Genomic DNA, 144,179 nt, shown 5'->3' on the forward strand with positions numbered 1-144,179 from the left:
AAATCTCTCGACCTCCCGCTCCATCCTGCCCAGGACATGAATCACCCCTTTGTGCCAGTATCCACGCTATATACGCTACCTGTCCGTTAGTTAGTTAGTAGCCATCTCGGTTATCAGATGACTGTCACGGTATCACAGTGCTTGTGTTGAAGTGACCATTGTTTTACTTAAAAATGGCCCCAAAGCCCAAGAGCAGTGATGCTGGTAATTTGGATATGCCACAGAGAAGCCATAAAGTGCTTCCTTTAAGTGAAAAGGTGCACGTTCTCAACTTAATAAGGAAAGAAAAAAAATTGTATGCTGAGGTTGCTAAGATCTACGGTAAGAACGGATTTTCTATCCGTGAAATTGTAAGAAGGAAAAAGAAATTTGTGCTAGTTTTGCTATTGCACCTCAGATATGTATGTATACAAAAATACCGTAGTATATATACGGTTTGGCACTATCCTTGGTTTCAAGCATCCACTGGGGATCCTGGATAGTATCCCTGCCGATAAGGGGGGACTACTGTACTTAAATCTCTAATAATAAGCTAAATAAATGCTGGTGCAGCACTCCATACACTGGGGTCTAAAGATCCACAAGAGCTTTTTCCTTTAAGAAGTCACTCCACATACTTGAGCTTAGGAAGCATTGAAATAGCACCTGTACAACAGAATAACCTGAGGTTCATTACTCGGCAAAATGCCAGAAGTTCACGTTACAGCGTTATGTCAGATATTTTAAAAGACAAACACTAACTTTTCAACCTTTCTACTTCAGTCTGCTTCCTTAATTACCGACTTTTGGAGAAAACAGAGAAGAAAGATCATAATTAACGACTAAAATTTCCTTAATTTAATGAAAACTGTAGTGTTGATTACATAGCTTAATCATAATTTACCCTTTGGTGTAATAATTAAAAGCTTTTTTTTTCTTTTTGCTGGATGCAGCAGACGTCAGTTCTGCCCAGCTTAAGGAAAAAAAAAAAAAAGACCCTGGGGTAGTTCCATCAAAGGAAAGGTTGACTCGTCAAGGAACCAAGACCCCTCGGAAGCCTCAGCAATGGAGGTTTGGGGACCTGCTCTCTGGAGCGCTGCAGTGCAAGTGCCCTGGCCCCGACTCCTCCTCCCTGTCCTTATCCAGTGCACATTCTCTGGAAGGAGCACCTGAGGGCCTGGCTGGGGGCTGGGCTCACCCTGGATCAGTGGCTGAGGTCGGAGGTGGGATCATGGAGCCGGGACAGGGCCCCCGTGGCCCACTCCTGGGCATGTTCTCAGAGACAGCCTCCACTAAGGAAACTTCAAAAGTTCTTTAAAATGAACTGAGGGTAGCTGTCATTGGCATGACGGTGTGTCGAGTGGAGATGCGGGGGAATTGTACTGACTTTACACTGTCATTCTGATAGGAGTGACATTTCTGTTTTGTTAAAACAAAACGTCTTAGATGATGTACTTATGATTTTTACTGGTTTAGGGGGACTATAGATAGGGTGCCAGTTTGAAAAAAAATAGTTTGGGGGGAACAGACATATATTCTTGATTAGGTAATGTCTACGTAAATATCCAGACTGCTAATTCCACACACTTGTTTATTTCACAGGCCAGTAAACCCACTAAGTCATAAAAGGCTCATCTCTTTATCAGGTGGCATGGTTAATATTTAGGCGTGGGTGCTTAGCACCATCTGGAGATGTCAACCATGAATCAGAAATAACAAGTGCTGTATCCAAGAAGAAAACAACAGGCAGATTGATCTGTGGCTATTAATTAGACACACCAAGCATCTTGATTTTATCTCCTGTCAATTTGCGCTTAGTTATCAACACCGTCAAAGGAAGGTAAAGTTCTCCAGCATTTTGCTGAGTGAGAGTGCTGGGCACACAGTTTGCTTAATCTCAGTTTTGGAACAATATCTTTCTCTTTCGAAACAAAGGGGATGAATTCCAACGCTATACTGCCATTTAGCTAGCATTAATACGATTAGGGAATATTCTGGACCTCCCACTTAAACAATGGGGTGAGGTGAGGGTTGTTTGGAGTCATAATTAGCTCATGACCTTCTACCTCCATTTCCTTACCCAGTGGGCAGTACCATTAGGTGAAAACTTGGCTTTTCACTTTGCCCTGCCATAATACACAGAATGTCAATGATCCCAGGGGTTCACCTGCTGACCTAATGATGCTGACAGTGGAGGAATCCAAGCATCAAGACATCTAGGAGAACCCAGATCATTCAGTGTTTACGACAGATGCTGAACACCATAGAATGCCAAGAGATGGCCAGGAGAAGGTGAGAAGATCCCCTCCGGGATGAAAGGTGAAGATGCAGCACTGAGCTGGTTCATCCTGTCTTACTTTATAATGTTCCTCCATCTCCAGCTTCCCCAAACTCTCTACCCGACATTGCCTTACAGGGTTATATTGCTAAGTGTCTGGAATGTGGAGGATACTGGGAAGTTCAGCTATTAAATATTTTTCTGAGGCCTCTCTCCATCAGATTTGGACTAGGGCATTCATTGCTTAACTCTCATGGCATGAGGTATGCCTTGAATCCATAAAATCTTCTAAATTTCTACCAGCTAAACAATTTTTAATTATGTTTTGGCAAAACCCCAGGCGCCATGGTCATGGGGGATTAGTTCTGGTCCCTAAAATAGTTTTCATTGACAGAAATGTTATTGATAGCATCAGAAATAACGCCAGGATTGTTTATAGGGTCTCTGAGGGCTTTATCTTGAACTGCACTGCTGTCCCTTTCACTGCCAGCCTTGATTGGTATCCCTAGCCATGAGACACAAGTGGTGCTTGAATACATTCTTATTATAAGATTGAGGCAATACCTTAGTATGTAGATTGAACGTGGCAGTCCACCCTCACTGCCCACCGCCTTCCATATCCATTCCCATTCTCACAGGTAAGTACTGTTAACAGTTATCTGCCTCCTGGTCTTTTCCATTCATATGTAAATAAATACACACAGGTACTTCTTTGAATAAATGGAATCATACTGGGCTTATTATTTAATGACTTCCTTTTAAAAAAATAGCATTTCTTGGTGATCTTTCCATATGCTCCATAAGTCAACCTCATTCTTCTTAATGGCCACATAATAGTCCATAGTCTGGCTGCCACATAATTTATTTAACCACTCAACTATTGATGGACATTTAGGTTCTTTCCTTTTTTTTTCTTTCTTCTCCCATTACACACAGAGCTCCGATGGACTTCTTGGTATATTCATCTTTATACTTGGACACCAATGTTTCTATAGGACAGTTTCCTAAAGTAGGAACAGCTAAGTCAAAGGGCCTGCACTTTAAATATTTATAGCTATGGCTAAATTGTCTTCTAGAAAGGCATCACCAATTAACACTTGTTATCATTGAAAGTTATCAATATTTTAGATTTAAAAACTTGATGGTCAAGAGTTATTTCATCATTTTTGTTTGTACCTATGCACTAGTGAGGCTGAACATGTTTTCACATAACACATTGACGAATTGTTTGTCTTCTGTGAATTGCCTGATTGTGTCTCTTGTCCATTTTTCCTTTATGTTGTTTGTAGGATCTTTTTATGTGTACACATTACATATGCTGCAAACATCTTCTCTCAGTCTGTTGCTCTATTAAAACAAACAAAAAACCCACAAAAGTTTCTTAATTTTTTTTGTGTGTGTGAGGAAGACTGGCTCTGAGCTAACAGTCATTGCCAATTCTCCTCTTTTTGCTGAGGAAGATTGGCCCTGAACTAACATCTGTACCCATCTTCCTCTATTTTGTATGTGGGATACTGCCACAGCATGGTTTGATGAGTGGTGCGAGGTCCATGCCCGGGATCGGAACCTGCGAACTCCCAGCTGCCAAAGTGGAGTGTGCAAAATTAACCACTACACCACTGGGGCAGCCCAAAAAAGTTTCTTAATTTTTTTTTTTTTTTTTTTGCAAGGAGGACTAGCCCTGAGCTAACATCCGATGCCAGTCCTCTCCTTTTTTCTTGAGGAAGACTGGCCCTGGGCTAACATCTGTGCCCATCTTCCTCCACTTTATATGGGACGCCGCCACAGCATGGCTTAGCAAGCGGTGTGTCGGTGTGCGCCTGGGATCCGAACCTGCGAACCCTGGGCCGCCGCAGTGGAGCGCACGCACTTAACCGCTGTGCCACCGGGCCAGCCCCAAGTTTCTTCATTTTTATGAGTGAAATAAGTCCATTTTTTTCTTTATAGATTCTGAGGTGTGGGTTTTTCTTAGAAAGGCTTTCCTCAACATCGGGTTAGGGAAATATCTTACATTTCTTTCTAATATTTTATTTTGCCCCATGTTTGTTCTCTAATCCATCTGAATTTTATTTTTCAGAATCAGTGGCAAGAGTATAATTTCATTATTTTTCAACTTGCCCCAATTAGTTTAAAATTGCACTTTTATCATAAATTAAATTCATATATAAACCCAGATCAGTTTCTGCATTCTCTGTTCTGTTTTATTCATCTATTTGTCTTTAATTTGTCTTCATTAATACTACTTAAAAGAAAGCATGTACAGCTCTATTGTTTTGTATAGACAAAACATTTTGACAAGGTAGTCAAGTCTCCTGGTTGTTCTTGTTCAAAACATATTAATTTGCCTAGTGCATTTTTTTCTTCAAAGTGAATTTTAGAATTGCAAACTTGTAATACTTTAGATTATAAAACTCTATAAAGAATCTATTTAAAATTTTAATTGAGATTGCACTAAATTGATAGATTAATTTAGGGAGAATTTATATCTTTCTCTTTTTTCCCACTTTACTGAGATACGATTAATAAAAATTGTATACATTTAAGGTAGACAGTGTGATCTGTTGATATATGTATACATTATGAGATGATTACCACAATCAAGCTAATTACCATGTATTTCCCATTGCATTTCTCTATCTAGAAATATGGTGTGCCTCCCCATGTACGTCAGTCTCTCCTGTCCTCTAAAGTTTTAATTCATTCCTTGTAAATACCCAGTGTCTAGTCCCGTACTAGGAGCAGATCTCTGAATACTTTCCATTTCCTCTATAGCTATTGATCTATTCAGATTTTTTATATGTTTTAAGGTAAATTTAAGTAAATTATATTTTTATAGAAAGTCATTTATTTAGATTTACAAAGTTATTAGCATAAAGTTGTACATATTGTCTTACATCCATATTTTAGTTCTAACTCTTTTTATTTCTAATATTGTCTTATTTTTGTTGCCAAGCATCTATTTTATCAATGATTTCAGAGAATCTATTTTTGTCGTATTGATCAAGTCTACTGCTTTTTTTAATCTTTTATTTCAAGATTTTATTAATTCTGTCCTACTTTCCTTGGGTTTATTTTGATGCTTTTGTCTAGCTTCTTGAGTAAAATTCTTAGTTCATTTATTTGTAATCTTTTTCCTAATATATACATTTAAGACTATATATTATTATCCTCCTCCAAGTACATCTTACTTGGTATGTAACATAACACTCTCACGGTTGCTTAATTCTAAATAGTTTACAATTTCAAACTAATTTCTTTTTCTCAGAAGAATGCTTTTAATCTCTTTGAGCTAGTTCAAAATTTTATATTGATTAATTTTTCCTATCCTTTGGTTGTTAATTTCCAATTTCATTACACCACAGGAAGTCTTCATCGTGGGCTGCACATATACAATGTTACCCATGGCATCTCATCTGAGAAAGTTCTCCGGCAGTGCAAATGTAATTGGCACCAATGTGAACTGCTAAGCACACCTAATGAAATTTAAAATCTCAGGAATAATGTGTGATGCTGGTGGAAGTACTGTACTTATAATTTTATGATTCACGGCTTTCCATCTTGTGTGCTTCCTGAGAAATGAAATATTAATCCCAAACTTCAGAATGACTAATTTTCCTTTGAGATGCCTTGCATTCTGCTTGATTTTCATTGCTGAGGCTGGACTAACTGCTCATCAGAGATACATGAAAGTGGGCTTATACTGCCTGCTTTTCTAGAAGCTCCCTTTCAACAGCATCTCATCCTTGATACCAGAAAATACAGTGTTTTGGGGGTTATAATAAATAGGCAAAGTGATACTTCTGTCTAAATAGATTATTCAAAAGATCTAACAAAGCTACTTATACTCTGCTTCCTCGAGACCAGTGGTTCTCAACTAAGGTTATGCCTGGGAAACACTGGTGGACTTGGTTCTGATACTAATGGCCCATCTGAGAGATTCTGATTTCATAGGTCTGTGATGGAGCCCAGACCTGTTTAAAGAGCTTCACAGGTGACTCTGGTGCACACCTAGATTGAGAACCACTGTTCTAATAAATTTAGTTAAATTTAAAAATGTTAACAGAAGTACAAATATCCTCTCCTAAACATTCACAACATTCTAAACCTCCCACTCCACAGATTCCTTCTTTCTGTCTATAAGACATGCTCTGTTCTGATTGTAAAAACACAACACAAACAAACCTCGACCACTTTTGTTCATCTCTAAACTTCTCCAGAGTGATTGCAATCAATATCTTTATATTCTCTCCACTATTTCTTCCTGAAAACCCTGAGATCTTGCTTCTGTCTACGCTACTTGTGAGATAATAGCAAATATATATATCTTGGTCTCTGTCCCTGGTTCCTGGCACAGAGCTCCTGAATCTCCCGTAATTTCCTAAGTGGTAAGAGCACTAGGAGCATCTTTTGTTCTAATTAGGTGACTCTGGGGGGATCCTGGATGGGGGCTGGTCACCAGACAGATGAAGCCATGATTAGAAGCTTGGAATTCTCAGCTCCACCCCCAACCCCCATCCTCCAGAGGGAGAGGGGCTGGAAATAGAGTTAGTAATTGATCATGCCTATGTGAGGAAGCCCCCATAAAATCCCAATAGTACGGAGTTTGGAGAGCTTCCAGGTTAGTGAAGACATTCACATGCTGAGAGGGTGACGCACCCCAACTTCACGAGGACAGAAGCTCCTGCACCCGGGACACTTCCACACCTCACCCCATGTGTCTCTTCATCTGGCTGTTCATCTGTATCCTTTATCACATCCTTTAATAAACTGGTAACTGTGTTTGTGAGTTCTGTGAGCCGCTCCAGCAAATCATTCGAACCTGGGGGGGGGGCATGGGAACCTCCAATTTGTAGCCATATTGCACAGGAAGTTGTGGGTAACCTGAGGACCTAGTACTTGCGATTGACAACTGAAGTGGGGTGGGAGCAGTCTTGTGGGACTGAGCCCTTAACCTGTGGGATGTGACACTATCTCCAGGTACATTTCACTTAAAAATAACAATAAACCCATTACACATCAACACGAGTAATATATTTTATGAAAAATAATTTTTTTTAATCGAGATGAGTGGCATTGCTTTACATTTTTGTAAATCTCTTTAATGTCTGGCTTAATAAAAGACAACTAGATTCTGATGTCTGCTCTCCTAGGTTATTTTGCTTGAAGTATATGGAGAAAATTAGGCCTTTCACAGATACCTAGTTGGAAAAGGTGTATTTTTACAGGCTTTTCAAATAATTGTGGATATTATTTTTAATGTCAACAAAATTAGACAAGTGGCAGCTTCTGAAAGGCTAGTTGCAAGGTGTAATCTAAAACCATATCAATGAACTTTACACTCTGTTACATTAAGTTCCATTGGTCTATTTTACGCTTTGAATGGATCTTTTACCCATGCCTGATTTTGTAACATACAAAATTTGGTCATTTGGAAAATACTGGCTCACTGAGTTTTGCAGATCTTTCAAATGTTGACACATCTCATTATCTTATATCACCAACAATATCATCAGAACAGTTTTCAAAGTTTTGGGAAGCTATCAAGCTCACATTGACAGAAACAGGTTTTCCAAAATTCTAATTTTTGCTTGAAAGCTTACGTTTTACGATTACAACAAATACTATTGCGTGTTTTCCTAGAAAAACCGCTCACTTAGTTCATTTTTGAGGAGCTGTCTGCCAAATACTCAAGTTTGAATAACCATAGTATCTGCCAGTCATTCTTTCAAGTAAAAATTTTGTTCCATGAAAAAATCTGCTAGTTCAGTTTGCAACTCAGTCATACAAAGCCTTTTCCTCAAGATTGAGACTGTCTTTCAATATGCAACAAGATGAGATATTTAAATTATACTCCAGCATTCCCTTCTCTGACTAGTCCCATTCTATCCATTATTTGGGAATTGCCTCACTGCCTTTGTAAGCTATTTGACTGGGGACCCCATGTCTTTTTCTTCCTTGTATCGTCTGTAGTATTCAGTAGTCACTGTTACTGAATGAATAAATATCCGATCTTTCCAAACAGATTGCAAACATATTGAAAACAGGGATTCGACACTATTCTTCTTTGAATTGCCAGCAACTCAGACAGGATCTGGGGCACAACAGAGCACAACTGTGGTCGTTTATGATTAAAAAAAGTTTATTATGTACATTATATTAGGATGGCCAGTAATGATCGCACCAATAAATTACTCTTTATCACTTTCTTTCAGTCCTATTGTAGAGGCGCAGCTTCATAAGTTAGGTTTGCAGATTGGCAGGAAGGAACCACACACACAGGAAGGAACCATACACACACACACACACCGCATTACAGATTCCTACTCAAGAAAGAGAACTTAATGGGAACGAGCTGGTCTCACAGAGCCGGGCTGGATGCTGCATGTTGGTGTGTGGTTTCTCCCTCCATGGAGTGTGCTGGTGACACTAAACTCTGCACAGATCAGTTGGAAGAAAGTCACTATCCATTTATTCTCAGCTTTACATCACCATTCTAGAAAAATTATGCTCACAATCTAACTGTTTTCATTACAATGAATGTCTACAACCATTAGGATCTTCTGGTTCTAGAAAGCAACATCTCCCAAGACCATTGTCAACCTGGGAGAAAAAGCAGAATCAATACTCATTGATTGAAAAATCTTCACGTCTCCAGTTTCTCAAGGTCCCAAAAAACACACCTGCTCTCAAGAGGTCAACAAAAAATATTTGCTTTTAGATTAAGCCCATAGGTGAGGAATGTATATGTGATCATTTTTACCATGATGGAGGAGCCTGGCATATAGTTTAAATTCCATGAACACTATGATAGGGAGAGTTGGCTCTTACCCACTGTTTGGACAGCAGTTAATTAAAGGATCAAGTTTTTGTTAACATTGCCCTTGAGCCCACTGACAACCTAATGTCATCAGTTTTCCCTCTATTTTGGAAATCATGGATTTAAATATAGTCCAATCACAAGTGGCAAATTTTCATTACATTCTAGCCAATTAAGTTATATATTTATATATTTGTTATACTCACAAGTGTCTTCAGATTGATTATGAAAAGCACATCAAACTATCCTTAAAAAACAGCTACCATGAGCTATCACATTACTACCAAGAAGAATATATTCTGATATTAAATGTTTTTTTCTTTCTAAAAGACTAGTGTCACCTTTTGCATACTTTTTTTATAACAGCTTTAAGATAAATAATTCACATACCATAAAATTCACCCTTTGAAAGTGTATAATTCAGTGGGTTTTTATAGGGTTGTGCAACCATCACCACTAGTTTAGAACACTGCTATTACTTCAAAAAGAAACTATACCCATTAGCAGTTACCCCCTATGCCCTCCTCCTCCAGCCCCTGGCAACTGCTAATCTACCTTCTGTCTCTACGGATTTGCCTATTTTAGACATTTCATGTAAATGAGGTTCATTCAATATGTGGCCTTTTGTGTCTGGCTTCTTTCACTTAGCATATTTTCAAGGTTTATCCATGTTGTAGCATGTTTCAATACTTCAGCTCTTTTTATGGCCAAAAAATATTCCATTGTATAGATATACCACATTTTGTTTATCCATTCATCAGCTGATGGGCATTTAGGTGCTTCCACTTTTTGCTGATTATGATGATGCTTCTATGGACACTGTGTAAAAGTTTTTATGTGGACACATGTTTTCAATTCCTTTGGGATATATCTACAAGTGGATAAGGAACACTTTAAGAATTAAGTCAGTACAGGGATGAAAATAAGTTCAAAGATTTTTTTCACAGGTGTGTCAAGCCCACAAGACTAAAGGGATATTAAAAGGGGAAAATGAGTTCCCAGATAACAACAGAGGCAAAGTCAGAATAGGTAATAATAATCTAGAGAAATATTCATCTTGTCCTTGCTGTAGTTTAGGAAATTTTAATATTATGCAATTACTTGGAAAGATATTTAAAAACGCTAAGAAAACAATTATAAATATCTTGTATCTTTTAAGATATAAATTTTTAGGTTCTCTTAGAATAGAAAATATTAGTCTTGAACAAGGACACTTGGTTTATTTATGATTTAAATACTATAACTACTGCTCTGTATACACATACCCAACTGTTATTAAAGGTTCTAAACTATACTTCAAAAATTCTAAGTCACCTAAAATGAAGAGTAGTACAGGGCCTAAAGTAGTTTAAGAACAGAGATACAGAGACATACTTCATAAAACTGGAGAATAAGGGATTTCTTCTTGAAATAAAAGGCCAGAATGTTGAACGCTGGCAGACAACTTGCTACTTTCATCCAAGGACAAAAGAACTAATGTCCTTGGAGAAAATTATGGTTAAAAATAATTTCTAGGGGCCGGCCCGGTGGCGCAGGCAGTCAAGTGCGTGCGCTCCGCTGTGGTGGCCCAGGGTTCACCGGTTCGGATCCTGGGCGCGCACCGACACACCCCTTGTCAGGCCATGCTGTGGCGGCGTCCCATATAAAGTGGAGGAAGATGGGCACAGATGTTAGCCCAGGGCCAGTCTTCCTCATACACACAAAAAATAATAATAATAATTTCATATTCTTAATGTAAAGATAGCACATTGAGAGTTAAAACAATCAGGCAGGACTTTAGTTTGAAAAAGAAACTGTCAAATTCTTTGAGCTTTTCTACCTTTAAACTCATACAGTAAATTACAGACGTGGGACACAAAAGAACATTTCCTGCATGGTGAACATTTCCCTCCTGTAGTCTAGTTGATTCTATTTTCAGTATCCATTTGGTACTAATTTCCTCGAGTTTCAAAGAATAAAAGTAGTAGATGAACTTGCAAAGCTCACATCTAGGATACTATAATAGCCACTCTATGATGGTTGTCATTTTTTAAAGCTTGGATCTGCTTGAAGAATTACTTCGACAGTAATGAAAGAGACATGCTTTCCCACCCATGATGCAACTGCCTGGTTATACTTGCATAGTATTTTATAAAGACAGAATCTTTGGAAAAAAGACCAAGGTTTTGTGCAACCTATGGCTTTTACTTTTTATTATCAACACACAAAGTACATGAAAAATATCAATTATTTCTCTGTAATTCTCTGTCTGCTTCCTATTTCCAGGTGCTTTTAAATAGGATAGAAAAAGCATAGCAACAAAACAAATTCCATCCACTACATTGAAGGTTGACATTTCAATGTTCCATTTGCAAAGAGTCAATAGAAAAGTCATAACTATAAAAAGAAGGAAAACAATTATTGCTTAAGTGCCTCCTTAGTACCTGAATTCTTTTTCCATAAAGAGAGAGTAAATGTGAGCCATATATTATTATTGCAGAAAAGAGTTACTTTTTTCTTTTCATAAACTTTTTTGCTTCTTTCAAAAGCTCTTCCATATCTTCCTTCTCTTGGTCTTCATTTTCTGGTTCCCAGTCAGAATCTTCATCTGTTGGCTCAAACTCTTCTTCCTCATCATCTAGAAAGCTGTCATTCAGGTCGTACTCATTGGGTTGCCCAACGGTATCATCGTGTTCACCTGAAATGCTTCTCACTGAAAAATGGAAGTTTGGTACACATCAGCCACTTCTCAACCTGGGACTGGAGAGCTGTAACTGCAAAATGTCTTACTCCATCAAGAACTAATTTTACTTAATACATATGTAACCACTACAAATTTCTAGAAAGGGACTGAAATGACCATTTATTATTCATTATTCTAACTTTTCCTACCATGAGGCTCCTGAGACTAAAATGTCCCGTGAGATACATAGTAATGGCCCCTTAATAATATCATAATCATATTCATGCTACCCTACCTTCTGGGGTGGTAGAATGTATTTTTGTCCCAGTTATTCACTGTCCCTCCCTCTGATATGATTCCATTTCCCCACCCCCACTGACATCAGATTTGGCCAAAGACATGTGAGTGGAGGTAGTGTGTGCTGCTCCCAAGGAAGAGCTTTGCTGGGGTTCTGCTATTGCCATTTTCCCTCTGTGACGAGAACAGCTTGTCCCAGATAGGGGCTGATCTTTCAGGCTGGATCCAGGATGAGAACACACCTGGCACGGGGCCACAGCTCACAAGCAGCTGTAACGTGAAGGAGAAATACACCTATTTATTGTTGTAAAGCACTGAAATTTGGGGATTATTTGTTATCACAGCAAACCTAGCACAATCTGCTTGATACACGAGGGTTATGATCAAATGAGAAGATAATTTATGCACCTTGGAAAATTTAGTTTTATAAATCTAAGATATTCTTACAGTTTATATTTCAATAAGACTAGGATTACTATGGTAACACCCATTAGAATTTATGGATTTCTAAATAATATTATAATGCTAGAATTCTTCTGTTTCCAAATTCATTTCTTCCCTCATCTCACTCTGTTTTATTTCCTTTCCACAGTGAGCAACAGAGTTGGTTTAAAATAAGGCACTGAGAGACTCCAGGATGCTGTGGAGCATTTAAGAAACAAGTAGGAAGATTCTACCTGGAAATCTTCTGAACGGCAGACGACAATGTCTGTGATGAACAGCAAATGTATAGGTCAAAAATTTTAATGTCTGTACTTTTGTATATGCTTTAGTTAACTTCTTCCTAAAATGTTCACATGTAATAGATAGACATAACTTAAATGAAAATCAAGTAATTTGATGGGGAAAAAAAGAGAATGATGACAAAGGAAGTAATTTATCTGTCCTCTTAACTCCCATAGCCCAGTACATTTGTATTTTTCTTAATATAACTACTCATCCCAGAGAGGATTTGACATAGTTTATAATAACAATAATGAGGTAATAAAAAAATACAAATAAAAGTAGAATCTAAGCACACAAAAAGCAGAATATAAATATGTCAACCTCAATTTTTAACATAATTATTATAAATTGAGCATCAAATTCCTCCCCGAGTTTCTTGGTAGCCAAGGCTGAAAAGGCTACATAATAACTCAGGCAATCTTCATTAGCATAAGGAACACCAGTTCCTTCAGGGAAATCCTGCATTATATTTATTTGTATACATATCTTTTCTTCTGTAAGTATCTCGAGGGCATGTTTTATGTCTAGCTAATCTCAATTTCCCATATAACTTTTATGATGGAATACACTTAAAAAACATTTAGAGGGTAGTTTGCAGATGGGAAGGGAGTGAGGAAGAAAGAACATCAATATCTCTATTCTTGTCCACTTTGCTCTTGAAAGTATCTCACACATATAACTAATGACGTCTCAACAAAACGTGTCCTTTCAGATTCAGAATTATTTTTAGAGATTTACAAGAAAAATGAACATAAAGCTGAAACAACTTTAGGTTCTCCTACTTTATTGGCTGCTCTTTCTCGGTCTCCTTTGCTGGATCTTCCTCATCTTCCCAATCTCTAAATTTTGGAGTGCCCCAAGTTTTAGCTGGGACCTTTTCTCTAACACATTCTTTAGATGATTCCATCCAGTCTTATATCCTAAATTCCCAAATTTATATCTGAAGCACTGACCAACGCCTGAATTCCAGACTCATTTATCTACCTGCCTATGTATTCTCTCTGATTGGAATAAGTAACAGGCATCTGAAATGTAACATTTCCAGAACACAACTCTTGAGTTGTTTGGCAAGAAACCATGGAGTCATCTTGGATATCCCCCACTGAAAACCCAATATCCAATAGGTCAAGAGATCCTATGGGCTCCACCATCAAAATATATCCACCACTTCTCACCACATCCACTCCAATACCCTGGTCCCAATACCATCGTCTTCTCCCTGGCCTATTCCAACACCCTCCTAACTGGTTTCCCTGCTTCCCCTCTAGCCTATTCTCCACAAAGAAGACAGAGAACCTTCCAATCTTTCTGTCTCACTCTGAATAAGATCTGAAGTCTTTACTTGTACGTCTTGGCCTTCAAGACCCTATACAACGGGCCATTTGCTAGCTTTTCTGATCTCATCTGTCATTCTCTACTAACTCTCTGTTCCAATTCCACCCTCTCTTTGCTGCTCCTTGAACAGTCCACGCAGGTTCATCTCCAGGGCTTTTGAAGGCACTATTCCCATTGCCTCGCATACTCTTCCTTTGGATAATCACCTGGCTTGCTCTCTCCTTCAAGCCTCTGTTCTAATGTCAAATTATCAGAGTCCTCCTTTTACTATCCTCTCTGAAATAGCACCCCCTCCCCATATACACACCCTTGCCATTCTGTCCTCTTTATACGGTTTTATTTTTCTTCTTAGCTGTTCTCATCACATCATATAATTGTTTACATGTGCACTGCCCACCTTTGTAAATTCTACAGGTGCAGGGCATTGTCTCTATGGTATCCTCAGCTCCTACAATGGTGCCTAACGCGTAGAAGGCACTTAATATATACACTTGTTGAACATATATGAATGGATGAACAACCAAACCATTTGCAAATCAAGGGGCTTTAAGCCTCAATGAACCCTGGAAATCTTTAGCAACTTGTTGGGCAGGCTCATTTGTTGAAACAATAAGGCCAGAGTAATCAGAAGATTCCCATTTGTTTCCTCAAAAAATTGTTTTATCTATCAAATCATCATTTACATTCAATGTTTACATTTACATATTCACATTCTTTTAATAGGAGATACAGAATCTAACAAAACCATCCGTAACAGAACTCGATGTAGCTGGTAGTCAAATTTCATCCACTTTATTTCACATGGACAGACACTGTAACTGTGCTTTAAGTGAAAACACCTGAAGAGCCAAAGTCATGTCAAGGGCAAAGTCAGCTCTAGAATTCAGCTCTATGTCCTCTGTTAGTGGCGCCATGTCAACACTTCTTAACAGGATTTTAAATGCTGACGTGATTATCTTTGTGGAATCAATTAATTAATGGGCCCTCTTGTAGCAAATTCAATTAGTGACTTTAAATATTTCACAATAAAAATGCCATCTAGATGGGAGTTTATCTTTTTTTTTTTTAATTTCTGAAGGTGTTTTTAGAGAAATAACAGTTTCTGCCTTTCAGAGTAACCGGGCCATAGAGATAATGAGCCTCTATTTACTTGGAAAATGCTCTGAATCAGTGCACTTGTTGATCTAAATTATTACATGATTTCCTGAACCATCATAACAATCTCAGGAAGCAGGGTTCTGAAATAAGTATGACTAGCACCTAACCTAGGAATGAAATGCCTGTCTTTACCACAACAATTAGTAAGTTTTGATGCAAAAGGGATACAAGAAAACTGAAAGCACGAACAAAATCCCATGCATGTAAGCTCTAACTGGGCAAACTGAAGCAGACAGCACGGTATCTAAATATCTGGATTTAAAGTGATGAAACTAGTCAAGTTCACATACACCTTGCTAGCACGGCTGCTATACAAATTTCAAAGAAAACTTCTCATCCAAGGAAGCTTGTTGGTTAGAGAACCAGGCAACTCAGTCATGAGGGGTCACAACATAGAAGATCCCAGGCCAACACTCCGTTGCACAGAAATGCCATGGTTGGTGAAAAGCTTACTGAAGCACAAAAATAATAACAGGAAACATAGCAGTAGCTGTTTAATTTTTTTAATCAATAGAAAAAATAATATTTGTAGTTTTATTTTTTGTGGTTGTGACTTCCAATTCCAACAGAATTAAATAGTATGTCATTTTTAAAACATTAAGAGCCTACAGCATTTTCTTACATTACAAGTAGCTTATTTGAAATATAATTGTTGAGTATGTCTGAGAAATCGGAAGTGAGTTTGTTTCTTCCAAATCAAGGTGAACTTGGAAGAAATCATTTTTTCCCTATCTTCACCCAGAACGCTTATACGTTTCTTGCTGCTAGTTATTGCTGCTTTTATGTGGTTGTCCATCCCTCTCAACGCAACAAAAAGTCTTTTAAAAACAGCATGGTTTAAAAGAAAGAGGATAGACTAGCAGGGTAGAAATCTAAAGATCAGTGTTAGAAACAAGCCCAAGACAATGAAGAAGTCACTTAACTTAACGGAATTTATTTTTTTATCTATGAATCAAAAGATGTTGATTAAATGATCTCAAAGATCCTTTCTAACTCCAAAGTTCTAATTTTAAGGCAGAGCAGGAATTTTCATTTTTTCTACAAATCAGTGAAGTAACATAAAATGCAGGGACGGGTTGACAGCTTGACTACCTGAAGGCAGCACAAGAGAAATAAGCTGCCATTTAATTTTTAAAAACTAATGGGTAACAGTGGACTACCATGATGATGAAAAATAACTTTTAGAAAAAGTAATAAACTCTTTAACATGTTTAAAACAATATGTTATTAACTATTTGGTAGTAGGATGAGGAATTTGTAATATCAGAATGACAATTCTGAAATTTTAACTAACATTTCCTTTACAATTTAAAATTTCACTGTCAATTCTTATCCCAAGAACAAAGTCTGCAGAGCTACTGAAGAGTACACTGTGTCACCAGCGTGTTGGAAAAATGGTGATTTTCACACAGAGAAAAGATCTTTCCAAATTGCTAATTTTTCCAAATAGTTTTCTGGTGTTAGGATCTAAGATGACAGACGCCCCATAGCAGATTAATAGCTTAACATCAATAACTCTTCAAGTTTTATTTTCCTTTCTTTTCCAGTAAATATTAGGATTAGGATATTAATTTTCATGAAGTAAAAAAATACTTTAGCCCAATATCTCTAAAGATAAAGATTTACCACATACTATAAGAATAAACATTTTTTAAAATGCCACATTTTACTACTAAAGACTCATCTTTCTAATGCACCAAGCTATTAATTGGGTATTCATATTTTAGCTTTGAAAAAGCAGTTTGTGTACTTCTGATCTACTTTATTAAATATGAAGTTTATTTCTTTTTAAAATACCATTGCACTAGCCTTTGCCATATTCCAAAATCTCTCACCTTTCCTCACGCTAAGCAGCAGTTTATAGAATCTCATTTAAGTTCCATTGACCTTCCTTAATAGCTTTCTTTCTAGATCTTTGGGTTTCTACTTCTAAAAAAAAAGGAAGTATATATAAGCACCTGTATGCATATAATTGCAGAACTAGAGAGATATTAAAATAGCTATCAGTGGAACATTCTAAATTTTCAGCCATGAATGGTACTAATTGCCTAGAATAATGCAGATCACATAGCAATAAAAGCCAGAAAGAAGGACCACTAATCAGGTAATAACACACTGATGATAGTTTCTTTTAAATGCTGTCAACAGGTAAGGCAGCTAAGAAAGTATAAAACAAAATCTTCCTGGCACTGATTATTTTTACATTCAATATCTTGTGCCACAACAGCTGCACTCTGAAAAAGTGTGGAAAGTTAGTGAAATTTTAAACCCATTAGATATACAAGAAGCTTAACAGATGATGGCAGTCAAACCTACAAAAAATGAAATATGCTACATAAATTGTTACCTGTATGGAAGAACTTTATAACTGAAGTGTTGTAGGAGTTTAATGTAGTTATTTTAATGTTCGTACTATATTAAATTTTATTGTCTCATTATGCAGTTATGATACCCCCACCTCAAATTCAATGTATTTAATTTAAAACAAATAAAAAAACTACCTAGTTCTTCCTCCTGATCTTTATGTGACGTGTAAATGTCACCCCCAGTCTCCTGATAATTTCTACTACAATCCTGAGTCATCCCTATTCTCTTTACCTCATCCCACCCCCCACACTATAACCAATCAGTTGGCAAATCCTATTGATTCTTCCTTCAAAATCTCGCTTGTATCCATCCAATCCTACTTTTCCATTCTCATGGTGGCCTCCCTAGGTCTGGCTCTTTATTCAACTGCCTAACTAATCTCCAGAAGGCTTCCCCACTCTAATTCAGACTGCTCATCATCACCAGCTTAATACTGGCTTACCACTATTTGCCAATGCACCCACATCTTTGGTCCAGCTTTCGAGAGCTTCTATAATCTGGTCCCAGTACATCCTTTTAGTATCATCCACAGTAACTATAGAGACTCTCCATGTCAGTTAAACTGATCTGCTTGCTAACTCCAAACACAACTTACCATTTTCTACCTTGATGTCCTTGATTTATCTATTATTCACTTTGTCTGGGATGTCCTATACCTACTCACCACAAAGCTAAGAAACAAAGATGATTTAAATCCCACCACCTTAAAGACCAACTTAACCTAAAATTCCTACATCAAGTCTACGCTGATAACTCCCAGCAGAAAGTGCTTCCTCCCCTTCCTCTGAGATGTTAGGGCATCTCACCACAAGCATGTGGAGCCAAAACTGGTTCTGACTTATCTCTGTAACTTTGCTCACTTGGAAGACATAATAAATGAACAAATAAGTGTATGAGTCACAAATCCATATATAAATGAGATTAAGATCTTGGGTAACGTTAACCTTTAAGGATTTGGGAGATGAGAAAAACAAGTATATTAGAATTCTGCATTAGATCTCTCTAAATTAAGAAATATAATGAGACCTCAACATTTAATTTAATATTTGAAATACGCCAGACACCTTAATTTATAAGTTTTAGAGTAGGAAGAGATGTTCTGAGTATAGTGCCACATAACAACCCTTGAAAGTACATTAAAAATATAAGGCTAAACTGTTGCTTAAAAATATTTATATTTTTTTAAAAAACTGTCTTTCCAATGAAAAAAAAAGTTTTTCTTAAAGAAAGTTAACTGTTGGGGCTGGCCCGGTGGCACATTGGTTAAGTTAGTGCACTCTGCTTCAGTGGCCTAGGGTTCACGGGTTTGGATCCTGGGTGCGGACCTACACACTGCTCATCGAGCCATGCTGTGGCGGCATCCCACATACAAAAATGGAGGAAGACTGGCACAGATGTTAGCTCGGCAACAGTCTTCCTCATGCAAAAAGAGGAAGACTGGCAACAGATGTTAGCTCAGGGCCAATCTTCCTCACCAAAAAAAAAAAAAAAGTTAACTGTTCTAAAAAAATGTTCTTCAGTCCGAAGATACTTCAATGATAATTCAGAGAAAATTCATTTATTTTAAACTATGCCATATGATGCATAGTGATAGCTTTTAGGAAAATGGTTCTTATTTCTATAAAGATACACAGATGTGTCAAATGCCCCTTCATGGGACAATGATAAACTCTGTCAATAAAATATAGTTTTAATCTATATTATTACATTATTGCTGGAAAGGAAGTTAATGTAACCACCATAAATGCTACATCATTAGATACAGCCGCAGTAAAGAAAGTATAACATATAACATAACCTCCATACTATATTAGCTCAGATAAAATGAGGATATTTGACCTGGAGTACTAAAGCATTACAGTGTGTTTCAATCAGAAATACCAAATAGAATTCTCTTGTGGTGAAATTAATTATTTTTATCACTGGTTACAAGTTGGTTGTATTTATACACATACAAATGCACATGGGCACAGCCTGGATAGTATGCATCTCATTTTCTCCCTCTGTGGGCAGAAATACTGTGTGCTGACTTGGTCTCTGCATTATATAAATGATACAAAGAAGCTAGAATTTGTTAAAGGGAAAAAATATTAGAGCTTGGAAGCAGGGGAAACAGAAGGTAAAACAGATTGATGTAAACAGGACCAATGGACATCTGACAGCTGATTCTCTGGTATCTATCCCCCTCCCTCTCCTTCCCCCCAAACTTTAGTTTCTATTGGGGATCCCCATGGTTCTGAAGAAGGTGAGTCTACCTAGTTCCAGGTGCAGTACAAACTAATCAGTGGTCATAGTGATTGGTTCAAGAGTAAGAATGGGATCTAAGCCAGTAAAAAAAAGCAAATTTCATGATTTTTTCCTAGGAATTGAGAGCCAAACTTCTCTCTCTCTCTTTCTCTCTCTCTCACTTTCTCTCTCCTTAGATGTAAACACGGGTGCCTGTTGTCCCAGCTGAATAAGGATGCACATAGTCCCTTGGTGGGGAAGGAGCCAGTCTCAGGATAATAATGACCCCTCTGAGGACAGCATGATGGAAGGAAATTGGGTTGTTGGTGACATTATTGACTTATTAATGAGCCAAAGCAATAAATCTTGTCTAAATCTAGCCCTATTTCTGAACTTTTCAGTTATAGAAGTCAATAAGTTCTCATTATCATTTAGGCCAGTTTGAGATTTTGTTTTCAGGTACTTGCAAACAAAAGAATCCTAACAGATGCAAGGATAAATATATACTGTTGGACAATGATTGTAGAAAACATTTGCTATATAAAAAATTTATTATTTTTTAATCTAAGAAAAATCATTAAAATCAGCAACTCAACAAATTCACAGAAGCAGAGATTTAAAAAAAATTCACAATAACTGGAACCTGTTTCTAGGTTTAACAGAAGAATGATTGAAGGTTTCATTTTGAGTTTCCTAAAATAAGATTACTTACCTGGAAGTGCACTATGTCTATATTCTATCTTGTGCTGGGGATTCTTCCTAAAAAAAACCAAAATAAAGCAAAAATAAGACCCAGTTTTTCAATTACTAAAAATTAGTAAGACTATTTAAATTAAACTAGAACAGTCACTAACCTACAAATAAAATTAATAAGCCTCTTATTGAAAAGCATTTGTTTTTGTTGTTGTTGTTAAGTACAGTCATGTTGTTGTTGTTAAGTATAGTCACCATGCTGTACAAAGCATTTGCTTTTTAATTACAGCATTTACTGAGTGCCTACTCCATGCCAGGCATATTTCTAGATGCAAAGATAGACTGGTGAACCAGACAAAGTTCTTCCCTCATGACTTACACTCTAGAGAAGACAGTATGACACAAATAAAATATATCATATTCCTAAAATATATTGCATTTCTAAAATGTCAATGTCATATATCACATATATTTAAAAAATTTAAAATAGTTTATAAAATACATAACATAAAATATCAAATACATACGTGTGTGTGTGTGTGTGTGTGTGTGTGTGTATAATGTCTAACGGATACTTTTAAGGCTCTTCTTGAATCCAAGACAAAAGCATTTAAGTCATGTCTCTCCAAAGAACTCCAATCAATTGTTATGAGAAAAAAAGAAAGACAATTTGCATTGAGAAAATAATATAACATATTCCAAAGTCAAACAGAAACTACCGTTTGAATACCTACTTTTGATTATATGTACTTAATGATCCCTTCTATTATTTTATTAGTTAAACAAATGTTTGGGCACATTATATATACAAAACATTCTCCAGATAATGCAAAACTACCCAGGCAGCAAAAATCCAAAGCAGTAACTGGTTGGTCATGATCCACTTGATGGGTCCCTCTCAGGAGACTAACACAGGAGAGCTGGGGTACACCGACAACAGGTAAGTGCCCGAGGTGTACGGTTCACATGAAGCTGTTGTGAGGATCCATGAGGAATGCACAATAAGTCCTTAGTCTAAGGGCATGGTAGGCTGTAAGTAATTAATGTACTCATTGATTCACTCATCACTGGTTCAAGAAATAGTCACGGGGCACTTATTACATGCCAGGCTCTGTGTCAGGCATCAGTGACATTTCTTATTGCTAATCTCTCTTCTTTTTTGGTACCTTTCCTACAATATAAGCATTAAACACAGTACAAGAGTGCAACCACACAGTTAATTAGGGTCATAACTCAACAGTTTTGAAAAGTGGAAAAAAGATTCTACAAAAGATTGTGTGTTTGGGGTAATTAACCCAAATTTGACCTTTTGATGGAAAAGAAACTTCTAAGTTGAGAGAAATAAAGTGGACAACTTGAATGTGATGAAGAGAGTTGCACATGAACAAAACTGCAGTGATGATCTGTGGGAAGAACTTCCTTACTGAGCACGCTGGCACAGGCCACAGACTTTAATTCAGCCTTTATTAAAGTACAGTTAATGCTGGACATCAGGGGAGGAGGAACAGAAAAATAAGGGACATTAATACCAAAGGTATTCTTCATCAATAATCTAGAAAAATATTGCTAGCCATTTGAGATTATTTTTGATAACCTTTTTTTTAATTGGTAAAATATACTGGTAACTTGTTATTTTGAAAACATTTCAAACCTACAGAAAAATGGCAAGATTAGTACACTGAAATTCCATATATCTTCATCAAGATTCTTCAAGTGTTAACATTCTATGCAGATGCCTCATTATTATTACCTATCTACAGTCATTTGAGATTTAAAGGCTTTTTCTACTTCCTTTTAACATATGTTTGCTTCAGGTACCACCAGTCCTATCTTTCCTGCTTTGCCCTTAACACAGCAGGATTACTGAAAAGTTAAATCTGGTCTTAATCGCTTGCTACTGGAGCCTCCTTCAAAAGTTGCTTGAGAAATTCCCAAAAAAGTAAATGTCAGGCTTTAGAAACAAATAAAGTGTGACCAAAGGAGTTAACAGAGACTCAAAGTACAGCTTATGCACCAAATACCAGTTGAAAGACTACTGACATCAGTCCTAGAAAGATTGAAAGTGTGAGTAACTTTTTAAAAAGGCAAAGTGCAGACATAGTACCAGAAAATGGAGTGGGGATACTGGTTTAGCCTTACAGTTGCAAAAGGTAGTGACTATCCTCTACTGTCTTGGAAGAAATCCACAGTTGCACTCACATACACCATCTACATAATCTAAGCTCACCTAGGAAAAGGCGAGCCTTTCCAGTAGAAATGAACAGGAAAGAAGTTTTACATTTGTAATTCCAAGAAGGAAGAGCAGGAACATGTATCATGAAATTCTGTCCTCAGAACACGAGAAGATTTTCAGCTCCATGTGCAGAGTTTCATCTGCCTGAGAGGGGGAAAAGTTGTTTCCTTGAGGCTCTGCTAATAGTTTCCATCCTTTCTTAGAAGAACTTGCTATTTTCATACAAAGACAGGTATAAGACTGCAATGTAGACCAGCAGAAATTAGCTAAGTTGGTGCTTTTCCACATTAACTTAGAGACCAAACTTCCAAATGAAAACAAAAGTATTAATTAATATCAATAAAGTTTTGCTTGAAAATGAAGGAAAAAATATCCTCCGTGACAGGTTCAAAAGTTTCTTGTTTTCGATATTTTCAAATATACTTTTTCTTTGTTGATGATAGATATAACTCCCAGAATAGACTTGATAAGAAAATGAGCCCAAACAGAAGAGATAATATATCACATGCAAAAGCACATACTCAAAATAAAAACAAATTTAGACATATTTTATTTACATAGAAATTTAAATGTTAAAAAAAAATTAAGTATTCTGAATGTGAAATTCTTAAATTATCCTCTCCTTCAAGGTCCCCCATACTCTCAGTCCCAACCTTTATTTGCGGCCCAATCCTTCATTTCTACTCTGGAGAGTAGTTTTTGATTCTTTGCCCCGGATAGGCACTTGCTCATAGCCTTTTTGCCAAGACTATTCTTCTAACTGCTTGAGTACAAATCATACCTCCCCAGGAAGGCAACTCTGATAATCACTGTGAAATATCTCTAGAACGTATTGTCTTCCTCTACCATTTGGTACTTACACATCATTTCTTACACTGTCATCTAAATTCTTCACACAAATGTGTGTGTGTGTATTATCTCTATCATCTGTCAAATCAGCTGCTGGAGGACACGGAGTTTTTCTTACACCTTTTAATATCTTTTAAAGCACCTACAAGAGTACCAATAAGGTGGCATTCAACTATATTTTTCATAAATTATCTACTAGAATATAATCAATTTTTTTCCTTCAAAAAAGTTTTTTAATGAAGCTTTTACATGAGTTCCCAAAATGATGGATTATTTTATATCTTCCTATTTAATAGGGAAAAAAGACCCTTGTTTTTGCTATCTTTATTATTTCTTAAGAAAATGATTATTCAAAAGAACTTGCAAGAATCATTTGCAATACAAATCATGGTTTAAAATTCTCATTGAATGGAGTACAAAAAGTGGTTTCTAATAATTTCTTGACTGATAATGGGTTTTCTTGAGTTAATGTTAATACTTAATTTTTTTAGTAAACCCTAATCCCTGGATCCTGCTGTTTTCAGAAGTCTATCCTTTAAAAGGCAGTTTTTCCTTTGGAAGTATGCCAGAGAATGCCTATTCTCATTAGGTTGAAAAGAATGTCACTGTGCTGAAATGGCTTTGCACTCACACTTACAAAGTTAATAATCAAAGCACTCACTGAATCTTTTTACACAAACCTAAGACTAAAATATGTTAGAATTTCCTGCCATTAACAATTCATATTACTTCCTCAGGAAACAATGAAAATCTGACACATTAAGCAGACTCCACTGCAATCAGGTTCCTGAGATACTGACTGCTCAGCATCATGAGACACTTAGCTCTGGATGATCAATCATGCAGGTCAACAAGGAACACAGGGCGTCCTTCCCAAACGCTTAAGAGATAGATGTTTCCGTGTCTTGGACCTGTTCTTATCTGGCTGGTTAAACTTTAGATCACAAGTACTATGTTGTGGAAGGGGCTTAGGTTTCAGGATCTGAAGACCTGAGTCTGAATTCAAACTACACTGTCTACTGGTTGTGTTATTCAGAGCAAGTCCTATGAACCAAGTCTCCATCTCCTCATCTGTAAAGCAGAGGTGATACTGCCTACCTCACACAAGGATTGGTCTGAGGGTCAAAGGAAGTCATGTGCATAAATACTAGTAGGCTATTAAGCATTTACAGGTGTCTATTTTTATAGAAACAGAAATCAATTTTACTAACATAGCCAACAATGTCTGGAAACTCTATGTGCCAGTAAAAGTAACTGCCAATTAATACTAAATAGCTGAATTTTGCTTTCAATAATACATACAATTATTATGGTTAAATATTTCCCCAAACATACTTCACACATTTATAGAATATTTTCTAACATTTGCCTATGCATATCCCATTTTCAAAAATCAGTTACTTCAGGGGCTGGCCCGGTGGCGCAACAGTTACGTGCACACACTCCACTTTGGCAGCCCGTGGTTCGCAGGTTTGGATCCCGGGCGTGCACCAATGCACCGCTTGTCAACCCATGCTGTGGTGGCGTCCCATATAAAGTAGAGGAAGATGGACACAGATGTTAGCCCAGGGCCAATCTTCCTCAGCAGGAAATAAAAAGTGGGGGGGGGGGATTGGCATCAGATGTTAGCTCAGGGCTGATCGTCCTCACACACACACACACACACACACACACACACACAAAGTCAGTTATTTCATAACAAGGCAAAATACCTTTTTCACATAACCCTGGGTTAAGGCTAAGCGGCAATTCTGCACAGCTCTTTGGGGGCATATGAGCATTTGAAATAACTTTCAAGGACAATGCCAAATTTCACCCAGGGCTTTTTCCTAATAATGAATGGAAATACTCAGAGTTCATGCATAAAAGATTTACATCAAACTTTTTCACAAATGGCATTTTCTGTAACTCAGCAGGCCTCAAAATCCTTTCTGTTTTTTGTTTTCATTGTTGTTAATTATTAATGGTAATCTTTGGGTTCTAGACATAGAGCTATACACCCATAACCACACCAGGTTTTTGCGAGCTGTTATATTTTAAAATACACATTTTCCAAAACATTTTTGATTTTAATGATATAAATATGTGAATAACAAATACATATCTGAAGGAAGAGCACTCTAGGAAGAGGAAATAGAAAATGTCTTTAAATTTGCTAAGGCCCTGAGGTAGGAAACAAGCAAGGGTATTTGGAAAAACACACAAAGATTTGAATAGCTCCCGGGGAATGAGTGAGAAGGAAAATAGTAGGAAACGAAGTCAAAGAAGAATTTGTAAGCCATGGCAAAGAGTTTTGCTGGAAGCTATCAGAAGATTTTGAGTAAGAAAACCATATGATATGACTTATTTTTAGAGAATTACTCTGATTGCTAAGTGAAACTACAGGAGGGCAAGAGAAGAAAGAGGGATATCAGTTGAGAAGCTATTGCAGCACTTCGGGTAAGAGACGATGGTGGTTATGACTAAGACGGTAGAGATAGAGGAAGTAAGTGGTCAGGTTCCTAATATATTTAAACGCAAAAACTGAAATGAAATGAACTGGCATTAAACGGCAAGAATTGCTGACGGGCTGAAGCAAGAGTGCTTCTTGCTTTGGGGCCTAAACACTACGTGCATGGTTAAGTCATTTATAAAGCTGGAGAACACTTGGGAAAGAGTTATTTTCATGATAAAAATCAAGAGTTCTGTTTCAGACGTGATAAGTTTGAACTACCTATTTTACAATCAAGTGGAGGCATTTAAACATATGAGTCTGGAGCCACTGAATTGAACTGGATCACCTAGGGAGTACAAACAGAAAAGAGAAGGGGAGAGATCAGAGAACTGAGCCCTGTGGCTCTGCAATAAGTACAGAGAGAGAAAAAGAAGAGGAGACAGTAAAGAAGGCTAAGGAAAAGTAGCCAGGAATATAACTGATCTGACTTTACAAATATGAATATATTGCTCTCTGCTCTGCATTTCCCCACCATTGAGTGAAGGCCCCCAGAGCACAAATGATCCAACCTCTGTGTTTTCCATGTTTTCACAAGGAACTGAAGCCCAGGAAAATCAAATGACATGCAAAGTTATGCTACAAATTGGCATAACTATAACTAGAACCTGTTATGAATTAAGTCTGCTGATTTAAAAACCCATTCTCTCTCCATCATAAAGAGCTACTTAAAGATTAACTAGTCAACAGTAATGACAACAGAATAATAATTTTTGTTTTTGTTTACTTCCAAAGATTTGGTAACTTAATACCAAAATTTAACACTCAAAATTTTAAATGAACCTAAAGCACTGTTTTACATTAGTTTCTATAATAGTGACTAGTATTCTAGATGTTCAATATTTGCTTGATGAATAAATGAGCATACTATATTTTTGTTTTCATTCCAAAATAATTTATCTTGCATTTTTGAAATTCAACACTTATTTAAAAACCTAAAGCAAAAACATGAATCCTATGTCATCAAATAGCTAAGTCTCAAAACTTAGGAGAAAAAGAATTAACAAATATGGTCTTTACTAAATAATGAAAAAGTAAACCAGCACAAAATAATAGGGAGAAATTTGTTAATTGAAAATTCTTACAATTTACTCTTTTTCCCAAAAGAATTTTGAAAATTCTTATATACAGTAGTCCACCCTTATCCATGGTTTTGCTTTCTGTCATTTTAATTACCCACAGTCAACTGAGTCCCGAAAATCTTAAATGGAAAATTCCAGAAATAAACAATGCATAAGTTTATATTGTGTGCCATTCTGAGTAGTGTGATGAAATCTCAAGCTCTTCCACTCTGTCCCACCGGGGACATGAATCATCCCTTTGTCCAATGATCCATGCTGTATATGCTACCTGCCCTTTAGTCACTTATCAGCCATCTCAGTTATCAGATCGACTGTCAGGGTATCCCAGTGCTTGCGTTCAAGTAACCCTTATTTTACTTAATGGCCCCAAAGCGCAAGAGTAGTGATGCTGGCGATTTGGATATGCCAAAGAGAAGCTATACAGTGCTTCCTTTAAGTCAAAAGGTGAAAGTTCTCAACTTAATATGGAAAGAAAAGTATGCTGAGGTAGCTAAGCTCTATGGTAACTTCTATTACATTATATAGTTATGATTGTTCTATTTTATTATTAGTTATTGTTGTTAATCTCTTACTGTGCCTAATTTATAAATTAAACTTTATCATAGGTATTTATGTATAGGAAAAAACGGTATATATAAGGTTTGGTACTATCTGTGGTTTCAGGCATCCATTGAGGGATTTGAAACATATCCCTGGCAGATAAGGGGTGACTACTGTATGTGCAATTAACACTAAACATAACAAAGAAAAACAAATTTATTATTATGAAAATGAATCATATTCAAATAAAGGAAAAAGGAAAACAAAACCACAGAAGATATTCCAGCACATTTTGTTAAGGCTACATGAATATAATTGATGTTGTTACTGCTATTTCTAACTGAAGTTTTAAAACATTATAGCCAAGTCTTAAGTAAAACTGTATAGCAAGTGATTGACATTTAGTCTAAGATATTTTCTTCTAAGATCATATTCCTACACGATTAAAGAACCGTAAGCACGGCAAACAACGATAGGTTACTTCCTCTACACAGATCCTATAAAAATGGATTAAGATGCTATCCATTGTGATAATTCTTAACTGTAAATAAAATGATTGACAGCCTCATATGACTGATTCTGGAAATCTCAACTACCAGGCAACTAGAGTTTCCCTATTGAAATCTATTTATTTTGCCTCAAATAATATAATATGGATTTACACTAAACACACATGTTCCTATTTTTTATTAAGCAGCTTACAAAAATCAGTATCTTGAAGTGTGAAGTGTACATCTGCATAGTCATGCACCACATAACAATGTTTCAGTCAACGATGAACTACATATACGACGGTGGTCCCACAGGATTAGTACCATATAGCCTAGGTATGCAGTAAGCTGTACCGTCTAGGTTTGTGTAAGTACACTCTATGATGTTCACACAAAGACGAAATGGCCTAACAATGCATTTCTCAGAACGTACTCCCATTGTTAAGCGATGCATGACTGTATACAATCAATTAAAATAATGATGACTTGGAACACTTTTCAAAAATAAAAAAGGAAAAAGCAAAAAATTTTAGATCATAACTATAAATCCAGATCAGCAAATAACAAAAGATGATGAATTTACTTACTAACAAACACGTTTTTTAAAATGAATTATGCTTGTGGCAAAACACTTGTGTTCTTTCACACTATACAGATCATGTTGCAGATTCATTACAAGGAGAGCACTTACAGTTGATGACTGATACACTTCCTTACGTCAGCCCTCTTAGAAGCTATTATAATTAAAAAAAAAAAAAAGTGGGGCATTGGCTTCCGAAAAACATCAAAGCACCAACATTGTTATTTGCATAAAACATGCCTGTCTAAGGTTTTGTAAATCCAAGGCAACGTATGCGTTTGACTTTACTTTTTTCACTAAGCTTGTTGAAGATGGATTCCATTCATTTTAATGTATATATCTCTAAGTTTAGTGCTTAATTTAACAGGAATAACACACTGCATAAAGTCCTATTATGCATTAGAGGAAGTGAATGAGTCAGAGGCAGGCACAGCAATCACTGGGTTATACTGGACATTCAGTATCCAATGTTCTAATTCAGACAAGTACCTTAAGCTAATCAAATGCATTAAACTGAGCGAGTCTTCTGACAGACTGCAGTGTACAGCACAAAAGGAATAAATCAGTTAAATGGGCAAGATACTTAAAATGACAGCATCAACTAGTTCTTTCAAATTATTTTTTTTCAAGTTGATTTAATTTTGTTAGATTTTAAAAAGTATAACGTCAGAGAAAATGTTAATAATGCTTATAGTCTATAAAAAATAAAATTTAGTAATTAAATATCCTTTTCTAAACATCAACCTCCTACATTATATGGGCTATGGAAATCTTTATTTTTACTACAGTATGTATTTAATATGTGATCCATATCTGTTTTCCTGTTTTATGCAAGAGATGAAATGGCTGAGAGAATAACTGAGAGAATAATTTCACTTCAGAGAATAATTGTCTTTACTTGAGAATGATTCTTATTCTGTTTAATGAGGCAAATTTATAAAGATAAATAGCAAATAAAGATGTTTTAGCTCACGAATTTCATCTCCCTTCCAAATGTGTCAACCATCAGGGAAAACAAGCTTATCAAAACTCTCCTTTTGGAATATACATATTTTTACTTTTCCAGATATAATAATTTATGACTGATTTTTGTGGGTTATTATTTCTTTTCTTTTCTTTTTTTTTTTTTTGGTGATGAAGATTGGCCCTGAGCTAACACCTGTTGCCAATCTTCGTCTTTTTGCTAGAGGAAGAGTGGCCCCTGAGCTAACATCTGTGCCCATCTTCCTCTACTTTGTATGTGGGACACCACCATAGCATGGCTTGATGAGTGGTGTAGGTCCACGCCTGGGATTTGAACCTGCGAACCAAGGCTACCAAAGCAGAGCGCACCAAACCCAAGCACTACGCCACCAAGCTGACCCCACTTGTGGGTTATTTTATGATATGTGAGACTTCAATATTTTTCTTCTGTGGCCAGAGGAAAAATCTGGCATGAATTTACATGAAAACTTGCTTTTAGGCAAACTAAATTAGAATATATTATCATTCTGTTACAGTAGGCTTATATTCTAGCGCTGTTGAAATAAATATCTAGGCCCAAGATGTAGCCACTCCTGCCCAGGGTGTCACATCAGCAAACCAAAAAGTAGATAACCTTCATGTGCCTGTAAATGCTCTGCTTGACCAGAAACACCATGTATTCAGTCAGCCAATCCCCACAAGCCAAGCTAACTCTGGGCTCTATACTCACTTCCTTGTTCCTTCTCAACCCCCAAAAACATTGACTATGTGGCCCCCCAGCCAATCAGATGTTTTCTATTTTTCTCTTCCTTGTTCTTTATTTTTTATCCTACGAAAGCTTCCTGCCTTCCACCCCATTTTGCAGTTCTCCGAATGGAGACTGTCTGCTTCATGAAGTGTTAAATAAAGTTTATGTCACCTAAGTTGACTTCTTTAACCATTTTTTAACAGCACCAAATAGTATATGGCTAAAAATATATATATTTTTGCAAATCAACATTGTTAAAGAGTAAACGGATCATAATATAACATCAGTTTAGTTTTAGCAATGATACAAAATAAATCTACTAGATCACATTTTTTGCCTAACTAATAATGATAATGTGACAAGAAAGGGTATACAAATATATATCACACTTTTGCAACTAGAGTTTCTATTATCTTGTTGATTTGAAAAATTCATGATTTCTCCAATCAAAGCCTTACCGGGAGTTTGTTTTTTTTTACTCCAAAATACCACTTTGCCACTTGGCTAAAAAGACAAACACTATTAATACTTTATTTTATTTTTTATTTTTTTTGGTGAGGAAGATCAGCCCTGAGCTAACATCCGTTGCCAATACTCTTCTTTTTCCTGAGGAAGGGGGGCCCTGGGCTAACATCGTGCCCATCTTCCTCTACTTTATATAGGATGCTGCCACAGCATGGCTTGACAAGCGGTGCGTCAGTCCACGCCCGAGAGTCGAACCTGCGAACCCCGGGCCGCCTAAGCAGAGCACGCGAACTTAACCTCTAGGCCACTGGGCCAGCCCTCCACTATTAATACTTTAGAAAGCCATGACTAACAATGGTGGAGTCAGGCTGCACCACAGAGAAATGCTGGAGGAGGGACGAGACTGGATTTTGATCTCACTAGCTTTGGAGTCTCAGGCAACTCACTTAACCTTTCAGTTTCCATTCCCTTACTTAGAAAATAGTAGTCAGAGTAAGCAAACACAGGGGAAAAAAATCTTAAGATTTTGTCTCCAAGTAGAACTAGGACACCAAGCAGCTCAATATACAAATATATTTAGATATAGATATGAAATTTTCTGTTAGCACATGTCACTGGTGTTGGGAATAATTTCTCTTGACTATTTGCTGCTCTGACCTCTCTGAAAGAGATTGATGACATGGAGACAGCAATTTTTTGACATCATTATTCTTAGCAAGGCTCTGTATTTTATTTTTATTCTTAAGTGTAGGCATATTTGGATTTTGCTTCTGGAAAAATGTAGGACATCATGGCGGACCAAAACTCTTGTTTTAACAACTAGAATAAAAACTGATAACTTGTAAAAATTATTTTTATGAGAGAATTATTGGAGCAATGAGAATTTTAGATTATCTAAAATTCCAGAGAGGAAGAAGCCCTTCCTAGGTGAGCTGATAATCACTGGGTGTTTTCTTCCCTAGAGGCCTTTGTCAATTCTTGGTGTGGGCTGAGCCTAAGATTTGGATCAAGTGGAGGCGCTCTATTTGGGGAAAGAGAAACTAGTAGAGCTTTTCATGGTCTTATGGTGTTGTCACGACAGTTTGAAAACTAAAGAAATCCCAAACACAAGGCTGATTTTTCCAAAGAAATATCTGCTGAGTTCCTGACAGGTATGAGAGATTTAAGGTCTGGGTTTGAAATTTCCAAAAGTCAGAATGAAATCTCCAATTCATGTAGTGTTTCAGAAACAAAGTCCCACTAGAGGAGAGGGATCTGTAACAAATATGTAACTAGTCTCCTCTCAAGAAATGTGCCAGAATTTAAGAGGCACAGGTGGTAGGCTAATGGGCTAAGCTCAAAATCTCCAAAGGGAAGTTTCAGAGCTAAGACAGAGACCTATTTTCCAATCAAAAGTCTAGAAAAACCACGCCAAAGGAACAAAGACAAACCAAAGGTAGGCTGAGTTTTATTAAAATGTCAACCTACCTATTACCTATCTAAATCTCTGACCAGATGGAGATGACTAGCTCCTATCTACCACACAGAGCGGGATCTCTCACTGATGAAAGATAAAATCTAGAACCCTATAGTTCTTGTTATAAACAATTTTAGTATTGCAATAAAAAATTACTAGACATGAAGAGGCAGAAAAATATGACCAATAATCACAACAAAAAAACAGATCCAGAAATGTTGGCTAGCAGACACAAATTTTAAAATAACTAAGACAAACATGTTAAAGAATATGTTAAAGAAGAGGGTGAAAAAATGGGGAAAGTGAGTGAAAAGATGGATAATTTAGAATATATATTAAAAAATCATGGATATTCTAGCGCTGAAAAATGTATCTGAAATTATGAACTCTCTGGATGGGTTTATGAGCAGACTATCCACACGAGAAAAGAGGATCAGCAAACTCCAAAACAATCAACAGCAAATATCCAATCTGAAGCACAGAGGAAAATAAGAATGGAAAGAACAAAACAACGTATAAGAGACATGTGGGACACGATCAAAAGACTTAATACATGTTTAATTGGAGTAGAAGAAGGAGAGAAGAGATAGAATGGGGCAGAAGCAATATCTGAAGAGATAATAGCTAAGCAATCTCCTCAAACTAAGATATCAACCTGCATAAAAAGCTCGGTGAACCCCAAGCAGGATAAATACAAAGAAAATCATACCTAGACATATGTTAATTAAACTGTTGAAAGTAAAAGCAACATAAAAATCTTAAAAGTGGCCAGAGAAAAGGCACATTAATTTCAAAGCAACAATAAGACAAAAAACTGACTTTCAACAGAAACTATGGATGCAAGGGTCAATGGAATGACATTTTTAAAGTGATGAAACAAAACTTGCCAAGCTAGAATTCTAACACAGTGAAAAAAGCCACCAAAAAAAAAAAACAAATAAAAATAAGGAAATTTTCAGACACACAAAAGCTGAAAGAATTCTTTTCCAGAAGATTTTCACTAAAGACATACCAAAAGAAGTTCTTAAGACTAAAAGAAAATGATCCCAGACGAAAGGATAAAACTTTAGGAAGAAATGAAGGGTACCCAAAATGATAAATGTGTCAATCAATATTTAAAAAATGCTGATGCTTAAAATTTAAGAAAATAATAACAATGCCTTACAAGTTAACATGTGTAGAGGTAAAAATACATGACAACAATAGTGAAAAAGAAAAAAAAAGCCAGAAGAGGAAGTAAATGGACTTAAACTGATGTAAGACTATTGTGCTGTTTGGGAAACGGTGAAAGTACCAGTTGTAAGGTAGACTGTAATATGTCAGCAATGCCTAAAAAATCTAAAGTAACTCATGAAAAAAAAGAATATATAACTAAAAAGCTAATGTAGGAGAAAAAATGGTATGAAAAACACTTGATTAATCCAAGAGAAGTCAGGAAAAGAAGAATAAAGAAACAAAGAATATGTGGGATAAACAGAAAACTAACAACAGGGGCTGGCCCCATGGCTTGGCGGTTAATTGCGTGTGCTCCACTACTGGCGGCCCAGGTTCGGATCCCGGGCTCGCACCAACGCACCGCTTCTCTGGCCATGCTGAGGTGGCGTCCCACATACAGCAACTAGAAGGATGTGCAACTATGACATACAGCTATCTACTGGGGCTTTGGGGGAAAAAAAGGAGGAGGATTGGCAATAGATGTTAGCTCAGGGCTGGTCTTCCTCAGCAAAAAGAGGAGGATCGGCATGGATGTTAGCTCAGGGCTGATCTTCCTCACAAAAACAAACAAACAAAAAAAACACAAATAACAAAATGGCAAAATTAAACTCAAACATATCAGCAATTGCATTAAATGTAATTAGGCTAAGCATGCCACCTAAAAGGCAGAGACTATCAGACTGGATTAAAAACAAAACCAATGAACCAATTATATGCTATTTGTAAGAGACATGGTTTAAATACAAGGTTTAAGCATAAGGACAATTTATAAATGTAAATTGAAAGTAAAAGGATAAAAAATATCACATAAACACTAACCAACGAAAGCTGGAGCAGCTACATTATATCACACGAAGTAAGAGTTCTACTTCCAGTGATGACAGAGGAAACTGTCTCAGACCAAACCACCCAGAGATAACAATTATACTCTGCTAAAAATATAAAAACCAATAATCTTAAGGCAGTGGATAGTTACCAAAAGCAGTCCCTTCTTTTTCCAGATAGATACCCTTATCCCAACAAAATAAATTTTAAAAATTCACACTCTCCTCAATGCCCACAATGCCCCTTTTCATGAATATGTCACCTGTATATGCATACGTCTGTTTCTAGGCTCTATTCTGCTCTGGTCTTGTTACTTACTCTTTGGGCCCATATCATACCACCTTAATTACTATAACAGTATAAGAAGTCCTACCATCTGTTCTTTATTACTTAAGACTGTCTTGGCAATTTTTGGCCCTTTGTATATCCATGTAAATTTTAGAATCACATCATTTATACACAAAAATTATTGTGATTTTGAATGAGTTTGCAAACAAATCGATTTGGGGAAAATTGGCATTTTAATAACATTGAATCTTCCACTCATGAACATTTCAGTCTTTATAATTACTTAGGTTTTCTAAAAAAATTTTTCTCATCAAAGTTTTATAGTTTTCTCCATGGAGGTTTTCACACCTTTTATTAGATTTGTTCTGAGGAACTCTATTTTTTGATGCTATTGTTATTTAACATAATTTTTTAAAAGTTTAAATTTTCTAATTAGTCAGTTCTGCAATACAGAGATATAATTGACCTTGCATATTGATATTTGTATTCAACAACCTTGCTAAGCACATATTAATACTTAAAATTCATCAGAGTCTATTTTGCATTTCCTATATATACTATGATACCATTTGTTAACAAGGAAAGCTTTATTTCTTCCTTTCCAAACTTTATCCATTTTCCTTTTCTTATCTTCCTACACTATCTTGAATCACCAGTACAATGTTGAACAGAAGTAGTAATAACAGGCATTCTTGTCTCATTTCTCATATCAGAAAGAAAAATTTAAATATCTCACTTCTAAGTATCATGTTTGCTATAAGTTTTTGGTAGATACCCTTTATGATATTAACGAAGTTTCCTTCCGTTCCTATTTTGAAATGAGTTTTTATCATAAATGAATGAATTTTGTCAGTTTATTTTTGAATCATCTATAGAAATGATTATATAATTTTCTACTTATTCTGATATATGGTAAATTATATTATTTTTAAATATTAAACAAAACATACATTCCTTGAATAAATCCAATTTGCTCATATTATATTTTCCTTTTTTAAAATTGCTTAATTCATTTAACTAACCTTCTTTATTTTTTGAAGATATTTTTAAGATATTTACATTAAGTTCAAAAGTAATTTTTTTTGTAATTTTTCATTCTTGTATTATTCTTGCTGGGTAGTATCAAGATTATACTGGTCTCATAAAATAGGTTGGGAAATATACCCTCTTTTACTTTTTTAAGAATACCTTGTATAAAAACTGAGTACCTTCTTTAAATGTGTGGTATAATTAGCCATTAAAGCCACACGGACATGGAATTTCTTTAGTGGAAGGCTTATAATTACGTACTCAATTTCTCTAATGTTATAGGATTATTCCATTTTCTTTTTCTTCTTGTATCTTTCCTAAACGTTGTATTTTCTACGAATTTGTTCATTTCTCCCAAATTTTCGAGTTTATCGACATAATTGATGACAATATCCTCTTATTACTATCTACAGGAGGTTAAGCTGGAACGGAACATTTATTTTTCAAATGATGAGGCATACGCTTTTTGATTTTTCTTTCTAGCCTCAGAAGCCCATTCTGCCTTCTTACTGAAAACCACAATCATAGAAATAGCAACAACTTCAAATAGGCCAGTAGGTTCAATAACTTGTATTCTAAAATTATCTAAGAAAGATGGCTGTCTGGAATTTAAGCTCTCTAAGACTGGAATCACTACTTCTTTCTTTGAATAGTTTGATTTATTTCAAGTTCATTCATTCACTAAAGTTGCAGAAACATGGTTAAAACAGTCCTTGCTGTCAAGAAATTTACTGTCTGAAAGAGAAGCCATTCCAGTAAGAAACAAACACAATCTCATGAGATAAAATCTACTCTGCATAATACAGATGGGCACAAGATGCTATGGAAGAAGAGAGGAGGGGTACTCCTACTTTTCTTTTAGGATTGAGTTTCATGTGTTGACAATAATGGTGGAGTGGTAGGAGTTGAGGGAGGCAGAGATAACATCCTGAATTGATTTATGCCACACTAAGGAGTCTGGATAGCATGTATGATGGGGTAATATCAACAGCTTTTAAATTATCTGATTCGTATTTCAGAAAGTTAGAAATGAGGAACAATTTCAGGCATTTATAAGGTTAATAACTTCCAAAATTTAGAATTATATAAAAGAAATATTATAATCCTACCTATTAACAAAATGAAAACCTATTATCTATGGAAGTTTAAAAACTAAGTTAAAGGCTTGAGATGAGAAGCTGCCTGAGTTTCTCCTGAATAAATAACAGAGATTAAGGAGAAAACAACTAAACATTTTAGGTTTACATACCTATAACAAGATGTTCCATATGGACATTCAGGCCGGTCATCAGCCTCATCCTGACACATGACTTGTACACCTCCATAATCACTATCACCAGGGTGACTGAAGTGTTGAAAATGGACAGGATTCTTCCTATGAGGGTGACAAATATACTTCAGAAAAAATAATTAACAGGATATACTAGATTCTAGATATACTAGAGAAAATAATTAATAGGATATAGCAGGAAACCAAGCAATACACATCTGATTATTCCAGAAAGTGAACCAATATTCTACATTGTTAAAAACAAAGCTCATGACATCTAGTCAGTACAGAACTCTCACGGTAACAAACAAAGTTCTGGTGACATATAGTAGATCATGAATGTCAATGGACATTTGCAAACAGTACTTTATATCAAATATATATATATATTATAATAATACACAGCTTTTAAAGACTTTTAATAAAGTGAACACACCTATCTACCCTCTACAAAGATAAAAAACAGAACATTATTGACATTCTAGAAGGCTCCACATGTCCCCCTCCAATCATTAAACCCAATTTAATACCTAAAGGTAACCACTATCCTGTCACCTAAAACAGTGTTTCTCAAACTTTTTGGTCTCAAGAAAAATTATTAAAACTCCAGAGACTTTTTGTTTATGTGGCTTTTTTAACCTGTTAGAAATTAAAAATGAGAAATTTAAAAAATAAATTTATTTAAAAATAACAATAAACCCTTTACATAACAACGTCTTAACATATACAAATCTTCCCCTCAAAATTTGTGGAGATGCTGTTTTACACTTTGGAAATTTTTCTAATGTCTGGCTTTAACAGAGGGCATCTGGATTCTCGTATCTGCTTCTGCATTCAATCACTAACAATAACACAGATCATGTAGCCTCTGGAAAACTATACTGTATGTACTCTTGTGAGTGAGAAAATGAGAGTGAAAAAGGCACACACACAAAAAGTCTTAGTATTATTAGGAAAACGGTTTTGACCTAACAGATTTCCTAAAAGTATCTTGGGACTGGAACCCTCAGAGGTCTCTCTATGGACCACACTTTGAGAAGCAATGTTACAAAACAACATATTAGTTTTGTCTGTTCCCCAAATGAAATGAAAATATATAGTATGTACTTCTTTGAGAATTACTTTTTATGTTTGTACGATTACTCCATATTGTTGCATATAGCAGTAGTATATTTTCATAACTGTGTAACATTTCATTGTATGAAGCTGCTATGATTTATTTGTCCATTTTACTATTTATAGACTTCTGGGTTCATTCTAGTTATTGGCTTTTATAAGTAATACTGCCATCAACATTCTACTTTTGGTGGAAATGTATATGCATTTTTCTACATATGTAGAAAACCCTACAGATTCCACACAGAAAAAAACTGTTAGAAGTAATAAACTAATTCAGCAAAGTTGGAGGATACAAAATTAACATGCAAAAATCAGTTGTGTTTCTACACACTCATAATGAACAATCCCAAAAAGAAATTAAGAGAACAATTCCATTTATAGTAACATTAAAAAAAATAAAATATTTAGGAATAAACTTAATCAAGAAGGTGAAAGACTTATACAATGGTTTAATTTCTATTAAAGAAGACACAAATAAATGGAAATCCCATGTTCATGGAATGGAAGACAACATTATTAAGATGTCAACACTACTCAAAGCAATCTACAGATTTAATGCAATCTCTATCAAAATCCCAATGGCATTTTTTGCAGAAATATAAAAATCCATCCTAAAATTCATTTGGAATCTCAAGGGACCCTGAATAGCCAAAACAGTCTTAAAAATGAAGAACAAAGTTGGAATTCTCACATTTCCTGATTTCAAAACTTATTACAAAACTACAGTTATTAAACCAGTGTGGAACTGGTATAAAGACAGGCATATAGACAAACGGAAGAGAATAGAGAGCCCAGAAATAAACTCTCGCATATGTGGTCAAGTGATTTTCAGCAATGGTGCCAAGACCATTCAATGGGGAAGAGGAGAGTTTTTTCAACAAACGGTGCTAGGAAAACTGGACATTTACATACAAAAGAATGAAGTTGGACCCTTCCCTTACACTATATACAAAATTAACTCAAATGAATCAAAGACCTAAACGTAAGACCTAAAATATAAAACTCTTAGAAGAAAACAGGAAGAAAGCTTCATGACATTGGATTTGGCAAAGATTTCTTGCCAAATGCAAAGGCAACAAAAATAAAAATAGACAAATTGGACTACATCTGAATTAAAAATTTCTGTGCATCTATGGACACAATTAACAGAGTGAAAAGGCAACCTGCAGAAGGGGAGAAAATATTTGCAAGTCATGTATCCAAAAGTGTTTACCATCTAGAATATATAAAGAACTCCTCCAACTCAATGACCAAAAAACAAATAACCTGATTCAATAATGGCAAAGGACTTGAATAGACATTTCTCCAAAGAAGATATACAAATGGCCAATAATCATATGAAAAGGAGCTCAAGATCACTAATCACTAGGGAAATACAAATCAAAAACACAATGATATCTCACACCCATTAGGATGGCTAACACCAAAAAAAAAAAAAGAAAATAACAAGCGTTGGTGAGGATGTGGAGAAATTGGAATCATTGTGCATGTTGGCAGGAATGTAAAATGGTACAGCTGCTATGGAAAACAGTATGGTAGTTCCTCAAAAACTTAAAAATAGAATTACCACATGATCCAGCAATTCTACTTCTGCATATATATCCAAAAGAATTGAAAGCAAGATCTCAAAGAGTTATTTTCACATCCATGTTCATAGCAGCATTATTCACAGTAGCAAACAGATGGAAGCAACACAAGTGTCCATTGACAGATGAACGGATAAAGAAAATGTGGCATATATACATAATGGAATATTACTCAGCCTTAAAAAGAAAGGAAATTCTGACACATCCTACTACATGGATGGATCTTAAGGAAATTATGCTAAGTGAAATAAACCAGGCACAAAACGACAAATACTGTATAATGCCACTTATACAATGTATCTAGAGCAGTCAAATTTTACTTGCTTTAATCCCCAACCACTTTTGTGCTATTTTTATATATTTTAATTTCACACATATTTTATACAACACAAAATTATTACTGCTTTCTATAGTCAATATTCATTTATACTTATGCTTATATTTTCCCTCTTGAATGTCTACGTTTCCATATAGGGACCCTCTTGCCCGGCAAATACTGAACTCCATTTTTGTGCCTAAGTCCCATGAGACTGCTCAAAACTCTGCTTGGCCTCTTGGCCCTCAGCCTGAAACACTAAAAAACTGGCAAATGTCACAAGGGGGAAAGCCTCAAAGTCCTGGCTGCCTCTAACGTTTTCAAACATGAATGTCCAGCTTTCCTAATTGTTCTCAGTGAGAAATTTGGTCCCTAACAAGATACTCCACCTTTACCAGAGGAAAACCTTATTTTATATACTATTAACTCTTTAAGATAATTTATATGACCTTATATAGATAAAAACTACAAGTTTAAATTAAGGTATAAATTCCTTACATGCTAATAAGAGAAAGACATTTCAACTTCTGCCCAGTTTTTAAAATTAGTTTACTAATGGAACTATATGCTATTAAACTGAAAAACCACATGACTCCAAAAGAGTAAAATTTTCAAAAACAATTTTTTGGAAGTAACAGCTCCTACAAACAAAGTTAAATGCTACTTTGTTGTTAGTTTGTTTCACAAAGGATTGAAATAAGATGCAATTGCTTTAGACATGATCAATTTGATGATGCCTGGGGATATAGTAGTGAATATCTGGATCTAAAATTCAGTACAGAAATCTGTGTTGGAGATATAGATTTGGGAGTCAATAGCATGACATCAAAGGATTGAATAGGACTACCCTTGAGGAATAATTTTCTATTAAGAGAGACATAAATAATTAGAAGTCAATGATTAGATAAAATAAATAATTAGAAGTCAATGAGTAGATATTAAATATTAGATCTAATATCAATTATCAGAAACTGTATGAGGAAAAAAGTTGCACAGAATAGGGGATGAGTAATTTGGGGAAGAATGAGCACGTCAGAAACGGACTCAGAAAGGAGCTGAATGTGGGCAATGTCTTTAAGCAAGACAGGAGTGACAAAAAGGGAACAGCATGTCCAAAGGACATAAAACAGCATGGCGCATCCAAAGAATTACCGGGAGTTCAGGGCCTTCTGGACTATTCTAAGAAACTCGGACTTAAGCCACCAAAAGATTCTGTACAGGAGAGTAATATTGTCAGATTTTTTTTTCTCTCTCTCTCTTCTCTCTTTATCTTTGTTTTTATTTTCTTAACCAGATCACTCAGGCAACAATGAGGAATATGAACTTGAGGGAAAATGTGGAGACTTAGGAGATTAATCACCTGCCCCAGAGAGACCATGGCATGAACTACAGCAGTGGCATTGAGACTGGAGAAAAGATATATTTAAGTGATTGTTATGATGTACATATATAACAAGAACTCAATACCTGTTATTTTCTCCCCTTTGTTACAAATATAAGTATTATGCTTTCAAGATTTCAGTGGTAAATATTTCTCAGGTATTAATTATGCATATCAAAATTAGTAAAAAATTAAAATAACTATTCATAAGCTGTGACTGATTAAAACTAACAAGTATCGGGGCCGGCCCGGTGGCGCAAACGGTTAAGTGTACGCGCTCTGCTGCGGCAGCCCAGGGTTCGACAGTTCGGATCCCAGGCATGCACTGAGGCACCGCTTGTCAAGCCATGCTGTGGTGGCATCCCATATAAAGTGAAGGAAGATGGGCACAGATGTTAGCCCAGAGGCAGTCTTCCTCAGCAAAAAAAAGAGGAGGATTGGCAGATGTTAGCTCAGGGCTGATCTTTCTCACACACACACACACACACACACACACACACACACACACAAAAACTAACAAGTATCATCATCAAATATGAATGAATTCATTATGATCTTGATAAAGCATTCAATCACCTTTAACAAAGACAAATGTTGGTGTTGAATACTGTTATGGACTGAATTGTGTGTGTCCCCCCCACCCCAAATTCATATGTTGAAGCCCTATCCCTTAATGTGACTGTATTTGGAGACAGAGATAATTTAGATTAAATAAGGTCATAAGGACGAGGCCTTAATCCAGTATGACTGGTGTCCTCGTAAAATGAGGAAGAGACACCAGGATGTGCACGTACAGAGGAAAGGCCATGTGACAACACGACGAGGAGGCCATCTGCAAGTCAAGGAGAGAGGCCCTAGGAGAAACCAAACCTGCCGACAACTTGATCTTGGACTTCTAGGCTCCTGAACTGTGAGAAAATAAATTTCTGTTGTTTAAGCCACCTAGTCTGTGATATTTCGTTATGGCAGCCCTAGTGAACTAATACAAATACCAAACAGGATTTTTCAAAAATCCAAAATAATAGGTTTATATACTTCTATTCTACAAGTTTATACATTATGTTCCACGTGTGAAACTAAGGCCATTGAAAACAGACAGCACCGTGAGTAAATGCATAAATTATAACTGTCAAAATTGAAAAATATGGTTATTCAAGTGCTAAAATGGCAAGGCATTTTAGAGAGAGATAATATGAACGTGAAATGGACAGAATATGTGATATAAAAATGCTACTGCATAAAAGACAACAAACTCTACTGGAATGTATTGGTAAGATATTTGATTTGACAAGTTGAAATGGCAAAGAAACACTTCTAAAATAGGGCTGTATAATTATAAACATGATAGTATAAACATCATAGATAAAACTATAGCCTAAAAATAAGAGATTATAATTTAAATTCACAAAATAAGAAATCAGGAAACATGGTACAATGTAATCAAATGAAGTAAGTATAGGAGTAACCAATCAATCCAGGAAATATATATTCAGTTGTTTTAGAATGCATCATGGTGATTCAAAAGCATCATCAGAAAAATATAAAGGAAAATGCACAAGTTTAAGAAGATGCCTAAACACACCCTAAAATTCTCTTGCTAGTTATACCGTATACAACAAATATTTATGAAGCCATCTTTCTAATACCTAAATAAGACACTAAATAAGCAGGTATTTAGGTGTGAGTGATTCAGTTTTCAAGTCAGGATTTCCCGGTCCAGATCGTTGCATTAATCAGCATGTCTACTTATGAAACACCTAATTCCCCACTGTATCTTAAAAGTCTCTAGCAGGATTTGCTAGAATACATTATCCAGAAAGTCCAAAACAGTAGAAACATGATAAAACTCCTAACCCTCAGGCCAATAGGTCTTATTAGGCTTTTAATACACTATAACATATACCTACATGGCTACATGTTGTTGAAATAATGAAATTATAATTCCTTTATTCCTGTAATTTCATTTTACCTGTAGCAGTTTGCCCCATACATGCAGGATGTCCTCTTAACCTTGTTTTCTTCAGAAGCTCGTGGAACAGAATCAGTTGCCTTTTCACGCAAAGTTTCAGGATTGGAAGGATCAGAGCTGGACTCAGAGTGAGATCCTTGAGCCTCATCGTGGAAGGACTTGCTTTGGGCACTTGGACAACTCTCAGAACAGCTCATTGCTTCGTCTTTATTTGGCGTCCCTTTAGTGATGATCTTACGTTCAGAAACCTTATCAAGTTCTTCTACTGGGATTTTGTTTCTCTGTGTATTAGTCTTCATATTATTCACCTCTGTGTTACTTAATGTGATTGCAGAAAATGACTGTGGCATTTCCTGTAAGACAAATCAGAAAAAAGAATTAGAAATAAATGGAACATGTTTTAAAAGAAATACGTAAATTTAAGCATAAAAGCATGAAACTACAAGATTCATGCAATATGTATATTTTAAAACTTTAAGATTCACATTTTAAAGTTATTAAAGATACCATTTTCTTTGTCTCTAGTTTAATAACTTTAAAATAATCTATCGTTATTAGAAAAGGAATTTATAGTTGTACCAAACCTTTACAATCATGTCAAACATTCAGTGAAAAATAACCAGAAAAATACAAATGAAACGTAAGAAAATACAATATTTGCTTTCATTTGAATATAATCTTTCCAAAAAAACCTACTAGGCTCTTAAATTTCTTGGTCAACAATGTGTCATGCTCTTAACATGCACTGTCCTTATCATTTCTTGTAAGTTACTGCAATACTTTATTTCTACCCTCTAAATATAATCATGATTTTTTTTCCTGTAGCTGAATGATAAAATTGCTCCTCCTTCACAGAAAAATTTGCATGAAGCTATGTTATGAGCAACCCAGAAAATAAACAGGACTCCTTTGAAGTGGTCTGAACAAAAGCTTTAGTTTAACCAATTAAAGGTGTTTTGAACCAAGCAAAGATTCTCATTAACACTGCAGAACCCTTTTAATTTGTACTTATCTCCAGCCAAAGAGTAAATCTAGTCTTATCTTATTAAAAATGACTTCTTAATTACTTGTACTTCCTGTGGAGTGGAAGCATTGCCCAGATAAACCCCAGGCCTCCTGGTAAGCATTTCTAGGATGTGCTGACAACATACCAAATACACATGAATGCTCACCCCCATTTATAATTAAGGACTCACGGATGCTGACTGCCATGTGGAAAAAGCTGGCTTTGATATTGCTGAATATCCAACAGCTCCAATATCTTGAGAAGATATTATTAGCATGACTTCTTTTGGACTAATTACTTAAGTGTTTTGACATTTTTTTTCTTTTATTTAAGAAACACAGTATGTAACTTGAAAACACTATCCAAACTGACTAAAGACGTTGCACAAGTCTTATCATGGTTCTTGTAAAATAATAAATAACCTACGGGAAAAGCAATCATTTGGATATCTCTTGGAGCTGACCCTTGGCTGGTGGCATTTATACCACATCCCTCTAAAACACACACTCTTTTCTCCCAACTGCTCAACTACACCCCAATCTCATATAGGACCTCCACTATAGGACCATTTGACATATGCCAGGGACCGAAACTCTGGATTGAGAATGGGGCAATCCTGACCCACCTCCCACTTGACAGTCCCCCACTGGGTCAACTCTCACGAGTTTTCTTCTTCCCTGTTCAGGTAGTAACGGGGTAGGTCAGCAAATCCACTGGCTAAACAGATGTCCAATTAATTGCCAGTCTCTTGTTCCTATTGGCATCTCTAACTCCACAAGTAACTCTCTTAGAGTGCCTCTCTTCTCTTGATTTTAGAAAGGGAGAAAATAACTTCTCCCCACAAACATAGCTCTCCCCCAAATCTTAAAACCTTCTTGTCTCTCAGTTCTCTTCGTATAAATCCTGGGAGTGGGACAGTGAACACTGCTCACACCTTTCAGTAAGCCCCACAGGGAAATGTCTAGCTCTCGCTGCTGGGAGCTCCTTTTGAACATGGGTACTTATACTTAGTACTTTTGTCCCCAGCTTTGGGCCTCAGCAACAGTTTGGGGACCCTAGGGAAAAAAATCCTACTCAACATTCTTCACATTTATTATAGAAAAAAAAAGGACATGGCTAGGGAAGCAGTTAAATAAATTAGAATACATTTTTACCATGAAACACCACGCAGAGGTTGAAAAGAAAGAGGTAGAGCTATATAATATATCTAAGGATTTTTAAAATTAAACAAGAACTATATATATATATATCATATATAACAAGAACTATATATAGATATTATGATCCCATTTACCTTTTTAAAAAAATTTCCTATATATCTATGTGTGTACTTACTTGTATAAACCCAAATGAAAAGGTTTAGAAGGATACAAATCAGAATATTAGGACAATGGAATTGAAGGATGAACCAAATCAAGATTTTCACTTTTTACTCCACATGCTTCTGAATATTCTATTTTTTGACAACAAGCATGTATTATTCTTTCATTTAAAAATGAAAAACAAACCAAAGAAAATGAAATGAAATATAAGATACGAAATACTTGGCATCACATTGCAAATCCCTCTACTTCCATGAAATGTAAAGAAGGATTTGTTTTTTTAAATATCTGCACAAGAAATGTTTAACAGGTTAATTTATTCTAAAAAGAGAAAGGAATGATAAAGTCACAGACGTCAATACTATGGATCAGGGGTTCTCAAACACGTTTTAAGAGTCACAAAAGCTGGAACTCATAATGCTCTTTATGGAACTCCACAAAATATTGATACTCAGTAGACTCTTGCCATTCAAGAACTTAACATTCACAGTTTCAATTATTTATAAGTGATCTCAAAAATCCATTACACGCAGTAATTTGTAAGTTTTCTGAGACGTAAACCTCTACTGCGCCAGTCACAAAGCTCACGAGCCGAGCAGGTCGCTGACGGGCAAGGGAGGGAACAGGAAAGATGGAAGGTGCTCTGTACTTGGAAGAAGCAAGGGAAAGGCAGAGAGCTCCATATTTCATAAGCACCCACACTGCTGACTTCTTAGATTAGATGAAAATGTGAAGAATGAAAGAATGAAGTGTGGGAGGCTAGAGATGCACGGTAGAGTGGCCAGATCCTCTACACTGCAGAAATACTTGCTAGAGACCTCAGGGATCGAGGAGCATGGAGCTGGTGAAAGGTGACCTTGGTGCTTGGAGGAGGTGGAATATGTACAATTAAGGCTATTAAAATAGTCCGTTCACTTGCCCAACACGCCCTCCCCGATCCCTCAACATCTGAAGTTTTCATGTACTACAAGGGACAGGATAAACAATTTCCCCCTAATACAAGTTCAACGAGGTAATTTATCATTATTGTTTCAAGCTGCCCTTAAAAAAAAGTCTGTGATAATTAATTGCCTTAAAAGTCCTGCATCAATCCCATCAGCACCCACATGCTAAAGACTAAAAAATCCCCAACTCCAGCCCCAACTTCACTCTTGCACCTCAGACTCACAGACTCAGTCACTTGCTAGATATTTCTTCCTCAATATCTTATGCACCTCAAACTCAAAATGTCAAAACTGAAATCCTCCCTCCGTACTCTGAACCATAGTTTTGGTCAACATAATTTATGCCTTTATTCTAGCCGGAACCTTGGAAGTCTGTCTTTCACTCCTTTCTCTCACTTTCCCCAGATCCAAACAACAAATCCTGCAGTCTTGCTTCCTAAATATTTCTCTAATCCAAAGCCTTTGCATCATCCTTAATGTTACTGCCCTGAGTCAAATTCTCTTTATTTCTTGACTGTGTTAATGCCCTAATCTTCTCCCTCATCCTCCTGTCTTTTATCTTGTTCTCTTCCATTCTCTTCTCTGAAGAGCTGCCAGGATTATCTCTCTGGTGGAAAACATTTCAAGGTCCTCCTTCTACGAACTAGTCCCCACAGCTGGCTTCACCCTCATCTCACACCGCCACCTGACTTTGCACCAAGAATTCTAAGAACAGTGGTTCCCAGCATACTATTTGTATGCCCTCTGCTGCCCCGTCTACCTGGGAGGAGTCCATCCTCTACCTCTTCTGCACCTGGTTCACACCTACTACTCTTCTGTTAAGATTCAGCTCAGATCACTTCTTTCAGGAACCCTTCCCTAGGAATCCTCCAGCTGGCTTATAGACAGTCCATCTCAAAGCTCCCATAAAAAAATCAATGTGTTGTCACGTTATTTTATGATTTTGAATCATGTCTCCCACAAGACTATGAGCTCCTTATCAACTATGTCTTTTCATCTTTTAATCCCAGATTCTAGTACCCTGCCTTGCATATAAAAGAAAGATTCCTTAGTGTAATGATTATTAGAATGGTCTTTGAAATAAAAAATCAGATTTTGAATATCAGCTTTGCCATTTCTTAACCTTTGACTTTGAACAAGTTGATTTAAATTCTCAGAAACCTCAGGTCTCCTGATCTGTAAACCAGGGATATTATCAACCTACTTTCCAGGATTTTCTAAAAATTAGATGGAATAAGTACATCTTAGCACTGGGTGTAGCCCAGAACAAGAGCTCACTAAATGGTTGTGTTTTTTTTTTTAGTTGTTGTTGTTAACAGCATTATTAATGCCATTATATTACTACTATTTGTTTAATAAATGCTCGTTGAAAGAATGAATGAATGAAAGATATTTCTCTGGGACTGATCAGAGCCATGCTATAAATGGTACTAACCCAAATGGCCAACCAGGAGAAAAGAGATAAGATTTTTTGATATAGTAAAACAGCATAGAGGAGCTCTGGGGGATACAGCCTTACTTAAGAGAGAGCAGTGTAAGTAGGAGTTATATTCTTCATCTCCGCTGCTATTTCCATGAAGAAATATGAGTGGACTCCAGAGCAGGCATCTGTATGCAGAGAAATGAGATACTTAAGAGCCGGTTTATTTGCCCCAGCAATTATTACCACAGGGGGAAGCTGCATACAGAGGACAGAGCAGGTGCTGTAACAGGAAATGGCTCCCACTGCCAAAGCACCCACCTCCACATACTCCATACACTTTAAATGGAATGTCTGCAAGTTTGCTTCCTGCTAATATGGATATAACGGAACTCTCTTTAGCCCTGATTTTTATCTCCCCTGTGAAGCAGACTTTCATCCCTATTAGACAGCTTTTGTAGATACACCACCATTGCCTCAAACCAAGCAAATCTTCCTCTTTCCTTCCCCAACTGCTATACCTACTGCTTCCCTTCTGCTCTGTTAAGAACATTTTCAATATCTCCTCCTCAATATTTTGTTAGTCAGGAGGTTCTGTTAAATTCCATCTCCAAAATGTCTCTCACATTTCTCTGCTTCTTTCTGGTCCCACTGCCACCATTCTAGTTCAGGCCTTCATTCCCTGTGGCTTTCTGTGACAGCTTTTTAGGTGGTTCCTGCCTCCCTCTTACACATAACTGCTAACCACATGACTCTCTTGCTCAAAACCCTTCAAAAAGTCTCTGAAGCCACAAAATACAGTCTTAATTTCTTATTTAGTTGGGCCTTCAAGCATCATCCTGATTTGTTCAGTAGTTTCCTTCCCTTATCTCTCCCATCCATATCCACACACACACAAGCATGCACACGTGCAGAAGACACTCCAGCGTAGATGTACAGTCATGGACCGCACACACTTCCTGCCTCTGTGCCTCTGCTCACACTGCCCTTCACTGACAGTACTCCTCCTCACCAACTCCACTTGCTAACATGCCAGGCATCTTTCAACACCTAACTCAAAAACCTCCTTCAAAAGAGATTAAATAAGCATCTTTCCCCTCCTGCCTTATGGTGTACCCCAGTGATCCCAACCATTCCAAACCTCCTCATTTGTTAGGTTGATCTCAACCAACCTAAGAAAACTACCAGTTCTTTTCTCCTCTCTCTGAATTTATCCAGATCTAAGTATAATATCCAAAAAAATAGTGCAGTGCCTACTGCATTTCCTCCATTCATCTGATAATGAATGAACACATGACCCAGAAAGGGTACCGATACTATCTCATCTCCCTGACCACTGTGAATGGTCAAAGTGGAGATTCCATGACGCAACTCCCTAGAATTTAACACTGAAGCAACTATGGAGAAACTCTTGTTTTTCCTCTTAACTTAAAAAACTGGATGACATGAGCCTGGAGCTATCTGTGACTATGTTGTACACCATGTGAAGAAAGTCTGCCAATAGCAGTGAAGAAAGATTCAAGAGGCAAGAATGGGAAAACCATAGACCAACCTGATTTTGATCAAGTCCCTGGTCCCAACTGGTCCCTAAGATCTATAGTTCCTGCTGTTTTCCTTTCTATTCTAGAAACTGAATTATTCCTATATCTTTGTGCAGTAGATAGTCATCAAAGATGGCTGCCAACAATCCCTCTCATCCCTTTATACACAAATAACTCCTTCTGTCACGGGAATCTAATCTCCTCCCCTTGAATCTAGGCTGACGTAGTAACTTGCTCTGACCAAAGAGTGAACCAGAAATGAGAATGTACCAATTCCACTTCTCAGCCTTAAGAGACTAGGGAGCTTCTACTTTCACTCTTTTGAGTCCAGCTGTCAGGCAAAGATTCGTAGTCTAGATTACTGAGAGAGTAGTTAAGTGGAGAGAGGGAGGCCCACCCAGCCCCCAGCCATTCCATCAATGCTTACTGAGGCACCATTCATACGAATGAAGCCATCTTGGATACTCCAGCCTCAGCTGAGCTCCCAGCTGAAAGCAGTCCAGGTGGCACCAAAAAGGTGTCATAAAATTGCCTAGCTGAATGCAGCCAACCCACAGAATTATAAGAAATAATAAATCATTGTTGTGTTAAGCCACTAAGTATTGGGGTAGCTTGTTCCCAGCAACAGACAGTTGATACATTTTACAATACTATTTTGCTTCAGTTGTTTCAGTTAGGCTTCCTTCTGTCATTTACAACAGACTCCTAATTAGATTGTGTAAAGGACATACCATCCTTTTCTTTAAAGTTAATAAATTCAAGCACCCTCACTTACACTTCTAAAGTAGACAATTACATAAGTGGTAAGGAGCTGCAGAAAGACGTAAGAGAACTGATGAAATACATGGGCTATTTCGGAGCAATGACCTTCATGATCAGAAGTTACTAGTCACAAAAATCTTGTAGACATTCTAATATGTATGGCAGAAAAATACATTGTATCTAAAATGAAAAGACCTACATATGAGGCCCAAGATCCCTAGCAATGTGACCTTGGGATCAGTTTCCTCCAAGGTGTTGAATAATGTACATCAGTAGCTCTCAACTTCGAGTCCACATTAAAATTGAGAAGAGTTTATTTAAAATAATGAGCACAAGCCCCACAGACCAACTGAAGCCAAATCTTAGGAATAGGGCCCAGTAGGAGGAAGGCAATTTCTGCCCCTTCTCTCCACTTCCTTTCTTAACTCTTTCCAAGTAAAATGACCCAAGTCTACTCTGCAGTCCTGGCCAAACTGTTCTTCAGTTCTTTGTAATTGGCAGTCTGCCGCCATTAGACTAAATAGGTGGGTGCTGCCTCTTGTTTTCTCTCCCTTTTAACTTTCCCTCTCACTTGCTCTGCATGTAGACATCCCTTCAGGACTAGCTGCTCACCAGCGTTCAGATGAAACTGGGCCGGGACAGAGGGTAGGGTTTGGAAAAGCCCTGCTTGGGTCTTCAGTCTAAGTCGTCTTCTCTGGCCCAGCTTGAACCGAGAGCCCTCATAAAGGGTTATGAAATGGTCAGGAAGTCTTGAGCCCTGTTTCTCCTATGCTACGAGAGGCGAATCTCCCTCAGAAACCCTAAGGGAAGGAAAAGCAATTGGCCAAGCAGAGCTCAGACATTCCTGGGACCTGGCTGAATACTCCCTGATGTCATCAAAATCTCACAAATACCTCGAATATCTTGGATCTCCTCTCTACTATCTATCAATTAGGAACGTATTTCTTAAAGTTTTACTTGTGATTATCAACCTTTATGGGTTGAGGGGTTGGCCCAGTTGCATAGCAGTTAACCTTGAGTGCTCCACTTCAGTGGCCTGGGGCTCACTGGTTCGGGTCCAGGGCATGGACCCACACACTGCTCATCAAGCAATGCTGAGGCGGCATCCCACATAGAGCAACCTCAGAGATGTACAACTACGACATACAACTACCTTATGGGGCTTTGGGGAGAAAAAAGGGAAAAAAAAGGAGGAAGACTGGCAACAGATATTAGCTCAGGGCCAATCTTCCTCAAAAAGAAAAAAAGAAAAACTTTATGGATTGGGATAAACAGCAAAGCCTGTATACTATAGATTTTCTTTTGAAAAAAAAAATTTCTCTTCTTGGCAAAAAAGGCAGTCATATTGATACATTCAGAGAGTAGAGCACATTAGGGCCCAAAGTTTATATAAAACAAATTTTATCTTAAGTTTTTATGGCCAATACATGTGACTCAGAAAACATTTTCTTTTCATCTATTAAATTTGATTCCCTAAGTAAGCAAAGGAGTTGAGCCTACAGTGATCAGACTCCACTTCTCTAGCTGGAAGAAGGGATACAGTGAGAAGCTGGGTCTTCTCTAACAGGAGAGGAGGTAGGAGTGAGGGGAGTCCTATAAAGGGCCGGACCCTCTGGGATAGCTGCTGGCAGTTCAATCACTCCAGGGCACACTATTCTAACGCCAATCCTACTGCTTTGGCTCTCACTAAGACTAAAACGATGGGGGCCCACAGAGCTCAGCCACAGGTCTACAAGGATCATGAAAACCGGCACCTAAAGCCACCCCTCTCCTGAGAAGAATACCTGACTTTTGTGCCCTAGGACCGTCTCTATCTTTTTTTCCTTCTTCTTGCTCTTTTTAAATGCATCAATAGGCCTCATTTTCTTTAAGTGCCCAGTGTTAAAGAATGCTTAAGTCAGCCAAACCATTCTAGTGAGTTAGCAAAAACTGAAAGAGGAAAGAGGTTTATAAATACTGTAAATTAGCCCAGAAGTAATCCTGCAACAGGCTATTAAGAACTACCCCAACAGCTGTTATTCTCTTCATACTGATCAAGAAAAAGGTGGTTACATGCAGTCTGAGAATGAAAAACCAGGTTTTCAGAATGGAGGTACCAAATTATGACCAGAGTCAAGTGGTTTCCACTTTTTTCCTGTCTGAAAATTTCTAAATTAAATAGCTTTGTTTTCTACAACGCAAGTACTATATTAAATATTAGTTTCAGTAAGTCAAAAAAAGTCTAGGCTAGTTTTTATCTTCATAAATTCAATAATAAAACACAGCTTTGGTTTCTCCTTGCTGTATACAGCAGATAATTAATTTCTATCGAGAACACAATGAAGAAAACAATCAAATAATGAATTTTTTAAAAATCACCTTGGATGAAATGAAAGACTCTTCTTGATCAGCATTTTTGCACTTTTTTCCTGTGTCTTGCTCTGCTGATATACTTTCTGAGCTTCCTGATGAAATTAATCGCTTTTTTCCTTGCTGTGTTATGTTTACTTGGGTTTTATCTTCGCAGATTGCTTCTTTTTCACTTCCCTGGATTACAATATTACCTTAAACACACACACACAAAGAAAAAGAAGAAAATTATCTCCCATATCTTCAAATGTCAATAATCCATGCCAAAAAAAAGAAAGCAAAAGGATAAAAGCTCTAGTAAAATTAAAGTTCTATTTATATTAATGCCAACTTGAAAAACACTTATTTACAAAGCTCAAAAAGTATTAAGCGACACAATGCCCAAGAGCTCCAGCCCCAGAGTCAGCCAGGCCAAGACACTAGTGGCCAGGCTCCATCCTTTAACTGTTTCACCTCACGTCTCTGTACCTTTCTGAACTTTGGTTTCATCATCTGGAAAAAGTGAAGTATAATAATGACTCATGGAGTTATTAGGAGTAAATGAGGTAAGATATATAAACTAACTAGCAGAGTACCTGATGTATGTTAGCTTTCTTTTGAATTTCTCTACAAGAAAATGTGACATGTAGCTAGCCAATGAATTTTACGTATACTTATTGAGCCCCTAACATCTACAGTGAGAAATTCAACTTATCTTAAATATAGATTAAGAACACAAAATAACCCAAAAGGAAGAGTGACCTCTACAAACTTCACCAGTGAAGAAAATGTCTTCATTGTACAATGAAGTAACAATGGACATTGTATCCCATATAATACTTACCTAAGGTTCAACATAGTTGGGAAACTTAAGTCAGTATCATATTTTGTTAACAAATTCATGAACTGTCTAAACAGAAAAGAAAAAAGATCTACTTATGTTAAGAGGAAAATCGTCAGGGTTAGTTGTCTGTCTCCTCTACACTCAAATGATAACTTCACAAGGGCAGAGACTTTATATGCCTTGTTCGCTGTTCCCTCCTTATGTCTCAAGTACCTAAAACTGTGTCTAGCACAAAACTGGTGCTCAATTAATATGTTTGACTAAATTAACTGTGAACATAAATAGAACTTATCCAAAGATTCTCTTAAGAGCTTGGATATAGGTATGTAAGGCAAACAGTAGTCACTATTTTATGTTCTAAAGCAAAGGTTAGCAAAGTTTCTCTAAAAAGCCAGAGAGTAAGTATTTTAAGCTCTGTGAGCCATATACTATCTGTCACAACTACCCAGCTCTGCCATTGCAGTGTGAAAGCAGCCACAGACAATACATACATGGATGAGCATGGCTGTGTTCCAATAAAACTTTATTTACAAAAAAAGGCAGTGGGCTGGATTTGGCTCATGGGCTGTAGTTTGCTTAAAGCAGTTCTAAAGGATATTCAAGTGGCCTGAAATAACACTCCTTCATTAAGTTCCGGAAAGAAATACTAATAGAATACTGTCCACATTATTTAACAGGAAAATTTATTGAACTAATATAAAAATAATGTATTTATCAAAGGAAACTTATGAATAAACTAATAACTAAACTTTGCCTAAATTATTCAAATATTTGTTTTGAATCTAAATTAGGAAGCATTTCATATCATTTTAGAAACTGTCAGAAACAGGACTAAACAGGACTGTACAGCCTGGTGAAGCAAATGACCAAATGCTACAGTAGTTATGAATTAGTCAGACCAAGGGAAATAATCAACTATGGTATCACTTACTAGGCTAAGAACTAAAAACGTGTAAATTAAATAAGACCAGCTTCTGCCCAAACGGCAGTTTACCACATTCCAAGTGTCACATATGCAAATAAATTCTAAAATTAAAAAAATATATATTTAAAACATTCAATTCTTCAAAATTCCAAATTCTTTACTACAAATATTCCTTCTTGGGACCAAGGTTAATTTCTTTTTGCATAGGAAAAAGCCATTTTGAAACTGCTGTTAAAATGTTCGTCACAAAGAATATATAAAATAAATGTTAATTGGCTCATAATAATCTTTATATCTGGCAAATCAAATAATTTCCTAAATCCAGGATAGGTACAGTTAAATGATAGAAATATAACAGAAATTAACTATTAAAACAAACCAGTTTATTTTATTTTTAACTATTACTAATTGCATTTACTTATATGAGCTCTTTTTTTTTTTTTTTAAATTTTTATTTATTTTCCCCCAAAGCACCAGTAGATAGTTGTATGTCGTAGTTGCACAGCCTTCTAGTTGCTGTATGTGGGATGCAGCCTCAGCATGGCCGGAGAAGCGGTGCGTCGGTGTGCGCCCGGGATCCGAACCCGGGCCGCCAGCAGCGGAGCCCGTGCACTTAACCGCTAAGCCATGGGGCCGGCCCTATATGAGCTCTTCTACTAATACTATATGAATGATGACTCAACTATATGCATATATGTCATTAAAATTACATCCATCTGATTTTATCATCTAAAGGAACCACTCCTAACAGTTATATTCATAATTTGATGTGTATCTTTATCAACTTTTTCCTAAGTTTAAGCAAATATATCTACAAATATGTATATGTAATCACACACTGGGCTAAATGTATAAATGTTATTATTTCTGTGGGATAAATACCTAGAATTGGAATTTCTGGATCAAAGTGTGTTGTATATTTAAAAATTTAAGGGCTGGCCCCGTGGCTTAGCGGTTAAGTGCGCGCGCTCTGCTGCTGGCGACCCGGGTTCGGATCCCGGGCGCGCACCGACGCACCACTTCTCTGGCCATGCTGGGGCCGCGTCCCACATACATCAACTAGAAGGGTGTGCAGCTATGACATACAACTATCTACTGGGGCTTTGGGGGGAAAAAAATAAATAAATAAAATCTTAAAAATTTAAGAGATACTAGCAAATAACTTTAAAAGGCTATACCAGCTTATACTTCCACCACCAATGTTTGACAATTATTATACTGGATATTACAATTATTATACTAGATATTATTAATTGCTTAGATTTTGATGAGTTTAATGACCAAAAATGGTATTTGGTTGTTTCAATTGACTTTTTTCTATCTGACAGTATTTATTGGTTATTTTCATTTATTCTTCTGTAGTATGTCATATAGAATGCCCTATATTTCCACTGAGTCTTACCTTCTTTTTTATTACTAAGTAGACAATTATTAAAAACCTTCCACCTGTTTTATAAGTGTGACAAATATCTCCCAGTATATTGTTTTACAGTCTGCTATTTGCCTCTGACTTTTGCATATTTTTTTCATTTTTAATCTAGATAGATCTGCCAATTTTCCCTTATAGTTCTAGGCTTTCCATCATTTTAAGAAAGCCTCCCAGAAGTAACAAAAATATTTTTCCCACATTTTCTTCAAATGCCTTAATACTTTTAATTTTTACATTAAGATTATTAATTCAATAGAAATTTATTTATGAATATGGTATGAATTAGTGCTCTAATATTATTTTCTTCTAAATGGAAAGCTAATTCTCCCAACATCATTTATAATAATGCATTCTTCCCCCATCAATTTGAACCAATTTTTTTTTTTTGGTAGGGGAGATTGGCCATGAGCTAACATCCGTTGCCAACCTTCCTATTTTTACTTGAGGAAGATTGGCCCTGAGCTAACATCCATGCCCATCCTCCTCTACTTTATATGGGACGCCACCACAGCATCCCTTGATGAGTGGAGTGAAGGTCCACATCCAGGAGCGGAACCTGTGAACCCTGGGCTGCCCAAAGCAGAGCACGCGAAGTTAACCACTACGCCACAGGGCCGGCCCCTGAACTAATTTTTTATACATTAAATGTATGTTATTCTGATCTGTTTCTGGGTGTTTCATTCTTTTTTACTGGTGTAACTTACCTATTCCTATGTTAGAACTATCAACTACTAAAAGTAGGCACCAGGCCCAGACTGTGATAAGAAGGTTCTATAAAGAAACAGATATTTCTGTTATCTGTTCTTAAGCATATATGAAAACCTCCTAATTCATTTTATACAACGCTGACATAGCTCTAACACTAAAATCTGATGTAGATGGCACACGGAATAAAATACTAAGCACAATTATGAATATAGATACAAATGTCCTAAAGTAAATATCAGAAAATCTAATCCAACAGAGCATAAAATAATAAGCTATCATGATAAAACTGAACTTACTCCAGGAATACAAACATGGTACAACATTAGGAAATCTACCAATATCTTTCATTACATTAACACATAATAATGAAGGACTATTTCTATATCGAAAAATTTTTCAAAGAATTCAACAGTTATTCCTTAAAAAAATAAATGAAACATCCTAAACATGATAAGAGTATCAGAATCGAATACCAATCATATTAAATGCTGAAATACTAACAGAACTCCTATTAAAATCAGGAACAAGACACAGATATCAATTTTACCCATTTTTACTTAAAATTTATAGGACCTAGCTCATGAAATAAAATAAAAAAATTTTGAGGCAGTAGATAGAACAGAAGAGCTAAAATTATCATAATTCTGTAGATATGATTGTATAGCTAGAAAATCCAAGAGGCAATAAAAATCTATTAAAATTAATCAGATCATTTAGCAGCATTGCTGGAAATAAAGTAAATATATAGAATAACTAGTGCTTTAAGTAAATTTTGAACTATAGTCAAATTAAACACTGTCACTTCAATATTTATCATCTGCATTGAGTCGTCATACAGAAAATATTCAGAGTACAAAATTAAATGCAAACCAAACAGTTTGTGGACTACTTCTTACTTCAATCTTAATCGCATGTGCCACTTCTCATGATTCCATGTTGGAGGGTTAGAAGATGGGGAAAGAAGAGTACTGCAGAGTACCATGACACTAGTGAAAATATAAAAGCTCTTTTTTCCATCTAGCAAGAGTGTCATAACCTAGGAGTTATGACTTGTCCTGGGGCCTAGAGGGCTGAGGGAACAGAGATAAACGGAAGCCAACAGAGGAGAGGCTCTGATAGCCTTTGCCCAAATACATTCACTTCCCAATCACTAAGGGACATGGAGAAAATTTTAACCCAGGCCTGAGAAACTCATGATGACATCCAAGGGCTAGTACCTGGGGACCCAGCAAATAAAATAAACTAGAACTTTACTGGTTGAAAAACAGAAATAGCCTGATCACAGCAAACATTCACAAACATGTCAGGATTAAACCAAGAGTTAAACTGAGAAAAGATCCAGGAGAGAACACAAGCACATATTAAGAAAGAAAGAAGAACCCCAAAAACAGAACATACAGAGGGTAAATTTAGGTGGCTATATAGTGATATGGATCAGAGCATGGGCTTTAGAGTCAGAGCCAGGTCTCAATTACAGCTCAGGCATTTATTATGTGATCTTAGATAAGTTATTTAACATAATTAAAATTATTTGTCCTGTGCCTAATGACATAGAAGGTTCCAGAATATCAAGATGGTTTCAGATAATCTAAATAAATAGCAAAGAACACAGTACAGTACTAAAGCTGCAAAGGACATAAGAAAGTATCCTATATCTAAATGAACCTAAAATGCATCCTAGAAATTGATTTTTTAAAATCTCTAGCATTGGTCTATTGACCTAGATGATACATTACTTAAACAAACAAACAAATAATAATAATAAAAAAACTACACAGCAGAAAGTCAAATTATTTCAACCTTTAATAGCTGGATTCAAGTGCTGAACTGTCCTATACTTCTAAATCTTTAAAGGAATTAAGTCTTTATAGGAATTAAGTAACCTAACCTTGCTCTTACAAGTACTCCTCGAAAATATAAGCTTATAAGAAGATATGCCTGAATCCAAAGACTTTTCTCTTATTTTGAAGCTTCAGCATTTTAAGTACACTGTGTACTAGGTAATATTCCTGTCCAAACCAATGTCAAGTTATTTTCATTTGTGTTTTCAAGGTGAAGTGCTCAAAAGGATGCTTCATATTTTATATGGTACATTTAGCAAGTTAAAGTTAACAGATATTTATAATTTGAAGCAAAATATATTCTGGACTATTATAAGCAATGTAGTAGTGGTAGCACAGAAGCAGTTACAGTACAAAACAAGAAAGTCCGGAAAGAAAAGGGTTTGTTTGCAGGGAGGCAGTTCACATTGGTCTAATTTTTGGTCAAGTGGTTATTCTTTCCACATTAGAGAAATAGTTCTACCGAGGGAAAGTGCCTACCCCCTCTCCACCACCATCCCCCAAACCCCATTTCCTTCCTGCAAATTGAGGATTAGCACACTTAATGAGAAAAGCTACTGATAAAAATATATTACACATGTATTGATCCAGGGTAGGGGATTGAAAACCGCTGTGTTGGAATAAAACTCTTACCAGGAAATCTTAGGTTTAGATATGAAAATTCTCCAGATTAAATCACATCTACCTCAACATACAGTATAGAACCTACTTTTCTTACAAGATCACTCTGATCCTACTACTACAATGCAAATTAGCATTAAATAAGGGATATTCTGTACATAACATATTTGACCAAAAACTTCAGACGACATCTGTGACCCCTATGCTGAATATTAGAAACAGTAAGAGTAGTAATATTCACCAAAAATATATATTCAATTGTGCTGTTAATTTATGAAAGACAATGTTCAGGGCAAAATGGCAGAGTAGCTTGATTGAACTAATCATCTCAAACAAAACAATTATAAATTTGACAAAATATTAAAAAACAGCTATTTGAAGGCACTGGAGAATGACCGAAAACGCAGAACTGGAGAACAGCCTAACTTTGAAAAATCAGCTACAACCTGTGAGGTTTGTGAATCCGTGGCTTTTTCCTGAGGGCATCCCACATCTCACAGGTGGTAGAAAGCTGCATCCTTACTGGCTTACGTGGTCAGAGGACACAGTTTGAGGCTCGTGGAACAGGCAAAAAGTTAGGGCTAAAATCCTGGAAGGAAGGAAGCCACAGAGAGCCAAGAACCAAAATCTACATATAAAATCAACCTAAATCTTTGGCTGACTACTAAACTACACGTGCACGGGGAAAGTCCCAGGAGCCCAGAGAAGCAGCAGCAGCTGGAAGCTGAGAGAATTAAGAAGAGGCTGCAGCTGCTGTCCACAACAGGGGAAACAGAGTTTGGGGCCTGAATTAACTGCCTATTGGAATAAAACTGACTATTAGGCCAAATTAATTGCCTATTAGAACAAAAATATTTATTCAGAGGAAAATAAAATCAGAAGTCTCTACAATATATCATTCATAACATCCAATATCCAATAGAAAGTCACTAAACAAGAGAATAAACAGGAAAATGTGACCCATAGAAAAGAAAACAAGCAGTCAAAAGAAACTAAACCCAAGATGGCTGAAAAGTTGCAAATAAAATGCCGACTAAATAAGACAATGCAGAACACATTTTAATAATCTTGAACGAATGGGAATACCCAGAAAACGACATAAATCATTGTGATACCTGCCATGTCAGTGAGCTGTGCTAGGACAGAGGTCACCTCTTTTTTGAATCCGCCAGCATATAACATCGCGTGCTTGACACTTTTTTAATTAATTAATTTAGAAAGCTCTTACTGCACTGGCCTTTTATCTTAGTCATGACACCAACAGGTTTGTTTGAAAATCTATACTAATATGATAAGTCTGGCACATAAGATAAATAGCACTTTTTAAATCAAAGTAATTAGCAGGATGATGTTTGATAAATGGCTTGTTTTAAGTTAGACTTATGTACACATCTAAAAAATGTTGGGCTAAGTTATACACTTATACAACTACTACTCTATCTCCATTTGTTCAGAAAAACTTTTGAATTCTGCTTAGTACTTTCTTGAAACAAAACCCTACCTCCACTGATGACTGGTGCTGAAAGGTTTTGATCACTTAGACCTTCTGTTAACATCCACGCTGGAAGGATTCTTTTCCTCTGGGCAGGGTTTGACTGCTGCTTACTGAAGTCTCTACATTCACCTAGGAAAGACTAAAAAGGCACCTATATATTAATTACTAAAAATAACCATGTGCCCTTAATGAAATCGTAAAATTATTTATTTTGCAGAAAACTACCATTAAAAAATCCATCTGCAACTGTGGATTGAGTTAGCCAAATTTCTCAAAGAAAGAAATTCATTATCTCTATTAGCTCATGTAGTGGACTAGTATGATATTCTCTAGAGCTTAACTTCAAAACAGTAACACTAGTAATGTTGTGATGATATGTCTAATTTCAGTTGTCTTTTCTCTCCTCAAAATAAGGAAGATGTTATAAATGGATGAGATCTTAAATTTCTCACCATACTCTTTGCAGTAATAGTCTGGGTCTTAGCTATTTCTGTGCTTCTTTCCAACTGTGGGGCACAAGTTGTCTCATCAGGCAAATTAATTGAGGAAGATTTTGGTGTTTCATTCAATATACTATCTTCATCAAGCATTTGACTGTTTCTATAAGATAAAATAAAAATTCATTTATCATTTAAATTTAAAACACTTCTATTGCCTACCATGTCATTATAAATGTGATTTTCTCAAGTACATCTAACTAATGAGTTGTGCTCCTTTTCTCAAACATAGCAAGATAAAAAAGCAGATCATAGTAGACTAGAATATATAGACTAGAATATGTTCTTTATCTTCTGCCCACTGTATCACCATACAATACATTAATCTTCCCAAATCATGGGCCTAGAAACCACAGCTGTTTGAGATGGGTGAAAGCCATCTCTCTTAAAGCTTAAGAGCTATTTACTTATTCAGTATTTGTCCAGATAGTCCATAAAAGATCACCACCCAGCATCCAAAGAGAAAATTTAAACTGCAAGAACATCAGCTAAGCTAGTTAAGCTTTTGAAGAAAAAAAATAATAAAATCCTGATGTCAAGTTCACACGTAGCTGTTACTGGAGTTCTGGCCAGTACGGCCACTTGTGAAATCTCCCCAAATTTGTAGTTTGACTGGAAGCTAAATGTTCAGACACAGGAGCATCCATGGTCAATGTGGAACATACTAGCAGAACCAATTACCTCCCACTTGCTGCAAAGTGCAGTAAAATCCTCCAAAGTTGATGGATCATTTTTCCACATATATACATAGAAATGATCCAATGCATTTATCTTTTTGAAAATTTGAAAATGTAGATGGAAATACTACTCAGAAATAAAAAGGAATGAACTAGTAATGATATATACAACAACATGAATGAATCTCAAAGGCATTTTGCTAAGTGAAAGAAGCCAGACACAAAAGACGACATATTGTACGATTCCATTTATATAACATTCTGAAGAGGTAAAGCTACAGGGACAGAAATCAGATGAGTGGTTGCCAGGGGTTGTGGGGTGGAGTGAGGGGATTGACTACAAAGGCACATGAGGGAATTTTTTGGAGAAATGGAAATGCTCTAAAACTCACTGTGGTAGATTTTACACAACTATACACACTTGTCAAAATGCGTTGAATTGTACATTTAAAAGGGGTGAATTTTACTGTGTGTAAATGGTTCCTTAGTAAAAGTAATCTAAAAAAATTAAAAATACTAGATTTTAGAAATGTGTCTAGCTAAGAAGACAAAAATATTTCTTACATAGGAATAATCTCCTTCAAAGGCAGACTTGAATTCCAATGGCAGGAATCAGCCAAAAGAGAACAACTTACTTAGACTAAATTACTGTGCAACACAACAGTTTTTGTTCATTCAATAAATATTTTTAAAATACCTACTGTGTGTCGAGTACTGTGCCAGGCACTGGAGATAAAAACTTGAAAATATATGAATGTCCTGTCTATGAAATCTCACTTCCACCCCAATATTCAGATCTGTTTTACTCATAGGATACAGGTGTGCTTCCAAATTATGATGTTTCCTCAAATTTTCTTAATATTTAATTTGAAGAATATTAAGAATATTCAAGAGTAGTGTAACGGCTTTTCACACTTTACAATATTCAATTTTATAGTATTAGAAATTGAGGGGCCTGACCCAGTGGCGTAGCAGTTAAGTTTGCACATTCCACTTCGGGGGCCTGGGGTTCGCTGGTTTGGATCCTGAGTGTGGACCTACTCACCACTCATCAAGCCATGCTGAGGTGGCATCCCACATAGCAGAGCTACAACTCTACAACTACGATACACAACCATGTACTGGGGCTTTAGGGAGAAAAAAGAAAAAAGAGAAAGACTGGCGACAGATGTTAACGCAGGGCCAATCTTCCTCAAAAAAAAAAAGAAAGAAAGAAAGAAATTACGTAACATTGTCCATTCCATTCCTACTTTATCTTCTATTGTGGCGTAAATTCAAGACTAATATACACACAGCCTATGGCCCATGGGGAATTTTTTTTTAATATTTACCAAGAATAAATGTAACAACAAAAAAACCCAATCCCAGAACAAAATTCAAATTAATATTTAGTTCTAAAGAGGTCAAAGTACAAATTATTCTATTACACCTTTATTTAAATATCAAACACTGTCACTGTGATACAGACCTATTTTTATTTTATCTTCAAATACTTAGAGCAATCAACTATCACAGGATGTGTAATGCAGTGCTACCAGAACTTGTTAAATAAAAAAATAAAAACTTGGAAATTTATCTAAATACAGTATAATAAAGGTAATTGAACTATCCTTTTTAAATAAAAGCTTTATTGAGATATAATTCACATAACCGTAAAATTTATCCTGTTCAAGTACACAACTCAGTGGGTTTTAGTATATTTACAGAGTTGTGCAGTGATCACCAATATCTAATTTTAGAACACATTCATCAACTCAAAAAGAAATCCTGTATGCATTAGCAGTCACTTCCCATTCCCTTTTCTTCCAGCCCCTGGCAACCACTAATCTCCCTTCTGTCTCTATGGATTTACATTTCTGCACATTTCATATAAATGGAACCATACAAGGTTTTGTGTGGACAGATGTTTTCAATCCTTATATACCAAGGAGTGGAATTGGTGAACCGCATGTAATTCTGTGATTGAAATTTTGAGGAACTGCCAGAATATGTTCCAAAGAGGCTATACCATTTTGCAATCCTACCAGAAACATATAAGTGTTCCAATTTCTCCAGATCCTTACCAATGCTTGTTATTATCTGTCTTTTTGATTAGAGCCATCCTAGTGGAAAAGTGGTATCTCACTGTGGTTTTGATTTGCATTTTCCTAAAGACTAATTATGTTGAGTATCTTTTCATGTGCTTATTGGCCATTTGGATATCTTCTTTGGAAAAATGTCTACTTAAATCCTTTATGCATTTTTTAATTGGAGTATTTGTCTTTTTATTGTTGAATTGCAAGAGTTCTTTATATATTCTGGACATAAGTTCCTTATCAGATATATGATTTGCAGATATTTTCTCTCATTCTGTGGGTTGTCTTTTCACTTTCATGATGGTGACCTTAGAAGCAAAGAAGTTTTTAATTGTGATAAAGTCCAATTTATCCACTTTTTCTCTGTTTGTGATTTTGGTGTTTTAACTAAGAAACCGTTTCCTCATCCGAGGTCACAGAGATTTACATCTGTGTTTTTTTCTAAGCATTCCATAGTTTTAGCTCTTATATTTAGGTCTCTGATCCATCTTAAGTCCATTTTTTATATGGTGTGAGGTAGGAGTCTAACTATATTCTTTTGCATGTTGATAGCCAGTTGTCCCAGCACTGTCTGTTGAAAAGACTATTCTTTCCCCATTTAATTGTCTTGGCACTCTTGTCAAAAATCAATTGGCCATAATGTAAGGGCCCTCAATTCTATTCCACTGATCTATACATCTGTCTTTATGCTAGTACCACACTGTCTTCATTACCGTAGCTTTGTAGTAGGTTTTAAAACTGAGAAGTATAAATCCTCCAACTCTTTTCTTCTTTTCAAAGACTGTTTTGGCAATTAAGTTATTCTTAAATTTCAAAATATAATCCAAATTAAATTCAAATATAAATGACACATTTTTGTATCTTTACTATAAAATATGCTACTAATATGAATGAGCTGGATCTAGAAAAAAGTTTAAAAAATAATTACAAATGAATTGTAAACATGCATATTATCATACTATAATGGCATTTTCAGCAACATTTTACTGTTTTGTTCAAAATTAAAAAGTGATTAAAATTAGCGATTTATATGGAATCTAAGTAGTAAGAACTTTAACACTTTGAAAAAAAATAATTTGATATGACAAAAGATTTACTTTACTTTCCTCAACAGTGTCTTAAAGAAAATAATCTCCCTAGAGAAACAATGTTGTACTTCCTCATCAGCAATGAAATTCAGATACAAAAACAAAATGTTATACAATATTTCATTCATGTATTCAAGAAACCAACACTTGTTAAGCACCTACTATTGGCAAGGCAATAAGAACGCAAAATTAATGTTGGTGCTTCTAATGAACATGCTGTAATTTAATTAACTAAAATATAAAGTTTTTCTTTTAACTTGGTTTTCTCTTACTTTGACTTCTCAAAAAAGTATGCGTTTTGGTACTTCTAGCAGAATAATTTCATAGAAACATATACAGAAAAGAGTGAAAAACAAACCAACTAGAGCCGATGTGTGTAGACCCACATGCTCCCATGGAGTCGGTTATGAATGAGACTTATTGTACAGAATCTAAATACTATGTGACAAGCATGCTGACATGAGTAAAATGAAAACCTAAATAAATGACAAGCTTTTTTACTGATGTTTTGTTGCTCAAATCCCTTTCTTAAATTCACAACTAGTTGGAAGAAAAAATTTATAATGGCATCAAGGTCCCAACAACTGTCACAAAGCACATAGGTTTTCTTTTCTGTTCTTTTTTAAATTTTAAAATATTTCAACATGTAGAAATGTATAGAGAATATAACATATGTATTCTATCTACCAACCTATGAAATAAATACTGTGTACCCACCACCCAAATAGAAACATTTTGTCATATTCGCTCCAGATTAATCACAAATATAATCAAAGCCCGCTCTGTGCCCAGCCTCAATCTTGCTCCTCTCCCTCTCATTCCTTCTTCAAAGGAAAACATTAGCCTGATTCTGATGTTTACTATTCACATGCATATCCTTATACTTTCACTACAGAATGTGTATATCCACTCTTTGTGTGTGTATATGTATGTATATACATGTGTGAGTATGTGTATATAAACAAATAATATATATTATACAAATATATTATATAATTACATTGTGTGTGTGTGTGTGTGTGTGTGTGTGTATATATAATTCATGAAGTAATCCAAGTAATCTATAATATATGTATACATTATACATATATATCCACATACAAATAGTGTGTGCTTTATATATGTGTTACTTTTCTGTTTGTTTTTTTCCTCAACATTATGGTGTGGAGATTTATCCACGCTGTGACTTGGAGCTCTCTCTAGTTCGTTCACTCTCACTCCATTATAGGACTACACCGAACTTAGCCATTCTCTAAGTGTGTTTGCTACTAGAGTGATTGCTATAGTAAGTTTTCTTGTACAGCAGTCAGTAAGAGCTCTGGAACTAGTCGGCTTGGGTTTGAATCCTAGTTCTGCCATGTATTAGCTCTGTGACCTTGGGCAAGTCTCAAACCTTCTGTGTCTCAGTTTCTTAATCTGTAACACAGGGATATTAACAGTATCTATTCCTTACAATGATTGTTATGAAGATTAAAAAGTTCATACATATAAATCTTTACAACAGTACAATAGTGTTCTTTATGTGGTAGTCAGTGCGAAATGGAGCTAGTTCTAAAATATATGAAAATCCCAATGGTATCAAGAAATGTCTGAAATATATTTCAATACTCCACAGTCTAAGACATGGTCCACTTCCCCTTGCTAGAGGATAGCCTCTTCTTGTCTGGAGAGCAGGCAGCTGCCTGCTATGGGTAGACACCTCTCTGATGATACTTGCCTTCCTCAAGACCTGCCCTCACCTCCCCTCATGCCTTCTATTCCAATAACCAGGGTCAACTCATCATTACCTGAGTAGAAAAGTACCGTCCCTGCTTTAAGAGGAAGCAAATATGCACTAAAGAGCTACAGAACCTAGCTAACATGTATTGTTGACAGAAACTAGAAGAGTATGCCCAACAATGGATCTTGAAGATGCCAGATCAGGGGAAGCAGAATATAAGGCTAGATAAAGAACACTCTCCTGAAACCTAGGATTTAAGGTCCTGGCAAGGACACCTAAAGCCAGTCCTAATAAACAACTGGGGTGGCTTGTTCATGCTTGGAAAAAAACATGGCTTTTAGTAAATACAGTAGATATAGCAGAGAGCCTTGGCAGAGTATTTAAAAGGGGGTCAACAGGCTCAAAGAGGTAGACATGCAAAAATGGATTTACTACATAAGACTAAAGAATCCACCAGCTGACTATGTTCCCCAGAAGGGCCCAGAACAACAGGCAGTAAGGTATGCAATACTGAGGCTGTGTTGGGGAGTTCAATGGTAGCTGCCTCTAAAGGTCAGTGTTGGTGGTAGGGGAGGCTGCCAAGGAACAGGGCTCCTTAGTATCAATGGAGATGACAGGATTCTAGAATTGTAGAGGCCACGTGGCTAGCTTTTAACCATCAGAGGCTAAGTGGATGTTATTTGCATAACAGACAGCAAAGTTGGAATGGCACTGATCTGTAAGCATCTGTAACAATGTTTGTCCATCCAGCTGGAGACTACATCTCCAGCCTTCCTTGCAATTCAGTGTAGCCACATGTCTAATTTTTTTCAGTGGGATGTAAATGGAAGTGATATGTACAACACACTTATCCTAGATTCTCTTCTTCATTTCCTTCCCACCAACTGGAAATACCAATGATGAAGCTAACCTGGAAGCTAAATATTGAGGATGGCAGAGATACTCCATCAGCTGGAGTACTCGGATTACTTCATGAAGGAGAGCACATATACAACTCTGGATTATGATGAAAGAAAAATAAATTCTGCCTTGTTTAAGCCCTGCATTTTGGGGTTGTTTTGTTAAGCAACTTAGCTTTTACTCTAATACAGGTATCAGCAAACTATAATGCTTACTTCCAAATCCAACCTGCTACCTGTTTTTGTAAACACAGTGCTACTGACACACAGCTATGTGCATCTGCTTACACACTGTCTATGGTTGCTTTTGCCCTATGAGAGCATATCTGAGTTATAACGACAGATCAGATGGCCAACAAAGCCTAAAATAATTGCAATCTGATCCTTCACAGAGAAAGGCTGCCAACTTATGTTTTAACACATAGCCCCTTTTGAGAAAGTATTCAGTATTTTAGGTTTCATTTTTATTTGCCCGTTCAAATGTTAAATGTTTAGCCAATGAAACCAAAAACATCCTAAATAAATGTAAAATTGCCAAAATGCTTAAAAAGGAAGGCTATATGCTTTGAATCATATATGGAATGATGTAAACATGATAAATATCTTGAATTAAAAATAGCTATTATAGGGGCCGGCCCGGTGGTGCAAGCAGTTAAGTGCGTGCGCTCTGCTGCGGCGGCCCGGGGTTCGCCAGTTCAGATCCCAGGCGCACACTGACGCACCGCTTGGCAAGCCATGCTGTGGAAGCGTCCCATATAAAGTGGAGGAAGATGGGCATGGATGTTGGCCCAGGGCCAGTCTTCCTCAGCAAAAAGAGGAGTGGCAGATGTTACCTTAGGGCCGATCCTCCTCACAAAAAAAAAAATAGCCATTATAGCTAGACTGATCTTTAGGCAAATGGTTTCAGGCTACTGATCTTTCAACTATTGTTACTACGTGAGTGATAAGCATCAAAGTAAAAAAAACCTGAAAATGATTACTGCACGTCAGAAATTCAATATATTATTGTGGGAATATCTGAAAACTCTAAATCACAAACTGAAAAAGAGCTGAAAGTAAAATCAACACCCTGAAGGAAACTTTGCCCTAGTAAGCTAAAAACAGAACATTTAATTTTTTATTATAAAATAACACAATCAATTTGGTTACCCTAAACTAGGCACACAAACAATTACCAAAACATATATAAAATATTTATTACCTCTTTCAACACATATAACTTGGGAGCAACAATGTACCATAATATTACTCACAATAAACAGGCTGAAAAAGTACAGTGCTGTTGAAGTGGGTTGTATTTGCACTTTCATCAATACTAAAAAAATTCAAAATTCACTAATCCCACAATCTGATTTATTTAAGATACAATATTGGTCTTTGACACTAAGGGGACAAGCTAATTTGAATAGATATAAATAAAATTAAAGTTGACATATAATACTTTAAATAAGTTATCAGGCAATGACCACACTTTGCTTTATAGAGATGTACAACATTTTCCTGATTTTCTTTTTTTTTTTGGTGAGGAAGAGTGGCTCTGAGCTAACATCTGTTGCTAATCTTCTTTTTTTTTTCACTTGAGGAAGATGCCCCCAAGCTAACATCTGTGCCAATTTCACACGTGAGACGCCGCCACAGCATGGCTTGATGAGCAGTGTGTAGGTGTGTGCCTGGGATCTGAACCCACAAACCCTGGGCCACCGAAGCAGAGCAAGTGAACTTAACTACTATGCCACTGGGCCGGCCCCCAGATTTTCCTGATTTTTGACATAAAGTATACAATTCTGCTATGGAAATTTATTATAACAAAAAAATTAGTTCTTTATATTTCTCATTTCAGCAGCTAGTTAAAAATAGCATTCTTTATACATGTGTGGTTAAAGAAAAACCAAGAGGAAGATATGTACTTTAAAGCGGCAAGCAATGGTTATAGAGTTTCATTTAACTGAAATCAAAAACAATTTCCTAACATAATTTCTTTCCATTTACAATTTTTTAAATTTTAGATATAATTTATATATACTGAAATGCACGGAACTGAAGTACACAATTTGATCAGTTTTGACAAATGCACGCACCCATGTAACCTAAGCCCTTATCAAGACATAGAATACGTCCATCACCACAAAAAGTTCCCTTGTGTCCCTTCCTAGTCAATTTCTCTAGAAATAACCACCGATTGGATTTCTGTTAGTATAGATTAGTTTGCTTATCATAGAATGTAACATAAATATAACCATACAGTATTTCCTATTTTGGGTCTTGCTTCTTTAGTAGATTCCTCAGGATTTTCTAAATATGTCATCATGTCATCTGCAAACAAAGACAGTTTTAATCCTTCCTTTCCAATCTGATGTATTTTATTTCTTTATCTTGCCTTACTGGACTGGCTAGGACCTCCAGTAAACATTGAATAGAAGTTGTACAAATGGACACCTTTGCTTTGTTCCCAATCTTAGGGGGAGAACTTTCAATACTTTACTACTAAGGTCCCAGTCGATTCCAGTAAACATTGAATAGAAGTTGTACAAATGGACATATTTGTTTTGTTCCCAATCTTAGGGGGAGAACTTTCAATACTTTACTAATAAGTATGTTTTTTATAGGAAGGAAGTTTCCTTCTTTTCCTAGTTTTCTCAGAGGTTGTTTTTTTTTGTATCATGAACAAGTGTTGAATCTTGTCAAAACTATTTTTATGCATCTACTGAAATGATAGTTCTTTAATCTGTTATAGTGAGTTGCATTGATAGATTTTCATACGATAAACCCATCTTGCATTCTTTGGACAAATTCCAATTGGTCACAGTGTATTATCCCCTTTATATATTGTTGGATTTGACTTATAAATATTTTGTTATGAGGAATACTGGTTTGTAGTTTTCTTTTTTTTGTAATATTCTTGTCTGATTGTGGTGTTAGGATTATGAAGCTTCATAAAATGAGTGACGAAGTGTACCCTCTTCCATTTGAGGCAAAAAAGTGTAATATTGGTCTTATTTCTTCCTTGAAAGTTTAATAGAACTCTCTAGCAAAGTTCCTTGTGGAAAATTCTTAAATTTGGAACTTGATTTGTTTAATGGATATAAGATTCATCAGATTTTCTATTTCTTCCTGTATCGGTTTTGGTAAATTGTGTTTTTCAAGGAATGTATCCATTCATTTAGGCTGTCAAATTTATTGACATCAAATTTTAAATAACATTTCTTCATTATTCTTTTAAGGTCTACAAGATCAGTAGTGATATCCCCTCTTCTATTCCTGATATTGATAATTTGTGCTTTTTCATTTTTTTCTTGGTAAGCCTTACTAAGTTTACCAATTTTATTAATCTTTTCAAAGAACCAACTTTTGGCTTTGTTGATTTTCTTTGTTGTCTATTTTCTACTTCATTGATTTCTAGTCTTATTCTTCTTATTTCCTTTTTTCTATCTGCTTTGGGATTAATCTGTTCCTTTCTATTTTCTTAAAGTAGAAGACTATATCATTGGTTTTCTAGCTTTCTTCTTTTCTAATACAGGCATTTAATATAAATTTCCCTCTAGGGACTACTTTAGCTTCATCTCACAAATTTTTATGTTGTGTTTTCAGTACTATTCTGTTCAAAATTTTTTCTCATTTCCCTTACGATTTCTCTTGACATATAGGTTATTTAGAAATGTGTTGTTTAATTTCAAAATATTTAGAGATTTTTTTAGATATTTGTTATTGATTTTTAATTTAATACTATTGCAATCAGAGAACATACTCTATAATTTTGTCCATCTACTTCTATAGGTCCAGTTTATGTATTCTATAATGTAAAAGCTGAAACAAAGGCAAATAATCTGCTAATGACTGCCTCAACAAAACTAGTAGAATAATTTTAACTTAACACCAGATGTTTATTGTAATATCTCATTTCTTCAGTTTTCCTATGCTATATTTTCTGTTATTTTTATAAGAAAGAGGAGTTATACAAGTATAGTCTAAGCCAGCGGTTAATACCTTAATAAAATTTAAAAAGCTAAAAAAAAAAGATTAAGAAAATATAGTCAGTGTCAAATTAACTATCCTGGTTACTGTGAGATGAAAAATACATTCTGAACTCAATGGTAAAAGAGACTACATATGGGAGCAATCACTATTAAGGCATAAGTTTCCAAAGTCAAATGTTTTCTAGAAACACACACACACACACACACACACACACACACACACGCCACGTAACTCCTATACTGCTAACAGAGTTTATTCCTAGAATGGTTTCTACTGAAGCATTTGTGAATGGCTGAGAAATTAGGTTACAAATACCATTACTTAATCTCATTTCATCAGGCAATCTTACCTTAAAGTACGTTCCACTTCCGTTTCAGAGTGTGTAGAGAAAACACGGAAAATATATTTGTCGACTAACAGAGAAAAACTATCTCCAGGATACAACCGGTGCCATAGATTTGTCTTTAATGGTAAGAGCTGGCTCTTCTCAGAAGACTGATAAAAACATGGATTTGTGTGTATCTAGCAAATAAAAAAAAGAATACAGTGATGTTGTTAGATGTCAAAATTATGACAAAAATACAACTAAACATGAACTGACCCAAAATTTTAGCATTAACACAATTTAAGTATAAACAAAGACTTAAAAGTCTAATAAATCTGGCACGTATAAGTACCATAATTATTATCTATACATAAAAAGGGCAAAAAGCTATAATATACCTCCCGTTTCTCTGGGACTTTTTGTGCGTGTCTGTGTGTGTGAGGAAGATTGGCCCTGCGCTAACATCCATGCCCATCTTCCTCTTCTTTATATGTTGGACGCCTGCCACAGCATGGCCTGATAAGCGGTGCACGGGTCTGCACCCAGGATCGGAACCTGTGAAGCCCTGGCCGCAAAGCGGAGCATGGGAACTTAACCACTATGTCACTGGGCCGGCCCCCCTCCTATTTCTCTAGGAATCAAAGAAAAAAGCAAAGTTATCAATTAACTGGTTAAAAGATACTTCCATTTTGCTTAAGAGAGACAACTGGACATTAGAGAGAGAAACATGAAAAATAATTCTCAGTATGGAAACTGAGTCCCCCAATTTTGGTATCCAAAATTCACTAATCTCCCAGAAATGGCCAGCTTCCTTTCCACTTATTTTCCCTTAATAATTCCTTACTATGATTTAAAAATGGGAAGCTGTGGAAAACGGTATGGAGATTCCTCAAAGAATTAAAAATAGAAATACCCTATGATCCAGTTATCCCATTACTGGGAATCTATCCAATGAACCTGAAATCAACAATCCGAAGAGGCTTATGCACCCCTATGTTCATTGCAGCATTATTCACTATAGCCGAGAAGTGGAAGCAACCTAAATGTCCCTCGACTGATGACTGGATCAAGAAGATGTGGTATATATATACAATGGAACACTACTCAGCCATAAAAAAAGACAAAATCGTCCCATTTGCAACAACATGGATGGGCCTGGAGGGTATTACGTTAAGCGAAATAAGCCAGAAAGAAAAAGACAAACACTGTATGATCTCACTCACATGTGGAATATAAACCAACACATGGACAGAGAAAACTGTATTGTGGTTACCAGGGGCAATGGGGGTAGAGGATGGGCACAAGGGGTGAAGGGAGACATATATATGGTGATGGACAAACAAAAATGTACAACCCAAAATTTCACAATGTCATAAACTATTAAAACATCAATTAAAAAAAAATGGGAAACTATGGGAAGGAAGATTTTCATCAAATCTCTCAAGCAGAGCTTTTTGTTTGTTTGGTTTTTGCTCCTTACAGGCGAATCTTCTTATTTTGTTTGAATGAAACTCCCACTATGAAGATCATCATCCATACTCAAATTGCAAGTAGTAAACATATCTCAATGTCAAAACTACTACAGTATCCACTATTTTTTTTTGTTTGTTTGTTTTGTTTTTTTTTTTGTTTTTGGTGAGGAGATCAGCCCTGAGCTAACATCCACCAATCCTCCTCTTTTTTTTTGCTGAGGAAGACGGCCCTGGGCCAACATCCGTGCCCATCCTCCTCCACTTTATATGGGACGCCGCCACAGCATGGCTTACCAAGCAGTGCGTCGGTGCGCGCCCGGGATCCGAACCAGCGAACCCCGGGCCGCCGCAGCGGAGCGCGCGCACTTAACCGCTTGCGCCACCGGGCCGGCCCCAGTATCCACTATTTTGAATTATGTTTGCCACTGATTGCCTCCATGTTAGCAAACATAATGAAAGTTGGCTCCATAACTAAGACTTACTGAAAGGCACCTTAAAAATTCCAACTAGAACCAAGCTGAAACTGGCCATTTCCAAAGGTCAAATAGCCTTTCTGTCATCACTATCATTGGGTTTTTAAAATAAATAAGTTTTAGTGTATAACAAAGCAATCTGTGTAACGCAGATCTTTGGTTTTTTAATAGAATCTTACATAGAGCTACTCCCCCTACCATCCATCCATCTACTTAATCAGTTTAAATGAGACTTTTTCTAGAGAAATCAACAACCTCTCCAGTATAGCAAGTTAATTACCTCCCTGGGATTGGACATATGCTGAACATTCCCAGTTTTTCTATTTATACTTCATATCTTGATACAACTATATTTTCATACATCAAAACCTTTTCTGATCCCAACCATTTAAAATATCTGTAGGTGTTAAGATATGTTTTATTTACTTTGAGTTTGAACAGACTAGAATTAAGTATAAATTCAGTAGGTAAAAACTTCTGCTCCTACTGTAAAAAATATTTATCAAGGAAAAATTAAGGAAGTTTATAAAAGGCCTATTTTTAATGTGAGTATTTTGAAATTCTAGAAATGTGTCAGCTCTTTCCATTTTTTCTTTTTACCCCTCAACAAATTTCTTTTCATTGGGAAACTTGGTTAAAATTTTTATTAAATAATTGCTTTCATTTTTTTAAAAATCTTAAGCCTTTATAGAATGTAAACTAAGTAAAATATAAACAAGTCTAGAATATTTTATAAAACATGAAGCAAATAATGTTATTAAGTTTGGCAGGCTACTTTGGATTATAATTTATTTTTCTTTTTTTTAAAAAAAAGTCTACTTTTGCAGAAAATGAATAGGGTATTTCAGGGGTAAATGCGATATATTACAATTTAATTTCTATTATACAGCAAAACCCATCAAAATATCCACAAACAGCTATTGAACATCTACAATGTTCTCTCACTCCAGCCAGATGTCAAGTTCCAGATCATTTAACGCTGAAGTGTTTCCTGAATCCATTTCTCTTTCACCATTTGCAGTCACTGCCCTAGTTGAAGCTCTTACCCTCTGCTTGTGCTAACATCACATTAAGTCTCCCTGTCTTCATTCACCTCACTGCTTCCCAGGTTATTCTTTTACATTTCCCTGTGTAAAGTCTCTTAAGGTTCCCCAATATAAACAAAGCACTACAGTGAAGTCTCTTCATAAACCTACAGTGGTTTCCAACCTCATCTCCCATCTTCATTCTCCAAAATCTTTGCCCTATATGCACCATCTTTGATCTAACCATGGAGGTCTACTCAAAATGCTCTTTCATCTACTATAGCCTCAGATGCCTTATCCCACCCTATCTTTCTGCTTGAACCGTTTGAACCAGACCCTATCAGTTCAACAATTATCTATAATCATCTGATAAATCACCACTAGACTCTAAGGTCCATGGGTACAGATAAGTGTACCCAACACAGCTCTTAGTCTACGATTAAAAAGACTACAGAGGTCTTTAATTGCAGGAAGAATCATAGATATTTCAACTGTCAGTCATCAGTGAATAATCTCAGGAACAGTTCCAAATAGTTTACTATTAAGAAGTGAGGCTTAAAATTTAATGTATTTACTAAAAATGCTACCTGCTGAGACATTTAAATAATTCATCCCTAAAATCATTTGAATTCCATTCTCTATAAGATATCAGGGTTGCATGATTTTTAAACATTATGAATATAATCTATACAATTAGGTAAACTAAATTTCTAAATAGTACCTACTTTCATCTTCTAAAAAGCTCATGGTAAAAAAAAAAAAAAGTAGCTGAGCACCAGCTTATGGGTTTTCAAAATCCCAGGAAAATCACACAAGTAACTTTATTCGTCACTTCACATGACTTCATTTGATCAAATACCATAACATGATAATTTTAAAACTGGCCACAGAACTATGGCATTTGGGGAAAGGAACCTAGAAACTATTTAACTCAATTGGGAAAGAAAATAACTATATTTTAGAGGCTGAACTGTCCAAATAGTACCTTTAGCCAAGGGGAGGTGGGAGGGACTGATACAGAATAGGGAGCTTTAGTAAAACAAAAGCTGCCAGGAAAATAAGCATTGTTACTTACATGCCCAAATTTACAACAACAAAAAGACAACTTTGAAAGCTAGAATAAATGTAATCTACTGGTTCTGGCAATTTAATTTCACAAGGATCTGGCCATATGTCCTTCCTAGGTGTATCTGCAATTGAAAACATTTCTATTCCTTTTAAATGTGTTTAAAAAAAAAAGCAGTAAAATAAAATTTGGAGATAAAAGGTAGAAGTAGTAATTAAAAACAGAGGTCATACAAATTTGGTAGGCAATTATTTTATTGGTCAGAGTTATTTTACAAACTATATACAAGACTGCGTAAGAATGGAAATGCAGTGCAACACCATATTTATGCAATACTATATTCCTAAAATGAGTTGTAAATGTTTGATTCTTCTTGAATCAAGTTATAATTTGAATTTAATGTTTAGAAACCTTTCATTATGCTATCAGCCACCCCTAATTTATTTCTCTAAGTGGCTCTCTGGCTCACAGCTAGAGCTGTTGAGTGCAACAGAGCAGGACAAACCACCAGGTTCTGAGCTTGTGCACACTGCTGGGCCTGGAAATCATCCCCTGTCACTCCTCAGGCGATTAAGTAAAGCCTCCCCTTCCTTGAGTATGCCATAGTCACCACAGTCAGGGCGGTGGGGTAGCAGCAGGGATAAGAGTCAAGACAGGAATATACATGGCTTCTGCCTGGACCCTGAATGTTCTTTAAATGAGGTTTGCTTCTTATAGGCTAAGACAAGACCATATTCTTATTCATGAGTATTTTAAAGACTCAGATGAATCTCTCAACTAGATTAAATAATGACATAGACCTAAATTTACAGCGCCTAAAGTGTTTAAATACAAAGGCATAAAATTCTACAAGTTTCTACTTTTTTAAGGTAAAATACTTAAAAAAGGAAACTAATTACATTTCTTTAAAAAGGCATTACAAACCCAAAGTCAAAGAAACATTCAGTTTGACTATTTTCTCCTCAGCTGAAAGCACTTAACATTTAAATTTTAGGTGGTGAAATATTAGGCATTTAGCAAATTCAGCCACAAAGAAAGTGGACAATGTGCGTGATCCATGATCATCTTTTTCCTTTTCTAAAACTGTTCATACAGGGGATCCCAGAACTAAGAGCGGAAATGACATTCCAAGAAATCTAATGTTTGATCCTTTAACTTAAACCTAAATATTTACTATTATTCATTGAATAAGTTTTTAAAAATTTATGTCAAACTATATATCCTCCAACTAAAAAGCCACACATACATGAAGGCCAAAAGGTAGTTTCTTAAAAGTTATAAAGTAGACAAAAATCTAGCAATATTAATAAACAAAAAGAGAAAACACATACACACACGAAAAAAATTTGGAATGCAATGACATAAGTATACATAAAACAAAACTTTTGCAAAGTAACAGAATACTGTAAATAGTTTATGCCAATATATTTGTAAATATGGCCAAAATTGACAATTATCTTAAAGAATATACACTAAACTGACTTAAAAAAAAGCATGTATGTTTATGTGTGTGTGGCTTGTTTAAAAAGTATTTAATTATAAAAAGAAAAGGAGATTGAATTAGATCTATAATATTTTTTAAATACTATCAATAATTAAAATTTTTTCTAATCCCTCCCAAAACCAGACCCAAATGGATTTAAAGATTTTTCTGAATATTCAAACTCTTCCGGAGACCAGAAAAAGATGAAAGGCTCTCCAGTTCCTTCAATGAGGCTAATTTAACTTTTATTCTAAAAGCAGACAAGGGCAGGCAAACTACTGGCAAACCCAAACCCACAGTGAATCAAAGATATGAGCTCTTATAAGAGGCATATCTTTGATGTGTGCCTCTTAACATATCCATGGGATTATAAATGGGAACTTAAATAGATTATGCTATAATTTTAGAAGTGGTGCAAAGAATGCATTATCCCTGAGGAAATGGAACTAAAAACAAATCAATTTTCTATCGCTTTCTCTTGGAGTTATCATTAAATATTAAAGAAAGATTGATGTGTACTCCCCAAAAAAGTACCTCTTATTTTCAATGTCTTTTTTTTTTCTTATTTGGAAAGCATTCTTTTTATTTATTTATTTTACAAAATGAGTTGTGGAAAAGCGATTGTAGTATTTTATAATGATTTTCCAAGTATGCTCATAATTTCATGGGAAGAAAAACAATCACGACTCAGGAATTTTATCGTGCAATAAAAAACACAATTATTCAAAGATGTATATTTTGAGGATCAATACCAAATGGCAAAAAAAAACACCTTTTGCAATTTATATGTAGTTACTGAACTACTCCCTCAATCATCCAACAACCAAAAAGAATAAGATTTTATTAAAATGAAATAAAAGCACTGACAGCTACGAATTCACCCTGAGGACATAACTAACCACTGGTGATACAGTCATTTACAGAGAACATCATCATTTGGCCTTTATAATGCATTCTCTCCCTGCTGATATGACTGTAGATTAAATTTAAATGGCACACAAAAAAGCTAACATCATCTCCTCATGAGCTAACATTACCTCCTCACGAACTATTCCTAAGAACTGCTGAGAGCTAGCACCTTTTTTTTAAAGGGAAATATTAGAGAGAAAAAAAAAAGACAAATTCATCCAATTTAAAAGTACAAATTAGTAATTGCCCAAAGAGTATTCATCCACCATTGTCAAAGCTACTTTTTTAATTGATTGGATTTCTAATTTTAAGGTAAGCAGGAAAATATTTAATCACTTAAACATAATTTGGAGTATACAGCATACAGAACGGATCACCATAACAAAACATATTTGCTATGTTCATTTCTATAATTTTACAAAGTTTTTTTAAACTAAATCTTTTCTCTCAAAATTTTATTGCAGTTGTATATATAACTTGCTCTAGCAGATCAAGTAATCTGTGATTGATTAGGGAACAGAGAATAAGTGATATTTAGCACACATTAAGTAAAATGAATGAACTAGAAGGTACTTGTCCATCTCATTCTCATTACTTTCAAGATCTTAAAACTTCTATTAACAATTAAGGTCAGCTTTAGAATTTCTATAAATTTCTCTAAATTGTACCTTGAAGGTGCAGCTACAATAAGTAGCTGAATAAGTAAATAAATCTATTTCAAGGAGATAGGCATCTTATTGAAACTATATTAATATAAACAAGAAATCAAGCACTACATAACGCAAAGGACTTCACCAAGTCCAAGAAGCAGCTTCCTTCAACTATTATGATGTAAATATAATAATTCTTGGAATAAAATTCAAAAGCCAATTAAACATTTTTCTAAAAGAATAATCAAATTCTAATACTAGTGTTGTGCATTTCCTTAAAAATAAATACACTTTTTCATGTCTTCCAATGTTTGGTAGTTTGGCTTCCAGAAGTAACTGCAGTACATTGTACTATTCTTTACATTTTTTTCATGTTGTAAATGTTTCATAACAATTTTTTAGAGACATAACACATATAAGATATTATGTGTGAACCCACCACCCAGTGTAAGAAAAACAGTATTACCATTACCTTTGATGTCACCTGTCTTTCCCTATCCCATTCTCTTCTCAGTTCCCCCAGAGGTAATTATTATCCTGATTTTTGTGTTTATCACTTCCTTAATTTTCTTTATGGTTTTACCACCTATTTCTATGACCCTGAATACACTATTTATTTTGTAGGATTTTTAATCTTATATAAATGGAGCCATACTGTATATATTCTTCCAATGCTTGCTTTTATCATTCAGTATTATGTTCCTGATTTTAATCCATGTTTTTTCATGTTTCACTGTAATTTATCTTCACTATTGTAGTATATTTCACAATATATTTATATATATATCTATATATATATAGTTGATATATATCACAATATATTTATCAATTCTACTGTTGGCAGAAACATATGTTGCTTCTAGTTTTTTGCTGTTATATAAACCACTTCTCTCTTCAGGTTCTTGCACATATCCATTGGCACGTGTGTGTGAGGTCTGGCTTGTAGGGAATGCATGCCTTTCTCTTTAGGAAATAACCTCAAGCTATTTTCCAAATGGCTGTACCATTTAAGTTCCCACCCAGTTTATAACTATGCAACTTGTCCTACATCCTCACCAACACCTGAAATTGTTAGACTTTTCATTTTTGCCAGTCTTTTGGGTGTGAAATGGTAACCGCATCGTGGTTTCATTTACATTTCTCCACTTAAAAAGGAGGCTGAGTACCTTCTCATGTTTACTAGCCAGTCAGGTTTCCACTTCTGTAATGAGCCACTCAAGTTTTTGGCCCACTTTTCTACTGATTGTTTACTTTTTTCTCATTGATTGAAAGCATTTGCTATATATTTTGGATATCATTCCTTTGCCAATCATGTGTTTTAAATACTTTCTCCCTGTTGTATTTTTCATTTCATTTTCATTATGTTGTCTTTTGATAAGCAAAGGTTCTTAATTTTAATGTAACTGGCTTTTTTTCAATCTTCTTTTACAGTTTCTGCTTTTTATATCATACTTAAAAATCCTTCCCTACTCTAAGGTCATAAAGGTTTTTTCCTATACTATCTTATAACACTTTTATAGTTTTAATTTCACATTTAATCCACCTGGAATTGATTTTTGTGTATAGTTTGAAGTAGGGGGTCTACTTTTTTTTGCCCAAAACAATAACAAACTGTCCCAGTACCATTTATTGATTAAAAAGTCCTTTTCCCCATTGATATGCAAAGCTAGCTCTGGCCCAAATCAAATTCCCCCATACATAGGCCTGAATCTAAGGTTACTTTCAGTTCTAAAATTCTATTCAACTGAAGGCACTAAAACTTCTTGTGAAGATAAATCAACAATTAGTTTTAACTGCAAGAATTTTTTTTGAAGAAGAGAACACCAAATGGCAAGGGAATCCTGACTTGGGAAACATAACAAAAAAAAATACTGCATAGGGTTCAAAGAATCCGAGTTCTAATTCCCATTTGACAACTTGCTGACTATGCAGAATCAGACATTCTCTAGTTGTCAAAAATAATGGTACAAAGAAAAGGGTAAAAAATATTTACCTTTCTCCCATGTTTATAAGGTCACATTTACCAGCAAGTTCATAAAATTATACTAAATAATATTTAAAAGATAAATATAAACAACAGTATAATTTTAAATAAACTTTATCATCTCAATAAATGTCTATAACCTAATGAGGAATTTTTGCTCTAGCTTCTAATTTTCTATCTACCACAGTTTGGTGCTCAAATTTCTTGACTTCATATAGTTGTTTCATATGAGTACAATCTATTTAAAGACCAAGTAAAGGTGAAGACTGCTCTCTAAAGGTGTCTTGAACATTGCTGAACTCCCATGCAGAAATATGACCCACTTCATAATGGATAAAGTCTAACAAGAAGAGAGAATTTTCCATTAATAAAGTCGCCTTTAAGTATACTTATTTTATACTATTAGTACTCTTTTGAATAGTCACAGAAGTTCAAAATATATCTGAATACTTTTCATCTAAGTATACACACAAGTCCAGTTAAGCATCTTTAAGAAGCCAATTTGGAAAACAGTCTAGTTTTTAAAATATAAATGTCCTTGATTAACACTGAGAAAAAATATAAATAAGTTTTAAAATATTCATGCATTAGTAAAAATGATGGTTTCCTAATAGCCTATTTTTGACACATAAAAAATTTAATGCCATGTAAATTTTGTTATAGAAAGGGTTTCTTCTTAGCATTGAGTAAATAAGAGTCTACAAAGAATATCTAATATTTATTCAGTTGTTCACAATATAGTTGATTAACTTGCTCACAAATAAATGTGCTGAGTTCTTAAAATGGATCATTTCATTGTTTACTATTCTGCTACTATGAATTTTTCAGATGTTATTTGAAGCAAAAGCAAAGCTGCAAAAAACAACAGGAATTATAGATGTTAACCACTGTCTTTATAAGTGGAGTAAAGAGCACTATTGGTTTTTTATTTATTTTCTGTGACATCTGCATACATGGTTAGTAGGTCTGAATACTAATAATACAAACCTAGAAAAGTCTATAAACCTCCTGTAGAAGCTGATGTTCTCTGCTTTGGTATCAAAAATAACTAGAAATCTAATCATCAGGGACTATTTAAATGTTATACTTATCAAAAAATTAAGTACTCACTATAAGTCTTCATTTCATTAATAGGAATTATAGAGCAGTAAATCTAAACAATGTAGAAAGCAAGTATTAAGTCGTGGGTCTTTCACTTGAGACGCCAGAAGGCAGGATAAGAAATTAGAGATTCCTATATTCCTAATCTTAATGTGCTTCAGTAACAACAAAATCAAACTTCATTTTAGGTCATACCAGTTTATTGAAAGAGTGTTAGAAATAGGTACTAGAAAATAACATAATTTTGTAAAAATCCATTATATCCCCACTCCTGGAAATGCCTCATTTAGTTCTCACTGCAGCATTCATTCATGCATTCAACAAATATTAATTAAGTACCTACTATGTGCTGGGCATTATGCTGGATACTAGAGGTATCGAGATTAGTCAGTGTTCCTACACTCAAGGTGCTTATGAGCTAGTAAGTCTCATTTAAGAAGAATAAGACAGCTGGAGAGGATTCAGAGATGAATAACTGATGGCAAATAAAGGGACTCCTACAGGAGTGCTGACCACAGATATCAGCACTTTTTGAGACACTAAGACAATGCAGAATGAGATACAAAGCTTTTTAAAAAATATATATTCAAGGTTGAGATGGGATGAATTCAACATTGGGAAAAACAAAAATTTTCCCAATACTAGAATTAAAAGGATATTTCTCAAATTTGGGAACAGTTTAGCATCGGATAATAAAAGTACTATCTGTATAAAAGAAACAACTAGTGATATAACAGGCAGTTATATATATAAGATGAAAATATATACATGTTTAAAAATGTTATAAATTAATGAATTTTGTTCCATAATAATAATTTTACCACCACAGCATCTAGTCCAAAATAAATGGACCCTCATACACATATTTCATTCTTCTACACAAAAGATTCTGCAAATGAAAAGGAATAATTACATAGCATATTCTCAGAAGCTGCTGTCCCTACAAAACATCAGTGCCTAAACTGTAAAGCAAGCCATTAAAATTCTAGCCCTCAACAGGAACTGTCAAATTAAAATTATTTTTAAAACCCTAAAGTTGAAAAAGGCATAAATTTTAGAAACAATCAACTGTATACACAGAGCTATAGAAATCTGTTAAAATACGACCCTAACACTTAAGTGACTTTGGTCGCTACCCCACCCCCGAAATACCAACCATTATATAGTTATGGGCTTTCTTATAGGATCTTATTTGTGATATCCAATTATGAATGAAATCATAATGTATACATGAACTGGGAGTCATCTTTCATTAAAATTCTAACTACGTAAATGTAACACTGCCCTATGGGAAAATAGGTAGTTTCAACAGGTTAGCTCTTTCTCTCCTAATTATCTTCCGGGAATAAGAAGGATATATTCTGACATTAATTCCCTATTTCCTTAACCTTGAAAATAATCCCCTCTAATCAGGAGCTGGAAAAAGGTGAGACACAAAAAAAGTTAAAATAAATCATTAATAACATATTTACCGGTTTGATTCGAAGCTGACCATCCACTATCTCAAGAATGGCATGTCTTCTGGATACTCTCTTGTCTGTTATCTACAGGGGAAAACAATAAGAATTTCAAACACAGTTACCTCCCTAGAAAACAATGATTACAGCAACAACAACAAAAACCCCACAGCATTGTTTCTGACATTAGTAGGCTAGATACGAAATATATTATTCATTCAACATCTGTATAACGAAAAGACTGTCCTCATTGAACAGATAACGAAACAACTCAGAGATTAAGGGACCCTCCCAAGGTCATAGAAGAATAAATGGCAGAGCAGAGAATCAAGCTTGGAATCTAAAGATTCCAAAACCTTTCATGATGGTTTCCATTCAAGACAGAGGACAGTGGGGATTCTTATCAACAGAAACCATAAAATGAGAAAAAAAAATCTATATAATATAGACTTACTAGGCAACATTTCAAATACAGGAAATATATAATATGTCATAATGACACAAGCTTTTAAAAAGCAGCAGTCTAGCAAATGTAAAAGGTGTGACTACAAGCTCTGGGGTCAGGCAGACCTGTATTTGAGCTCTGGGGCCATCGGAAGTCGTTAAGAGAACAGGAAGGCGGGAGGGGGAGTAGTGAAAACCAGATATTTACAGTGGAGAAGAGATTATCAACTATTTTTTATTAATATATATTTGCTTCCTGTTTTGAGCCAACAGTGTTCTAATTATGCTCACAATCATTTCTGCATACCAAAGTTTAAAAATTGTTTGTACTTTAAACGCTGAAATTGCAGATCAAGCCTTCCCTGCATGGCTATAAACACAACAGTTAAGATGACCTTTGTAATTTGTGGCTGATATATAACGAAAACATTCTAAGCAGTAACTTTAGTTAATACCATAATTATTTGACCAATCTGTCGGTTACCTTATATCAACTCTGATATTATCCACATCAGGACCAAAATTATCAGTAAAAGCAGACTACAGCAATGCCTAAATTCAATTAAACCCATTAGTTCTGCAAAAATGTGAAACTGCCAGGAATCAGTATAACCAGAGAGCAGTTCTTCAGGCTGTGACTATATAAAAATAGTAACATCAGGCATCACAGCAGAATGAATTCCACATACACGAATTTTCCACACAGCTACAGTTAATTTTTAGAACATTTTTAAAAATAAAGTATCTTAAAGGTAGCCTATTTAAAATATATCCACTGTTAGCCACAATGGCTATTTCAAATAAGTAAATATAAACTAATAATCTATTCTATCAGAAAAGAGAGGAAAGAAATTTGGAGGTTCCTATATTCTTTCCCATAACGTGCCTTAGTGGGCCAAAAATAACCACAGTCATCTGATAACCCACTTTACCACTTGCATAGATTTTATCATCTGCATAGAACTTTCACTTAAATGTTGAGATTCACCGTCATACCGTCATAGCTATTACTGACATTCTACATATTTGGAAATTGAAAGTCCAGAGAATTTAAGTAGCTTGTGTAGGTCACTCTTCCAGTAGGTAGTGCTCAAATCCATACTCATTAATAAAAACAATTATGTGAGAAAAATAAGTCATATATGATTCTACATCTACATGTAATCATTCAGAAGTAGTTTCAAGAAATGGAAATTATTCTGTGGCAGGGAGTAAGAACTTTCTATTTCTAACTTGGGCAGTCAAATCTCATTATTATCTTCAATAAAACAAATCGATTTTCTAACCAACAGACTAACAAACTATCAAAAATAAAACCACAATATACAATGATGGTTCCTGTAATAGTCCAGCTTCGGTTTCTTTCTTTTTCAAACCATATTTTTACAGGTTTTGCAATAATGGACTTTTCCTATCTCAGTGTGTTTTTGAAGTAGACTTCACTGACGCTAGCAAGAAAAAGATATCTTAAATAATATAAAAGTATAATGTGACCTCTAGTGGACATATGATTCCACAACAGTGTAATTTCACTGCAAACTGTGCGTTTCTATAGAACATCAAAAGAGGTGTTTTAAAGAGTCTTTGAAATTAACATCATTCAGGCATTTAGCTATAATTGTCCCTTTTAAACGATACCTCTAAATAATGAGTAAGCTACAAAATAATAATTTATGCTTTCTCCATGCGAAGCTTAAAGATTTAACAAATTATCATTAAAGTTTGTTTTAATTTCAGGATAGGGTGGGAGGGGTGGGGGTGGGTGGGAGGTAGGTCACAAATAGATTATCCTAAAGACGTGATGACCTGCTTTATTTAGCATCGATCGCTGCTCCTTGTGCAGAGTAAATATCCATACATTCTTATTAATATATTAACTGTGATAGCAGTTATTTATCAAGACCAAGGCACTGTTCTACATTTATCATGTATTATCTTTTTTAATCTTCACAAAACCTGTGGAAAAGATACTATTATCTTCATTTTATGGGTGAGAAGTAGAAATGCAGAGAGGTTAAGCAACGACTTAAAGTTACACAGCCAGTAAGCGGCAGGACCAGGGTTGGAACCCAAGGAATCTGATTCTAGAGACACCTTTTGCTCTTAACACTGTACTGCCTCCCTCATTATCATTACGCAAAACATCATTTTTTAAAATTATTTACCATCGGCTTAACTGTCTAAACGAGAACTACTAAAGAACTGGAAATAGACAGAATGGTTATTTAACAAACAAGACTTTCTGAGAAAGAGGCCGTCAGGCTTTCATTAGGTCCTGTTTATTCTAACGTCATACCCAAGTCTAAGAAGACGTGTTATCTGAATTCCCAATTCTCTATTCACAGCAGATAATAAAGTAGGTAGGGTTTAGTAGGCAGCATATTGACAATGGAGAAAAAATGACTGATGATCTGCAAGTGGAAAGACAAAGACCTATAGAAAAGCAAAGAAACCCAAGGACTCACAAAGAGTACACTGCAGAGGCTATTGAGAGTAGGGACAAATGGCATAACATATTTCAAAAGGTACTAAAGGCTTACCCGAGTTTACTTATTGATTACCAAGAGTCACCAGGTTTAAACGAAAACTTCATTTGAAAGCCAGATATTTCACATCTTCGAAAGCCATTAAAAAAGTTAAAATCGAGGAATTCCAGTTTCCTGTCGAATAACTGTAGCCACCTAAGCTCTAATCACACCACACATCCTCCAAAAAATCAGAGATCAACAAATGGAGCAAATAAAACCACCTATATCCCACATCGGCACTACTAGGAGACAGTTTACCACCAACTTTAATTTACATGTAACAGGGGACAGAAACACCAAATGCAGAAGATCGAGCTTCAGCACCTCTGCTGGGACAGAAAGTCAGGTGGCAACCGGGAGGACAAGAGAAGAGCGGGAGTGAGAACCCAGGGTGGGGCGCAGGCAACACCACTCCCAGAAAAGAAGTCACGCCGTGAGAGGGCAATGCTGAAAACGCCCCTCACATCCACCAGTTCAGGGGTCCAGCAACATCGGGAACACCTGGGCACCAATATGAATAATGATAATAATGGAATGTAACACACTGAATACAAAAATAATCCATGAGCTCATCCGGAACTCAAGAAAGGGGCTGGGGCTAGAGCTGGGAGGAAACGCCTTTCTTTATAAAAGAATGCCAGCTCATGTAGAAGAAATCATCAAAACAGATAATCACTATTTTTTAACTACCAATGTAATAACTGACTCAGTAAAGGATCAATGGATGTTAACTTTCAGGTGAAAGCTTGATAGGAAACAGAATATTCGTGAAGTCTCAAAGCATCACTCCCTGGATTCCTCACAAAGGGAGCAGTGCCTTCACTGGAGAAGTCTGCGAGACACCATCTTCCCCAAGTGAGCACACTTACGACATCACCAACGACAGGACAGACTGATGGGTAGGCCTCCTGACATGACGCTCTGAGTTCACATCACCTATGGACTATTCTTGCCCAAAATGTCTAAGCTAAAGCTAATTTTGTGGAAGCAATCAGACAAATCAAAATTGTGGGCATTCTATGAAACAACTGGCCTGGACTCCTAAAAACATTAATGCCATGAAGGACAGAAAAGTTTTAGATTAAAACTTTTAATCGAAAAGTTTTAGATTAAACTGGATCCTAATTTTTAAAAAAAAAAAAATGTTAAAAGGGACATTACTGGAAAAGTTTAGTAAAACGGAATACAGAATATTAAAATTCATTGCACAAATACAAATTTCTCAAGTGTGATAACAGTATATGTATATATTTTTTATTTATGTAGAAATGTCCTTGATCTTAGGTGATATATGTTGACACATTTAGGGATGAAGTGCCATAATAATGTACTTTCAAATGGGTTCAGGAGAAAGAGAGAGAGAAAAAAAAATACACATATATATGTATGCATCTATGTATGAGAGAGACAGAGAGAGAGTAAATGCGGCAAAATGTTAACCATTAATTAACCTAGGATAAGGATATATAAGTATTCATAGTACTATTCAACTTTTCTATAGGTCTGAAATCTTTCAAAATGAAAAGTTGAGGGAGAAATAGTTAAAATTTCAAAAATGATCATACTTAAAAGGATTATCATCAAGTTATCTAAAAAATGTAGCGTACATGATTACTAAATAATAAATTGGTAAATGATAAATGAAGTGTAATTCTATTTAAACTTGTTTCTGTAAAATTAATAAGCCTCTTTCTATTTAGTTATATGTAATTTTTTAAAAATCTTTTAATTTCTTAAGTACGACAAACTGGTAGCCAATAGGCCACAAATCACTCACATACTGTTTTTTTTTTTAATTTTTACTTTGAAGAGTATATGTGCGCTCCATCTCACCATAGTCCCCAGTACTCCCTATAATCTTCCACTCAGCCCACTTCTCTCTTTATTGCATACCTAGCCCCTACAGGCATTTGAATTTGCAACTCTTGACTTAAACCACGGCTATACTTTTTAGATGCTAATTCTTCACATGCGACACCATGTACTCGATGCTATTAGTTGCTTAATCAGTATCTATTCATTTCTTCTTCCATACTAATATTACTTCAGTTTTGTTTACAGTAACAATGTACTCAGTTAAAAATATCCAAATGCTCAGAATTCCTTGTAGCTATGGATGGCCAATTGACACAGTTCTAGCAAAGGATATAAGACAGAGTGTGTATTAACCACATTCTCTAGTTTCTGTATTGGATGCTTTGATATCTGCGGCCTTGCTGACTAGGGAAGGACTACCCTACCCAGAGTTACAGGATTCTTAGAGAGTAAATGACTGACCTGCAAGTGCACTTTTCATATGCAAACTAACCAATCCGAGGCCGGTACCAACAATCATGGCTTGGGCTTTCCCTGGCTCTTACGCTGCCCTTATTACCCCAGGGCTGGGCATCAGACTACTAGCGGCAGCCCCCACAGCCCAGAGCCCCACAGAATTATTCAAACTAGACCATCCTGAACCTGCTTACCCTGCCTTGCCCATTCATTCCCAAGAAAACCACAGTAAAGGTTTTCCTGTAGTTCGCCTAGCTCTCTGCCTTGTGCCTTCAACCGACCTCATGCGGCCCTGCGTGGCATGCTGTGCCCTTCTTTCTCTTGGGAACTGTAATAAATTATCTTCTCAATGGCGATCATCTGATCTGTTGGCCTCACCATACCTGAACATGACAGCAAAATCTACATTTTAAAACAGAGTGGAGCTTCTGGAAAGATTACTGTCTTCCTGATGACAAGGAACAGGCTCAACTGGCATGCACCCTTTGCCCTCTGCCTTTCTCCTTTCTTCCTGCTTAAATGTGACCCCTCAAGATGCAGCTGCCATCTTATGACTACAGGCATGAAAGCTACTTGCAAAGGATGACCAAGGAGGAACACAGAAAAGCCCGTTCCTTGAGTAGCTGCACCAGCCCTGGACTGACTGCCCCTGAGATTCTCTGTTACAGGAGAAAAATCAATTTGATTCAGCTGCTGTTTGTCAGATTTCTGTTACTTGCAGCCAAAGCAGTTATAATTAATACATATTACTCTAACAACTGTTATATTGACACTGGATATCTAATAAGAAATTCGTTTATGCTCAGCCAGTCAGAGAAGGACTATTAGAAAACAGAAAAGCTAACTAAATTGAACATTTAAGTACAAGAACGTTGTTGACTATTAAAAGAACTGCAGAGCATACAGCAGGAGCTTAGAAAAGAAACCATGAATAATAACACGCATGCTGAAGGACAACACTGAAAACACTCCTACCCTCCGTTAGCCACAGCTAAAATGACAGCAATTTTTCTTCAGATACCATAGAAAAAAATCCTTTTTACTTGAATTCTTCATATTGTTTCTTAAATGGGGACAAGGCTCTCTGTTTTTACGTCACTTTTGTATTGATACAGTGTGGAGCCCTTATCTTTTTCTGGTTTCGAATTGAATGTTTCACGTACGTATAAGACCTTTCTCCATTTTTAAGACATGAAGTTTGTGCTAGAAGAAAAGATAAAGACATGAAAACATAACTGTTTGTGATCTGTTTGTCAAATATTTATTTGGGGCATTTATTGAAGTCAAACAAAATGAAGATTTTCTTATGCTACCAGTAGAAATGCTTAGATGTTTTGAATCAAGGTCTCTGACTTATTTATCATTTCCAAAATTCTAAAAATAAAAAAAACACTCGAATAATGTAAAAGCAGAAAAGCTACCCGATCCTGAAATAGACCCAATAGAATGGCACCTTTCATTTCGTTTTTGTCTATATATAATATTTACTGAAAAACCAACACTAGTCAATTTTTCTTGAAATGTTTTCCTAGAGAAATTTCTGAATATCATAGTCAGGTATAATATAGCTCATGAACTCAATGTTCCCATTTAGTCCGGTTCCTATGAACCTAAAAACAAAGAAGAAGAGATTTGTTTATTTTTTTCAGTACAAACTACATAATACACCAAGGGCTAACATAATAAAAATCTTCTTGTACAATACTTTATAGTTTATGGTGCTTTCACACAAGATTATCTAGTTTGCTCTATCAACAACAGAAAAATAAAAAATAGATAAGTTCAAACTTTCATGGTAGAGAAAAACAAAAAATCATCTGGTATGGGATTTGAGCCTATATTATGAGAAAATATATAAACCTAATGAAGCATGGGATCTATTTTAGGCATAATTTGCATAAAATTCTTTCCTCAAACTTTGTGTGTAAGTGGCATATAAATAAAATCTAAAATTAAGAGCCAAATTGAATAGACTAGTTACTGTAAACCAGTCAACAAACCATAAAATTTTCTTATCTAGAGTGCTTCCCAGTTGTATCAGGTCCAGCATACCCTCCAGAGCTCGGTCATCAACACTGAGACTCTGCCATACATAACATTAAATGATAAGTCCATCTCATTCCTCAATAGAGGAAAAGTTAGTTGATACAAGATATTTGATATTATTGCACTTGGAATGTACCAAAGTCCAATTTCTGATATGAAGAAAGGACAAGTTTGCGGAAATGAACTTGATTTTGGCCAGAGGGTATCTAGGCAGACTCCAGTGTACCAATAAGCTCTCTTTAAAAGGTTATTAATATACCGGATGTGAAGTGATCTTTGCAACTTGTGAATATACTTTTCCATAAGAATAACGGCATAAATAGTAGTCAGGTTATTATGCTATCTCACAAACACCTATTCAATCCACAATACTGATGAAACACGGATCATTTAGATTTTAAAAAGTAAAATCCAATACTTTCTGAGCACCTAATTCAAGGTTGCTGAATTGTTAACCAATGTGATGGAATTGTGCTGACTTTGATGCCACTGAAATTTCAACTCACCCAACCTGTTTGGCTTGCAATACTGCTTGCATTGTGAATGCCCTACAAATGTGAGAACATCATCCTCATCGTTATTATGTTATGACAGAGGAAACACAGTAAGTAAAACATAAGCAGAGCTTAGGAAGAGAAAACTGAGTTTAAATCCCCAGTTGAGACTTTGGTAAATTAAAGTTTCTGAATACTTACATTTCTTAACGACCTAATCTGTGCCAAGCATTCCACTTAGTGTGTCTAAAAGTGGTTTTCAACTCTGCTTTTGCAAAAGAATCATATTCAGAGCCTTTAAAAATACAGATACCCAGATATTTCCTACGAAATCAAATTACCAGAAAAAGAAGCTTGGACAGAGGTATGGAGATATGTGAGATATCGGAGAAGGTGATATGTTCAGGTTGAGTAGTACACGGGAGACGACAACATGGTGATACTGATTTACAAATAAATAAATATACATACGAAAAGTAATTCACTACACGCCTATTAGAATGGCCAAAATCCAAAACACTGACAACACTAAATGCCAGTGAGAATGTGGAACAACAGGAACTCTCATTCATTGATGGTGGGAATACAAAAAGGTACAGCCACCTTGGAAGACAGTTGGTAGTTTCTTACAAAACTAAACACACTCTTATCAGACAATCCAGCAATTGCACTCCTTGGTATTTACCCAAATGAACTGAAGATATGTCCACACAAAAATGTGCACATGAATGTTTATAACAGCTTTATTCATAATTGCCAAAACTTGGAAGCAACCAAGATATCCTTCAATAGGTAAATGGATAAACTGTGGGACATCCAGACAACGGAATATTACTCATCACTAAAAAGCCTTGAAAAGACATGGAGGAACCTTAAATACATATTACTAAGTGAAAGAAGCCAATCTGAAAAGGCTACATATACATACTGTATGATTTCAATTATATGATATTCTGGAAAAGGTAAAACTGTGGAGACAGCAAATAGTTCAATAGTTGCCAGGGGTTGGGAAGGCAAGGAAGGATGAACAGAGCACAGAGGACTTTTAGGGCAGTCCAACTACTCTGTGCGATACTACAACGGTGGATACATGTCACTACATATTTGTCAAAACCCACAGAACGTACACCAAGAGTGAACCCTAGTGTAAACTACGGACTTCGGGCGCTAATGACACGTCAACATAGGTTCACTGAATATAGCACTGTGGTATGGGGTATTGATAGCGGGGGAGGTTGTGCGTGTGTGGGGGCAGGGGTATACAGGAACTCTCTGTACTTTCCACTCAATTCTGCCGTGAACCTAAAACTGCTCAATAAAATAAAGCCTATTTAAAAAAAAGAAAACTAGTACATACTGTAAAAGCTAAACGGGATCATGGATGTAATGTGATTATCCCCCAAGTCTAGTCAGCACTTATCTAATTATCCAATACGCCAGGTGCTTTCGAACCTTAGAGCCTTAAATCGTACATTCACTTAGCCTGAAGGCCCCTTCCCTCCCAACTTCCCACTCTCCACCTACCAAAATTCTGTTCTAACACTTCAAAATCTTCTCAATATGTCACAGAGTTCATGAAGGCTTCTCTGACCCCTCATCTCAACCGTGGGTTCCTTCCTATACCTCTCTGCATCATGTAACATCCTTCTGTTGGCTCACGGTATTGAAACAAAACTTTTAATTAAATGCGACCTTTTAAAAATTAGAGGTTATATCTAAAAATCCACATTTCTTACTGCTCTTGGAAAAAACGATATGACACCGTTGCCAGGCGGGAATGGGGGTGAGTAGCAGGGACTGCACTACAGATCCCTCTCCTCAAGGCCTCCCCCATGCCGAGGCAGTTGTCGTCTATAACACTGCTGTCATTTATCACTATCCCTGTGTTGTGCGTACACCCCACCACTTCACTCATTCAAGGTGCCAGCCTGGCTCCACTCCCCATTCGAGGTTGTAACCCCCGTTTAGTTACTCGCTTCTGTGTCTCTCACACCTACTAAACTGTAAGTTTCTCGAGACCAAGGACTTATTTCTCTTTCATCCCTCCCATCTGATTATAGTATATATTTATCAACTATTTTCTGAATGTACTAAATTATTGGTCAACGAAATAGGAAACATGGTAACACAATCCATCGTGAATGTTGCTCCTTAAGTTTTTTCAGTTGGTAGCACTGCTTCTTTACTATGTTTAAATTCACTTCAAAACTCTAAGACATCCTTTTTACACCTAAGTTATAAGTAGGTTTTTTTTGAGAGTTGGAAGTGAGAGGCTGAGAGGCAGAAAAGGAAGAGATCATGCGTTGACGGCCTACTATGTGCCAGGCATTGTACTAGGCTCAGTAATTAAGTGAGGAAGGGGCAAAACCCAGCAGCTGGAAGTGTATGCCACATCCCTAGGGACAAACCTTGTTGCACCAGGTAAGACTAGCATTCCAGGACAGCCAGTGGGATTCTGCAACAAGCAGGAACAGTACAAAGTTGCCAGGCTAGGGAGCGGTTACTTGTGTAAACTTTGTGGAACACGTACAGCATTCTTAGAAGTGGTGAACTGATGCCATGTGAAGAGTCTACACTGGAGTCCATGACTATTGCCACCCCCAACGGGGGACTCTTCTCTTTTTAATTAAAGCAGTTGATTCAACTACAGCTGCCTATAGGAAGTATCACTAGATACCTGGCGCTGTTCTATTTCCTTGCAAGAAAATAGATCATAAAGAAATGTGTCCTATAATCCCTGCTATCAAAACAAAATAAGGAAAATCTGAAATCAGAAACAGCAGTCTTCATTTAAGAGTGTAATCAGCTTTAAGTACAGAAAAACCATAAAGCTAATAATTTGGCTTAAAGGTACTCTGTTGCCTGAGATGCTGTACATACTGTAAAATTTTCTTTTTAATTAAATTTTTTTATTTAAGATAGTTGTAGATTCACATGTAGTTAAAAGATATAACATAGAAAGATCTCTTGTGCCTTTTACTCAGTTTCCCCCAGCAGTAACATCTTGCAAAACTATAATACAGTATCACAACCAAATACTGATATTGATACAGTCGAGATACAAAACATTTCCATCACCACAAAAATCCCCAATGTTGCTGTTTTATAGCTATATCCAATTCCCTCCCTGCTCCTCTCCTCCTTTTTTTTTTTGAGAAAGATTGGCCCTGAGCTAACATCGGTTGCCAATCTTCCTCTTTTTTCTTTTCTCCCCAAAGCCCCAGTACATAGTTATATTATATGTGGGACGCCGCCTCAGCATGGCTTGATGAGCGGTGAGTAGGTCCGCACCCAGAGGACAGAACTGGTGAACCCCGGGCTGCCAAGTGGAACACGCAAACCTAACAGCTACACCACTGGGTTGGCCCCTCTCCTCCCTTTTTTAAAACCTGGAAACACTGATCTGTTCTTCAGTTTTATAATTTTGTCACTTCAATGATGTTATATAAATGAAGTCATACAATATGTAACGTTCAAGACTGACTGTTTTCACCCTGGATAATCCCCTGGAGACTCCTCCTGCTGTAGAACCTTTTATTTATTGGTGCAGATCATGAAACAGAATTACAACCTAGTAAAGTAAATAAAGACCTTGGGTTTGCTGACGAAGCACACTAAAGCAAAGGGCACAAGAAAAGTAAACTTCCCTGTGCACTGTTATCTACGAGTGTTCCTGCCACTGTAAAGACATAAAGACATTCTCACTGTCAAATTGTTTTACCACCAAGACTGTTTTACACACTGGAATTACAAACGTTTATGCTTGTGTGGCCAATGAACTTTTGTGAAACTTATCTCCAAAAAACATGGCTAGTTAAGTGAGAGACTTCAAAAACCATCCTTATTATTATTAATCATTTCAGATGGATACAAATTTACCATGAACTTCCTGAGTTTTCCCACTTAGAACTAAGTCTTTGCTGTCTCACATTAAAAAAAAAGAATCTCACTGGAATAGCTATTGTTTGAAACAACAGCCCTCGTGTTGAGTTTTACCCACTGCAGAAAAGAAACACATCTGTCTGTCAGCTCCAAAATCTTAAAAACTGTAAGGTGATTTGTTTGTTCTTTAAGTTTTTCCTTCAATGCATTTAGGATGTTGTTCATAACCACTTCTAATATCTGCCAAACCTGGCAAGAGAATCTCATCACTGAACGATTATTTGGAAAGGAAAAGTAAAATCCTGACCAGATAATTAACTTTCTACTCCTTACCATTTTTTTTTTTTTTTTTTTTTTTTTTTTTTTTTTTTTTTTGTGAGGAGATCAGCCCTGAGCTAACATCCGCCAATCCTCCTCTTTTTTTGCTGAGGAAGACGGCCCTGGGCTAACATCGGTGCCCATCTTCCTCCACTTTATATGGGACGCCGCCACAGCATGGCTTACCAAGCAGTACTTCGGTGCGCGCCCAGGATCCGAACCAGCGAACCCCGGGCCGCCGCAGCGGAGCGCGCGCACTTAACCGCTTGCGCCACCGGGCCGGCCCCTACTCCTTACCATTTTTAAAAACAGAAACCAAATAGGTCATCTCACATTAGCAAGCCTATAACAGAAAGATGAAGCTACAAATAATGAAACGGACTGCAACACGTTGCCACGTTTGTAAAATAGAGGCCCAAAATCCATCTGTCTTTAAGCCAGATCCACAGTGTTCTGTGTTGGTGATACAATTTATTAAGCAAATCAAAACTCATCAGTCACCACACATAACATTTCCAGATGAAGCACATACTGTGTTAAGTTTCTAACTTAGATATAGATAGAGAGACAGAGAGAGAGATACAGAAAGAGAAAGAGAGAGAGAGAGAAAAGAGAAAAAGAAAACCTCCCAGGCAGTCCCTTCAAATGTCTGTATAGGTTAATAAACTATGGAGAAAAGTAATAGAATGCTATTTAAACATTTAAGTAATTACTTGTCCAGTAAAAAACATAACAGCAGGTGAACTTCAACTTTCTCAATAACCTTACTGCATATACATATATGTACACACACACACACACACACACACACACACACACACACCCCTTTAGGACTGACTTTCCCATCACAACCTTGAACTACCACTCCTTTTCCTGCTTTGAGAAGGGTCCTAACGCTAATATCAACGGTTCTATTTAGACACTAGAGGTTAACCAGGATAATATTCCACATTCCTTACTCCCTGGTATTAGCTCAGTTACACAGGTTTGTCTCCACAGTTCAAGAGAAAACTCCTAGAGGGCAGGGACCCAGATCTCACTCATCTTTGTATGTTCCACAGTGCTAGGGCCTGCAAAACGTGCTGCACAAAGTGGGCACTAAACAAGATATGCTGAATGTTAAGAAAACAATACATATGTATTTAGGGAGAGATCTACAAAACTCCTGAATGCAAGAGGCAAATTTTCTAACTCCCAAATATCCCAAAGAAGGTGGAGAATATAGAGCTTAGAGGTACTGTGTGTCCAAAACCTTATGTGTGCCCTTTAAATAACCAATCTACGCCTCAATTTTCTCATCTGGACAATGAGGATAATAACAGCACCTAACTCATAGGGCTTTGAAAGAATTAAAGAAGTTGGTATATGTAAAGTCCTTAAATCAATGCTTGGAACACTACACACTACATAACGGTTAGCTACTTATATTACCAAAAAAGACTACTACAATAAAAGTAAGGACCACACAGTCACACAAAAAGGGCCAAAAGCTTAAAAGAAATTATTCTAGAAAAGATAAGATCACCTTCAACAAAATATTAGCAAATCAAATACAACAGTACATTAAAAGGATCATACACCATGATCAAGTGGGATTTATTCCATAGATTCAAGGATGGTTCAACATCAGCCAATCAATCAATGTGATATATACCACATTAACAAAATGAAGAATAAAAATCACATGATCATCACAATAGATGCAGAGAATGCAATCAACAAGACTCAGCAACCATTTATGATAAAAACTCTGAATAAAATGGATATAGAAGGAAAGTTCTCAAGACAATAAAGGCCACATATGACAAACCCACAGCCAACATCTTACTCTATGATAAAAAACTGAAAGCAATACCTCTGAGAACAGGAAGCAGACAAGGATGCTCACTTTCACCACTCTTACTCAACACAGTATTGGAAGTCTTAGCCAGAGCAATTAGGCAAGAAAAAGAAATGAAAGGGATCCAAATGGAAAGGAAGAAGTAAAACTGTCACTATTTGCAGATGACATAATTTTATATATTAAAAAAACCTAAAGAATCCACCAAAAAACTATTAGAAATAATAAACGAATACAGTAAAGTTCCACGGTACAAAAATCAACATACAAAACTGAGTTGCATTTCTATACACTAACAATGAAACAGCAGAAACAGAAATCAAGACTACAGTCCCAATTACAATCGCAACAAAAAGAATAAATATCCAGGAATAAATTTAACCAAGGAGGTGAAAAACCTGTACACTGAAAACTATAAAACATTGTAGAAGGAAATTGAAGGAGACACAAAGAAACGGAAAGATATTCCATGCTCTTGGATTGGAAGACTTAACATAGTTAAAATTAAAATGTCCATACCACCTAAAGCAATCTACAGAGTCAATGCAATCCCTATCAAAGTCCCAACAACATTTTTCATGGAAATAGAACAAAGAATCCTAAAATTTATATGGAACAACAAAAGACCCCAAATAGCCAAAGCACTCTTGAGAAAAAAGAACAAAGCTGGAGGCATCACACTCCCTGATTTCAAATATACTACAAAGCTACAGTAATCAAAACAATGTGGTACTGGCACAAAAACAGACACACAGATTAATGGAACAGAAATGAGAGCATAGAAATAAACCCACACATTTACGGACAGCTAATATTCAACAAGGAGCCAAGAGCATACAATGGAGAAAACAAAGTCTCTTCAATAAATGGTGCTGGGAAAACTGCACAGCCACATGCAAAAGAATGAAAGTAGACCATTATCTTACACCATACACAAAAATTAACTCAAAATAGATTAATGGGGCCGGCCCTGTGGCTTAGCGGTTAAGTGCGTGCGCTCTGATACTGGTGGCCCAGGTTCAGATCCCAGGCGTGCACCGACACACCTCTTCTCCGGCCATGCTGAGGCCGCGTCCCACATACAGCAACTAGAAGGATGTGTAACTATGACATACAACTATCTACTGGGGCTTTGGGGGGAAAAAAAAGGAGGAGGATTGACAATAGATGTTAGCTCAGAGCCGGTCTTCCTCAGCAAAAAGAGGAGGATTGCCATGGATGTTAGCTCAGGGCTGATCTTCCTCACAAAAAAAAATAAAAAAAAAATAGATTAATGACTTAAACGTAAGACCTGAAACCACAAAACTCCTAGAAGAAAACATACACAGTACCCTCTGATATCAGTCTTAGCAGTATCTTTTTGAATATGTCTCCTAAGGCCAAGAAAACAAAAGAAAAAATAAACAAACAAGATTACATCAAACTAAAAAGCTTCTGTACAGGAAAGGAAACCATAAACAAAATGAAAAGACAGCCTACCAACTGGGAGAAAATATTTGCAAGTCATATTTCCAATAAGGGGTTAATATCTAAAATACTTAAAGAACTCATACAATTCAACAACAAAAAGAAACTAGATTAAAAAACGGACAGAGGATCTGAACAGACATCTTCCCAAAGAAGATATACAGATGGCCAAAAGGCACATGAAAAGATATTCAACATTGCTAATTATTAGGGAAATGCAAATCAAACCACAATGAGATATCACCTCACGCTGGTCAGGACAGCTGTTATTAAAAAGACAAGAAATAAGAAGTGTTGGAGAGGATGTGGAGAAAAGGGAACCTCACACGCTGCTGGTGGGAATATAAACTGTTGCAGACACTACGGAAAACAGTACGGAGACTTCAAAAAATTAAAAATAAAACTACCATATGATCCAGCTATTCCACTTCTGGATATTTATCCAAAGAAGACAAAAACACTAATTTGAAAAGATATATATGCACCCCTATGTTCATTGCAGCATTATTCACAATAGCCAAGACTTGCAAGCAACCTAAGTGCCTATCCATGGATGAATGGATGTGGTATACACACAATAGAATACTACTCAGCCAGTAAAAAAAGGATAAAATCTTGCTATTTGCAACATGGACGGACCTTGAGGGTATTATGCTAAGCAAAATAAGTCAGATGAGAAAGCCAAATACCATGATTTCACTCTTATGTGAAGACATAGAGAAGGAGAACACATTGGTGGTTACCAGAGCAGAAGGGTGAAAAGTGTAAATTGCACATACAAAAAAAGTAAGATCAGAGGTTGGCAAACTTTTTCTGTAAAGGGCCAGATACTACTCCAGATACTGTGGCTTGTCAGGCCAAGAGGCACTATCCTCAATCCCTGGAGCAATTATTCTCTCTGAAAAGCTAAGAGGTTTTTTATTTGCTTATATTTTAAAATTTGAGAACCATTCTTAGTTCTGGAAAAGCAGGCTGGATTTGGACCCAAGGTCATAGTTTGTGGGCTCCTGGATAAGGTTATAATGATAACATAAGTCAGTGCTTTTTAAAGGCAACATAAGGAAACGTTTGTGAGTTGATTCAAGTTGACTGAAAAACGTGCTGGCCCCAAACTTCTAATACCCAAACAGGCAGAGCTGGCGTGGTGAGGAATCGGGCCAGGGCGGGGAGGGGGGCGTTGGGAGCCTGCAAGGACCTCCCTCGGCTGTCCGGGTCCGGCCCAGCCCCGGGCCACACTTACTCCCAGCAGCGGCCCGCGGCCGATCACCGTCTCCCCTGGCGCCAGGGCCACCCGGGGGCCGCCGTCCTGCGGCTGCAGCTCGAAGCCCCCAGACATGGCGGCGAGGATCAGGCCCCTTCACAAGGAGATGGACCCCGCGACCGTTTCCGCCTTCCATGGACAGGCGCGGGACCTACGCCGGCCCCCGGAAAAACACAGGGGGAGGGGGAGCAAAGACTCGGCTCAGCCGTGTCCAGTCCCCGCGCAGCAGGGGCCCCAGAGAGGTGTCCCAGCCCCGCCTTTCCATTCCGACAAGCTACGCACTCAGCGATTCCCCCATCCGGCGGGCTCAAAATTATCGTTTGAAAGCCCCGGTTTAATCCCCCCACCCTTTCTCACTCCCCCCGTCCGGGCCTGGAGGACGCCGGACCTTGTAGTCCCTGCCGGCTTCCTTCTCCTCCCCTGCCGAGCTGAGACGCCCTGGTAAAACTACCAATCCCAAAAGGCAGTGCGCGTTCCTCTCTACGCCTGTGCGACATCTGAGTCAGCAAGGCCGGGCTAAAGTGGGCGGGACGTGAAGGACCATGGCGAAAAATTCGAATTGCGGAGGATTTAAATCGCAGGAGGAGAAGCCGCCGCGGCCCAGTAGGTAGGAGGATCTTCCCTGCCCGCAGACGTCGGGTGGGCACGACCGGGGGCGCAGTCCTGGCGCCAGCGCAGCCTCGCCTCCGCGGCCCCGAGCTGCGGTGACAGTCGGTGCTGACAGTTGTTATTGTTGTTCACTTGTCAGTGCCCCGTGTTCTTTGCACTCGGGCAGGTGCAGCCTGCGCAAGGCACGCAAGGAGGGTGGCTCAGATGGGACTTGGGGTCATTCCTTTGCGACCTGCGTGGTCTGGACCGGGTGGGGCCTCCTAGAGAACCAGGTGGCGCCCCTCCGTCTTGTGCTGCCCTCGACCCCTCCCTCCGTGTGACACCTGAACAAGGGGCGAGCTCATAACTGATTAGAGAGGTAATTCAGCAAAATTTGGTTCATAGAGAAGAAGGGGCAGAAGAGGGATAGTTTTCCAGGCTCCAGGCAAAACTGGGTTTAGAAGAAGATGCCTAATAGGATTTTAGGAACTTCACCAAGGCATCCCCGACTGTTCAAGTCAAAAGCCTTCATCTGCCTCCTGTGGAGTAACTGTAACGGGAGAACAGTAACATTCAGTTTATTCCCCAATGAGATCCTGGGAGAAGTAACAAACATTTAGATGCACAGTAACCTTCTCTTAATATGAGATTCTTTCCAAGAATATGGTAGTTTGGCTTTGGTTTGTATTAATGGCGGGGACACACACACACACACACACACACACACACACCCCCTTGCTCTTGATTCATGAACTTATTTTTACCAGTTTACTTTCTTACTTCCCCAAACCCTCAAGAGGAAGTCCTCTGTTGAACTGAGACATTAAAAGTCTAACCACCATAGCTAATTTGGATCGTAAGCAACCAAATGAATGAATGGGAGCAACTGTGGTCTTGGCAAGTCCAGAAACATATAGGTGAGTAGTGCATCTAGAAAGGGGAATTGTCATTAGCTGAGTTAAAAGAAGTATTTAGCTGTATCTGAAACCGCACCTCCTGCAGTGCCACCCCCCACCCCGTTATAAAAGGAAGTGCAACATAGAATAAACTGATTTTAAATAAATATTAGTTGTTTTAAATGCAAAAAGAGCTCCATGCTTTCAACTGATTTCAGAAACCTGCAACATGCACCTTAGGTAAACTAGCTGAAACTGGACTTTAAATCTTTAGTCACAAGCTATACCTAACTGCATTATAAACGTCGTTTATAGTTGTTAGTCACTGTTGCTTGATGGCCTAAGTAACTATTATCTTTAGTTCATAATTAACTTGGCATGTAGGATAGCTTCAGGAGGTCATTTTTAAAACACTAATCTTATAACTGAATTGAATATTTGAGACTTTGTGGCATTAAAACCCAGGCCTCAACCTCTTGTCTATTTCAGATAGTATTTGCATCAAATGTGAGAATTTACCCACTAGATACAAGTAGATAAATAATTCTTAGATAAACTACTAAAAGTCCATCAGGTTTATGCTTAAGTCACAAATTGTAGATGAAGAACTTAATGACAAGGCATCAGGTCCCACAGACATCAAGTTTTCAAGAGTTTAATAGAATTGAATCATACACATTTTCAAAAGTATTTTTAATAAATATTTGAAATTGAATGTGTTCTCACAATAGTCATTTCTACTACTAAAATCAATAAATTATATCTGTGAAGAATCACTTCTCTCTTTTTTTTTTCTCATTTCTCGTTTTTAGGTAATGTTCTTTGGGAGCAGAAAAATAAATGTTTAGAAACAAACCCGTTTACTAAAAATATTTAAAAAGAAGAAGGGAAATAACATATGTTGAGTGCTTCCCATGTGCAATTCCAGTGTGAGGGCTGGATGTTTTACACATTATCCCTGTTAATCCTTGCAAGAACACACAGGAGAAGAGCATCATTCGCCCTATTTTACAGACTGAGAAGCTCAGGTCAGGAAAGTTAAAGTTTTCTAGATCATACCCAGAAAGTATCAGGGTTGATCTGAAGAAACTAAGTTAAAACTTTGCCTTTTAGGTTACATATGAGGATAATTTACTAAAACATCACGCTATGCAGAAAAACTCCAAGAGAAACAATAATTCAAGAAGTTCTGACATAGACTTGAACTCTGTGGATGCTGAGAAGGCAAAAAAAGAGAGTCAAAATAACTTTGTTGAACTGCTGCCTCCAGAAGTTACTTTTAAAATTTTCAGTCAGCTGGACATTCGGAGTTTGTGCAGGGCTTCAATGGCATGCAGGAGCTGGAATTACGCAATAAGAAACAGTGACTCTTTATGGAAACCTCATTGCTTGACCGTAAGAGCTGTGTGCCAAAGAGAAATAGATGATGATCAAAAAAGGGGTTACTCCTGGAGGGTAAGTTTAATCTTTGTAGTCTACGGTGTGCTTGACAAGACGGTGGTAGGTTTGAGCCAACTGCCTTCTACTTGGAGGAGGCAGGGGTTCATATACACAATGACATACAGAGTGTGTTGGCTTTTAGTGTTAAAGTTGAATTATTCTTCTTTTCCTGCAAACCACACTGTCTCCCATCCATCTTTTTACATTTTTTTACATCCTAAGTTCGGCCATTTTCCCCCGTTAACCAGAAGGAAAGTGGCTACTTCTTTTCACTCCTCCTTATCTAAAATCCTCAGCAAACTCTGTGGTTCACTCTTTATATATATACACTTATACACACACATTTATGAGTATATATGTATATTAATGTAAATACTCATTCTTTTTAGCCCTGTCCATCAGCTTCTCTAGTTTCTCTTTTTTTTTTTTTAAGGAAGATTGGCCCTGAGCTAACTTCTGTTGCTGATCTTCCTCTTTTTTTTCCTTTTTTTCTCCCCAAAGCCCTCCAGTACCTGGTTGTATATCCTAGTTGTATGTCCTTCTAGTTCCTCTATGTGGGACGCTGCCTCAGCACGGCTTGATGAGCAGTGCATAGGTCCACGCCCAGGATCTGAACCAGGGAACCCCAGGCCATCGAAGCGGAGCGCACGAGCTTAACTTAAGCGCCACGCCACTGGCCCAGCCCAGCTTCTCTAGTTTCAAACAAACTCACTAACCAACCGCCTACTACATTTTTTAACGATGATGGTTTACCTCTTTCAGGTAATACTACTGAGGAATTACCAGAAGAGTAAAGTGAAATATGAATGGTTAAGTGGCAGATACAGCAACATATGTTCTTCTGTTAGCCTACCAGAAAAAATCATGTACCCGATGGATGCAGATACATGGGGGGAGATTCTAGAAGCAGAACTGGAAAGATAAGCAGAAAAATCACAAACATCTCATAAATTTGAGAGTTTAAAATGACTCGTAAGTTGCAAAAGGTATATCTTTATCCATTCAGTTTTTTTGTTCACCTTTTTAATGTTTAACATTTAAAAGAAAACTAAGTGGAAAATATGATAAAAGTAAAGCTTTGTTTTTATTTTGCACTTTATTAGTAAAAAATATTTTTCTGGTTTTATTGTAATGTGGAAAAATCATGAAATGTTATTTATATAAGAAATACTGTACTGATAGAGTGATTTCAAAATGTATTGTTTCATGTATTTGTATTAGTATATTGCAGTACTTTAATAAAGATAAGAGAGTTTGGTATTTTCTGCATAATAATAATTTAAAAATTCAGGAAACCATTCAAAGAAACTGACTTAGAGAATCATTAAGTAGTAGACATAACGAGGCTCATGGGAAGACTACCTAAATGAAATTAATAGCAATATGTTTAAATGTATAATAAATTTTTATTTCAGTAACTTAAAAATTTCCACTTCAGTGGAATCAGATTGAATTGTCACACACTGAAACCATTTTAAAATGTGTTTAAAAACTTGTGGTTTAGTTTAAAACTAATCTGACCAAATGGCTAAAACTTGTGAGATTAAGATCCCGTTACTTGCCTACAGACCTGGAATTGCTCTCAGGGGCTGAAAATATGTGGAAAGTTTCCAGAATACTTAACTGCCATCAGAACTGCCACACTGTTTTTCTTGGTGAAACTTTCTTTCTGACAGCCTTACGGCACCATCTAGTGTACTACTTGTAGATAACCAAGACAAAGGACTTTCAGCTCCTTTCTGTTTTCTCCACATTTAAAAGAAAGAAAAATATTTTAGAGAACCCTATATACCTAACTTTGTTAAAGTTTATAGTTTTCCAGGAACCTTTAATTCGTTTTGTTCTCTTTTTCTTAAAAGTAGATGATATAGGGGCCGGCCCGGTGGTGCAAGCGGTTAAGCGCGCGCATTCCACTGTGGCAGCCCCGGGGTTCGCTGGTTCAGATCCCGGGCGCACACCGACGCACCGCTTGGCAAGCCATGCTGTGGCGCTGTCCCATATAAAGTGGAGGAAGATGGGCACGGATGTTAGCCTGGGCCCAGTCTTCCTCAGCAAAAAAGAGGAGGATTGGCAGATGTTAGCACAGGGCTGATCTTCCTCACAAAGGAAAAAAAGAAAAAAAAAAAAAAAAAGTACTATACCAGATTGTTCTGAATCTGTGGTCAGCACCATAGTAAAAAGTATCTACAAAAAAATTTTAGTTAGTATGGGGTTTTCTTCCAAAAGTGTGCTCGATAGCACAAAAAATGAGAATCCAGGAAACCAGTATTTAACAAATAGGCAAATATCGGAGAGATGCTCCACTCTATACAAATTCCCATTATTGGATCAAGCACCTGATGGTTGGTTGTCTCTGACTGTCTTCTTAGAGTTGGAAGGGGCCAGTCCAGTCTCTAGGACTATTTGACAATTCCATCTATAGGAATGTTCTTCTCACCCACCAGTAATTCTTTTCTTGGCAAACTCTTTTTTAGAACTTATCATCTTGACCTGGAAACCATCCCTAACTTCTATCATTCTAGATTAAGTGGCCCTCTTAAGATTCCTGTAGTTCCTTGTGCACACCACTCTCAAAGCTGTCGTGCTACTTTAAATTGTCTGTTTTATTTGTCTGTTTCTCCGTTTAGACTGTGAACTTCTTAATGGCAGGGACCATTTATTTATTTTTCTACTCCTCAAACCTAGAACATAGTAGATAGTCCATAAAGATTTCTTAAATTATTTCTATATTATTTATTTTAGTCCTACCCAGAATGTTTAATAAAAATAATATGCTATATTGTTAGCGGATAAGACTGTATTGAAATGCAATGTACAACCTGTAAGATGTATGGGATGCTTAATATTAATGCTAATATATGAATAATTGTTCTAGTCTTCTCAAAAGCTGTAAGAGAAAAATAGGAAAGTAGAAATTTTTTGTTTTATTTTCTTTAATAAACATTTGAAAATAAACTTAACCCAAAAGTATCACTTATTATTTTTAATTATTGGGTCACCCCAAGCAGTTTTAAGTATTATTTTGCAAGTTATGTGAATAATCTTTAGTTTGAATTTTAGTACTATAGCATTAAAATAATTTTTTGTATAATAAGTTATAAGCTATGATCACCGTCTACACTGAAAGGAAAGTTTGGGAACTTAGTGATAAATTTTATGGTATGGACTTAGAATGAACTGTGCATTTATCAGACCAAGCCATTAGCATCTGAGTACATGAGTGGGTGGAGTAGAATGGAAGGAAGGAGTGCTCTTACTCATAGATAAAATGACGTTACCTATACACAGTTTGTAAAAAGAGGCAAGATTATTGGGACAGAGTATTAAGGAATTTCCACTGTTGTTTAATATTTATTCAGTTCAAGATCTAGTGTTTTTTGTTTTTTTTTTTTTTAGAAACCTTTCTTTAGTTGCGTCTAGTTTATAACCCAATCTTAGACTAGGACGTAATCATCAATAAAATCTATAAGAATATAAGCTTTAGACCTTAGAATACTCATGTATATACAAGCCTAATTTGAAAAATATACCCTAACCATTTTAATTTCATCTTTACTTTGACTTTATATAATATGTTCTTTCCAAACCTTCAAATGCCCCAATAATATTAACAAAAATAGGATGGGTAGTAACATCAGGAAATGGTTTGGGAAGAGTAATACATATGATGGAAAATCACACATTTTTATTTAAAGTAGAGTTGAAAGACCAAAATGATCAAATGGATGAAATTAGATCAACAATGGACAAAGACGATTAATTATAATAGCCAACATTTACTGAGTGCCTACTCTGCTACAAGCATTGTGCTTGTGTGTCTGTGGGGTGGGGGGAGGGTACTGTTACTCTATATCCATTTTATGGATGAGGAAACTGAATTTTGGAGAATAAGCTTATCTATCTAGTTCATCACTACTTCCCAGCACCTATAAGAGTGTGTAATACATAGTAGGTACTTAATTAGTTTTTATTGAATGAATTAAAAACTTAGCTGAGAATGAGTAATTCAAACGAGACAAGACTGTTCCTCCAACTTTTTATTTTGAAAAATTTTGGACCCCCAGAAAAGTAAATATATGACAAAAAACTCTCATGTATCCCCTTCACCTAGACATAGCAGTTGTTAACGTTTCCACATTTGTTTTATTTATCATTTATTTTGGCTGAAGCATTTGAAAATAAGTTGCACAATGATGATACTTCACCCCTAAACCCTTCAGCATGCGTCTCCTAAGTACACTCGCCGGTATACAATATCATTCTCACATCTAAAACTTTTTAACTCAATAATACCATCTAATTTATAATCCCTATTTAAATTTCCCCAATGGCCCCCAAAAATATCTTTTATAGATTTTTTTTCCGATTCAGAGGCCAAACAAAGTTTACATATGCATATCATTTTTTTATGCCCCTTTAATCTGTTTTAACCAGGAGCATCCTCCAGCTTTTGGTTTTGTTTTTCAGGATATTGACCTTTTTTAAAGAATTCAGGCTGGTTATCTGATAGAATGTTCTATAATTGATTTCTCTGATTGTCTTTTTATGATTTGATTCAGGTGAAACATATTTAGCAATTATACTGCATAGGTGATGTTACATACTTCTTATTATATCGCATAAAGAAGTGCACGATGTCTGATTGTTCTACTATGTGAGCGTGTAAGTCTGATCATTTGAATGAGGTTGTAATCACCAAGTCTTTCTCTTTAAAGGGATATTTTTCCATAGAGCCAAGATTTCTTTTTTCAACAACCCGTTTCTAGAGTATTCATTCCCCTATGGCTACCCCTATGCTAATGCTTTATTAATATTATCTTATTTCATCTTCACAATTGATTAGACTTTCAAAGAACACAGGAAATCATCTGCTAGTTCTTTTTCAGACAATCTAAAATATAAATGTAAAAAGAAGATGTAAAGCCACTATTTAAACCCAAATCTCATTGACTACACAGACCAACCTTTTAACCACTAGAATATAGTGTCTTTTATAATTTCGACACTTAGTTCCTACATTGAGGCAACATGAAGGACTAAGACTAACAAGGAACATCTCCCATTACAAACATCTAGAAAATCTGAGGGAAATTATATTAAATACGTGGAACTTAACATTTTTGCTAATGGCAGAACAGATAATCTGATAAGCCTTCCTACTTAGGACAACTTGAAAACCTGGGGAAAAAATTTAATCTACTTGAAGGCATGATAGAGCTAACAAGATAGTAAAGAAATATTGGAACAGTTTCTGGGGAATGAAAGAGAACCAGAGAAGTAAGCCCATGATTGAGGTTAATCTTGCCGTGGGAGCATTGTAATTTCTGCAAAAGCAGCTGAGAGATTAAATAGATTTTGAAATCCTTTCAAGGCTATGAGGACAGTGAGTGGAATCCAGGACTCACTAAGAGAAGGGGAACTAGTAACCCCCCTCCTTAGTAATCTCCATGCTTGTAGTTTGGGACCCAAGACCGCCACACCCTAGGAATGGGCGTGAGCTGGAAGTACACAGGACCTCACGGGAAAACCAAGCACCTTCAAAATATCTCAGTCTCTGAATTTGGACTCAGAGGATCCCATAATAATAATGCCCTAGACACCTGGCAGAAGCAAAAACAAAAAAAGGCCTCCTTGGAGAAAAATATCAACATTTTAGGCTTTACATTATCTCTATGAACATTTTTAAAAATCAGTGTCTGATACATGCACACACACATAAAGAGACACAATAACGAATAAAAACAAACAGAAAAACAGACAATAGAAAAGGTCCACAGTTGGAATTACCGGATGAAGTCTCCAAAATAACAAAATTTAAAGTAATCAATGAGATAAAAGTCATGTTGGGAATTTCAGCAGAGAATTGAAAATAATAAAAAGAGCCAAATGGAAATTTTACAACTGAAAAATAAAATGACATATTAAGAAAGCAATAGGTGGGTTTAACAACAGATTAAACCCAGCTGAAGAGAGGGGAAAGCATTAGTGAATCTGAAGATAGGTGCAAAGAAAATATCCAGAATGAAGCAAGGAGAGAAAAAAGATGAAAAATACAGAAGACAGGAAAGCAGGAAAACATTAATAATAAAGTGAGAAGGTTTAATATATGGGCAATTAGAGTCCAAGAAAGGAAGGAGGATAGAAGGAGGCAGAAGCAATTTTGAAGTGATGACAGCTAAAAACTTCCCCAAATTGAGGAAAGACCTCAAGTCACAGATTCAAGAAGCCATACAATCTGCAAAGATGATAAATAAAAGATATACTCACTAAGCTATATCAGTAAATCTGCTAAAAAGTAAAGGCAAGAGAAAAATGAAAGCAGTCAAAGGAAAAGGACAAACTACCTCTAGATGGGCAGTAATTAAATGGAATGATTTCTCCTTAACAAGAAAAGGAATGTTATCTTCAAAGAAACTTTCCAAAGAAGAAAACTACCAACCTAGAATTCTGTACGCAGAGGAAATGCTTTTCAAGTAGGAAGGTGAAGCAAAGACATGCTCATGAAAACAAAAACTGGGAGAGTTCTTCATGAACAGACTTGAACTAAAGTATGTATCTGGGGCCGGCCCCATGGCCTAGCGGTTAAGTGTGCGCGCTCCACTACTGGTGGCCTGGGTTCGGATCCCGGGCACGCACCGACGCACCGCTTGTCCAGCCATGCTGAGGCCGCATCCCACATATAGCAACTAGAAGGATGTGCAACTATGACATACAACTATCTACTGGGGCTTTGGGGGGGAAAAAAAAGGAGGAGGATTGGCAATAGATGTTAGCTCAGAGCCGGTCTTCCTCAGCAAAAAAAAGAAGAGGATTAGCGTGGATGTTAGCTCGGGGCTGATCTTCCTTACAAAAAAAAAGTAATAATAAAGTATGTATTTAAAAGGTAAAAGGAATATGTTCCCATATTTCATCTGGTTGGAGTATAGGAAAGAATAGAGAGCAAGAAAAGTGGTAAATATGTGGACAAATATCAATGAATATCAAATATAAGACAATAATAAAATTTGCAAGATTTAAAATATTGAAAGAATTAAAATATGGGATAACAATGGCATATAAGTAGGGAGGGGATGAATGAAGTTAAAATTCAAGGTTCTTGCATTGTCTGAGAAGAGGGTAAAAAGCCAATTAATGTTATACTTTGAAAAATAAAGGGTATGTGAAGTAATTTCTATGGTAAACCCTGAAAGAATAGTAGTGAAATATATAATTACAAGCTAATATATAACTATTAGGATAAAATAAAATAATAAAATATAATCAATGCAAGGAAGGCAAGAAAAGACAGAGAAAGTCACACAGGACAAGCAGAATAAATAGAAAATAAATAGTAAGATGAGAAATTTCAACCCCAAAATATCCATAATTAATTATATTTAATAGAAATAAGTACACTAAATGCTCCAATGAAAAAATAAAGATATCAGACTGGATTTTTTTTAACTATATGGATTTTACAAGAAATACATCAAAACATAAGGATACCAAAAAGTGTAAAGTAAAAGGGTGGAAAACTATATACTATGCAAACACAGATGAAAGAAAAGTTGGTATACTCAACTAATATCAGGCAAATTAAACTGTAAGGGAAAACGCATAACTAGAGTTTTTTTTACAAAACTATACAAGGAAAATTTTTTTCCAAAACTATACAATGATAAAAAACACAGTTCACCATTGAGATTAATGTTTTTTCTATTTGTGAACTTAATAATGAACTTCTATGAACTTCTATGAACTTAATAATACAGCATGAAAATATAGAAATAAAAAATCAACTTAACTACCAGAACAAGTGGAAGAATCCATAGTCACAGTGGGAGATTTCGTCACATCTGTCAGTAATTGATAGAAAAAAGACAAAAAAAGACCTTAAGGATATATAACAACATTGCTACTGCCTCAAATAAGTAGAAAAGCCAGACATAAAATAGAAAACATCTACTTAAAGGCATTGGAGAGCTGCCAACGCAACCAGGACTAGAGGGACCAAGATTCTGGAGAAGGACAGACCTGGAGATGTGAGCTGATATTCTGCAGTTTTCTTTTCCCTGGAAGTATTTGGAAATGCCAGGTGTGATGCAAAAAAATTGAGAATCTGGGCTTTGTCAAGCTAGAGGGGCTCAGCGGGCGAGCAGGGAATCCAGCAGAGCTGTGGGTGGTCTCGGGGGCTGGAGAGGCAAAAATGAAGACTTGAAGGCTCAACCAGAAGGGAGAGGTGGAGAACCAAGTCTGACGCATGGCTAGTTTTCTTAAGACATTTGCTAAATTCTGAAGCTCTGCGGAATTAGAGGCTAAGAAGATAAGCAGAGAGCCTCTGAGAAGCAGAGTGGAGTTTTTACACAGTCTACTCTGCTGGAGAGACAGTGCGGACTCACCAGGGGGAAGGGACCCAGGTGAACAGCTTGGGCTCTCAGTTTAAACCCCTAGAGGGCTATGCAAAAAGGACTCCAGCCTCAGTTCAGCTAAATCCTTAATTTGCCCAAGGTGAGCAAACCCCTCCACCTAGCAGAGGACAGGCTGACCCCTCTCCAGAGGATAACATCACCTGGAGTCTCGAAAAGTTTTCACGAACGATGTCTGCATCCAGTAAAAAATTATCAGGTGTATTAAAGACAGGACTACATGATTGAAAATCAAGAGAAAATCAAGGTCACAGGGATTTAGTGGAATTTGCTGACAGGACTTTATAATAATTTTGTTTAACATGCCCAGGTAAATGGAAGAAAAGATGAAGAAAATAGATAAAAATGGAGAATTTTACCAGAAAATAAGGGAATAAAAGAGAACTAACTGGACTCTAGAACTGAAAAGTATAATAACAGAAATGAAAACTCAATACATTGGTTTAATGGCAGATTAGAGCAGCACAGAAGAGAGCATTTGTGAACGAGGAAATAGAACAATAGGAACGTGCTTGAGCTAAAGCACAGAGAGGAAAAAGAATTTTTTGAAACAGGGTTTAGAGATTATGAGTGGGAATACAAGGGTTTGATATATTTAGAATTGGGCTTCCAGAATAAATGGAGAGTGTTAACCCTCAAGTTTCCCTCAGCTCAGTGGGGCGCCGAGGAGATCTGAAAAAGTTCCCAGGCCCTCCGACAGGGTTATAGAAGTAGCTGAGAAAAAAGGCAAAGGGACCCACAAAGCAGAGGCTGTGGGATTGACAGCCGAAACCAGGAGCCCAATGGAGGATGCTGCAGAGTCCTTAGAGCAACAGCAGTACAGTGCAATTTGCAGTGGGCCCGAGTCAGCAGTGGAAGGACCCCCGTGCCCTGAGCCCTGATTGTTCCAAGAGAACAGAGTGTCTATTACAGGGACAAAGGGTGCAGTGAGAGGAGAGGCTACTGCCCAAACAGGAAAGTCTGTTAGGAGCAGAAGCAGCATGCTGGCCGCAGGGTTTGCCCCTGATGCTGTTACTCAAGCTTCCTGCTCTGCCTGGATGCCAGGAAAGGGGAAGGAGGAGGGAAAAAGGAGATACGGACTCCAAATAGGGTTGCCAAATTTAGCAAATAAAAATACAAGATGCCCAGTTAAATTTGAATTTTAGATAAACAACAAATCATTTTTGGTGTAAGTATATCCCAAATATTGCATGGGATATACTTATACTAAAAAAAAAAAATGTTGATTTTTTTTTATTTGAAATTCAAATTTAACTGGGTATCTGTATTTTACCTGGCAACCCTAACTCAGAAAGACTGAGTAACGTGCTGAGCCTGTGTTGGTGTGGAAATGGCGGGAGTACTTTTAATAGGCAATGAGTCTTACAGTGTGTCCCATCCACCTCCCAGCTCCACACTCCTCATTGAACACAAAATGGTTGCTGACTAAGTGGTGACATTGTAGGGTAATTCAGTCTCTTCTATCGCTTCTCGGCCTTTTGGCTAAGATCAAGTGTAATTCAGTCTCTTCTCATAAACACCCACAGCACGCCCATTTCTACTCTGCTGCAGTGGCCTCATGCTGTTATAGGACTTCCTTGTCCCAGGTTCCAGGAGGAACATAGAATGTTCTGCCATGAAATCCTCAAACATGTCTGGGGGGTTTCAACTCTTGAGGAAGGTTGGGGCAGGACCCTCTCAGAGGCGCCCCATGTATCCCTCTTTTAGTCTTTTCTGATTCTCTCCTTTTCACCAACTGGCAAACATCTCAATCTCTCTTTGGGCGGGAATGCTATACTTTAGTCGTATCTTGCATCCTTCCTATTTTATGGTAGTTTATTGAATAAACACTGTTCTCGACTATTTAAAGTGAATCTTTTGGGGCCAGCCCTGGTGGCCTAGTGGTTAAGTTCAGCAGGCCCCACTTCAGGGGCCTGGATTCATTTACCAGGCATGGACCTATACCACTCACCTGTCAGTGCCCATGCTGCGGTGGTGGTCTACGTACAAAGAGAGGAAGATTGGCAGTGGATGCTAGCTCAGGGCGAATCTTCCTCAGCAAAAAATAAAATAAAATAAAGTGAGTCTTTTGGAATTCAGAAGACACTTTCCTTTCTGAAGTGCCTGGATCTTTGCATTGAAAGCCTGACTGTGAAAACTTTTGTTTCTTCTATGTTTTTTTCTTTTTCCCCAATCTTTTGAATTTCAAAGCTGAGCTCGGACTCCTTTATTCTTAGCTGTCTCCACTCTCCCTGCAAAGCTCTGGATGTCCGCCTGCACAGATGGAGAGCTGCAGAGAAACAAGACTTACTGGGGATGGAAAACCCAGTAGAAAGTGTTACAAAAATATCAACCCATTCTATTATTACTTTGCACAATAAAACAATGCTGGAAAAAGAAGAAACAGTGAGGACTATCAAGAACAGCAGAGACTGAATGAGACCAAGGAAGGTGTTAAAGAGAAAAACCACAGGCCCAGAATAGTGTCACTTGTGCTAAAGCCCATGATACCAAACCTAGATTTAATATCTAACCTAATTGTGGTTCTGATCTTCTCCAGAAATGTAATCTTAATCAGCCAGCCTGGAATTCTCTGGTCAGTACCCATGACATAATGTCACATGGCAATCTGCATGACAAAACACTTGCTGTTCCCTTCCCCACAAAGAGAAGACGTCTTGGCCCAAAATAATCCTTTCTTTTCTTTTGCTGATAACTTCCTCGCCCCACCCTCCTTCTTATAAAAACCTCCCATTTTGTACAACTCCTTGGAGTAGCTCTCTACTTGCTAGATGGGATGCTGCCCGATTCATGAATCACTGAATAAAGCCAATTAGGTCTGCAAATTTACTGGGTCAAATTTTGTTTTTTAACAAAGGTAATTGTGTGAAACCAGGGATAGAATTTGGGTCTCTGCTAAAAGCTTAGCGTCCTTCTGTTCAGCCCCACCATAAATAAAAGCCCCCTCACCTTTTTTTTTTTGAGGAAAATTGTCCCTGAGCCAATCTGTGCCACTCTTCCTCTATTTTGTATGTGGGTTGACACCACAGCACGGCTTGATGAGCAGTGCGTAGGTCTGTGCCCGACATCCGAACCCTCGAACCCCAGGCCACCAAAGCAGAGAACAGGAACTTAACCACTACTCCACTGGGCTGGCCCCAAAACCCACATTTTAGTAAACCTATTTCATATTTTCCAACACCTACTAGTCCCTGTTCAGTCAAGGCAGGATGGATGATAAAATAAGATGACACTGGAGGTTTGCAAACCACACCAATTATGCTATGTTACCATAGATATTAACTTGTCAAGGAGAATTATTTTAATAACCATTTTCTGAGGACTGTTTTTCATCTATGGGTCCTCTGAGCCCTGTAGGGAAGAAACCGACTGCTGGTTTCCCATTTTGCTCTTTTCGATTTAGTTTTAATATGACAAAATTATCTATTTGATCATCACCCAGTGAAAGCCTGGTAGAAAACACATAAAATCATAAAAGTAGCTTTCTAAAAATCACATTTGAAAATCTTTCAACTTGATGCAGTAGTTGTGTTTTTTGTTGCCAGTAAGTAGACTCGGCAGAATTTTTGGTTTTTTCTTAATTCTCATGGATTAATAATAGTAAAAAAAAGACTTTATATCATTGTTTTTCCATGTGTGGCCTATTGTTAACTGTTTTATGTTCAACTTCTTTTTTCTCTCCTAGACTCGTTTTATTATAATTTTATAAATTTGCTTTTTCCCTAAATATTTTGTCTTGAAAAATTTCAAACTTACAGAAAAGTTGAAAGGATAGTATAGTTGTATAACCACCTAGATTACCCAATGGTTAACTTTAGCCACATTTGCTTTATCTCTATCTGTGTAGACCAGGTTTCTAAACCCTGGCACTATTGACATTTCGGGTTGTTTATGGGGCTGCCCTGTACTTTGTAGGATGTTTAACAGCATCCCTGGCCTCTACTCATTAGATGCCAATAGCATCTCCTCCCAAGTTGTAGCAACCAAAAATGTCTCAGACTTAGCCAGTTGTCCCAAATTAAGAACCACTGGTCTATGATAAAAACACACACCACTTTGATTGAGCTGAAGTATTTGAAAGTACACCCAAGAAATTTAACTTTCATACAATAATGATATCCTCTAATACCCAGCTCAGATCTAAATTTCACTCACTTGATCACAGAAAAGTGTGCTTTCAAGCTTTTGAATGCTTGCCAATCTGATAGTGAGAAATGATATCTTAATGTAGCCTTTTTCCATTGATTTATAATGAACTTTTTCAAACATACAGTAAAGTTGAAAGAACTTTCTCATTTTAGATTTAATTTGCATTTCTCTTAATAAATGAAGTTCATATGGCACTTTTTTTTTTTTTTTGGTGTGTATGAATCTTTGCTTTTCTCAGTTTTTGAGTGCTTTTTAAATAGGGGAAGTTAGCTCTTTATGATATACATTGCTATTATATTTCTCCTAGTTTGTCACTTGACTTTTGCATTTTGCTTATACTGCTTTTTTCACAAAACTTCTTTTTATTAAGGTAGCCAAATGTGTTAATCTTTTCTGCTATTGCATCTGGATGATGAACATATTTTAAAAGGTTTCCCCACAGCAAGATTATAAACAAATTCACTTAGGTTTTCTTCTAATACTTGTGTGGCTCGTTTTTTCCACTTGGAGTTTTTCTTGGAGTATGATGTATGTTATGGATCCAAAATTATTTTTTTCAAATAGCTATGCAGTTGTCCTAACACAGTTTATTAACAAGTCTGTCTTTTTCCCAGTGATTTGAGATGCTACTTTATTCATTAATAAATTTTCTTTTCTCTTGGTTCTATTTCTGAATTTTCAATTTTGTTCCCAATCTCTCCATCTATTCATGCCACAGTTTTAATTATAGAGGATTTATGATGTATTGGTATTTAATAGGGTTATCTTCCTCATTGATCCTTTTCTCTCCCAGGTTTTCCTATAAATGCACATATGTGTATTTTTCCATGTGAACCTTAGAATCAATTTGTCTAGTTTTAGGAAAAACACTTGTTGAAATTTTATTGGAATAGTGTTAAATTAGGAATAATTTACATCTTTATGATGTCAAGTTATCTTATTCAAGACCAAGGAATATTTCCATTTGTCTTTTGGGAGTTTTTAAAATTTTTCCTCTTATGAGTTTTGTACATTTCTTCTTAAGTTTATTCCCAATATTTTTCTCTTTTACATTGTTATTATAAATGGGATTTTCTCTTCTAATTGGTTATCGTTACAAACACACACACACACATACTTGATTTTTGTACATTAATTTTGTAGCCTGCTACCATACTAAATTCTTTTGTTCATATTAATGTATCAGTGATTCTATTTGGTTTTTTGGATATATTTTCATGTCAACTGCAAATGGAATTTTACTTCTTTTTAATTCTTATGTCTACTTTTTTCCTTGAATGAGTACACTGACTGATGCATCCAGTATGACGTTAAATAGTAATGAGGATAATGGACATCTTTGCCTTGTTCCTTACTTTAGTGGGAATGCCTTCCACTATTTCTCCATTATAACATATATCATATATATAATATTAAGGAAATACATGTATATATAATCATGTTAAGGGAATATCTATTAATTTCTATTTTATCTAATAATTTTATTAGGAATGGATATTGAATTTTATAAAAGGGCCTTTTGGCATCTATGATTTGTTGTGTATCTCTCACCTTAGAATTTTATGAACTTTACAAATGTTATGTTATTATTCTACACACTATAACAATGGCTTCTTAGGTTGGCATAACACATGTATGTCTTCTCAGATCCAGGAAACCAACAACATTGAAGATCATATTTTATAACCTTGAAAAACTTGATGGACAGGCTACCTTTCTTCCCCAAAATTGTCTTATAATAATAATGACATTTTCCATTGATTAAGAACATTTTATGTGGCCATTTACTCATCAAACAGTCTTGAAAGGTAGTTTTTTAACATTAATATTTTAAAGACGCAAAAATTGAGGCTCATAGAAGCACAGTAACTTGAGTAACGTCGGACAGCTCGTACATGGAGGAGACAGACCCTGACCCCAAGTCCGACTCCGAAGCCGTGTCTGCCGCACCACGCCTTGAGACCTGGTCAATGCTAGGCAGCTGCCAGTAGAGGGAGCAATATTTCCATCGCAACCCAGACAAAAAGCTTGAGCGAGAGAGGAGCGAGTTCCTCATTTCAACCAGGTTTGCTGATGGGAAAATCTCAGAAGTCAGAATTTGTCCAAATGTAGTTGCAAATGGCAGAGCTGAAACTAGTCCAATCCCAGGTGAGAGGGTTGGGCTGAGAGTGGAGTGGAGTCTTTCCTGGAAGAGAACTTGGAGTATAAGCCAAAATGACAAACAGCCTCTAGACAATTATGATGTCAGGAAACATCATACTCCAGTGAAGAGAATTCTCGTCCCACACGGCACTTCAGTCATTCCCTGACCTCCCAGTAGGTTTCTACCTTCATCTCCAAAGGCACAATTAAGAACATTTGAATTCAGTTTTGCATTTTCTGTCCAAGAAAGAACGCCCAAGTCATTATTCTGCGCAGATGTTTTTCCATAGGAGTATTATTTCATTTTCCACAAGTTTGTTCTCCAAATCTTCAGCTCAGTGTCTCCACTGATTCTGTAGTTCTATGAAGGTGGGCTGTAAGTGTAAGTATTTTCTACTGAAGTAACAGATGTGAGCTCTGAGGTGGTTGGTTCCAAGAGCTTAGAATTAGACATCTATGGTTTAACAGTCTTTAGGTGTAAAGAAATTTCTCACCCTTTTACTAATATTGTGAAAAGATTCTACTCCTTTACATGAAAAGACTACAACCTGGAGATCAAAACACTTCTAGAGCAGCCCTGAGCTAACATTTATTGCCAATCTTCCTCTTTTTGCTGAGGAAGATTATCCCTGAGCTAACATCTGTGTCCATCTTCCTCTATTTTGAATATGGGATGCCGCCACAGCATGGCCTGATGAGCAGCATGTACCTCTGCACCCGGGATCCAAACCTGCGAACCCCGGGCCTCCGAAGCAGAGCGCACAATCTTAACCACTATGCCACCCAGCTGGCCCGAGAGTTACGTTTTTATTCTTTTTCTTTGAAACTCATTTGGGCAGAAAGAGTGAGCCAGAGGCCTTGGGGAGTTGAGCAAAGTAATCAAAATTCACATGCAAGATTCCATTTCATTTAAAAATAAACCTGTCATATGTAAATTTTGAAATTCATCTCCTGGATTACACACTATATTATGTATACAATATCCACATCTCAAAATAGAAAGCAAAATGTGCCCAAATATGATGTATAATTTTATCTCAATATGACTTCGTTTTTTATTCTGCTTTTCTAATCTGCCTAAAACATAGTATGTTTGTGATACACAAGTCACCACTCAAGATTAACGCCTATGGATATTAATAGCTACCCTAAGGTGAGGGCTTACTATGTAGAAGGTGTCCTCCCAACAACCCTTGGGGCTATTCCGTTCCTGCAACTCCCCCTTATTAACTGGGGGGGCAAGTTATCTATGCCTCAGATTTTCATCTATAAAATGAAGATTACAAAAGTATCTACCTCATGGAACTGTTATGAGGATTAGCAGTCAGGTCCCATCTCTCCAGCCCCCTGCTCCTGCCTCAGCCACCACTGATCTACTTGCTGCCTCTCTAACTTGTTTATTCTGGACGTTTCATTTTGTGCTAATTTTTGTATCGAGTGTGAGGTAGGGAACTTCATTCTTTGGCATGTGGCTTTCCAGTTGTTCCAGCACCACTTGTTGAAAAAACTGTTCTTTCCCCATTGAATAGTCTTGGCACTCTTGTTGAAAATCACTTGACCATAGATAAATGGGTTCATTTCTGGACTCTCAATTCTATTCCATTGATCTATATATCCTTATGCCAGTACCCCATTATCTTGATTACTGTAGCTTTGTATCAAGTGTTGAAATCAGGAAGTGAGTCCTCCAACTTTGTTCTTCTTTTTTAAGATTGTTTTGGCTATTCTGGGTCTCAGGGCGATAGTTTATTTTAACTTTACCTTGGCTGGGGGAGTGTTGCATAAGAAGGAGAGAGAAAACTGTCCCAGAAGAAAAGACTTCTGAGTGATTGGGATGTCTTTCCTGCCAATGTCTTTCCAGCCTCGAGTATGTCTCTTTTGCAGCTAAAATTGCAGAAGGCTTTGACAATACATTCATACTCAAGGAATGTTGCCCCTCTGGTATTTTCTGTATTACACAATTTTTTGTGTGTGTGAGGAAGATCAGCCCTGAGCTAACATCCATGCCAATCCTCCTCTTTTTGCTGAGGAAGATTGGCCCTGGGCTAACATCCGTGCCTATCTTCCTCCACTTTATGTGGGACGCCGCCACAGCATGGCCTGACAAGCGGTGCATCGGTGCACACCCGGGATCCGAACCCGGGCCGCCTGCGGCGGAACCCACGCACTTAACCGCTACCCCACGGGGCGGCCCTTGTATTACACAATTTTGTGCAATAACAACTAAGAACAGTGATAGGGCAACAGAAACATCATTCACACCAGTTAGTAATGTCACTCCAGGCTGATTACTTGCTGTTGACCAACAGGCCTGTTACCGGCATTAAAGAGACACTTGAGAGATGGCAGACCCTGGCAGTTCAGGCCATCTCTGCCCTCCAGAAACTGTACTGGAGACCCCAACCCATGGGAGGTACTTCAACCCAGAGGTCGCTCTGAGTAACTCATGTGACTTGTCAGCTTAGTTTCTTTTTAAGTAATGGGAGCTTGTTTTTCCAGACCATCATTCCACAAATACTTGGGGATTTGGAGTTCAATTTTGACAAGTTTTAAAATTTTGATTTTGTGTACTTCCTCCTTTAGTCTTTTGTCACCTCTCTATTTTCGTTCTCTATATTTATCTTTTAGCTTATTTTAGCTTTGTCATGATTTTATCCTTCTAAATCTTGGGGTCTAGAGTTTTGACTTTTCACCCTGTCTATTCTTGACTTTACAATGAATATTTTATCCTTTTTATATCCTTTTTTATTTAGCCCTAATTTTTACCTTTAATCTGTGTTTCTTTAATTTTTTAGTTATGTTCCATTTAATCTTTCCTCTTTATTTTCTTTTTGATTTTTAGCCAGATCTATTACTTTAATTTTCTGAATCATTCTGGGCTCAGCCCTTTTATTTACAGTTTCTTTCTTATTCTTTTAACTTAAATTTCTGTTCACATGTTTTTCTTTTTAAATGTGTTCTTTTATATGCATAAAAATTTTTTAAATCTTTCTTCCTTCTTTTAATGCCTAAGCTATAATGGTGGGCAGGATTTATGGGTCTAGAAGTAGCACAGCTGTGGTGGCGTCCACACCACAAACAGGAATGCTGGATACTTTTGTCCTTCTAACCATCTCTGCACTTACATGTCTGGCTCTGCTTAGCAGATAGTCTGTCTTTAATGTTTTTCTCCAAAAATAAATCTTAACAGGATTATATCAGAGATGCAGGAATGACAACTCCTTTGCATGGCTCTAAGCTTCTTACTTATGTAGGCTGCATATTTGAAATGGTGAAATGAGTGCCCTTTGTAAGGAGTCATATGTTCTACAATCCATGGTCTCTGACGTATATAACCAATCTATATAAGGTTGCAGATTTAGGCAGAAATTACCTCTTCTTCCTCCAATTTTTCCCAGTGTAGTAAACCCTGTATCCAGTTGCTCAAACCAGAACCTCTTGAGACATCCATCAGGAAGATCTATCCATTCTACTTCCATATGTCCCATGTCTGTCCCCTTCTCTTCAACCTCACTGCCCACCTGCACTACTGCCATGTCATCCCAACTTTGCTTCTAATCTTGATGCCTTCTATCCTTTATCCATGTAGCCGCCAAAATGATTTTTTAAAATATCAAATCATAAAACCTTCCAATATCTTTTCACTGTATCTCAAATAAATCAAAATTCTTTTTTTTTTTTTTTTTGTGAGGAAGATCAGCCCTGAGCTAACATCTGATGCCAATCCTCCTCTTTTTGCTGAGGAAGATTGGCCCTGGGCTAACATCTGTGCCCATCTTCCTCCACTTTATATGGGACGCCACCACAGCATGGCTTGACAAGCGGTGCATCAGTGTGCGCCTGGGATCCGAACCTGCGGACCCCGGGCCGCTGAAGCAGAGCACGCGTGCACTTAACTGCTGCACCACCGGGCTGGCCCTAAATCAGGATCCTTTACCAGAGCCCCTACTTGGTGACCTGGTCCCTATCTAGCTCTTCCTCCTCACTTTGTTCCTTGAGCTTCCTCCAAGCTCCCTGCACTGACCCTTCCCTGATCATGCCAAGCTCTTTTCCACCTCAGAGCCTTTCTTCATGTGATTCCCTCTTCCTGGAGTGCTTGTTCCCCTACTCTTTGCAAAACTGGCTCTTTCTCGTCCTTCAGGAAGGATGACCAACCATCCTGGTTTGCCCAGGACTAGAGAGATTCCAGGGATGCCGGACTTTTAGTTCTAAAACCAGGGAAGTCCTGAGCAAACTGGGTCAAACTGGTCGTCTACTTTCAAGTCTCAGCTTAAATATCATTCTTCAGTAAAGCTTTCCTTGCCTGCGATATCCATAGCAGCTCCCCACCCGCTCACCCCTTATTCCTCATTGAACACCCTGTTTCCTTCATAAGGACTTAGGACTCATGACACTTTGCACTTATTTTACTTTATGTAGTCTTTCCTTGTTTCCTCTTTGTCTGCTTCCCTAATGTCTGAGTATCTTCAGTCATAATGCCTGTCTTATTCCCCCTTACATCCCCAGTGCCTAGCACTGGGCCTGATACACATTTGTTGAATGAAGGAAGGCAAAAAAGAAGGATGAAAGAGAGGAAAAGGGAGTACCCTTAACATAACACTCAGGCTTACTTTTGTAAAGACCCATATAGCGTTTAATCTTCCCTCAAACTCCTATGGAATGAGACAAAACCGTTCTTCACAAGCCTAATTCTGTGTATTCTTAATTAGATTTGTGTCCATTTTTCACGAGATTACTAAAAGATCCTTTTAACGTGTGAGTTTTCTTTACTCTCCTCTCTTTGTATTCCCTTCAGAGTCAAGAAGTTCATGAAGAGTCCTTTAATTTCTTTTTTATTGTTTGAGGAACCTCCATATTGTTTTCTATAGTGGCTGCACCAATTTACTTTCCCACCAGCGGTGTACGAGGGTTCCCTTTTTTCCACATCCTCGCCAACACTCGTTATATTTTGTCTTCCATTTGACAAATGTGAAGTGATATCTCATTATGGTTTTGATTTACATTTCCCTGATTAGTGATGTTGAGCATCTTTTCATGTACCTGCTGGCCATCTGTAGGTCTTTTTTGGAAAAATGTCTATTCCATTTGATTTCTTTAAACACAGAAATGCATAAACCCCAAATGCCTTCAGAGACCAAGCTGGCAGTGTACAGGAATGATGCAGGCTGAATGTAAGAAAAATCAACTGATGAAAGACATAATCAAACTTGCCTTCTGTTTGCTTAACTATGGCATGTGCACACCCTCCCGTACACATTAGTATAGTAATGGACATTTTATTTTGAAAGTGAAATGGAACACAAATTGAAAAATATAAATATTTAATTATCCTAAATACTGTCTTAGGTTCCTTACACAACTTATATATGCATAGAAAAGTATTTTTCCTTTATTTAGCTGATATAAGTGATCAGATGTTCCTTGCAAGGTCTCAACCTCTGAGTTTCAGTGGGGGAAAAAAGATTTACTCTTCAATCCATTCCAAACCTTAGCCCAATATAATAGCATAAAGTATTATTAAATAACAGACTTTTGAGAAAAATACTCATTACCTTGTATTTCTGCTGCCTTCTACTCTACTCCCATTCAAAATGGTGAAGAGCACCTGGGGCAGAGGGATTCATATGATTTTGCACCAGAAGAAGTCATGCGGCATCTATTCATCCATCATTGTCTGGTCTTACATCTGCTGAAGCATAGTTGGCTGGTTCTGGCCTGGAGTTTCTACTGGCATCTACTGCTGACTTACATATGATGTATACATGACCTCTTCTCTACAGCTCAGTCATGGTAGGTTGCCTCTCAGGCCTACTCTTAGCTATCGCTTGGCTTTAGACCTGAATCTCTTCAAGATCCTCCATGTATCTCATAACCAGTTGGTCTCCCTCTAGTATCTGCTGTGGGGCAACCTGCTCCTACCAATGGCAGGCAGGATGACAAGTCCCCTGGCTCTCAGTGAGGAGCCAAGAGAGATGTGGTGTCTAAATTAGAGCTACTCTCTTCCTGGCCATGCCAAACAGCTCTCTTGGCTGTGCTTGTTCACCCCATATTGGTATGGAACCTCTACACAGGAGTCTCCTTGAGAATCTCAAACTATAAACAGAGAAAGCCACTCTCCATTCAATTTATCTGACTCTTCCCACTCTCCACACTAAGGCCCAAAGATGGATAATCGTAACACACTTCTTCTAGTCCTCCTGATTTCTTCTCTCTGCCTCATCTCCCAACCCCAGAACTAGAATGGACAGGTTTCCACCACCTCCACCTCTTTCTGTGCTCTAGCCTCATCATGTAGCCATCCAAGCAGGAGTATCATCTTTACTCTATGACCTCAGTTTTCAGGCCTTAAAAAAAGTAAACCCTTTCTCTCTCACCATTGACTGGATTGTAAGCCTAGTGTCTTGCTGTAAATCTCAAAGAATATCAAAAAAGGAATATTACCTTATTCTCACTTTCATATTGCTTCTGTAACAGATCCAAATCTCCTCCAAGGCTACCCAAGGAGAAGGTCATGTACTTGGAAAAACACAATAATACTTTTATCTAAATGTCACTGAATGTTAAATTACATTTTCCTTTTTCAATTGGCTACTCCTTTAATTTGGAACTAAAATCTTACACATTTTCTTCCTCACTAAGATGTCGTTGTTGGGTTTGTGTTTCTTGTTACAGTTTGCAATGCAGAATTTAGCTTTAAATCCTTTAAATTGGAGAGAGAGTTATTTTCATTCATAATGAAAACAGCTGATCACAAATATAGGTACTTCCAAATATGGATGCAATCTTTGCACAATGGTTTTTATATCTAGACTAACCACTCTTAAGATATTTGTAAAATGCTGCTCTTCTGAAATCACTTTCTTTTTTATGATCTCGTTTTACTGCAGTTTAGTAACTTCCCTTTGTAGCAATTTTCCACACTTTCAATATTTACTTTAATGGTGAAAAGAATAGACTTAGCTCATTTTCATAAAGTTTAAAACCAGAGAACTTCTTGAAATTTAGTTGTTAGCTTCACAATTTTACTTCATACCATGATTTCTATTTTTGGAAACTGACTTCAGTCTAGCAAAGTGGGTCAGATTATTATTTGCCAGTTGAGTTTCCACAAGACACAGTTTCACTAGGAAAGAGTAGATTATGTAATATGTTTATGTAACCACTTGTGAATGCCCATATAAGGTTATATGCAGTGTGATGAGTTGAAATGTCAACCAAATGACCAAGTCTTTGATCCAATCTTGTTGGTTATCTAAGGCAAGGATGTGTGTGTGTGTGTGTGTGTGTGTGTGTGTGTGTGTGAGAGAGGAAGATTAGCCTTGAGCTAACATCTGTCTCCAATACTCCTCTTTTTGCTGAGGAAGATTGGCCCTGAGCTAACATCTGTGCCCATCTTCCTCTATTTTATGGGGGATTCCTACCACAGCATGGCTTGATAAGCACTGCGTAGGTCCACGCCTGGGATCCAAACCCGCGAACCCTGGGCCACCAAAGTAGAGTGCGCGAACTTAACTACTACATCACCAAGCAGGCCCTGAATGCATTTTTTTTTTAATGGCATAAAAAATTTTTTTTTGTTTTTTTTTTTTAACAATTCGAACAACCTTTTCAACAATTTGCAGAACTCAGTCGTTCAAATGCTGCTTCTATATTGTGCAGCGAATTTATTAAGCAGAGCATAGAACGGTCTGGATATTAAGCAATGGGGCTATATTTAGTTCATAGCAATACATATCTAGTGTTTTCCACTTTTTATTTTAAGAACAGAATATTCTTGGTGACTCTGTAATGAACACCTGTAAGTATTACACCCTTGAAAAATATTTTGTCTTTGAATTTACGTTTTGTATCAAGTCCAGCATCAACACCAGCCATTGCAGGAACATAATCATTTTTATCAGTTTATATGAAAAAGTTCAAAACTTTTTGCAACACGGGATTAAGTAGATAAAGAAGAGGTCCAAAACTGAGCCCTGAGACACTCTATCATTCAGACATGAAGAGGATGAAGAGGAGCCAGCAGAGGAGACAGAAGTGAAGTAGAGGGAAAACTGGAAAGAAAAGTGAAATTCTTTAAGGAGGCAGGAGAAATCAATGATGTCAAGTGTCACTGATAGATCAAATAATAGGATGACTGGGACCGTTGGTTTTAACAATGTGGAGTCGTTCACATGTGCAATAAATTGACAGGTACAACTTAGTGCATATTAAATCTAACTGGAAATACTGTTGCTCAGGAGTTGAGGAAATGCCTGAGAACCTATAAGACACATTGCCACTTATTTGTGTCATTTCCTTAAACGGTCCCATATGACCTGGACTCCACTGCTGCTTTGACCTTACCTTCTGGCCCTTTTTCTCCCCCACCTCCCACTCATACTTTGCTTTTGCAATACTGGCATACTCGATGCCCCCCAAGCACAGTCCCATCTCAAGGCCTTTGCACTTGCTGTTCCCTCCATCTGGAATGCTTTTCCCCCAGCCATCAACATGGCTCATTCTCTTCCTTTAGGTCTCTGCTCCAATGTCATCTTATAGGAGAGGACTTCCCTGACTACTCTCACTGAAAGAGTACTACTAGCCACTGACCTTCAACTCTTTATTCCTGTTATCTGACTTTTTATGTAATAATTAGCACCATAATACAATTTATATATCTAACAGGAATATAAACTCATCTAGATCAGCAGCTAAAACAGTGCCAAACACACACTGGTTAATCAATAAGTATTTTGAATGAATATTAATTAAATAAATGAACGAAAAACAGCTGGCCAGAATATTTTCACAGTTAACTAGATATGGCATAATTATTAATCTGCCAAGGAGGCTGAAAACCCCAGCTTTGATTAAGGAAATATTTTTAGAATCTGCTAGGCAAATGCCTCGCAAACATCCTTCCACTTTTATCTAACAAGATGTAAATGACTACCTGAGAGCATTCTCTTCAACGCTCTCGTGGAGACTCTTTCCTACTCTCTAAATACCCTCCAGTAACAACTGTTTCTGAAGTTTCTGACTTCATTTTGAATGAATCAAAAAATATATGCTGTATAAGCTTTTGTTTGCACACTAGTTAGTAGAAGAATCACAGAATAATATGCCTATCCATTACTTCAAATTTTCTTCCATTTTAAATAATAATCTGCCTAAGTTAACTCTTTAATAAACTATATATACCACATTTTATTTTGAGGCTTCACTTTTTAACTAACCCTTTTATTGATTTTAGAAATTTCAGCTTTAAGAAACCCCCAGGCTTTGTAAGAGAAAGTACACAAAGCACTCAACCAATTAGCATTTGTAGCCAACATCTGGGTATCCAGATGGAGTCGAAAAGATGAACAGATGCCTTCACATGCGCACCATCTGCACAGACACCGTGGACTTAGGAACAGCATCCGTGGTACCTTTGTTTCAGTATGACATCGAAACACATGAAACAAGTCAAATAAGGGGACATTTGCTTATTTATTTGACAAAGACAAAAAATTCATAGGAAAATGCAAATGAAGAGTGAGGATGGAGAGAATGGGGGGAGGGAATTGACTATGAAGATATTTTCCAATTTCTGATAAGAAAGTGAGCCCTGAAGAAGAACCCATATATAGAGAGAACACTTAGAACAGTGTATGAAGGCGTAATGATAGCCACATGAATGTATGTAAAACGTACAGTAACAGGATAGTGTTAACAATTTGAATGTGCCTTATTCTTTTGCCCTCCTGAGAATAAAAACCTGATCTGGTCATCTACATGCACGAGAAGAATAGGGTAGAATTCGAGTTGCCAATAGGCAGTAATAGAGGCCACTAGGGGCTTACTTCCGTTTTATTTTCTCAGCCTTGCTGAGAGTAGACAATCAAAAAGCATCTGTTGAAAGACTAAATGAAGGAGTAAAACAAAGAAAAAGGAGATTTCCATTTTAGGGGAGCAGGAAAAAGACCTTTATGTGCTTATGTGCAGAGTACCCCAAAACAACAAGAAGAAAAAGAAACAGCAATACAAATTGCATCTTCAATGAGACTAGGAGGTGTGTAACTGAATCACGGTATGAAAACAGAAAGTGGATGGAAGAATGGGAAACGGTTTAGTAGAGGAAGAGGAAAGTCAGTCTAAGTGCCTGCAAGGGAAGATACCAAAAAGAATTGAAGTGAAGTGCATTGTGGAAACCCAGGATGGCTCAGGAATTGAAAGTACAATGCTTTAAGGAAGACAAATATAGGATTCCAGGTCACAAATAAGTTTTACTCAGCATTTTGAAGGCGATGATCCATTGTCTTCTAGTTTCAATGTTGCTATTGAGGAGTCCAATAACATTCTTATTCCCAGGTCCTTATGTCTGCCCTATTTTTGTTTCTCGTTTTTCTCCGATGTTCTTAAGTTTCACAACTATGTTGCCTGGACAAATCAATACTACACTCTCTGATTAAAAGCTTCCATTTTTATATCATAAGCTCTTTCTCTTTTTAAAGGAAAGTTTAGGTAAATCCAAGCTTTGTATTTTTTCAGCCTTCATCCCACTGCCTTATTTGTAACCAAACTTCATGTGGTTTTCTACCTATAAATTACACGAGATTACAAAATTACCAGGTAGTTTAGTGCTCCACCAACTTCAGCATCATAACTTCAGTGCTCCACCAATGGAACATTAGAGAGCCTACGTGGCAGTTAAGAGAATAAGGACTTGCCAATCAAACTTGCTTGAAATTAAAAGCAATATGAACCACCTTGATTGTGTGCCTTGTCTAACCTGGAAAGTATGTTTTTTATAAGTATTGTCTAAAAGTTTGGAAAATGCCCCACATACATTGAATCATTAATACTAAATAATGTTTGCTGGATTATCTCACCAGGAAAATGGTCTAATAGACACAGTGCAGAACTTCCAGAAAACAAAGGCCCAGTCGTCACTAAGGATAGAATCAGCCTCCTAGGTTGGTCAAGTAGGCCGCTGCAAGGTGGCATATTTTTGTTGTTTCTGGAAAGGTCCTTCTCCGTTAAAGGGAAAAGGAAACTGTTTGAAGGGTAAGTTGACCTTGGTGTTTCTTGAGGTGGAAGTCACAGCTGATCATTTTATTTTTTTCTTTCTTGTTATGCATTTTGCCATTTTCCCCACAAAAACCTGTGTTTCATATTCTTTATAGCTGAATTTTCTGTTATATTTCAGAGAATGGCCAGGATAGGACGTTGGATTATCACAAGGCATGTTATAAACACGTGAGCACTAGAGTAAGAGGACATTTTTATCCAAGAATAATTGGTACTAGGAAAAGCCCATTTAAGGAGATGCCACTTGAAAATGGGATCAAAATTTTAGTTGATAGTTAAAAAAATTTTTTGGTTGGGACTTCATCTTGAAAACTTTAATTATAAATTAAGAAACTATAGCAAAACAATAATTGGGGAAGGCTGGATAATGGAAGCCCCAAGGACGTTCATATCCTAATCCCTGGAACCACTAAATATGTTAGGTTACATGGTAAGAGGGATTGAAGATTGCTAATCAACTGACTTTAAAATAGGGAGACTATACTGGATTATTCAGGTGGGCTCAGTGCAATCACAAGGTCACTTAGATGGGGGAGAGGGAGGCAGAAGAGTTAGAACCAGAAAGATGGCATCAATCAGCCATTATTGGCTTTGAAAATGGAAGACAATTCTAAGCCAAAGAATGTGGGAAGCCTCTAGAAGCTCGAAAAGGCAAACAAAACAAAACAGGAATTCTCCCCCTAGAGCCTCCAGAAAGGAACACTGCCTGTCAACATCTTGATTTCAGCCTAGTGAGACTCATTTTGGACTTTTAACCTCCAGAATTGTAAGGTTATAAATTTGTGTTGTTTCAAGCCACTAAATTTGTAGTAATTTATTACAAAAGCAATAGGAAACTAATATAATAAATTTTTATTGAAAGATAGTATACAATTAAATTTAAAAAGCACTCTAATCTTAAGTGTACAGATCAAAATTTTGTCATCCACATATTAATGCACAACTCCCAGATCAAGTTATAGAACATTCCAGCATGTTATAAGATTCCCTCCTGCAATTTCCCAGATTATATACCATGCTATGAAAAGTAATCAATATTCTAACTTTTATAAACATTAATTTTGCCTGATCTCAAACTTCACATAAGTGGAATCATAAAGGATATAGTCTTTGTGGGCTGGTTTCTTTCGTGCAACATAATATCTATAAGATTAATCCATAATAATAATAATAATAATAATTTGAATAGTTGAGTAATTTGGATAATAATAATAATTTGAAATATTACCAGAAGCACTTTTTATTCCTGGCACTTTTTATTACTCCCTTAGCCTCTTCAGAGGGGTGAGCAGAACCTAGCTACAAAAAAGGAAACAGTGTTCAGCGTTTAGTTCCAAACTAGACTTTTGATGCCCGTTTTAGAGATAACAATTATGAAAGCCGGTGTTTTCATTAGCAGGTGATAGGTTTTATTGGGAGAAGAAAGGGATTTTTTGTTCAATGGAGCTAAAGCTGAAGGACTAGTTAGAGTTCATTTAAAAGTTAACTCGACACTGGGGGAATGTAAGAGTGACATGTACAAGGACATTTTCTGAAATACAGGAAAGGCTTTTTAAAAAACCCATGCAGACCAAATACCTCTCCCCAACTGCTGTGATGTTACATAAACACCACCCTCCCCTCACACGATCAGATATCACTTTAGGCAGGAGGCAGGAGAACAGACCTGAGTTTGTGTCTTAAATACTTAGAACAAATGAACAGAGAATCCAGAGTTGATTCTCTTTTAATGGCCTAATTTTTGTGACCAAATAGTATAATTGCATAATACAAGATCCTTCTTTTCACAGTTTACTTTTTCAACATGAACTTAAAGAAGGTATTTGCAGAAATCTTTGTGATTTCAACATTTTGATCTTCAGATCATTTTCTTTTGAAGTATCTATCCCACATCATCCTTGCTGATTTTTACATCTTACAATATAATCTTTAACAATAGCTTTCACATTCTTTGAGCTGCTGTTAAAACCCTTTTATTGGTCTCCAGGAATCATGCGTCCTTTGGAATTCTTGCACTTTTTTTCACTCTGTTACCAGATATTTATGCCATCCAACCTCCTGGCTGATCAACAATACACTCATGTGATGTGAGGCCATATACATTGGTGTTAATTGGGAGGGAGGTTTGAGAGGGGCATAGTTTTATAAACAGACTGCTCTTTAGTAAAATTTTTGTGTTGTATTGGTCTTGTTTCCTATACAACCTCGTGGATTTGTGGATTTAAATAACTATTGTGTGACTAACAAGGACACCCTATAGTTCACCCTATAGTATCGCAGAGTTTAAGCAAGGGAATGGCTAGGGATGAGGCTGAGATTTTCTTCAAGAGTTTTTCATCCCATGTGGAGGAGTTTAGAGTTAAAATAATTGACTCTGTAGGTACAGAAAATAGGTTGAAGGGGGCAAATCATGAGGCAGAAAAACCAGTTAGGAGGCTCTTGAAATAATCCAGGCAAGCTAAGGACAGAATTGTGAAATGGAGAAAGGAGGATGGCTTCAACACACATTCAGGACTTGGGAACTAATTGGACTAGGGATCAGCTCAAGAAGGAGAAAAGAGATTGGAGGATGTGCCAGTTATCAATTTGTTCCCTCTCAGCTCCAAAGTCACCCTTCATTGCCTGCTCTGTGAAAGTTGAAGGTCCCTTTAAATAATTTTCTTTTGCCGGCTAGTATGATGTTAAGCTTTGTCAGTAGAAGGCACTGGAGACTTCATGGTTCCAGTGTGCTCTCTCTGTAGTCTCTTGCACCACATGCCCTGTTTCCAGCACCAGGCTCCTGAAGAGCATGGTCATCAACAGTACCACACAGCCAGCATCTTCCCCTAGTACTGCCCTCAGGCCATTTCCAAGCAGAATCTTTCCTCTGAGATCTCCCCACAAACAGCTTTCCCTGCACACTGGCAGATAGATTTCCAGCAAGTTCCACTAGTGTGGCACCTGAATGACATCTCTGCCATCCAGTGAACCATGGCCATGGCCTCCCCAGCAAGGTCTGGATCTCAGACCTAGGGGAGCCTCTTCCTTGGGTGTTCTAGCTCAGCCTTAGCAATAGTGGCTGTTCCTTGTTTATGCTATTCCTGTGTTCTTTAGAGTTCTCTGTACTCCTTACTAGCCAATCCTTTATTACTCCAATCCCATGTTGTAGTTAATAATTCTTTATGTTAAACTTTCACTGTTAAATTATTGTGTGGTTGCTCTCTTCTGACTGGACCCTGACTGATACAGGCAATTCAAAAGAAAGATCTGGGCTAGGAGCAGATTTGGGAGGGAATAAATGACTGCAACTTTCTCTGCCTCCTAGTGAGAGATACTGGATTTAGTCTCAGAAGTAACAGTACTTTTGTTTAAGAAATCTCATTACTGGTCTCTCCGTTTTGAAAGGGAACACTTCAGACTAACCTAGATGGGACAGTTTGAAACCTGGCAAAGCAACAGTAATTTGGAAGTTATTCCTTATAACTAGAGAAGATAGGCTGGAACTGGGAATCAAGAGATGCTGAGAAAACAGCCGAGTTGGAGATAGCTGGTCCATGTGGATTGTTAGCAGCTTGACACACAAGGAAACCACTGCCGGGGAGAACACCTCTCAGCAGAAAGAGCCAAGAGATTTTAAAAACTTTCAAGTCTGGAATTAAGTTGTTTTCTTACTTCTGCTGTGCTATAATTCCCCTCCACCATCCGTAAAGCTTTGGTAAAAGTCTACTGCGTATGACAATGTGTTAGCCAAGGAGATGAGCTGCTCAGGTCTCCCTTCAAGAAGGAACTTACCATTCATTGGCAAGGAGTCAAATTAGCTGACAGTCTAGAATGGTTAGCACCTTCATATCCACCTCAGCTTCTTTTTTTTTTTTTTTTTTTTTGTGAGATCAGCCCTGTGCTAACATCTGCCAATCCTCCTCTTTTTCTGCTGAGGAAGACCGGCCCTGGGCTAACATCCATGCCCATCTTCCTCCACTTTATATGGGATGCCGCCACAGCATGGCTTGCCAAGCAGTGCGTTGGTGCGTGCCCGGGATCGGAACTGGCAAACCCCGGGCCACCGCAGTGGAGCGCATGCACTTAACCACTTGCGCCACCAGGCCGGCCCCCCACCTCAGCTTCTGAAATGAGCCCCCACTCTTCCTAAAGTAGCAAATCATGGTGGAGTACTAGGGCTTGGCCATTTCTCCTCAATGTGGGACTCCCCTGACAGGCAACCTTTGCTCTGGAGCTTCCCGTTGGGTTGGCTGAGCCATTGTCATATCTGCATCATAATGTGAGGTGCTCCCTGCCCAATCCTGCTTCCTCCCACTTTCACCTTTCATAAGCATTGCCCCCAATAAATCTCTTACATGCCTAATTCTGTTTCAAGTTAGTGACTCCACTTCTTGCCTGCTGGTCCCAAGACACAAGGAATTCAAATGCCCAGGTGGCAGCTGTAACTTGCAGTTAGTGGGAACTTTGCTGTGTCCTCTAGCAAGAGTGTGCTCCCGGGGGATGACGACCTCTAACTTACAGAATCCAAAGTTGCAAGGACCAGTGGCCCAAAGTCGTCTGGTGGATTACTGAGTGTGATGGTATGTGAGGTTACTCCTGTTTCCACCTCTTGGTTCTCAGACGCAGTGCCATACAGAAGTCTCTGATTCAGTTGATACACTGCATGGTGATCCCCATCTTTGCAGAGTATTGCCTTTGAACTATCACTTCAGCTATGCTTTCAGCAGACCATTCCAATGTTCTACCACTCCACAGTCTCTGGATGGTACAGTATGTCACATGACTACTAATGGGTCATGGGCACATTTCCTCACCTCCCTCATCGCCAAGTGGGTCTGCTGGTTGGATGCTATGCTGTGTAGCAACAGGCCTCAGATCAGGTACTCTGTAAACCCTTGAATAGTGATGCTGGCTGAGGACTGTATGGACAGAAAAGGGAAATCCCTACCCACAATTGACGTCTATTCGTATGAGAATAAATCATCGATCTTTCCAAAATGGAAGGTGTCCAATGTTGTCAACTTGCCAAGTGGCTGGTTGGTATTCCTGAAGAATAGTGTTATATTGGGCACTCAGCATTGGTCTCTGTTGCTGACAGGTTGGGCATTCAGAGGTGGCAGTAGCTAGATCAACCTTGAAAAGTGGAAGTTGAGACTGTTGGTACTATGCATAGCCTCCATCTCTGCCACCATGATCACTCTCTTCATGTGGCCATTGTGCCCTTTCTGTGGTGACTGTAGACAAGGACTGGCTAACATCAACTGGCCAACTAATTTGGGAGGTGGATACTTTTGGGGGTATTATCATATGACACAAAGCTCTTCACACTTCAGGCCCATTCCCATATGTCCATATGCCACTACCCCAGACCCTCCTGTCTCTGATATCCAGTCTTTTTCCTTACAGGACCTGACCACCTGTACAGACCATTTGCCAGCGTTCATGAGTCCATATATATTATCACCTTGGGCCACTTCTTGTTCCACACAGAGCTCAAAGCTCTGTCCGTTGGGAAGACTACCCTTTGCCACTGTCTTTCAAGGCCACCCCTGTCAGATTTGCATTGCAGTCTGAAGGCTTTCCCTACCCAACTCTGCATCCTTCTCCTTTTATCTTTCTTAAGATTACCCTCTCCCCGTCCCAATCAACTTCTTCCGCTCCTAATTCTGTCTCAGTATCTGCTTTCCAGAGAACCCAGATGACATGTTGTCCCTTTGGAGGAGTGGTGTGTGGGAGAATGGAGGAGGAGGAACTGAGTGCATGTGTAGGATGAGGCTGCATGTAAAGAGTGAACAGTAACTGCTTTATGTTAGGCAGCAGGTGATAAGAACTAAGATAGGAGGAAGAACTTAGAATGAGAAAGGATAAAAGAATATAAGTCTTCTCTACCCTTCATAATTTTGGGAGAAAATTGGTGAGGTTGCTAGATTTCCCACAGAGAGTTATACAGGATTGGAGTCATTTTATTTGGATGCTAAAAGATAGGGTAGAAGGCTGGAGAATTCTTGCTACAGTGGGTGCTAAATGTAGCAATGGACTTGAATGACACACCCAGGAAGAGTGTCAGGAGAAAGAAGAGAAAATGTAACATTGATTAAAAGTGTAAAATCTGGGTTTGAATCCCATCTCTGCTGTTCTAGTCCCGTAACCTTGGCCAATTTACTTCACCCTTCTGAGCCTCAGTGCCCTCATCTGTAAAATAGGGATGGGAAGAGGAACTACCTCAGAGGGTTAGGGTGAGGTTGAAATAAAACAATGCTCTCAAAGTACTTAGCACAGTTCCTGCCTAGCCTACATATTCTGTAAATAGTTGTTTCTTTATTAAATCCTAGGAAACTCCGACATCACATGTGTCACTCCTCAAGGAATAAAGATAGTGTATGTTTTTCCCTGGAAGAATTACAGGCGTGTGGTTAAAACTATGCCCACCCAAACTGTACCATCTTTACCCTTGCAAACAAATCTGCCAGTCCACAAAATAGCTTCAATCCCCCCTATGTCCCCCAGGAAAGACAAAGGATGTTAAAGAAGCAAGACCAGGTTCTTCATTTTTCTCTCCTGCATAGATACAGTACTGCTATGCCTCAAGCAGAACCTGTAGTGAGAGGAACTTTCAAAAAGAAGGACATACTTACTAAACGCATTAGAAGGTATGTACTCTTTCTACCCTACCTATGCCACATGGCAAATTAAACATTTCCTGTAAACTTACACATCACTGTGTTCATTTAAATTTGCAGACAAGCCACAATCAGGAAGTGGAGAATTTCCAAATTTCTTAATCCCTATTCAGGGATAGTTGGGGGCAGCTCATACATTTATTTCCTGATTTTTACGGTTTCGATTTGCAGCTGTGTTACTGCAAAAGCAATTGCGTGATGCTGTGGACTCAAGTAACAAGGAGAAAGGGTATAACACCAAGTAAAAAGTGGAAGAGGCCCCAGGAGAACCTTGTATTCCATCCCAGGACCTGGGCTTTCGCTCTGTCGCTTCTAATTCCCATCAGTCTTCACATCTTGTTCCCCTGGACCTCAGCTCCCGTTCCCTGACAAGCTCCTTCAGCTCGCGGGTACATCTTGTCTCCTCAGTCCTCCAGGTTTCTCTCTCTGAACTGCTGTGGCTGGTGAGTACCTTCAAGACAATAGTCTATAGCCAAAGGGGCCCAGACCTCCAAGCAGGAGCAGCTGTTACACTGTGTTAAAAAGTTTGCTTTGCTTAGTGGTTTCTCACCCTAGTACAGTCCTAATATATAATAATAACATTCTTGAGCTTTTATTACACGCCAGGAACTGTCCTAAGGTATTTACATGAATTTTTAATGTAATCTTTACATTACCCCTCTGTACTATGATTTACATACCCATTTTGCTGATAAAGAAACAGAGGCCAGGTTAGTTAACCGGCTGAAGGTCATCTAACTGGAAGTAGCTGCTCTGCTGCTTAACTTTCTTCCAGTGATAACTCCGTGGGAGAGACTTCTGGGAGACCCTCACAGTCATTATTCTGTTCCTTCTAATACTGTAATGGGCCCGAAGAATGTGGCTGAACATTAGCCTCTTCTTCATACATGTCTGTATTTTCCTCTTCTAAAACAAATGTATGTTTTCTTAAAATCATAAAAACATAGAAATATTAAAAGTAAAAATATCAAATTAATCTATAAGAAAGATCCTCTGATCTTCAGTAGAAATACACAGTTCCTATTTTTAAAAGTGTTTAACCTTTGAAAGCCACATTCCCTAGAGGAGAATGGGAATGTGGGTAATATTTGTAATATTAAAATATTACAAATTTTAATATGCATAGGACATCACCCAGGGGTCTAGTTGAAATGCTCACTCTGATTCAGAGATTTGGGTTGAAGCCCAAGCTTTCTGGAACAGACTCCCAGGGGATGCTGATGTTGCTGGTGTGTGGACCACACTTTCAGTAATGCTTTTACATCTCTGTGCTGCAGCAAACACACCCAGCATTTTGCCTATGCCAGGATCCTGACTGCTCAGCCCTACTCGTACTACAGTAGGGCTGAGCAGCTAAATTCTGAATCCTCTAACACGCCCTTAACCTACTGCTAGAGTCACCTCCCCAACCCAGGTGCCCAGGTCATTCCCATTGTGTTCCTCATTCTTGCCTTAAGATCACTAAAGACTTCCGAAAGAGGTCAAGGGTTTTTCTTACTCCTTGAACTACGTGGAGATTGATGCTCTTTACTCCCCACTGAGTGCCCACAAACTCCATTCCAAACCTTTCTCCTCAAGCTCCCAACAATTCCTCTCACTCAAATCTCCTTGAGCAGGTGACTTCATCTCTTTCTTTAGAAAGATATCAGAGGGCATTCAGCATAAGCTCTACCCTCTTTCTTCTTCTCAACCTCTAAAGAATTCTATTTCTACATCTGTCTTTATTTCCTTTTTTTGCATCAGTGCTGTCCCTGCTGCTTTCCACGGCAACTCTCTGTCTAGGCCAGTGATCCAATCCTTCTTCACCTCCTCCAAAACCCTCCTTCCTCATTTTCCTCCTCTCTTCTCTCCAGCATACTCCTGCCCTTAATCTACAATATACAAATATTCAGTCCTTCATTAAGAGAAACATCTTTCTCTTGGTTCTGACTCCTCCTCTGAAACCTACCTCCACTTGGATGACTCAAAACCTGTCACACATGAGCAAAACGAAACCCTGATTGCTGCCATCCTACCACACCCCGCATCTGTACCTCCTCAAGTCTTCCCCTCTCAGCAAATGGTTCCGCTGTTTATCCAGTCATTCAGGTAAAAAACCTAGGAGTCATCTTTCATTTGTCTTTTCCCCTTATCCCCAATATCATTTAGCATGTCCTGTTGGTGATTCTATCACCAAAACATATCCCAAATCTGACCCTTTCTCTCTATTTTTAGTGCTCCTAGTCTGATCTAAGCCACGCTTATCCCTTGCCTGAATTATTCCGCAGCTTCCCTTTATATGTCCAAGCTTCAACTCTTGCCCTCTACAGTCCATTCTGCATGAAGCATCCAAAGAGAAGTTGAAAGCTGTAAATCTTATCATGTCACTTGGCTAAAATCCACCAATGGTGTCCTCTTACACTTAGAATAGAACCCAAACCCCTTCTCTGTCTCTCTGACATCTCCTATCACTTTTCTCCTAGTTTATCAAGCACCAAACACACTGTCATTTTTGTTCCTTGAACATGTGGCTCTCAATTCTGCCTCAGGATCTATGCACTTTCTCTTTCTACAGGTTGGAATGTGCTTATTTCATGCCTTGTCTTATTTTCATCAACAGCACTTTCAATATTTGAAATTGTCTTCATTGTTTACAGCCTATCCCTCCACACTGGAATGCAAGCTCCATAACAGCGGGGATCTTGCCTTTCTTATTCACCCAGCAGTGAGCGAGCACCTAGTGGGCTCTAATAAATATGGACCTATTGGACTAATAAATGAAGGAGTTACCCTATTAGTCCTGGAAACTACAAACCAGTTCTCCACTCTATAATTCTCTGTAACAAACTTCTAGAGTGAATAGTCTGCAACCACTGCTTCCCCTTTTCACTTCCACCACCATTTTCTCTATATTGTGACTTTGCCCCTCACCATCCTTCTGAAACTGCTCCTTTGAAGGTCACTATGGTGCTAGAATGACCAAACCCAACTGCCCTTTTGAGGCCTCAGCCTCCTTAACCTCTATGCATTTGACACTGTTGACCACTTCCCTTTTCTTGCGAAGTCACTCTTCTCTCTAGGCTTCTGACAGTCTTCTTTTATAGACCACATCTTTACCAATCCTTCTACTGGCTCCTATTTCTGCCCCTGATCTGCATCCATGGGTCTTCTCAGTTGTCTGACATAAAGCTATGTCAATTTCTTAATTCCGCTTAGTCTCCTTCGGTGAACACATCTCCTAGGACTGCAGCTTTTACTTCTTTGCTCATGAGTCTAAGAAGATCCCTGCATCTCCAATCTCTCTCCTTACCTTTGTGTAAGTCCCAACTCATGTCCCAAACACATCATCACTCAACGACTTTCCTTTTTCTGCTAAGGAACTGCTCTTCTCAGAAGATCAAGATACTGGAGTCTTCTCTGAGTATGTCTTAACTCTCACCATCTTATTCAGCCAGTGCCATCTGTGGATTCTTCCATTGAAATAGTTCTGTTCATCCTTTTTTCTTTACCAACACTCTATTACGTCCCATACAGACAAACTATAATAGTCCACTAACTGATTTCTCTGTCTCTTGAGTCACCTTCCTCCAAGCTATAGCCATCCAAGTCCCCTTTAACAAACGGCTCCCTATTGCCTACAAGGAAAAAGGAGAAAGCTCAAATTCTTTAGTTATTCAGAGCCTCAAGCCAGTTTTCTAGACTTTCCTCGACATTTCTACTTTCTTACTTTTTAAGGGATTTTCTACAACTGAAAATATATTGTCATCACAGTGATCATCTATACAATTCACTGGCATTAATCTTTATAAACAAATGTTAAGCCCTGGAAGGCATGATTGGATCTTGACTTATCTGCATCTGCATAATGCTTAGCTCAGGAGATGGTCAATTAAAGTTTGTCCAATCAATTTATTTTGAAGCATAAGTCGTCTAACGCCCATTATTTACAGAGCGGAAGAATCAGATGATAGAAGTGAATGATTACATTAATATGATTGAAATCTCTGCAAATTTTAACATCTACATGTACAATCAACTGAAATTTTTGTTATATTTCACTCATTGACAAAAGATTTTTTTCAAGTATAGATGAAATTCAACCAAATTTTCAACTAGAGAAAGTTTCTTTCATCCTTGAAAAGCGTTCTCTTCATTTCTTCTCCCATCTCGTTACCAGCTATTTATCTCTTTCCCTGCACAATCAAGTTTCTTGAAAGAAGAGTCTATGCTCCTGTTAAAGTATACACTTTCCCAGGTTGATCTCATATTTCTTTGATTAATACATCATGGGCTCTCAGTAAATAGCGAGTGCATGAGTGAATGAATACACGGACTCTTGTTCTCTCTGGGCATTCTCACCCATTCTTACAGCTTCAGATACCCACAGACAAGCTCATTATGTGAAATCTAAAACTCCACTATGACCTTTCTTTTTGCTCTAGTCCTGTAGATCCCTAACTGCTACTGGGCAGTCACTCCTAGATTTATACCTAGAACTTAAAATTCAGTATTTTCCTATCTAAGTGCATCATCTTTTCCACTAACTAGGCTGTTCTTTTTGTATTTCTTACACTCATCAATGAAATGACCATCTTCTAGGTCACTAAGTCATAAACTGGAAATTACGTTAGACTCCTTCCTCTCTTGTTGATTCTTCCTCCTAAGTATCTTTCAAATCTGTCTCCTACCCTCTTTGCCTGGTAAATCCCATCCATTCTTCAAGGCTTCACTCAGTTATCACCATCTCTAGGAAGCTTTCTCTGAACAGCTCATTTCCCCTTCCTTATCTGCCCATCCCAGCACACAGCAATCACAGGATGTTGAAATCATCAGCTGAGAAGCTCTTCAAGGGCGGAGAGTAAGGCTTAGCTATCTCTTATTGTAGGCGTATGGTGGACTCTACATAAATATGTGTTCCACTGTTGATTGAACTGGCCTCTCCCCTGCGTCACCTTTACTGCTGTGATTTTGTCCTCTCTTATCTGGATTACCACAATAGGCTTGACTGCCACTATTCTCCCAGGGATGCCCAGCTCCAAACACCCTCCACACTGTGGTCAGAATGAGCTTGTAAAATGTTAATGTGAACACATCACAGAGAGGCCCAGAGAGCAAGAGACTTACCCAAGATCACACAGCTGGTTAATGGCTGTGTCAGAGTCTGCTAATTGTCTACTGCCAAGCCTTAAATGAAACCAGAGAGACTCTGATCCAGCCAATTCCATCCATAACTGTCCACCAAAGATTTTTCAAATAGAGTCAGAAAACAGTGCTGAAGCTACTCTTTATACCAAATTTCTTATACAGCAAGGTAAACGTTATCCACTACCATCTCTAGAATCTTCATGTGATTTGTTTCCCTATTGAAACACTATCAGCTCAAGAGAAAACACTCTGCATATGTTCTCAAAGAAAATATGAACAAATTCAAATCTAGTACTAAAATAGAAAGATCTTGGTTCAGAACCTCCTCAAATGGAGTCACTGTCTGCTGCAGAGATCCCAGCATCTCACGACTTTGAAAGGCCAGCAGGAAACAGGAAGAGGGGCACAACAGAAAGAGAGGACTGTTTATCCAACCAGGTCACTCACCGTGTCAGGAAACAAATGACCAAACTGGGGTAGAGAATCTTCTAGCCTTACATTGACCTCATTTACTCACCCAAAGACAAGACAACCAGAAAGTTATCTTTCTTGTGTGTCAAGACGCTGACAGTAAAAGAAAAACCCACACAGTTATATTGGATTTGCCATTCTCCTTCTGAATTACTATTAGACCAAAGTCCAATTAGGAGGACAAGGAGCAAGGGGTCTCAGCTAAGAAAGTCATGAGCAGCCACTCACACTACAGGCCACTTGGGTCTGCCAAAGCCCAAAAAAAAGCCTCTTATGTGTGAAGCATGACTTTATTGAGATGTAACTGACACACAATAATAAGTTTTGAAATGTGTATGTACGTGGGAAACCATCACCACAATCAAGATAAATAGACATATCCATCACTCTCAAAAATGTCCTTTTCCCTTTGAAATTCCTACCCCCTCCATTCCTCTTTGCCCTCCTCCCCATCCCCAGACAACCACTGCTCTGTTTTCTGTCACTGTAGATTAGTTTGAATTTTCTAGAATTTTATGTTGGTACCGTATGCATTCTTTTTTGTCTGGCTTTTTTCACTCAGCATACTTATTTTGAGATGCATCCATGTGGCATGTATCAATAGTTCATTCCTTTTTATTTCTGAGTAATATTCCCTCGTATGAATATGCACAACTTGTTTCTCTATTAACTTTTTGTTGGATGTTTGGGTTGTGTCCAGTTTTTGGCTATTACAGATAAAGCTACTATGAACATTCACGTACAAGTTTTGTATAGACATATGCTTTCATTTCTCTTGGGAGTATATCCAGCAGTGCAATGGCTGGTGTGTGTTTAACTTTTTTAGAAACTGTCAAACTTCTCTAAAGTGGTTGTAACTATTTTTCACTTTCCCACCAGCAGCGTAGGAGAGTTTCATTTCCTCCACGCCCTGGCCAACTCTGAGTGGTCAGTCTTTCTAATTTTGGACAATTCTAATAGGCATGGAGCCAGCCCTGATTGTCCAGTGGTTAACATTTGGTAGTCTCACTGCCTGAGCCTGGGTTCATTTCCTGGTCAGGGAACTCCACCACTCATCTGTCAGTTGTCACACTGTGGCAGTTGCATGTTGCTGTGATGCTGAAAGCTATGCCACCAGGATTTCAAATACCAGCAGGGTCACCCGTGGTGGACAGGTTTCAGTGGAGCTTCCAGACTAAGACAGTCTAGGAAGAAGGACCTGGCCACTCACTTTCAAAAGAACTGGCCATGAAAACCCTATGAATAACAGTGGAGCATTGCCTGATATAGCGCTGGCAGGTGAGAGGATGGTGCAAAAAGATGCGCGGGGCTCCACTCTGCTGTCCACAGGGTTGCCAGGAGTTGGAATCGAGTAGATGGCACTAACAACAAATAAGCATGCACCGGTATCTCATTGTAGTTTTAATTTGCATTTCCCTGGTGGCTAATGCTGTTGAGCATCTTTTTGTGTGATTATTTGCCATCCATACATCTTGTTCAGTAAAGTGCCTCCCTCTTTATTATGTTGTTTGTTTTCTTATTATTGACAAAACACGACTTTTGATTGCACAGCAATTTTTTCTCTGTAGACACCCAGTGACATCAGTAGAGAAAAGTTTTAAGTACGTATACAAGTGCACAAGTATATGTAAAAATAGACACACATGCTAATCAGCTCAGGATGGTGTTTTGCAACATAGAACGTTAGTGAATAAAATCTTCAGTAGCCTCAAAACCAATATCAGCAGGGCAGAGCTATTTGCGTAGCTGTATCTGACCATAGAGGTTTCCCTTTAAATAAAGTAAAGCCTAGAGCCCAGTGTCCTGGCTGGATGTGGCCTATTAGGAAATGTTGCTGCAGCTGATAGGGTGGGAGTGGTGAAAGCTGGAAGCAGAGTGTTCCCATGGCAACAAGATAGATAGCCGAAAGGTGGTAAGAACCAAATTTATGCACGACAGAGCAGAGCATGTAAGCACATGAATTCAGAAGCCAGGCAGACCGGGGTTTGCATTTCCTTGGACTACTGGCTCAGGGCTCTTGGGCAATATGATTAACTTCACTTTCTTCATCTGCAAAATGGGAACGAAGCTGCCTCAGATGATTGTTGTACTAATTAAGTGAAAAACTTGTGTGGTATGTAGCAAAATTCCTGGCACTTATAGTCAGCACTAATTAAACTCCATCCCTGATTATGAAATTTTAAGTGGGAGTTAAGAACATGAACTCTGGGGCCAGCCAGACTAGGCTAGAACCCCGACTCTGACGATTCCTAGCTGGGTGGCCTTGGACAAGTCACTTCACCTCCCTGTGCCACAATTTCCTCATCCATAAAATGGAAATAATGTGGTATACATCTCATAGGATTGTTATGAACGTTAGCTGAGATCGTATCTGCAAACTACTTAGAATGGTGGCAGCAAACTGAAAGTGTATGCTCTTACAGCTGCAGTGATCTCCCTAAGCTCACATCAGCGTAGAAGGAACCTCCTGACTGCGGCTGGTAATTACTTCATTCACATCACCCAACCAACAGCTATTTAAGAAGCGCCTACTACACACAAGCACTGAACTAGATGTTAGGAGGGATTGAAAAAATTGTAAAACACAGACACTTTTAGACCCTGACCCTCAAACAGGAAGCATGGTTGACAACTTCAACGGACACGGTATGCGACTGTTGCTAACTGCCTGGTGCACATAAACAGTGGAGAAATTCGGAGGCATAGGATCTGCCGTGGAAGTGGAGGGAAGTACAAGGAGAGAGGGGGGAGCTAAGGCATTAGGCTGAAACTTGAAGGAGGAGTAAGAACGAGAGAGCCAAAGAGACAGGAACGAGAGAGGATTCTAGGCCTTGGGATGTGTGAGCGAGAGGAGGCTACAGAAGCCTGACAGTCCTCCCGGGGACCAGTGAGAGGGCAGTGTGTGTGCACTGGAAGGCAGGCACAGGAGAAATCAGCTGGGGAAGAGGGGCTGGTTGGTGAAGGGCCTTAACTGCTAGGCTGTTGCTTCAATGTCTAAACTGCAGGCCGTGGGGAGTCAAGTGGTTTGTTGGTATTTTTAACTCTAATGTTGATAAAAAAATTTCCCATCTATTTAAAAAACAAATAGCAGGAGTGCAAACTGTAGCCCTGCTGCAGAGGGGTCAGAAGAAAGGAAACTAGAGTTTGTTGAGTTTCCACACATGCCCAGTGACTTACAGGTGTTATTTCAATAAGTCCTAACAAGA

The 144,179-nt window shown here is 37.3% G+C and overlaps 2 protein-coding genes across 7 annotated transcripts; one reads left to right on the plus strand and one right to left on the minus strand.

Moving 5' to 3' along the window:
- Positions 1 to 10,224: 10,224 nt before the first annotated feature.
- Positions 10,225 to 100,332, minus strand: APLF (aprataxin and PNKP like factor). 2 transcript variants are annotated; one of them, XM_058551055.1, is made up of 11 exons: positions 100,027 to 100,332; positions 83,512 to 83,583; positions 71,901 to 72,073; positions 61,073 to 61,220; positions 60,627 to 60,759; positions 52,788 to 52,972; positions 43,435 to 43,787; positions 37,043 to 37,168; positions 20,558 to 20,604; positions 12,276 to 12,303; positions 11,667 to 11,766 (listed from the first exon to the last, which is right to left on the minus strand). In XM_058551055.1, the coding sequence occupies exons 1-11, from the start codon at positions 100,120 to 100,122 to the stop codon at positions 11,748 to 11,750; spliced, it is 1,380 nt and encodes a 459-aa protein (XP_058407038.1). In that variant the 5' UTR covers positions 100,123 to 100,332; the 3' UTR covers positions 11,667 to 11,747. The 2 variants fall into 2 exon arrangements, with proteins under 2 accessions (XP_058407037.1, XP_058407038.1); XM_058551054.1 differs by lacking the exon at positions 12,276 to 12,303 and having other exon boundaries at positions 10,225 to 11,766.
- A 228-nt stretch (positions 100,333 to 100,560) lies between these two features.
- FBXO48 (F-box protein 48) lies at positions 100,561 to 105,941 on the plus strand. Of its 5 annotated transcripts, XM_058551058.1 has the most exons (5): positions 100,570 to 100,654; positions 101,435 to 101,552; positions 102,344 to 102,559; positions 102,645 to 102,986; positions 103,734 to 105,941. In XM_058551058.1, the coding sequence occupies exons 4-5, from the start codon at positions 102,681 to 102,683 to the stop codon at positions 103,893 to 103,895; spliced, it is 468 nt and encodes a 155-aa protein (XP_058407041.1). In that variant the 5' UTR covers positions 100,570 to 100,654; positions 101,435 to 101,552; positions 102,344 to 102,559; positions 102,645 to 102,680; the 3' UTR covers positions 103,896 to 105,941. The 5 variants fall into 5 exon arrangements, with proteins under 5 accessions (XP_058407040.1, XP_058407043.1, XP_058407039.1 ...); XM_058551057.1 differs by having other exon boundaries at positions 100,561 to 100,654; positions 101,433 to 101,552; positions 102,344 to 102,986; XM_058551060.1 differs by lacking the exon at positions 102,344 to 102,559 and having other exon boundaries at positions 100,561 to 100,654; positions 101,433 to 101,552.
- The last annotated feature ends 38,238 nt before the right edge of the window (positions 105,942 to 144,179 follow it).

Source organism: Diceros bicornis, chromosome 12, assembly GCF_020826845.1.
Source record: "Diceros bicornis minor isolate mBicDic1 chromosome 12, mDicBic1.mat.cur, whole genome shotgun sequence".
Lineage (NCBI taxonomy): Eukaryota > Metazoa > Chordata > Mammalia > Perissodactyla > Rhinocerotidae > Diceros > Diceros bicornis.

Excerpts from the sequence above, each read along its gene's own strand:
- APLF (XM_058551054.1), bottom strand. The coding sequence starts at position 100,122 with ATGTCTGGGGGCTTCGAGCTGCAGCCGCAGGACGGCGGCCCCCGGGTG. Across the intron at positions 60,760-61,072 it reads CTATTACTGCAAAGAGTATG|TCTTTCCTAGGTGAATGTAG; the intron begins GTGAGAAATTTA and ends GTGCCTTTTTAG. Across the intron at positions 37,169-43,434 it reads TATGGGGCAAACTGCTACAG|GAAGAATCCTGTCCATTTTC; the intron begins GTAAAATGAAAT and ends TCACCCTCATAG.
- FBXO48 (XM_058551057.1), top strand. The coding sequence starts at position 102,681 with ATGCAGAAAAACTCCAAGAGAAACAATAATTCAAGAAGTTCTGACATA. Across the intron at positions 102,987-103,733 it reads AAAGGGGTTACTCCTGGAGG|GTAATACTACTGAGGAATTA; the intron begins GTAAGTTTAATC and ends TACCTCTTTCAG.